Source organism: Urocampus carinirostris, chromosome 1, assembly GCF_059441175.1.
Source record: "Urocampus carinirostris isolate Australia breed hairy pipefish chromosome 1, RoL_Ucar_1.0, whole genome shotgun sequence".
Taxonomy (NCBI): domain Eukaryota; kingdom Metazoa; phylum Chordata; class Actinopteri; order Syngnathiformes; family Syngnathidae; genus Urocampus; species Urocampus carinirostris.
In genome coordinates this window covers 72400302-72506046 of record NC_142349.1, presented here as the reverse complement: position 1 = coordinate 72506046, position 105745 = coordinate 72400302, and the positions used below count along the sequence as shown (strand labels likewise).

General features: G+C 42.9%; 1 protein-coding gene and 1 non-coding gene across 2 annotated transcripts; both read left to right on the top strand.

The window, feature by feature from the left end:
* The first annotated feature begins 7809 nt into the window (after positions 1-7809).
* On the top strand, positions 7810-7881 carry trnae-cuc (transfer RNA glutamic acid (anticodon CUC)). The gene has a single exon. It is a non-coding gene; the product is annotated as a tRNA-Glu (tRNA).
* A 15806-nt stretch (positions 7882-23687) lies between these two features.
* On the top strand, positions 23688-102544 carry LOC148376759 (neurocan core protein-like). The gene is made up of 20 exons (XM_088350408.1): positions 23688-24002; positions 46675-46733; positions 54011-54214; positions 55449-55631; positions 59044-59218; positions 62017-62144; positions 64096-64374; positions 66556-66681; positions 69738-69821; positions 69889-70025; positions 73222-73375; positions 74455-75231; positions 81545-81655; positions 83690-83803; positions 85674-85725; positions 92755-92861; positions 94188-94270; positions 94346-94490; positions 98125-98307; positions 99188-102544. Exons 2-20 carry the CDS (start codon positions 46682-46684, stop codon positions 99277-99279), a joined length of 3186 nt encoding a protein of 1061 aa, XP_088206534.1. The 5' UTR covers positions 23688-24002; positions 46675-46681; the 3' UTR covers positions 99280-102544.
* Positions 102545-105745: the final 3201 nt, after the last annotated feature.

The window sequence follows — 105745 nt, the reverse complement described above, 5'->3', positions numbered from 1 at the left end:
ACAGACAGACAGACAGACAGACAGACAGACAGACAGACAGACAGACAGACAGACAGACAGACAGACAGACAGACAGACAGACAGACAGACAGACAGACAGACAGACAGACAGACAGACAGACAGACAGACAGACAGACAGACAGACAGACAGACAGACAGACAGACAGACAGACAGACAGACAGACAGACAGACAGACAGACAGACAGACAGACAGACAGACAGACAGACAGACAGACAGACAGACAGACAGACAGACAGACAGACAGACAGACAGACAGACAGACAGACAGACAGACAGACAGACAGACAGACAGACAGACAGACAGACAGACAGACAGACAGACAGACAGACAGACAGACAGACAGACAGACAGACAGACAGACAGACAGACAGACAGACAGACAGACAGACAGACAGACAGACAGACAGACAGACAGACAGACAGACAGACAGACAGACAGACAGACAGACAGACAGACAGACAGACAGACAGACAGACAGACAGACAGACAGACAGACAGACAGACAGACAGACAGACAGACAGACAGACAGACAGACAGACAGACAGACAGACAGACAGACAGACAGACAGACAGACAGACAGACAGACAGACAGACAGACAGACAGACAGACAGACAGACAGACAGACAGACAGACAGACAGACAGACAGACAGACAGACAGACAGACAGACAGACAGACAGACAGACAGACAGACAGACAGACAGACAGACAGACAGACAGACAGACAGACAGACAGACAGACAGACAGACAGACAGACAGACAGACAGACAGACAGACAGACAGACAGACAGACAGACAGACAGACAGACAGACAGACAGACAGACAGACAGACAGACAATTCTTTTTGGAGAAAGCATTGAAAGAGGTTCTTTTTATAGAATGGATTTGACGACAGTCAACTTTTTTTCTAGTAAAGTCCTTGGTGGTCTAGTGGCTAGGATCCAGCACTTTCACTGCTGTGGCCCGGGTTCGATTCCAGGTCAGGGAAACTGTTACACGCAGATAGAAAATTCCTCTTGAGGAATTGGAAAGAAAATTGAAAGATGTTCCTTTTTCTAGAATGGGTTTTCCGACAGTCAACTTTTTTCCTGTTCATTCCCTGATGGACTAGTGGCTAGGATCCAGCACTCTCACTGCTGTGGCCCGGGTTCGATTCCCGGTCAGGTCTATTATAATAGACGGAAAGACAGAAAATTCTTATTGGAGAAAGCATTGAAAGAGGTTCCTTTTTCTAGAATGGGTTTGACGACAGTCAACTTTTTTTCTAGTAAAGTCCTTGGTGGTCTAGTGGCTAGGATCCAGCACTTTCACTGCTGTGGCCCGGGTTCGATTCCAGGTCAGGGAAACTGTTACACGCAGATAGAAAATTCCTCTTGAGGAATTGGAAAGAAAATTGAAAGATGTTCCTTTTTCTAGAATGGGTTTTCCGACAGTCAACTTTTTTCCTGTTCATTCCCTGATGGACTAGTGGCTAGGATCCAGCACTCTCACTGCTGTGGCCCGGGTTCGATTCCCGGTCAGGTCTATTATAATAGACGGAAAGACAGAAAATTCTTATTGGAGAAAGCATTGAAAGAGGTTCCTTTTTCTAGAATGGGTTTTCCGACAGTCAACTTTTTTTCTAGTAAAGTCCTTGGTGGTCTAGTGGCTAGGATCCAGCACTTTCACTGCTGTGGCCTGGGTTCGATTCCAGGTCAGGTCTATTATTATAGACGGAAAGACAGAAAATTCTTATTGGAGAAAGCATTGAAAGAGGTTCCTTTTATAGAATGGATTTGACGACAGTCAACTTTTTTTCTAGTAAAGTCCTTGGTGGTCTAGTGGCTAGGATCCAGCACTTTCACTGCTGTGGCCTGGGTTCGATTCCAGGTCAGGTCTATTATTATAGACGGAAAGACAGAAAATTCTTATTGGAGAAAGCATTGAAAGAGGTTCCTTTTATAGAATGGATTTGACGACAGTCAACTTTTTTTCTAGTAAAGTCCTTGGTGGTCTAGTGGCTAGGATCCAGCACTTTCACTGCTGTGGCCCGGGTTCGATTCCAGGTCAGGGAAACTGTTACACGCAGATAGAAAATTCCTCTTGAGGAATTGGAAAGAAAATTGAAAGATGTTCCTTTTTCTAGAATGGGTTTTCCGACAGTCAACTTTTTTCCTGTTCATTCCCTGATGGACTAGTGGCTAGGATCCAGCACTCTCACTGCTGTGGCCCGGGTTCGATTCCCGGTCAGGTCTATTATAATAGACGGAAAGACAGAAAATTCTTATTGGAGAAAGCATTGAAAGAGGTTCCTTTTTCTAGAATGGGTTTTCCGACAGTCAACTTTTTTTCTAGTAAAGTCCTTGGTGGTCTAGTGGCTAGGATCCAGCACTTTCACTGCTGTGGCCTGGGTTCGATTCCAGGTCAGGTCTATTATTATAGACGGAAAGACAGAAAATTCTTATTGGAGAAAGCATTGAAAGAGGTTCCTTTTATAGAATGGATTTGACAACAGTCAACTTTTTTTCTAGTAAAGTCCTTGGTGGTCTAGTGGCTAGGATTCAGCACTTTCACTGCTGTGGCCTGGGTTCGATTCCAGGTCAGGGAAACTGTTACACGCAGATAGAAAATTCCTCTTGAGGAATTGGAATGAACATTGAAAGAGGTTCCTTTTTCTAGAATGGGTTTTCCGACAGTCAACTTTTTTCCTGTACAGTCCCTGATGGTCTAGTGGCTAGGATCCAGCACTCTCACTGCTGTGGCCCGGGTTCGATTCCCGGTCAGGTCTATTATAATAGACGGAAAGACAGAAATTTTTTATCGGAGAAAGCATTGAAAGAGGTTCCTTTTATAGAATGGATTTGACGACAGTCAACTTTTTTCTAGTAAAGTCCTTGGTGGTCTAGTGGCTAGGATCCAGCACTCTCACTGCTGTGGCCCGGGTTTGATTCCCGGTCAGGGAAACTATGACAGACAGACAGACAGACAGACAGACAGACAGACAGACAGACAGACAGACAGACAGACAGACAGACAGACAGACAGACAGACAGACAGACAGACAGACAGACAGACAGACAGACAGACAGACAGACAGACAGACAGACAGACAGACAGACAGACAGACAGACAGACAGACAGACAGACAGACAGACAGACAGACAGACAGACAGACAGACAGACAGACAGACAGACAGACAGACAGACAGACAGACAGACAGACAGACAGACAGACAGACAGACAGACAGACAGACAGACAGACAGACAGACAGACAGACAGACAGACAGACAGACAGACAGACAGACAGACAGACAGACAGACAGACAGACAGACAGACAGACAGACAGACAGACAGACAGACAGACAGACAGACAGACAGACAGACAGACAGACAGACAGACAGACAGACAGACAGACAGACAGACAGACAGACAGACAGACAGACAGACAGACAGACAGACAGACAGACAGACAGACAGACAGACAGACAGACAGACAGACAGACAGACAGACAGACAGACAGACAGACAGACAGACAGACAGACAGACAGACAGACAGACAGACAGACAGACAGACAGACAGACAGACAGACAGACAGACAGACAGACAGACAGACAGACAGACAGACAGACAGACAGACAGACAGACAGACAGACAGACAGACAGACAGACAGACAGACAGACAGACAGACAGACAGACAGACAGACAGACAGACAGACAGACAGACAGACAGACAGACAGACAGACAGACAGACAGACAGACAGACAGACAGACAGACAGACAGACAGACAGACAGACAGACAGACAGACAGACAGACAGACAGACAGACAGACAGACAGACAGACAGACAGACAGACAGACAGACAGACAGACAGACAGACAGACAGACAGACAGACAGACAGACAGACAGACAGACAGACAGACAGACAGACAGACAGACAGACAGACAGACAGACAGACAGACAGACAGACAGACAGACAGACAGACAGACAGACAATTCTTTTTGGAGAAAGCATTGAAAGAGGTTCTTTTTATAGAATGGATTTGACGACAGTCAACTTTTTTTCTAGTAAAGTCCTTGGTGGTCTAGTGGCTAGGATCCAGCACTTTCACTGCTGTGGCCCGGGTTCGATTCCAGGTCAGGGAAACTGTTACACGCAGATAGAAAATTCCTCTTGAGGAATTGGAAAGAAAATTGAAAGATGTTCCTTTTTCTAGAATGGGTTTTCCGACAGTCAACTTTTTTTCTAGTAAAGTCCTTGGTGGTCTAGTGGCTAGGATCCAGCACTTTCACTGCTGTGGCCCGGGTTCGATTCCAGGTCAGGGAAACTGTTACACGCAGATAGAAAATTCCTCTTGAGGAATTGGAAAGAAAATTGAAAGATGTTCCTTTTTCTAGAATGGGTTTTCCGACAGTCAACTTTTTTCCTGTTCATTCCCTGATGGACTAGTGGCTAGGATCCAGCACTCTCACTGCTGTGGCCCGGGTTCGATTCCCGGTCAGGTCTATTATAATAGACGGAAAGACAGAAAATTCTTATTGGAGAAAGCATTGAAAGAGGTTCCTTTTTCTAGAATGGGTTTTCCGACAGTCAACTTTTTTTCTAGTAAAGTCCTTGGTGGTCTAGTGGCTAGGATCCAGCACTTTCACTGCTGTGGCCTGGGTTCGATTCCAGGTCAGGTCTATTATTATAGACGGAAAGACAGAAAATTCTTATTGGAGAAAGCATTGAAAGAGGTTCCTTTTATAGAATGGATTTGACGACAGTCAACTTTTTTTCTAGTAAAGTCCTTGGTGGTCTAGTGGCTAGGATCCAGCACTTTCACTGCTGTGGCCTGGGTTCGATTCCAGGTCAGGTCTATTATTATAGACGGAAAGACAGAAAATTCTTATTGGAGAAAGCATTGAAAGAGGTTCCTTTTATAGAATGGATTTGACGACAGTCAACTTTTTTTCTAGTAAAGTCCTTGGTGGTCTAGTGGCTAGGATCCAGCACTTTCACTGCTGTGGCCCGGGTTCGATTCCAGGTCAGGGAAACTGTTACACGCAGATAGAAAATTCCTCTTGAGGAATTGGAAAGAAAATTGAAAGATGTTCCTTTTTCTAGAATGGGTTTTCCGACAGTCAACTTTTTTCCTGTTCATTCCCTGATGGACTAGTGGCTAGGATCCAGCACTCTCACTGCTGTGGCCCGGGTTCGATTCCCGGTCGGGTCTATTATAATAGACGGAAAGACAGAAAATTCTTATTGGAGAAAGCATTGAAAGAGGTTCCTTTTTCTAGAATGGGTTTTCCGACAGTCAACTTTTTTTCTAGTAAAGTCCTTGGTGGTCTAGTGGCTAGGATCCAGCACTTTCACTGCTGTGGCCTGGGTTCGATTCCAGGTCAGGTCTATTATTATAGACGGAAAGACAGAAAATTCTTATTGGAGAAAGCATTGAAAGAGGTTCCTTTTATAGAATGGATTTGACAACAGTCAACTTTTTTTCTAGTAAAGTCCTTGGTGGTCTAGTGGCTAGGATTCAGCACTTTCACTGCTGTGGCCTGGGTTCGATTCCAGGTCAGGGAAACTGTTACACGCAGATAGAAAATTCCTCTTGAGGAATTGGAATGAACATTGAAAGAGGTTCCTTTTTCTAGAATGGGTTTTCCGACAGTCAACTTTTTTCCTGTACAGTCCCTGATGGTCTAGTGGCTAGGATCCAGCACTCTCACTGCTGTGGCCCGGGTTCGATTCCCGGTCAGGTCTATTATAATAGACGGAAAGACAGAAATTTTTTATCGGAGAAAGCATTGAAAGAGGTTCCTTTTATAGAATGGATTTGACGACAGTCAACTTTTTTCTAGTAAAGTCCTTGGTGGTCTAGTGGCTAGGATCCAGCACTCTCACTGCTGTGGCCCGGGTTTGATTCCCGGTCAGGGAAACTATGACAGACAGACAGACAGACAGACAGACAGACAGACAGACAGACAGACAGACAGACAGACAGACAGACAGACAGACAGACAGACAGACAGACAGACAGACAGACAGACAGACAGACAGACAGACAGACAGACAGACAGACAGACAGACAGACAGACAGACAGACAGACAGACAGACAGACAGACAGACAGACAGACAGACAGACAGACAGACAGACAGACAGACAGACAGACAGACAGACAGACAGACAGACAGACAGACAGACAGACAGACAGACAGACAGACAGACAGACAGACAGACAGACAGACAGACAGACAGACAGACAGACAGACAGACAGACAGACAGACAGACAGACAGACAATTCTTTTTGGAGAAAGCATTGAAAGAGGTTCTTTTTATAGAATGGATTTGACGACAGTCAACTTTTTTTCTAGTAAAGTCCTTGGTGGTCTAGTGGCTAGGATCCAGCACTTTCACTGCTGTGGCCCGGGTTCGATTCCAGGTCAGGGAAACTGTTACACGCAGATAGAAAATTCCTCTTGAGGAATTGGAAAGAAAATTGAAAGATGTTCCTTTTTCTAGAATGGGTTTTCCGACAGTCAACTTTTTTCCTGTTCATTCCCTGATGGACTAGTGGCTAGGATCCAGCACTCTCACTGCTGTGGCCCGGGTTCGATTCCCGGTCAGGTCTATTATAATAGACGGAAAGACAGAAAATTCTTATTGGAGAAAGCATTGAAAGAGGTTCCTTTTTCTAGAATGGGTTTTCCGACAGTCAACTTTTTTTCTAGTAAAGTCCTTGGTGGTCTAGTGGCTAGGATCCAGCACTTTCACTGCTGTGGCCCGGGTTCGATTCCAGGTCAGGGAAACTGTTACACGCAGATAGAAAATTCCTCTTGAGGAATTGGAAAGAAAATTGAAAGATGTTCCTTTTTCTAGAATGGGTTTTCCGACAGTCAACTTTTTTCCTGTTCATTCCCTGATGGACTAGTGGCTAGGATCCAGCACTCTCACTGCTGTGGCCCGGGTTCGATTCCCGGTCAGGTCTATTATAATAGACGGAAAGACAGAAAATTCTTATTGGAGAAAGCATTGAAAGAGGTTCCTTTTTCTAGAATGGGTTTTCCGACAGTCAACTTTTTTTCTAGTAAAGTCCTTGGTGGTCTAGTGGCTAGGATCCAGCACTTTCACTGCTGTGGCCTGGGTTCGATTCCAGGTCAGGTCTATTATTATAGACGGAAAGACAGAAAATTCTTATTGGAGAAAGCATTGAAAGAGGTTCCTTTTATAGAATGGATTTGACGACAGTCAACTTTTTTTCTAGTAAAGTCCTTGGTGGTCTAGTGGCTAGGATCCAGCACTTTCACTGCTGTGGCCTGGGTTCGATTCCAGGTCAGGTCTATTATTATAGACGGAAAGACAGAAAATTCTTATTGGAGAAAGCATTGAAAGAGGTTCCTTTTATAGAATGGATTTGACGACAGTCAACTTTTTTTCTAGTAAAGTCCTTGGTGGTCTAGTGGCTAGGATCCAGCACTTTCACTGCTGTGGCCCGGGTTCGATTCCAGGTCAGGGAAACTGTTACACGCAGATAGAAAATTCCTCTTGAGGAATTGGAATGAACATTGAAAGAGGTTCCTTTTTCTAGAATGGGTTTTCCGACAGTCAACTTTTTTTCTAGTAAAGTCCTTGGTGGTCTAGTGGCTAGGATCCAGCACTTTCACTGCTGTGGCCTGGGTTCGATTCCAGGTCAGGTCTATTATAATAGACGGAAAGACAGAAATTTTTTTATCGGAGAAAGCATTGAAAGAGGTTCCTTTTATAGAATGGATTTGACGACAGTCAACTTTTTTCTAGTAAAGTCCTTGGTGGTCTAGTGGCTAGGATCCAGCACTCTCACTGCTGTGGCCCGGGTTCGATTCCCGGTCAGGGAAACTATGACAGACAGACAGACAGACAGACAGACAGACAGACAGACAGACAGACAGACAGACAGACAGACAGACAGACAGACAGACAGACAGACAGACAGACAGACAGACAGACAGACAGACAGACAGACAGACAGACAGACAGACAGACAGACAGACAGACAGACAGACAGACAGACAGACAGACAGACAGACAGACAGACAGACAGACAGACAGACAGACAGACAGACAGACAGACAGACAGACAGACAGACAGACAGACAGACAGACAGACAGACAGACAGACAGACAGACAGACAGACAGACAGACAGACAGACAGACAGACAGACAGACAGACAGACAGACAGACAGACAGACAGACAGACAGACAGACAGACAGACAGACAGACAGACAGACAGACAGACAGACAGACAGACAGACAGACAGACAGACAGACAGACAGACAGACAGACAGACAGACAGACAGACAGACAGACAGACAGACAGACAGACAGACAGACAGACAGACAGACAGACAGACAGACAGACAGACAGACAGACAGACAGACAGACAGACAGACAGACAGACAGACAGACAGACAGACAGACAGACAGACAGACAGACAGACAGACAGACAGACAGACAGACAGACAGACAGACAGACAGACAGACAGACAGACAGACAGACAGACAGACAGACAGACAGACAGACAGACAGACAGACAGACAGACAGACAGACAGACAGACAGACAGACAGACAGACAGACAGACAGACAGACAGACAGACAGACAGACAGACAGACAGACAGACAGACAGACAGACAGACAGACAGACAGACAGACAGACAGACAGACAGACAGACAGACAGACAGACAGACAGACAGACAGACAGACAGACAGACAGACAGACAGACAGACAGACAGACAGACAGACAGACAGACAGACAGACAGACAGACAGACAGACAGACAGACAGACAGACAGACAGACAGACAGACAGACAGACAGACAGACAGACAGACAGACAGACAGACAGACAGACAGACAGACAGACAGACAGACAGACAGACAGACAGACAGACAGACAGACAGACAGACAGACAGACAGACAGACAGACAGACAGACAGACAGACAGACAGACAGACAGACAGACAGACAGACAGACAGACAGACAGACAGACAGACAGACAGACAGACAGACAGACAGACAGACAGACAGACAGACAGACAGACAGACAGACAGACAGACAGACAGACAGACAGACAGACAGACAGACAGACAGACAGACAGACAGACAGACAGACAGACAGACAGACAGACAGACAGACAGACAGACAGACAGACAGACAGACAGACAGACAGACAGACAGACAGACAGACAGACAGACAGACAGACAGACAGACAGACAGACAGACAGACAGACAGACAGACAGACAGACAGACAGACAGACAGACAGACAGACAGACAGACAGACAGACAGACAGACAGACAGACAGACAGACAGACAGACAGACAGACAGACAGACAGACAGACAGACAGACAGACAGACAGACAGACAGACAGACAGACAGACAGACAGACAGACAGACAGACAGACAGACAGACAGACAGACAGACAGACAGACAGACAGACAGACAGACAGACAGACAGACAGACAGACAATTCTTATTGGAGAAAGCATTGAAAGAGGTTCTTTTTATAGAATGGATTTGACGACAGTCAACTTTTTTTCTAGTAAAGTCCTTGGTGGTCTAGTGGCTAAGATCCAGCACTTTCACTGCTGTGGCCCGGGTTCGATTCCAGGTCAGGGAAACTGTTACACGCAGATAGAAAATTCCTCTTGAGGAATTGGAAAGAAAATTGAAAGATGTTCCTTTTTCTAGAATGGGTTTTCCGACAGTCAACTTTTTTCCTGTTCATTCCCTGATGGACTAGTGGCTAGGATCCAGCACTCTCACTGCTGTGGCCCGGGTTCGATTCCCGGTCAGGTCTATTATAATAGACGGAAAGACAGAAAATTCTTATTGGAGAAAGCATTGAAAGAGGTTCCTTTTTCTAGAATGGGTTTTCCGACAGTCAACTTTTTTTCTAGTAAAGTCCTTGGTGGTCTAGTGGCTAGGATTCAGCACTTTCACTGCTGTGGCCTGGGTTCGATTCCAGGTCAGGTCTATTATTATAGACGGAAAGACAGAAAATTCTTATTGGAGAAAGCATTGAAAGAGGTTCCTTTTATAGAATGGATTTGACGACAGTCAACTTTTTTTCTAGTAAAGTCCTTGGTGGTCTAGTGGCTAAGATCCAGCACTTTCACTGCTGTGGCCCGGGTTCGATTCCAGGTCAGGGAAACTGTTACACGCAGATAGAAAATTCCTCTTGAGGAATTGGAAAGAAAATTGAAAGATGTTCCTTTTTCTAGAATGGGTTTTCCGACAGTCAACTTTTTTCCTGTTCATTCCCTGATGGACTAGTGGCTAGGATCCAGCACTCTCACTGCTGTGGCCCGGGTTCGATTCCCGGTCAGGTCTATTATAATAGACGGAAAGACAGAAAATTCTTATTGGAGAAAGCATTGAAAGAGGTTCCTTTTTCTAGAATGGGTTTTCCGACAGTCAACTTTTTTTCTAGTAAAGTCCTTGGTGGTCTAGTGGCTAGGATCCAGCACTTTCACTGCTGTGGCCTGGGTTCGATTCCTGGTCAGGTCTATTATTATAGACGGAAAGACAGAAAATTCTTATTGGAGAAAGCATTGAAAGAGGTTCCTTTTATAGAATGGATTTGACGACAGTCAACTTTTTTTCTAGTAAAGTCCTTGGTGGTCTAGTGGCTAGGATTCAGCACTTTCACTGCTGTGGCCTGGGTTCGATTCCAGGTCAGGGAAACTGTTACACGCAGATAGAAAATTCCTCTTGAGGAATTGGAATGAACATTGAAAGAGGTTCCTTTTTCTAGAATGGGTTTTCCGACAGTCAACTTTTTTCCTGTACAGTCCCTGATGGTCTAGTGGCTAGGATCCAGCACTCTCACTGCTGTGGCCCGGGTTCGATTCCCGGTCAGGTCTATTATAATAGACGGAAAGACAGAAATTTTTTATCGGAGAAAGCATTGAAAGAGGTTCCTTTTATAGAATGGATTTGACGACAGTCAACTTTTTTCTAGTAAAGTCCTTGGTGGTCTAGTGGCTAGGATCCAGCACTCTCACTGCTGTGGCCCGGGTTTGATTCCCGGTCAGGGAAACTATGACAGACAGACAGACAGACAGACAGACAGACAGACAGACAGACAGACAGACAATTCTTATTGGAGAAAGCATTGAAAGAGGTTCCTTTTATAGAATGGATTTGACGACAGTCAACTATTTTTCTAGTAAAGTCCTTGGTGGTCTAGTGGCTAGGATCCAGCACTTTCACTGCTGTGGCCTGGGTTCGATTCCAGGTCAGGGAAACTGTTACACGCAGATAGAAAATTCCTCTTGAGGAATTGGAAAGAAAATTGAAAGATGTTCCTTTTTCTAGAATGGGTTTTCCGACAGTCAACTTTTTTCCTGTTCATTCCCTGATGGACTAGTGGCTAGGATCCAGCACTCTCACTGCTGTGGCCCGGGTTCGATTCCCGGTCAGGTCTATTATAATAGACGGAAAGACAGAAAATTCTTATTGGAGAAAGCATTGAAAGATGTTCCTTTTTCTAGAATGGGTTTTCCGACAGTCAACTTTTTTTCTAGTAAAGTCTTTGGTGGTCTAGTGGCTAGGATCCAGCACTCTCACTGCTGTGGCCCGGGTTCGATTCCCGGTCAGGTCTATTATAATAGACGGAAAGACAGAAAATTCTTATTGGAGAAAGCATTGAAAGATGTTCCTTTTTCTAGAATGGGTTTTCCGACAGTCAACTTTTTTTCTAGTAAAGTCTTTGGTGGTCTAGTGGCTAGGATCCAGCACTCTCACTGCTGTGGCCCGGGTTCGATTCCCGGTCAGGTCTATTATAATAGACGGAAAGACAGAAATTTTTTATTGGAGAAAGCATTGAAAGAGGTTCCTTTTATAGAATGGATTTTCCGACAGTCAACTTTTTTTCTAGTAAAGTCCTTGGTGGTCTAGTGGCTAGGATCCAGCACTCTCACTGCTGTGGCCCGGGTTCGATTCCCGGTCAGGTCTATTATAATAGACGGAAAGACAGAAAATTCTTATTGGAGAAAGCATTGAAAGATGTTCCTTTTTCTAGAATGGGTTTTCCGACAGTCAACTTTTTTTCTAGTAAAGTCTTTGGTGGTCTAGTGGCTAGGATCCAGCACTCTCACTGCTGTGGCCCGGGTTCGATTCCCGGTCAGGTCTATTATAATAGACGGAAAGACAGAAAATTCTTATTGGAGAAAGCATTGAAAGATGTTCCTTTTTCTAGAATGGGTTTTCCGACAGTCAACTTTTTTTCTAGTAAAGTCTTTGGTGGTCTAGTGGCTAGGATCCAGCACTCTCACTGCTGTGGCCCGGGTTCGATTCCCGGTCAGGTCTATTATAATAGACGGAAAGACAGAAAATTCTTATTGGAGAAAGCATTGAAAGAGGAAGACAGACAGACAGACAGACAGACAGACAGACAGACAGACAGACAGACAGACAGACAGACAGACAGACAGACAGACAGACAGACAGACAGACAGACAGACAGACAGACAGACAGACAGACAGACAGACAGACAGACAGACAGACAGACAGACAGACAGACAGACAGACAGACAGACAGACAGACAGACAGACAGACAGACAGACAGACAGACAGACAGACAGACAATTCTTATTGGAGAAAGCATTGAAAGAGGTTCCTTTTATAGAATGGATTTGACGACAGTCAACTATTTTTCTAGTAAAGTCCTTGGTGGTCTAGTGGCTAGGATCCAGCACTTTCACTGCTGTGGCCTGGGTTCGATTCCAGGTCAGGGAAACTGTTACACGCAGATAGAAAATTCCTCTTGAGGAATTGGAAAGAAAATTGAAAGATGTTCCTTTTTCTAGAATGGGTTTTCCGACAGTCAACTTTTTTCCTGTTCATTCCCTGATGGACTAGTGGCTAGGATCCAGCACTCTCACTGCTGTGGCCCGGGTTCGATTCCCGGTCAGGTCTATTATAATAGACGGAAAGACAGAAAATTCTTATTGGAGAAAGCATTGAAAGATGTTCCTTTTTCTAGAATGGGTTTTCCGACAGTCAACTTTTTTTCTAGTAAAGTCTTTGGTGGTCTAGTGGCTAGGATCCAGCACTCTCACTGCTGTGGCCCGGGTTCGATTCCCGGTCAGGTCTATTATAATAGACGGAAAGACAGAAAATTCTTATTGGAGAAAGCATTGAAAGATGTTCCTTTTTCTAGAATGGGTTTTCCGACAGTCAACTTTTTTTCTAGTAAAGTCTTTGGTGGTCTAGTGGCTAGGATCCAGCACTCTCACTGCTGTGGCCCGGGTTCGATTCCCGGTCAGGTCTATTATAATAGACGGAAAGACAGAAAATTCTTATTGGAGAAAGCATTGAAAGATGTTCCTTTTTCTAGAATGGGTTTTCCGACAGTCAACTTTTTTTCTAGTAAAGTCTTTGGTGGTCTAGTGGCTAGGATCCAGCACTCTCACTGCTGTGGCCCGGGTTCGATTCCCGGTCAGGTCTATTATAATAGACGGAAAGACAGAAATTTTTTATTGGAGAAAGCATTGAAAGAGGTTCCTTTTATAGAATGGATTTGACGACAGTCAACTTTTTTTCTAGTAAAGTCCTTGGTGGTCTAGTGGCTAGGATCCAGCACTCTCACTGCTGTGGCCCGGGTTTGATTCCCGGTCAGGTAAACTATTACAGACAGACAGACAGACAGACAGACAGACAGACAGACAGACAGACAGACAGACAGACAGACAGACAGACAGACAGACAGACAGACAGACAGACAGACAGACAGACAGACAGACAGACAGACAGACAGACAGACAGACAGACAGACAGACAGACAGACAGACAGACAGACAGACAGACAGACAGACAGACAGACAGACAGACAGACAGACAGACAGACAGACAGACAGACAGACAGACAGACAGACAGACAGACAGACAGACAGACAGACAGACAGACAGACAGACAGACAGACAGACAGACAGACAGACAGACAGACAGACAGACAGACAGACAGACAGACAGACAGACAGACAGACAGACAGACAGACAGACAATTCTTATTGGAGAAAGCATTGAAAGAGGTTCTTTTTATAGAATGGATTTGACGACAGTCAACTTTTTTTCTAGTAAAGTCCTTGGTGGTCTAGTGGCTAGGATCCAGCAATTTCACTGCTGTGGCCTGGGTTCGATTCCAGGTCAGGTCTATTATTATAGACGGAAAGACAGAAAATTCTTATTGGAGAAAGCATTGAAAGAGGTTCCTTTTATAGAATGGATTTGACGACAGTCAACTTTTTTTCTAGTAGTCCTTGGTGGTCTAGTGGCTAGGATCCAGCACTCTCACTGCTGTGGCCCGGGTTCGATTCCAGGTCAGGGAAACTGTTACACGCAGATAGAAAATTCCTCTTGAGGAATTGGAATGAACATTGAAAGAGGTTCCTTTTTCTAGAATGGGTTTTCCGACAGTCAACTTTTTTCCTGTACAGTCCCTGATGGTCTAGTGGCTAGGATCCAGCACTCTCACTGCTGTGGCCCGGGTTCGATTCCCGGTCAGGTCTATTATAATAGACGGAAAGACAGAAATTTTTTATCGGAGAAAGCATTGAAAGAGGTTCCTTTTATAGAATGGATTTGACGACAGTCAACTTTTTTCTAGTAAAGTCCTTGGTGGTCTAGTGGCTAGGATCCAGCACTCTCACTGCTGTGGCCCGGGTTCGATTCCCGGTCAGACAGACAGACAGACAAGACAGACAAGACAGACAGACAAGACAGACAAGACAGACAGACAAGACAGACAAGACAGACAAGACAGACAAGACAGACAAGACAGACAAGACAGACAAGACAGACAAGACAGACAAGACAGACAAGACAGACAAGACAGACAAGACAGACAAGACAGACAAGACAGACAAGACAGACAAGACAGACAAGACAGACAGACAAGACAGACAGACAGACAGACAATTCTTATTGGAGAAAGCATTGAAAGAGGTTCTTTTTATAGAATGGATTTGACGACAGTCAACTTTTTTTCTAGTAAAGTCCTTGGTGGTCTAGTGGCTAGGATCCAGCACTTTCACTGCTGTGGCCCGGGTTCGATTCCAGGTCAGGGAAACTGTTACACGCAGATAGAAAATTCCTCTTGAGGAATTGGAAAGAAAATTGAAAGATGTTCCTTTTTCTAGAATGGGTTTTCCGACAGTCAACTTTTTTCCTGTTCATTCCCTGATGGACTAGTGGCTAGGATCCAGCACTCTCACTGCTGTGGCCCGGGTTCGATTCCCGGTCAGGTCTATTATAATAGACGGAAAGACAGAAAATTCTTATTGGAGAAAGCATTGAAAGAGGTTCCTTTTTCTAGAATGGGTTTTCCGACAGTCAACTTTTTTTCTAGTAAAGTCCTTGGTGGTCTAGTGGCTAGGATCCAGCACTTTCACTGCTGTGGCCCGGGTTCGATTCCCGGTCAGGTCTATTATAATAGACGGAAAGACAGACAATTCTTATTGGAGAAAGCATTGAAAGAGGTTCCTTTTATAGAATGGATTTGACGACAGTCAACTTTTTTTCTAGTAAAGTCCTTGGTGGTCTAGTGGCTAGGATCCAGCACTTTCACTGCTGTGGCCCGGGTTCGATTCCCGGTCAGGTCTATTATAATAGACGGAAAGACAGACAATTCTTATTGGAGAAAGCATTGAAAGAGGTTCTTTTTATAGAATGGATTTGACGACAGTCAACTTTTTTTCTAGTAAAGTCCTTGGTGGTCTAGTGGCTAGGATCCAGCACTTTCACTGCTGTGGCCCGGGTTCGATTCCCGGTCAGGTCTATTATAATAGACGGAAAGACAGACAATTCTTATTGGAGAAAGCATTGAAAGAGGTTCTTTTTATAGAATGGATTTGACGACAGTCAACTTTTTTTCTAGTAAAGTCCTTGGTGGTCTAGTGGCTAGGATCCAGCACTTTCACTGCTGTGGCCCGGGTTCGATTCCCGGTCAGGTCTATTATAATAGACGGAAAGACAGACAATTCTTATTGGAGAAAGCATTGAAAGAGGTTCTTTTTATAGAATGGATTTGACGACAGTCAACTTTTTTTCTAGTAAAGTCCTTGGTGGTCTAGTGGCTAGGATCCAGCACTTTCACTGCTGTGGCCCGGGTTCGATTCCCGGTCAGGTCTATTATAATAGACGGAAAGACAGACAATTCTTATTGGAGAAAGCATTGAAAGAGGTTCTTTTTATAGAATGGATTTGACGACAGTCAACTTTTTTTCTAGTAAAGTCCTTGGTGGTCTAGTGGCTAGGATCCAGCACTTTCACTGCTGTGGCCCGGGTTCGATTCCCGGTCAGGTCTATTATAATAGACGGAAAGACAGACAATTCTTATTGGAGAAAGCATTGAAAGAGGTTCTTTTTATAGAATGGATTTGACGACAGTCAACTTTTTTTCTAGTAAAGTCCTTGGTGGTCTAGTGGCTAGGATCCAGCACTTTCACTGCTGTGGCCCGGGTTCGATTCCCGGTCAGGTCTATTATAATAGACGGAAAGACAGACAATTCTTATTGGAGAAAGCATTGAAAGAGGTTCTTTTTATAGAATGGATTTGACGACAGTCAACTTTTTTTCTAGTAAAGTCCTTGGTGGTCTAGTGGCTAGGATCCAGCACTTTCACTGCTGTGGCCCGGGTTCGATTCCCGGTCAGGTCTATTATAATAGACGGAAAGACAGACAATTCTTATTGGAGAAAGCATTGAAAGAGGTTCTTTTTATAGAATGGATTTGACGACAGTCAACTTTTTTTCTAGTAAAGACCTTGGTGGTCTAGTGGCTAGGATCCAGCACTTTCACTGCTGTGGCCCGGGTTCGATTCCCGGTCAGGTCTATTATAATAGACGGAAAGACAGACAATTCTTATTGGAGAAAGCATTGAAAGAGGTTCTTTTTATAGAATGGATTTGACGACAGTCAACTTTTTTTCTAGTAAAGTCCTTGGTGGTCTAGTGGCTAGGATCCAGCACTTTCACTGCTGTGGCCCGGGTTCGATTCCCGGTCAGGTCTATTATAATAGACGGAAAGACAGACAATTCTTATTGGAGAAAGCATTGAAAGAGGTTCTTTTTATAGAATGGATTTGACGACAGTCAACTTTTTTTCTAGTAAAGTCCTTGGTGGTCTAGTGGCTAGGATCCAGCACTTTCACTGCTGTGGCCCGGGTTCGATTCCCGGTCAGGTCTATTATAATAGACGGAAAGACAGACAATTCTTATTGGAGAAAGCATTGAAAGAGGTTCTTTTTATAGAATGGATTTGACGACAGTCAACTTTTTTTCTAGTAAAGTCCTTGGTGGTCTAGTGGCTAGGATCCAGCACTTTCACTGCTGTGGCCCGGGTTCGATTCCCGGTCAGGTCTATTATAATAGACGGAAAGACAGACAATTCTTATTGGAGAAAGCATTGAAAGAGGTTCTTTTTATAGAATGGATTTGACGACAGTCAACTTTTTTTCTAGTAAAGTCCTTGGTGGTCTAGTGGCTAGGATCCAGCACTTTCACTGCTGTGGCCCGGGTTCGATTCCCGGTCAGGTCTATTATAATAGACGGAAAGACAGACAATTCTTATTGGAGAAAGCATTGAAAGAGGTTCTTTTTATAGAATGGATTTGACGACAGTCAACTTTTTTTCTAGTAAAGTCCTTGGTGGTCTAGTGGCTAGGATCCAGCACTTTCACTGCTGTGGCCCGGGTTCGATTCCCGGTCAGGTCTATTATAATAGACGGAAAGACAGACAATTCTTATTGGAGAAAGCATTGAAAGAGGTTCTTTTTATAGAATGGATTTGACGACAGTCAACTTTTTTTCTAGTAAAGTCCTTGGTGGTCTAGTGGCTAGGATCCAGCACTTTCACTGCTGTGGCCCGGGTTCGATTCCCGGTCAGGTCTATTATAATAGACGGAAAGACAGACAATTCTTATTGGAGAAAGCATTGAAAGAGGTTCCTTTTTCTAGAATGGGTTTTCCGACAGTCAACTTTTTTCCTGTTCATTCCCTGATGGACTAGTGGCTAGGATCCAGCACTCTCACTGCTGTGGCCCGGGTTCGATTCCCGGTCAGGTCTATTATAATAGACGGAAAGACAGACAATTCTTATTGGAGAAAGCATTGAAAGAGGTTCCTTTTTCTAGAATGGGTTTTCCGACAGTCAACTTTTTTCCTGTTCATTCCCTGATGGACTAGTGGCTAGGATCCAGCACTCTCACTGCTGTGGCCCGGGTTCGATTCCCGGTCAGGTCTATTATAATAGACGGAAAGACAGAAAATTCTTATTGGAGAAAGCATTGAAAGAGGTTCCTTTTTCTAGAATGGGTTTTCCGACAGTCAACTTTTTTTCTAGTAAAGTCCTTGGTGGTCTAGTGGCTAGGATCCAGCACTTTCACTGCTGTGGCCTGGGTTCGATTCCAGGTCAGGTCTATTATTATAGACGGAAAGACAGAAAATTCTTATTGGAGAAAGCATTGAAAGAGGTTCCTTTTATAGAATGGATTTGACGACAGTCAACTTTTTTTCTAGTAAAGTCCTTGGTGGTCTAGTGGCTAGGATCCAGCACTTTCACTGCTGTGGCCTGGGTTCGATTCCAGGTCAGGGAAACTGTTACACGCAGATAGAAAATTCCTCTTGAGGAATTGGAATGAACATTGAAAGAGGTTCCTTTTTCTAGAATGGGTTTTCCGACAGTCAACTTTTTTCCTGTACAGTCCCTGATGGTCTAGTGGCTAGGATCCAGCACTCTCACTGCTGTGGCCCGGGTTCGATTCCCGGTCAGGTCTATTATAATAGACGGAAAGACAGAAAATTCTTATTGGAGAAAGCATTGAAAGAGGTTCCTTTTTCTAGAATGGGTTTTCCGACAGTCAACTTTTTTTCTAGTAAAGTCTTTGGTGGTCTAGTGGCTAGGATCCAGCACTTTCACTGCTGTGGCCTGGGTTCGATTCCAGGTCAGGTCTATTATAATAGACGGAAAGACAGAAAATTCTTATTGGAGAAAGCATTGAAAGAGGTTCCTTTTCTAGAATGGATTTGACGACAGTCAACTTTTTTCTAGTAAAGTCCTTGGTGGTCTAGTGGCTAGGATCCAGCACTTTCACTGCTGTGGCCCGGGTTCGATTCCCGGTCAGGTCTATTATAATAGACGGAAAGACAGAAAATTCTTATTGGAGAAAGCATTGAAAGAGGTTCCTTTTCTAGAATGGATTTGACGACAGTCAACTTTTTTCTAGTAAAGTCCTTGGTGGTCTAGTGGCTAGGATCCAGCACTTTCACTGCTCATATTAGTGAGCTACTGCGGCTTTATTGTTTTCGAGTATCTTGTTTTGGACTGATTGTGATGATTTTGTGACATTTTAAAATGGTCACCATGTCATGATTGCTGATTCGAGGCACCTGCGACTTCACTGTTGGCACCAACAGCACTAGTAGCTGATTGGTTCCCTGACTCTTTTTAAACCCCCGTCTTCCAAGAGGAAGCTTTTGGACCGTCTGCGAACCTATGCTTTCAGCTAGGCAAGCTTTGTACTATCCAACATTCTCCAGCCCTGTTTTCTTCTGCCTGTTACCTGTTGCCGACCTGTTTCTGGTCCCGTTTCTGCCTTGGTTTTCCGTCCCGGCCATCGACCTGTTTTGCCCTGTTTCCTGCCTGATACCTGTTGCCGACCTCTTTTCTGGACTCGTCACTGCCCTTGTTCCTCCGTCCCGACCATCGACCTGTTTTCCCGCTGCGTTTAAGAGTTTAAGCGTCCTATAATACTGTTTTCTTATTTGAAAGTTTAAGTCTGGGGTACCGGGGGTGCGAAATTAATTGGCATAGGTTTATATCCCCACTATATGTCAATTTTACGTTGCGTTTCCTGCAGAACCGGTTCTTGTTGTATTCTGGGGGTTAACTGTAGTTGTCGAGTGTGGAAATCGAACCCGGTACCTAGTACTTGCCATGTTTCTACCTCTAGACCAGGGGTTGGGCAAACTAGACAGGTCGATGGCCGGTACGGAAGAGCAAGGCAGAAACGGGTCCAAAAACAGGTCGGCAACAGGTATCAGGCTGGAAAAAACAGGGCAGGATAATATCGGATAGTGCAAAGCTTGCCAAGCTGAGAGCATAGGTTCGTAGACGGTCTGACCGCTTCCTCTTGGAAGGCGGGGGTTTAAAATGAGTCAGGGAGCCAATCAGCGACCATGGCTGTTTGCAATGCTCATTTTTGTTAGCATGATTTATTAGCATTAAGCTAGTTTGTTGGATTTAAATGCCCTGTGTTTTCTCACCGCTAGGCTAAATCGGAAGCCCACTTAATTGTTTGTTTGCCCTCGCGAGCGCCGGGTAGCATGGCGGTCTCCTTGTTCCTCCCGGAACAAAATCCGTTTCATGTGGTTTTACTCGCTAGCTCGTTTGAAGCGCTCCCATTAACGAGAAGAACCCGTAAAAAAGAGGGAAAAAACACACGCAGACCAGACTTTCCGGATAATAACGAGCGCTCCCACGCCAACAGGACGCATTTAAGGTGCTGGTGTTTGTACGGGTGCTTGAAATCCTTGAAAATGCTGGGATTTCAATGTGATTTGGTGAAGTGCTTGAAAAGGCTTGCATTGCTGTGTTTCCCGGCAGCCTGACTCGATAGACCACAGTTTTAAATGAAGAAAAATGTAACCAAAAAAAAGTGCGTAAAAATGATGCCGATGGTGGCTCCAGTCCTCATTATGGAGTTGTCATGTGAAGCGTTACTGCCCCCAAGAGGACAGGTTTATCGGTGGAGTCATAAGAATTACCACTCTTTTTCTAGAAGCGGCTCTTTCGGATCGACTCACTGGGAAGAGCCAGCTCTTTTGACTACCAAACGGCTCCTAAGAATTTTTAATATTTTTTTCTGGGGTGATATATTATCACGAATAATGAAACATTATGAACCAAATTATTTAGTAATTAGTCATTTCATATGTTTTGGGATCCCTGCAATACACAAAAAATAAAATAAAAAATCTACAGATCTACAAAAGAAATGTGTAAAATAGATTTTTACACACTAAATTTAAACAACAACACAAATTCCTTGAAAATGCAAAACACGAAAATGAAAAATAAAAATACCCTTCATGTCATGATTACTGATGTGACTCCGCTCCTTTGGCGCCAACTGGCTCGGACTCTGATTGGCTCCCTGTCACTATTTAAACCCCCGTCTGTCTGTCCCCTGTTGTCAGTCTGTCTGCGAACCTCAGCTTACGCAAGGCAAGCTGTTCGACCCTGATTAACTCCTGTTTCGGCTCCCGTCTTTTTCCCGGCTTCGACCCATTTTCTGATCTCGACCACGCTTTTTGCTCTTCCGTCCCGGCTCCTGACCTGTTTTTTCCACTCCCAACGCCTCCATCGCTCGCCACGGAAGTACCACTTCTGTGTTCAGAGCAACCTGCTCCCCGCGACCAGCGATCACCAGATCGTGTGTGCTATCCTTTCCCTTCTTCTTTCTGTCACCTGTTGTCAGTGTGTCTGCGAACCTCAGTTTACTCTAGGCAAGCTTTTCGACCCTGACTCACTCCTGTTTTTGCTCCCGTCTGTTTCCCGGCTTCGACCTGTTTTTTGATCTTGAACACCCTACTCTCCTCTCCCGGCTACTGACCTGTTTTTTCCGCTCCCGACACCGCCATTGCTTGCCTCGGAAGTCCCACTTCCGCGTTCAGAGCGACCCGCTTCCCGCGCCCAGCGATCACCGGATCGTGGGTGCAACCCTTTCCATTCTTCCAATAAAACTGAGAGAAACGTAATGCAAGTGGGTCCTGTCTCCGTTCTGGTCCTGACACCGATGAGAATCAGGCCTAAAACTGTTTACATCTCCTCATGAGCTGAAATTAATTTCTCTTATTGTGTGATTCATTCAGAAATATAAGGTGATAGATCACTAAATAGAGCAGGCTTAATGGAAAACTTTAAATTAGGGTTTGGGGAACTTTTTGACCCAAAAAGCCATAAAAGCAAACATATTTTTTCTTGTGAGAGAGTCACACTTTATATTTTATGACAAAATTCAACAAAACTGCCAAACCCGCTCTCCAGACTTAAGCTAATTTGATTTCACTGAGGGACGTTTGATGATCGGATTAAATCGAGGAAATATTAAAAATGCCAGAGCCTTTGTCCCATTTAAATATACGTAAAATTGGTTTCCCTCCCGCAGTTACTTTACATTGTTGAGGCTTATTTTGGCCGCCATTTTTGTCCTAAATCAGTATATATGATATATATATATATATATATATATATATATATATATATATATATATATATGTGATTTTCTATCTTTATCTATATCCATCTATCTATTTCCCTTTATCTCTATCTATCTTAGTATCTCTCTATCTATCTATGTATATATATATATATATATATATATCTATCTTTATCTCTATCCATCTATCTATCTTTATCTCTATCCATCCATCTGTCTATCTTTATCTCTATCCATCTATCTATCCATCTTTATCTCTATCCATCAATGTATATCTATCTTTATCTCTATCCATCTATCTATCTTTATCTCTATCCATCTATCTATATCTCCCTTTATCTCTATCCATCTATCTATATCTCCCTTTATCTCTATCCATCTATCTATCTTTATCTCTATCCATCTATCTATCAACCTTTATCTCTATCCATCTATCTATCTCCCTTTATCTCTATCTCTCTATATATCTATCGATCTATCTATCTTTATCTCTATCCATCTATCTATCTATCTTTATCTCTATCCATCTATCTATCTATCTTTGTATCTATCTTTGTATCTATCGATCTATTGATCGATCTATCTTTATCTCTATCCATCTATCTATCTTTATCTCTATCCATCTATCTATCTTTATCTCTATCCATCTATCTATCTTTATCTCTATCCATCTATATCTCCCTTTATCTCTATCTATCGATCTATCGATCGATCTATCGATTTATCCATCTTTATCTCTACCCATCTATCTATCCATCTTTATCTCTACCCATATATCTATCCATCTATCTCCCTTTATCTCTATGTATGTATCTATCTATCTATCTATCTATATATGGTATCTATATATGGTATCTATTTATCTAAAATAATGACACAAAATAATAATAATAATAAAAAAAACCAGCAAGAATAATTTTGATGGCGGACGATGAGTTCGTGTTAAATAAATACAAATTTCCCACGTATTTTGGCCACTTTGAGTGTTCGTATTTTGCCTCCTTTTGTCTTCTAGCACTCGTCTTTGGTGGTAAGACAAAACACAACGACACAAAAAAAATATACCCTGTCCCTTTTTTCATATTGAGGCAGGGGCCTCCAACTATCATCCCGGGGGCCGCATTTGGCCCCCGTGCCGCGAGAATGGGACCCCTGGTTTATAGTCTTTATCTTCAGCGGTTATTATTTTGGGGGGGGGTGATGTTAAGCTGGTGGTCCAGACTGACGTCCTAATTGAATTCACAGCCCCCGGCTCAACCTTTAAAGGTTTCTATCGGATTATTGTCATATAAAGACACCCCCCCTCGCACCCTCTCTGGTCCCCCTCCTTTTTATTCCTCCCTCCCGTGCAGACTACCCTCCCCCTCCCCTTCTTCCTCCTCTAGCCAGCCTCCCCCCTTTCCAACGGGGGCGCCTCGTCCGTCTGCTGCCCGTCATCCGTCTTTGTTCGCCAGCGTCGCCGCTCAACCAGCACCCCGAAGGTGCCCGAGCGTCTCGTGCCCGTCACGCCCCCTCACCACCTATCCACCGCGCCATCCGTCCCCCAGCCCCCCACTCACGCCTCCCCCGGCCGGAAGATGAAGCGCCCGTCCCCGACCGCTCGCTGAAGTCCGCCTTCTTTAGTGCCGCTTCGTCCAGCTGACAAATCTTCTCGTTTTTTCGTCCTCTGCAGAATTTGTGCCGGATCGCATCCTCGCTTTGTCCCCGACCCCGAGGTGAGTGCGGCTGCTGTGTTTTTTGTCCAAAAATGGAAGCCGTTGGTAGCGTGCATGTTGCAGGATGAAAATGGGACGTTATTCCGTAATAAGAGGAGTGATAAGGGAAAGAATTCCCTAGCTGAAGGTTTTTAGGAAATGTATCAAACAGGCATGTCCAAGGTCCATCCCATCGTCACATTTTTACTGGCCTGCTGTCTCTGTCATAAAATTCATGATTTGTGACCTACCAGTAATGTTGACTGCAGTATAAAACATCCATCCATCCATTACCTGCACCTCTTATCCCCAGTAGGGTCGCGGGGGTGCTGGAGCCCATCCCAGCTATCTTGGGGCAGTGGACTGGTTGCCAGCCAATCAGAGGACACACAGGGACAGACAACACACTCGCTCGTTCACACCTAGGGACAATTTGGACCGGCCAATGAACCTGACATGCATGTTTTGGGAATGTGGGAGGAAACCGGAGTGCAAGCACGGGGAGAACATGCAAACTCCACACAGGAGGTTCGATCTCATGACCTCAGAACTGTACCGCACACGCGCTAACCACTGCGTCGCTGTGCTGCCCCAGTATAAAACAAATTTGTAAAAAAAAAAGAAAAAAAAACATTTTTACCAGATGATAGCAGTAGGCCTTTGGCCACCTTAGCTTTCTGTGAATATTTTCTCACACCCCTTTTCCAACATGGAGAATGTAAATAAAAAAAGGAAAGTTGACTATGCGGCTTCCAGGACAAGCGAAAATTGTAGTAGAGTATTTTTTATCTATCTATCTATCTATCTATCTATCTATCTATCTATAAAATTAAAAAATTAAAAAAGGAAAGTTGACTATGCGGCTTCCAGGACAAGCGAAAATTGTAGTATTTTTTTCCACTGGAATCCAAAACAACTGACAAATTGGCCAAATGGGCATCATTAGCTCAGGAGGTAGAGCGCTCCTCTTGGGATCAAGAGATCGTAGGTTCGATTCCTGGCTCCTCTGTTTTACATGTCGAAGTGTCCTTGGGAAAGACACTGAATCCCTAATGCCCCCAATAAGCAGGTCGGCGTCTTGCATGGTTGCATGGCCGCTATTGGTGTCTGAGTGTGTGTGTGAATGGGTAAGTGGGAATCACATTGTAAAGCACTTTGGGAAGTCTTCATTGACTTGAAAAGTGCTATAGAAATGCAGACCCTTTACCATTTACTCTTTTCAAAGAGTATAATATCAAAAGGCACTGCCAGACAAACCATGCTGCCTACAAAAAGCTAACTGGAAACAAACGCTGTGAAAAGGTGAAGCAACCCGAAGCTGTTTTAACAGCACAGCAGAGCTTTTTCACGAGATCCTTACATTCAAATGAAAACACTACAAAGGCGAGCTACGAGGTTGCGACGCTGATCGCCAAGCCTTGCAAACCTTTCACGGAGGGTGAATTTATGAAAAACTGGTCAAAGAATGCCAGGTTGAATAGTCGGCCCTCACACATTTTCAGTTTACCAAATCTGGCCCCTTCCTTTTTCAAAAGCTTGGACACCCCTGGAAAACAATGGTGAATGTTTTGAGCTTGTATGTAGATTTTCATTGAGATCAATTGATGGAAAAGACTTGAAGATGTAGAGGTTTCAAGACCAGAACGGAGACAGGACCCGCTTGCGTCATGCTTCTCTCAGTTTTATTGGGAAGAAAGGAAAGGATTGCAAACACGATCCTGTGATCACCGGTCGCTCTGAACGAGCGATGGCGATGTCGGGAACGGAAAAAACGGGTCAGTAGCCGGGACAGGAGAGCAAAAAACATGGTCAGGATCAAAAAACAGGTCGAAGCCGGGGGACAGACAGGAGCAAAAACAGGTGGGAGCCAGGTTCGAAAAAAGCTTGCCTAGAGTAAACTGAGGTTTACAGACGGACTGACAACAGGTGATCGAAAGGCGTGGGTTTAAATAGGGACAGGGAGCCAATCAGAGGCCGAGGCAGTTGGCGCCAAAGGAGCCGGCACAGGTGACTCAAATCAGTAACTATGACAATAAGAGCGATCCTGTCATTTAGAAAGAAATGTAGAAAACAAATAAATGGTTACAAATATCTGCCATACAAATATATAAAAACTGAGATATCATTTGTTTTTGTATTTATTCTGTCAAGTATTTTGTCCGTCACGGTTGCCATGGCGCCCAATTGGTCCCCGTGGTGTGGCGCCAGGTTCTGTCACGGATGCCATGGCGCCCAATTGGTCCCGCCCATTGACACCAGCTGTCACGCGTTGACAGATTGCTCCCTGACTACTTAAACGCTGTCTTTTGAGTCCCCTTTTGTCGGTCCGTTTGCGAAACTCCTGCTAAACTCTGTTGTGATGTGTCAAGCCCTGTGAATCCCCGTTTTTGCCTGTGTTTTTGCTCTTGTTTTGCCAAGCCATGTGAATCCCCGTTTTTGCCTGTGTTTTTTGCTCTCGTTTTGCCAAACCCTGTTAATCTCCGCTTTGCCTGTGTTTTGTTCCTGTTTCGCTCTCGCCCCGATCTGTTTGATTTTGACCGCTTCTTCGTTCCTATCAATCTACTTCCGCGACCAATGGTCCCCGGATCGAGTGTGTGCTCATTCCGCTTCTCCCGAATAAACTGTGAGTGACGTTACGCGAGTGGGTTCTGCTTCCTGTTCCCTGTCCTGGTATGTGACAACAGGAAAATGTGTATAATCTTTATTGTTGCTCTCATGTTAAAAAAAAAAGATTTGAAGACACACCACAGGGAATGGCGCCCCTACCACCCTAGTGGTTAGGGGTAACGTTACACGAGTGGGTTCTGCTTCCTGTTTCTTGTCCTGGTCCTGACATTGTCATGTTTTTTTTTTCATTTATCTATTAAAGTTTTTATTTCGTAATGTGTTTTAGTATTTTGTCGAGGATTTTGTCATTTATTATCTTGTCATTTGTTTTGTTGTGTATATTTGTTACTGCAAAATGTTATTCGAATGAGGGGGCGGGTGTACTGGCTGAGCTCTTCACCCATTGGTTGAACAGTATCGTAATGATTTAATTCATCACTCATCAACCAATAGGTGAAAACTTTAGGCAACATTTATTTCAACATTTTGTTGTGACAAAATGAATGACAAAATGTATAAATGGCAATAAATGATATATTAAGGCATGTGATTTATGTTTTTATTTCTTTCCATGGCATTCTATGGCAATAAACTGCAATTGCACCTCCACTACACCAGGGCGCAGTGTTGTTCTCAGGCGCAGAGTGTTTTGTTTACATTTAGCCTCCATGTCAGGACCAGAACGGAAAAACGGGCCAGTAGCCGGAACAGGAGAGCAAAAAGGTGGTCGGGGTCGTAAGCGAGTCGTAAGCCAGGAAAGGAGAGTAGACGTGGTCGGGGACAAAAAAGGTCTACATTTATTCCTACAAATGACGGTATCGCTCCTCCATAGAACAGGTGTTCGTGAACTCTATTGTAATCAAGTTCGTCACCTGCACGTGAAGTCCAAGGATGCTTTAAAACCTGCTCATTGACCGCTGCCATTTTGTTGTTCTGCTTAGACACGGGGTGTCTAAACTTATGAGAAAGCTGGCCAGATTTGGTCAGATGAAAATGTGTAAGCCTGGCATTCTTTGACCTGTCTTTGATCAATTCACTCTTAGTTTTGCGGTGCTTGGCGATCAGCATCGCCACCTCGTAGCTCGCCTTTGTAGCATTTTCATTTGATTCCGAGGATCTCGTGAAAAAGCGCTGCTGTGGTGTTGAAACAGCTTCCAGTTGCTTCACCTTTTCAGGGCGTGTGTTTCCACTTAGGTTTTTGTTGTCTGACATTGCGTCTTGATATTATATTCTTTTAGCGCGTGTGCGGCACAGTTCTAAGGTCTTGGGAACCTCCTGTGTGGGTTCAAATCCAGCTACCGGACTTCTTGTGCGGAGTTTGTATGTTCTCCCCGTGCTTGCGTGGGTTTCCTCCGGGCACTCCGGTTTGCTCCTACATTCCAAAGACATGCATTTCAGGTGGATTGATCGGTCCAAATTGTCCCTAGGTGTGAATGAGCGAGCGAGTTGTCTGTCCCTGTGTGCCCTGCGATTGGCTGGCAACCAGTTCAGGGTGTCCTGGGATGGGCTCCAGCACCCCCGCGAGCCTACTGAGGATAAGCGGTGCAGCTAATGAGATGAGATGAGATTATATTCTTTGGAAACAGCCACAGTCTCTTGGAAAATTAGGCACACAGTTGTTTTGGATTTCGGTAAAAAAATACTCCAATTTCCACTTGTCCTCACAGTCAACTTTCCTTTTTATTTATGGTCACCATGTTAGAAAAGGGGTAGGTTATAATTATCCCAGAAAGCCAATGGACAAGTGGCCAAAGGGCTACAGCCATCATCTGGTGAAATGTTGAATTACAATTTTTTTGGTACAGATTTATTTGATACCGCGGGCCACATATAAATAATTTTTTTGACGGAAAATTGATCACGGGCCGTAACTGGCCCCCGAGCCGGACTCTGGACAAGCCTGGCCTTGACGAAATAATATCAACATTTTTCGGAGTACATCACCGCAACTGGTTAAACCAAAGAGAAGGCTTTTGTTTTGCCTGGCGGAGAAATACTTTTGCTGCCGCCTTGTGGCAATTGTGGGTACTTATTGGGTATTTTCGAATTATTTTTGAATTATTCTGTTTTTGAGAGCGCCGGTCCACGTGGGTTGCTTAAAGCTAAGGGTGCAATGTACACTACTGTTCCCTCTAAGCTGCGTGTGTGCGCAATCGCGCACTACCCAGAGCTTTTCCGCGCACAAGAAAATCTAGCCAGCGCACAAAAATCAGGGCTCGAAATTGCTTTTTAAGAAGCAAATTAAGTCAAAGTTACAGCTTCCCCTGACGCTGTTTTCTAAATGCGGTATTTTGAAGTCAATGTCGAAGTAGAACGTAGTTGAGTAAAGTCAGTAGAGTTTTTTGAGAACCGGCTTCTTCGGCTCGGGTCACTAAAAGTAACTGGCTCTTTCGGGTCCTAAACGGCTCTTCAGGTTGTTTTTGCTTCTTTCATCCCTATATGACCAAATATTATGTAGAATGATGCACAAAATGACTTAAAGGAAGGGGGGAAATAGAACAAAAAAGGCAAACTGAAAAAGTAGTGAAAAGCTGAGAAAAAAAGAAACAAAAGGAATAGAAAAAAGAAGGAAAAAAATCTGGAAAAAAAGCCAGAAAAAAATAAAAGAAAGAAACAAAGGAAAAAAAGTAAATAAAGAACAAAAAGAAAAAGTAAAAGCTAGGAAAAAATAAACACAATGAGATTTTTTTTTAAGAAATTTAAAAAAAAATTGAAAAAAAACAGGGAAAACAAAGAAAAAGTCTGTGTTGCATTCAAATAATTTCCAATTATACCAAGTCAATCTTGTTGCCAACATTTTACTTCCACAAAAAAAAATGTGATTAAATACAGTTGTGTATCCTGCAACCGACTCAATAAGCCCCCAAAAACGGTAGTATTATGCGACAAAAGATACCAGGAAAAAAAAGAAATGGAAATCTTGTGAAAGAATTGTTGTAAAAACAAATGACGTTATTAGGCCGTACAACCTCTGTAATAGTACACGAGTCAATTCATTCAAAAGTGAAAAACGTTTTTGCATTGCTGGAAACTCAGCAAAATGTAACGTGTCAAGTTTTGGTCATGTTTGATAATGACTTAGTTGCCACACTTGGGATTGCCGTTGCTCACTGTTGTTTCAAGCGTTGCTCACCGACTTTGTGTGAACGCTCAGAACCGTAAGGAAAATGACAGGGAACGTTGCTACTGACTCACTCGATTTTTCTTTTCTTCTGCTTGGTCCGGTCCGGCTAGACATTATAGGTCAATTTGCCCTGGAACCCGTCGATCCCGATGACATTGTCAGTTTTTATCTTTATCAAAGCGGAATCAAATGCGGTTGTCTGTTTGGCTGGGAGGTTAACCAAGTTAGCATCTCAGAAACTCCATTGCGCTTTTCAGCACCCTGGTTAGCCGGTATTATTCTCATCTCAAAGTCAAAATTTCTTTGTCAATTTCTCAATTTTACTTCACATACAACAGGGTTCGTCAACCTATGAGGGGTTAACCAGTGGCACGCAAGCGCACGGCAAAATCTCATCTCATCTCATTAGCCGTACCGCTTATCCTCATTAGGGTCGCGGGGGGGGGGGGGGGGGGGGGGGGGGTGGAGCCCATCCCAGCCATCTCCGGGCAGTGGGCAGGGGACACCCTGAACTGGTTGCCAACCAATCGCAGGGCACACGGGGACAGACAACTCACTCGCTCATTCACACCTAGGGACAATTTGGACCGACCAATCCACCTGAAATGCATGTGTTTGGAACGTGGGAGGAAACCGGAGTGCCCGGAGGAAACCCACGCAAGCACGGGGAGAACATACAAACTCCGCACAGGAAGTCTGGAGCTGGATTGGAACCCACGACAGGTTCCCATGACATGAACTGTGCCGCACAAGCGCTAACCACTGCGCCGCCGTGCTGCCCGCATGGCAAAATAATAATGATTTTTTTTTTTAAATGCGTACTTTTACCTGAAATTAAGACATTTTCAGTTGCGCACCGTGTTATTTAGAGGCTTTACGTTAGCGCAGGGGTGTCAAACTCATTTTAACTTGGGGGCCACACGATAAAACATAAATTCTGTCGGGGGCCGGACTAGTAGATTAAAGAGGAAGAAAAAGAGGTAAAGAAATAAGAGGAAGAGGGAGGGAAAAGGAGAGAGGGCGGGACAAAGAGAGAGAAGAGAGAGAGGGAGCGAGCGTGAGAAACAAAAGATAAAAAGTTGTGAGAGAGGGGGAAAAGAAAGGGAGAGGAATAAAGAAATCCAAAGAGAAATAGAAAGACGGAATGAGAGAAAAGAAAGCGCGAAGGGTATGAAGAGAGAGAAAAGAGAGAAAAGGAAAAAAGGAAGTTAGAGCAAAAGAGGTTAAAAGACACAGAGAGAAAGAGACAGAGAGCAACAAAGGATGAGAAAAAGAGACACAGAGAGTGAAAGAGACCGAGACAGAGTGGGAGAAAGGGGGTGGAAAAGAGAGAGAGAGAGAGAGAGATAAAGACAAGTACAGTGTCTTTGTTTGAGGCAGCTGGCTTTGGCAACATCAAGTTGACATATTTCAACCTGCAGCTTGTTTTTCTCTTGCGCTTCTCTGAGTGTTGTCTTGCGGGCCGGATTCAATCCCATAGCGGGCCTGATTTGGCCCGCGGGCCGCCTATTTGACACCTGTGCGTTAGCGCCTCTCCTCCTCTGCTTCGTGTGTGAGTGTGTTTTTGCGCAGTGCTTCGCAGAAGAGAGATCCGTGTTTTAACCCAGGCAACGAAACACCGGCGCGCGATAAATAAACAAATCATGACGGCCCCTTTAGCGAAAACATCTCGTTCTTTCCAGCCAGCGTGGACAGACGAATCGGGCTTTGTGTAAAAAATGACCGTGCTGTTCTGTGCATTATGCCTCGAGAGCGTTGTACCTCGCACAGCATGTCAAGGACCAGAACAGACTGTCGGATCCAATAGCGTAAGTTTCCGAGTTTTTATTTGAAAGAGTTGTTGGAGCTGGCTTGGGACGTCGGCGCTTGTTGGTCGTCAGCCTCTTCGGGCGGAATGGCAGCTCCGTGCCGGATAGACGGAAGGTGCAGCTTAGCGGGTAAGTCGATGGCCGGGGCGGTAGAGTAGTTCGCAAAACGTGGAACGGAAACAGGTCAAAAACGGGAGGCAGGCATGGATCAGGCAAGAGAAGTCATGGGTACCTTGTAGTCTGGAGAAACACTCAGGGATACGAAGAGTACACTCGAACGTCCATCTCTGGACGCAGACCGCTTAAGTGGAGAACGTCAGCCAATCAGGAAGTGTGCTCCAGCGCGCCAAACGATTGCCCCAGGTGACTTCACTTAGGCAATCACGACACAGCAAGTGTTAAACGTCGTTACGAGACGAAACATGAACATGAATTCAAGGACGAGTCTGACAAGACGGAGACATTAAAACGCGTTGTGTCCAGGTACGGAAAACAAACACAGAGCCTGAAAACCTTTGTCACAGCTAAAAACACCACCACTGAAGCAAGCTATCACATTGCTCACTGCATAGCAAAGCACAGGAAACCATTTACTGATTGTGAATATTTTAAAGAAGCGTGTGTGCATGTGTGCCTTCTGCTTTGCTGCTGTTATTTCAAGTTTTGATATTTTCTGCAAGAAGATATCATTGATGAATGGTATGGTAGCTGTCCATATCACTTGTTTTTTGATTGTAGTTCATTGTTGATGAAGAAGGGTTGATCCTGGTTAATTCTTGTGGTAACAAGTTGAAGTCATGGATGCCTTTCCACTTGTTTTTCACATTCATTTTTTAGTTTATTGATGAACAAGAAAAGTGGAAGATAAATTGGTAAATTATACGATTTCAATGTCTATCCATGTTGTCTATTTGGATTGGTGTAAAATGACAGCTTTGTTGGACATAAAACACACACATTTTCTGATCTCCACCACGTTTTTTGCTCCCCTGTCCTGGCTACTGACATGTTTTTTTCGCTCCCGACACCACCATTGCTTGCCACGTAAATACCACTTGCGCGTTCAGGTCATGTGTGCTACCCTTTCCCTTCTTCTTTCCGTCACCTGTTGTCAGTCCGTCTGCGAACCTCAGTTTACGCTAGGCAAGCTTTTCGACCCTGACTCACTCCTGTTTTGGCCCCCTGTCTGTTTCCCGGCTTCGACCCATTTTCTGATCTCGACCACGTTTTTTGCTCCCCTGTCCCGACTGACCTTTTTTTTTCCCGCTCCCGACACCACATTTGCTTGCCATGGAATAGCACTTGCCATTTCCATGGCAACCAGCGATTACCGGATCGTGTGTGCAATCCTTTCCCTTTTTCCCAATAAATCCGAGAGAAACATACGCAAGTGGGTCCTGTCTCTGTTCTGGTCTTGACACAATTGTCTCACTGCCTGGTGGGAGAAGCTGTTCGTGAGTCTAGTAGTGCGGGAGAGGAGGCTTCTGTATTTTTTTTTTCCCCAAAAGTTCCATTATAGTTTTTGTTCCCATCTCTGATGATCTGCAGAGAAACAGCTTCTGTGTCCTCCATGTCCAGGGCTGCCAGGCACAAACCACGCCAGGAATTATGACTGTCAAGTTCATAGCCTGACATAAAAGTATTTTTTTGAATTGAGCAAAACGCTTTCATTCGAAACTTGCATTACAAAGTCAAGTCAAATCATGTTTATTTGTGACGCTCTTAATCACAAAGAGTCTCAAAGAGCTGCACATAACCACAGATTATTCCAAACCACAGACTGTTATTACACTATCCCCTGATCTAAAACCTACATGAAGGCAAGGAAAAACTCAAAAACATCAAGTCAAGTCATGTTTATTTGTGACGCCCTTAATCACAAAGAGTCTCAAAGAGCTGCACAGACCACAGATTATTGGGAACCACAGACTCTTATGACACCATTCCTTGATCTAAAACCTACATGAAGGCAAGGAAAAACTCAAAAACATCAAGTCAAGTCAAGTCATGTTTATTTGTGACGCCCTTAATCACAAAGAGTCTCAAAGAGCTGCACGGATTATTGCGACCCACAGACTCTTATGACACCATCCCTTGATCTAAAACCTACATGAGAGCAAATAATACACAGATATTGTCAACATAAAATATAGGTTATTCATATGCTATAGAACTTGCTACAATCCTATATCGCAGGCATCCACATGTGGCAACAGTCCAATCACAAACAATAAATGACACAGACAGGGCATAATAAGTATTAGTCTGTTTTTGGTTTTGTTCTTATTTTAAACTCTTATCACGCCGTTTTAACAGATTTATGGTCGATTTTGACAGATATTTAAAGTTTGGGTTGTCCTAAAAAAATAAATTTTAAAAGGCATAACATGAATTCTGAATCCTTCATGGCCAAAATAACAAAAGCATTCCAAGGAGCCTGTACTTGGTCAATAAAGGTTAAGCAAAAATGAATCTGATTGGTTGTAAAACACTATATATGTCATGATTACCGATAGGAATCAGGTGTCCCCGCTCATTTGTTGGCTCTGATTGGCTCCCGGTAAATATTTGAACCCAATCCTGTCTGTGCCCTGTTGTCAGTCTGTCTGTGAACCTCAGTGTACACTAGACAAGGTTTTTTTCGACCCTGACTCCCACCTGTCCCGTTTTTGCTCCCGTCTGTCTCCGGCTACGACCTGTTTTGATCCTGACCACGTCTGCTCTCCCGTCCCGGATTACGACTTATTTTGTCCCCGACCACGTCCACTCTCCCGTTCTGGCTCAGGACTCGTTTCCGACCCCGACCACGCCTTGCTCTCCTAGTTCCGGCTACCGACCCGTTTTTCCGTCCCTGACACCGCCATCGCTCGCTACGGAAGATCCACTTCCGTGTTCGGATCACAATCTGAGTACGCGTCCAGTGAGCATCAGATTGCGGGCGCCGCCCTTCCTCTTTCTTTCAATAAAACTTGCGAGAAAATGTTACACGATTGGGTCTGCCCTGTTTGCTGGTCGTGACAATATCCTTTTTTTTCCCCGGGCCGCTTCAAGTTGAACTTTAACATCAAATTAACCATCATACAGTGTGTTTTTGTTTGTTTTTGTTTGTTTTTGTTTTTTAACTCGGTCATGTTGGGTGGCGTTAACAAAGTGTGTGTGACGGTTAAAAGAAGAAAAGTGAAGAAGAGCGGTGCTGAAAGCTCCCATTTTACAGTATGCATTTTTTATTCTTTCTGCATGTGGAGCTGAGTGCACTCACGTTGAGGCGAAAGGTTCACTCTTGTTTTTTTTTTTTTTGCTTTGGCACTTGTCTTTGCTGTAGTAATCAGACTGAGGAGATAATTTCTTCCTCATGCCATGAGGCTCTTTAACTCCACCCGGGGGAGTAAAAGCCCACTTTAAACCCCACCCCACATTTGCATATTATCCTATTTTTATTACAGTGTCGCTATTTAAATACTCAATAGCAAAATGTCATATTGGGTATTTTTGTATTCTGTATCATTTATTGATTTATTTTTCAACTGCTGGAAGTGTGAATTTCCCTACGGGAATGAATGAAGTATCTATCTATGGTATCTATCTATCTATGGTATCTATCTATCCATGGTATCAATGGTATCTATCTATCTATCTATCTATCTATCTATCTATCAATCCATGGTATCTATCTATCTATCTATCTATCTATCTATCTATCTATGGTATCTATAGGATCTATGGTATCTATCTATCTATCTATGGTATCTATTTATGGTATCTATCTATCTATCTATGGTATCTATCTATGGTATCTAACTATGGTATCTATGGTATCTGTGATATCTATCTATCTATCTATCTATCTATCTATTTATCTATCTATAGGATATATGGTATCTATAGTATCTATCTATCTGTGGTATCTATCTATCTATCTATCTATCTATCTATCTATAGTATTTATGGTATCTATCTATCTATGGTATCTATCTATCTATCTATGGTATCTATCTATTGTATCTATGGTATCTAAAGTATCTATAGGAACTATGGTATATATTGTATCTATGGTATCTATGATATCTATCTATCTATGGTATCTATGGTATCTATCTATCTATGGTATCTATCTATCTACACACTACACTCCTGCTTGTTGCTGTCTTTAGCCTGTTTGTTAGCATTTCAGGTTAGCATTTCTGGTTAGCATGCATCCTGCTGTGCGAACAATCCAATGAGCACGTGTTAGCATCTCATTTGTTAACAATCCTGCTTGTTGCTGTCTCTAGCATGTTTGTTAGCATTTCAGGTTAGCATGCATCCTGCTGTGTGCACAATCCATTGAGCACCTGTTAGCATCTCATTTGTTAACAATCCTGTTGTTGCTGTCTTTGGCATGTTTGTTAGCATTTCAGGTTAGCATGCATTTTGCTGTAAATGCAATCTAACAAGCACCTGTTACCATCTCATTTGTTAACAGTCCTGCTTGTTGCTGTCTCTAGCCTGTTTTTTAGCATTTCAGGTTAGCATGCATCCTGCTGTGTGAACAATCCATTGAGCACCTGTTAGCATCTCATTTGTTAAGAATCCTGCTTGTTACTGTCTCTAGCATGTTTGTTAGCATTTCAGGTTAGCATGCATTTTGCTGTAATTGCAATCTAACAAGCACCTGTTAGCATCTCATTTATTAACAGTCCTGCTTGTTGCTGTCTCTAGCCTGTTTTTTAGCATTTCAGGTTAGCATGCATCCTGCTGTGTGAACAATCCATTGAGCACCTGTTAGCATCTCATTTGTTAAGAATCCTGCTTGTTACTGTCTCTAGCATGTTTGTTAGCATTTCAGGTTAGCATGCATTTTGCTGTAATTGCAATCTAACAAGCACCTGTTAGCATCTCATTTATTAACAGTCCTGCTTGTTGCTGTCTCTAGCATGTTTGTTAGCATTTCAGGTTAGCATTTCAGGTTAGCATGCATTCTGCTGTAAATACAATCCAACAAGCACCTGTTAGCATCTCATTTGTTAACAGTCCTGCTTGTTGCTGTCTCTAGCCTGTTTGTTAGCATTTCAGGTTAGCATTTTGGGTTAGCATGCATTCTGCTGTGAAAACAATCCAACGAGCACGTGTTAGCATCTTATCTGTTAACAATCCTGCTTGTTGCTGTCTCTAGCCTGTTTGTTAGCATTTCAGGTTAGCATTTCAGGTTAGCATGCATTCTGCTGTGAAAACAATCCAACGAGCACCTGTTAGCATCTCATTTGTTAACAATCCTGTTGTTGCTGTCTTTGGCATGTTTGTTAGCATTTCAGGTTAGCATTTCAGGTTAGCATGCATTCTGCTCCCATTAGCACCGGTTTGTTAACAATGGCGCTTTGCAACAACAACCCTGCTCGTTGAGCTCTCTAGCATGTGTGTTAGCATTTCACGTTAGCATCTAAGGTTAGCCTCCAGCCTCTTCGTCGTTCATTTATGTCTTATTTCTCATAACATTTTTTACTAGTTCTTTATTTGCTTCTCTTAGATCTTCATTTGTGTTCTTCTACATTTAATTCTTCTATTTCTTCAATATTATATTTTTCCTCATGCTTTGTGTTCTTCTTTTAGTTCTTTGATTTTCCCGTGTCCATGTCTTCTTCTAGTCCTTCAGTTGTATTGTCACGGTTGCCATGGCGCCCAATGCTCCCGCCCGTGTAGCAACAGCTGCGACTCATTAACAAATTGGCTTTTCGTCTTTTTAAGCTATGTGCGCTCTCTCTTACTCTGTCAGTCCGTCAACGAACCTCTGCCCCGCAAGACGTGGGTTTTGACTAGGTCCTGTTTCCTGTTGGTATTCCCTGTCCGGTATTGTTCCAGTTTATTTTGGTCCTGTTTAATATCGATTTCCAGTTTCGTTCCCATCTATTTTTGTCCTGTTTATTATCCTCTCTATTTTCGTAGCCAGCTGAGAGACGCTCTGGGCATTTACAGCGAAGAGGCAGCGCGGCTTGGCCTGCAAGTGAGTTGGACGAAAACCAAGTTCATGTATGTCGGTGATGGACCAGATCCACCTCCCATCCAAATTGGTAGCGACATCGTAGAGCCTGTCAAGAGCTTTGTATATCTGGGGTCCATGGTGACAGACAATGGGGACCTAAAACCAGAGATTCTCCGCAGAAGAGCCCTGGCAGCATCTGCTCTGCAGTCTCTCTGGAAACCACTCTGGCGGCACCAGACCATCGCACGCAAGACGAAGCTCCGCATTTACAACCTCGCCGTACTCCCTATCCTGCTTTATGGCTCAGAAACATGGCCCCTGAACGACACCCTGGCCACAAGAATCGATGGTTTTGATAGCAGGGCTCTCAGAACCATCGAGAACATCAGGTGGCCCCAGCGAGTCTCCAATAAAGAGCTCAGAGCCCGCACGTGCCAGCCCCAAGCATCTTCCTTGGTCGCACAACGCCGCACCCGCTGGTTTGGCCATGTCCTTCGTCTACCACCAGACCATCCGACACGAGCCATTCTCCAGTTTGACCCAAAGGCCGCAGGCTGGAGACGACCACGAGGGAAACCCCGCACTCGATGGCTCGACGTCGTTGCGGGCGACCTCCAACAACACGGAGTTGCCGTAGAGGATGCAGAACAGCTGGCACAAGACCGCCAGCATTGGAAAAACCTGGTTCATCTGGTCGGCTCAACGCACAGGGACGGGACCCCCCGACCTTCGCTGGAGCAATAACTAACTAACTAACTTATTATCCTCTCCAGTTTTCGTTCCCGTCTTGTTTGTCCTGTTTATTTGCGATACCCTGTTTCATGATCGATCCTGTCCGTCCCGTCCTGTTCGGTTTCGACGCCATCTGTCCGATATCAACTCGGGGAATTGGAATCGATCTTGTTGGTCTCTGGCTTCCTGTCTATCCACGCCAGACCGCTGCATGACTCCCCATATCCCGTAAAATAAAAGGCTTGTGTGAGAACGTCACGCGTTTGGGTCCTGATCCTGTTCTAGTCCTTTAGTTGTATCTTTGTACTTATGGATTTATTCTTCTAGTTCTTGGTTGTTTAGTTCTTTATTTTTTCCTTTTAGTACTTTTTTATTTGATTTTTTTCTTTCGTCTTTGTATTCTTCTTCTATTTCCTTATTTATTGGTTGATTTCTTCTTATTGTACTTTTTTAAAGTTATTCAATCCAACCTCCTTCATTTTGTTGTTCTTTTTACTTTTTTAAGTAGTTATTTTACTTTCTTTTCTTCCTCTCTACTCAATTCTTCCCCGTCTTATTCCATTTCTTCATTTGCTTCTTTTTCCCTTTTTAGTTCTTTAGGCCTTCTTCCTGGTCTCTATCTTTTTCTTAATTCTATTTTCGTAGTTATTGGGTTCATCCTCCCTTATTTTGTTATTCTTTTCTTTTATGTCGTTTTTAGAATTAGAAAATTATTTATTTTCATTGATAACAACTTAGTGAAAATCAGATGAATAGGCAAAACTATTTTTAAGGTAGTGCTCGAAGACTTCCCATCCTGACAACAGAGCAATGAAATAGTGCAGTCCAATGAAAAATATAATATCTTTTTCACAGTCTTGTGCACTTGTTTGTGGTAATTTTATTCAAGCTTCTTCTCCATTGTTAATTATCGAGCCTCCATTTTGCAACCTGACGTTGTACTGTCAAGAACCGGAACAAGAGGAGAACCCAAATGCGTGACGTTTCTCACACAGGCTTGTCATGCACGTTAACCCAAACCCCATGACCGTAAGGCTGCAGTCTGGCAAGGAATGACAGAAAGCCAGAGGCCGGCGAGATCGATACCAACTGCTCGAGCAGATATCGGACAGATGGAGCGATACCGGACAGGACAAAATAGACGGAAACGAAACTGGAGATCGATATTAAACGGGACAAAAGGACGGGGACAATACCGGACAGGAAACACAGGCAGGGAACCGGACAGAGTCAAAACCCACGTCTTGCGGGGCAGAGGTTTGTTGACGGACTGGCAATGGGTGAGTGAGAGCACTGAGCTTAAATAGAAGGAAGCCAATCTGTCAACGAGCCGCAGCTGGCGCCACTCGGGCGGGGCCAATTGGGCACCACTGCAACCGTGACAATTTATGTCAGATCCCTCTAGATTTACCTCATGTTATATATAATAAATACAACCTCTTGATTTACAAGTACTTTTAAAGTCTTTTTTTAATGAAATACTTTTTTGTTTCACCACGAAGAGGTGCTAAATAATACTATACTGTCTTTTATATGTATATACTTCATTGCAAGCTTCCTTTCCATGGTTATCCACTTGGGCGGGGCCAATTGGGCGCCATGGCAACAGTTACACGTACTGCATGATAGTACACCAAAATCTTGACTCCAATGTGCAAGGAAGTAGATTTTTAACAGCCCATCGTGCGTGGTTTTACTTCTACTCGTGACTGCTTTCTCTGGTCTGAAGTATAACTGCAGTCGTTGTGTTTTAATTATGTTATTGATGCCACTCCAGCCTTCCTTCCACCTAAAAAATGATCTGAAAATTTAGAACATTCGAAAAATTTAGGTCTCCTTTGAATGAATGAATGAAAAAAGAAACAAGCTTGTTTCTTTTTGGGAAAATATGGGCAAGAGACCGGCATTTCCACACGGGGGCAGATTTAATTTCTTAAATAATAAACTAAGTGAATTCCATCGAATTAGCCGAATTATTGTCCCTCGAGGCTTCCCCGAGCTTCCTTTTCGATTGTCCTTCGATCGATCTTCTGAGGTTCTTCCTCTGCCCACGCCTCTCTCCCACGCTGGCGTGTCGGCCACCCCCATGGGGCGGGCCAGGAACACCCATGTGGGCGCCACCTCGTTGCCTGGCTGTCTGAAGAAACTCAAAACAACACCAAGCGTTTCACGTCATCAGGGCCCCGTTCTCCAAACATCGCCCTCCATCTGCCTCAGAATTCTGTTTTCAACAGAACAAAACAAAACATTCGCATTCGGAACGGCGTGACCTGTCATTGAACTTAAGCCTTCTCTGTGAAAAATCTTCATTGTATTCAACAAATGTAACTTGTATAAAATCCTTTATAGTAAAATGTATAAAAATCCTTCAGTTATGATATATCAATAGCAACAATAACAACAAAGTTAACCATAGTTCTAGATCACAGGTGTCAAACAGGCGGCCCGCGGGCCAGATCAGGCCCGCTAAGGGATTGAATCCGGCCTGCGAGACAACTCTCAGAGAAGCGCAAGAGAAAAACAAGCTGCAGGTTGAAATATGTCAACTTGATGTTGCCAAAGCCAGGTGCCTCTCACAAAGACACTGTACTTTATTTCTCTCTCTCTCTCACTCTCTTTTACATCCCTTTCCTCCCACTCTTTTTCTCTTTCTCTCTCTGTGTCTTTTAACCTCTTTTGCTCAAACTTCCTTTTTTCCTTTTCTCTCTTTTCTCTTTCTCTCTTCCTACCCTTGGCACTTTCTTTTCTCTTTTCTCTCCTTCTGTCTTTCTATTTCTCTTTGGATTTCTTTCTTCCTCTTCCTTTCCTTTCCCCCTCTCCCGCGACTTTTTATCTTTTGTTTCTCACGCTCTCTCCCTCTCTCTCTTTTTCTTTCTTTGTCCCGTCCTCTTTGACACCCCTGTTCTAGACGCACTATTCCGAATCTCTCGTGTCATTTATACCCCTTTTTCTTCATCTCTGTATTCCGCCAGTAATGTTTTTTGTATTTAAATTTGAACACGTGAATAGTTGGACATTGTTTGATCTGGTCTTGTAAATTGTTCCAAAGTTTGACTCCGCACACAGACTCACACATACTTTTCCTGGTGGTTCTCACCTTTGGGATTATGATCCTTCGGTGTTCAATTCCACGATTCTCCTCGTCAACCAGGTTGTTATCAAGAAGGACAAAGTTACCTTGAATGTTGCAAACGGAGGCACCGAGAGTGAGCTTCCAAGGGCTGGCTTCCTCGTAAATAACAAAATCCATGATTCATTGCTTGTTTTGCATGATGGCGGTGAGTCACCGTGCTTGGCCCAGAGCATGCACATGGTGCTTTTGAGTCATCTATGTCAATTTTTTGATCTCCAATCAAGCGAGTGGATAGCAAATGCCAGCTAAATAATGAGACTGTCTTATTCATCTTTAACTATTGTTGTTAATCAGGGTTGGGTAGGGTTACTTTAGCTGGATTGGGATCACTAGTAGACCAGCATTTTCAGAGCGAAGGCTCCGGGCCGAAACATAGGGGGAAATTAAATCAAGTCCATGCACAATTTTGTATACTACCAACAGAACCTTTAAAAAAATCACATCTTAAGCTAACAGGGAGCCAATGCAGGTTAGCTAAAATCGGGGTCATGTGATCAAACTTTCTTGTCTTAGTTAAAAGCCTCGCTGCAGCATTTTGTACCAGCTGAAGGCTCTTGATTACTGATGCCCCGTTGGCGCCAACAGCCACAGACCCTGATTGGCTCTTTTTAAACTCTTCTCTTCCTGAAAGAACTCGTCAGATTGTCTGCGAACCTATGCTCCCAGCTAGGCAAGCTTTTGTACTCTCCGACTCTATCCTGCCGTTTCCTGTCTGATACCTCTTGCCGACCTCTTTTCTGGACCCGTTTATGTTCTTGCTCCTCCGCCCCGGCCATCGACCTGTTTTCTCGCTGTCAATGACGACCTTCGCTCGACACGGAATTGCCACTTCCGCGTTCCTGCTATCTGCTACCCGTGACCGACGACCATCGGATCGTGGAAGCAAGTCCTCTGTTCTCCTTCTTAATAAAAACTGAGTAAAAGGAACGCAATTGGGTCCGGTCTCCGTGCCTGGTCTGTGATATGAAGGCTCTTGATTTTGGATTTCGGGAGACCGGAGAGTAGTGCATTACAGTCATCGAGATGGGGAGTAACAAACGCGTGATTTATAATCTCCGCATCTGATTGAGACAGCATAGGGCGAATTTTAGCAATGTTGCAAAGACGGAAAAAAGCTGCTCTAGTAATATTCTTAACGTGTGTTTGAAAGGACAGATCGGGGTCAAATATGACACCCAAATTTTTAACTGGGTCACTCTGGGTGATATTACATTTGTCAATGTTCACAGCAGTTTTTGAGAACAAGTCACAGCAGTTAGATGGACCAATCACTAACATTTTAGTCTTTTCAGGGTAAAATACGGGTCATGAGAAGGTCGCTTTTCAAAATACAGGCTGAAAATGTCAGGACAGGAACGGAGACAGGACCCACTTGCACAATGGAAGAAAGAAAGGGCTGCACCCACGATCCAGTGTTGGCTGGACGCGGGAAGCAAGTCGCTCTGGTACTCGAATTGTGCTTTGAACGCGGACGTGGATCTTCCGTGGCGAGTGATGGCGGTATCGGGGACAGAAAAAGCGGGTCGGTAGCCAGGACAGGAGAGCAAAAACGGGGTCAGGGTTGGAAGCCAGAAAAGGAGAGAAGACGTAGTCGGGGACAAAAGGAGGTCGGAAGCCGGGACGGGAGAGCAGACGTCGACAGGATAAAAAAAACAGTCGAAGCCGGGGACAGACAGGAGCAAAAAAAACGAGACAGGTGGGAGTTAGGGTCGTAAAAGGCTTGCCTAGTGTTAACAGAGGTTCGCAGACGGACTGACAAAAGGGGACAGACAGAAGTGGGTACAAGTACTGATCGGGAGCCAATCAGTCCGAGGCAGAGCGGGCACAGGTAATTCACATCAGTAATCAGGACAAAATATACACTTCAATATTAAAAATATATTTCTTAAAACACAGTTCTTCTGTTTAATTTGATTTTATGAGAGAAAGACTATCAAATGATAATAAAACAAAATAATCCCAAAAATTAAAAAAATAAGAAAATGATTTCTTAAAATAAAGGCAAACTAAACAGAAGTTTGGTTTGTTTTTAAAGAAAGACTAAAATGAGAAAAAATGAAAAATAATCATCAAAATACAGAAACAAATTATTTAAAACAGTTATTTAAATTGTATTGTACAACCTCATTTGAAAAATTAAAATAGTTAAAAATGTAGTAAAATAATAAATGTTCTTATCAAAAATATATTTTATCAGAGAACGACGATAAAATTTAAAATATATATACAGGTTTACATATATTTATATTTTTTAATAATTTGGAATATCTGTAAAAAAAATTTTTTTTAAATAAAGTTATCCTGCTTTATTTTATTATATTAAAGAAAGATAATAAAATAAAATGAATCCTAAAAATAAAGTTTGATAATGGAAAAATATTGCTTGAAATAATGAAGAATTTGTATTATTGTTTTATGAGAGAACAACAATAAAATGAGAAAAATATTGATTAAAAAATAGAGTAAATCTATTAAAAAACAACAACATATCCTTTATTCCTTTTAATTACATTCAGAACTTCCCAGGGTGCAATCCTGAGGTCATTTATTTAGACGTGGATTCTCCAGCTTTAAGATCCCCAGGGTAACCCGTCGCCACCTTTAGACAGAAAACCCGCGGGGCATCTTTGCTCTGGCCGTAACCGTGGCAACGGGAGGCAGCCGGGCCAGGTCCGCCGTCGGGGTCTCGGTATTCGGACCCGGTCCGAGGCGACCCCAATCTGTCGGAACTCGTCTTGAGGTCTCTCCTTTTAGCAGCGGAACGTCTTAAAGTGTGTGGCGCTGCGGGGCGTCAAAATCCTTTTCCAGAGCAAAACTCGCTTGTTGCTGGTGGTCACACGGGCGGTTTCTCCCGTTTTGTTTCTACTCCTTTTCGACGGGCAGAAAGGCGTGCTTGTGTTCATTGATCGGCCCTTGAATCGCTGTTGCGCAATCCTCTTTCAGTGCATTGCTTGGAATGACTCGAGGTTACCTTGGCAACCGGCAGGAGGCTTTCATGAACTTTTTTTTTTTTATACTCGAAAGCAGCGGAGCATTTGTTTTTCTGGTCGTCGGTATTATTTCATTCAAATGGTTGGAGCAGGGTTTTTAATATGGAAGAGAAGAAAAGAGATGGTCGGTTGCTCGTTCCTATTCGTTTATTTCAGTTTTTGAAGATCTGTCATGTCCCAACATTAACACTAAATCTTAAACCTTACCCCCAAACCTAACCCTAATACACCAATCCAAACCTTACTCCTAACTGCCAACCCTACCCCCCAACCTTAACCCTTAGCCCTAGCTCCTAACCCTCTAACTCTAACCCTTAACCCTTAGCCCTAGCTCCTAACCTTAAACCTAACCCTAAGCCCTAACCCTCTAACTCTAACCCCTAACCTTAAACCTAACCCTTAAACACCTAACCTTTACCTCTAAACTACAAATCCTAACCTCTAACAACCTAACCCAACTGTCACCCTTACCCCTAGCTAACACTTAGCCCTTATCCCCGAAACCTCAAACCCTATCTTCTAAACCTACTGGCCCATAAAGACATTACCATTGTGTTTTGATTTAACCCTCACTGCTAACCCTCCCCTTAAACCTAAGCACTAATTGGACCCCTAAAACCCTGATCCACAGGTGTCAAACAATTTGGCCCGCAAGAGACTCAGAGGAGCACAAGAGAAAAATCAGCTGCCGTCTAAAATATGTCCTCTTGATGTTGATTAAGCTAGGCGCCACTCGCAAAGCATCTGGAGCTATATTACTTTCTCTCTTTTTCATTCTCTCTCTATTCACTCTCTTTCTCTCTCTACTTCATTCTCTCTTTCTGTCTCTCTGTCTTCTTTCTTTTTTTTATTTACAACCTTTTCTCTCTCTCTTTCTCTATAACTTTCTATATGTAACTTTCTCTCTTTTTCATTCTTTTTCTCTCTTTCACTTTTTCACCCTCTCTCTTCCTTCTTTCTGTTTCTCTTTCTGTACCTTTCTGTCTCTCATTTTCTCTTTTCCTTTTCTCCCTTTCTCTTTTCTCTCCATCTCTTCCTGTCTCTCTTTTTTGTTCTTTCACTATCTCTTTTTTTCTCTCTTTCTTTCTTTTGCTCACTTTCACTCTCTCTCTCCCTCTCACTCTCTCTCGTTTTTCTCTTTCTTTCTCTATGTCTCTCTTTTTTCATCCTGTCTTTCTCCCTCACTCTCTCTGTTCTCTTTCTCTCTGTTCTCTTCCTCTCACTTTTTTTTTGTTTTCTTTGATTTCTATTTTCTTTCAGTCTTTCTTTCTTTGCTCTCTTTGTCTTGTTCTCCCTGTAATTTACTAGTCCGGCCTCTGAGAGAGTTTTGTTCCCTACCATAGGGCCCTCTAGCTAAAATGAGTTTGACACCGCAGCCCTAATCCAACCGTAACCCTTACCCCTTACACTAACCCTAACCTTTACTCCTAACCCTAAATTGACTGGCCCATTAGGACATAACTGTCGCGGTTGCCATGGCGCCCAATTGGCCCCGCCCGTGTGGCGCCAGCTGTGGCTCATTGACAGATAAATGTGACTTGACTTGTGTGAGTAGCGTCACACATTTGGGTCCTGATCTTGTTTTGGTTCATGACAATAACTTTGTATTTTGTGTCCAATTTTGCACTTTGGATTGAAAATACATTCTGAAATGAAAATAGTAAAAGCTGAGAATGTCCTGTTAGGAATTTAATATTAAAATGTACCGTTTACCAAGTTGTTCGAATTAGTTATCTGACTCCATTAACCAAACACCACCAAAATTCACCTAACAATGCACGCTCGTTTCTTGATGGAAAAATGAACAAGAGACCGGCACTTCCACACAGGGGCAGATTTAATTTCTTAAATAATTTAGCTAAGTGAACTCGAATATATGGCCGAATTAGCCGAATTAGTGTCGCTTGAGTCTCTGTCAAGCCTCCTCTCTCGATCTTCTGCTTCTCTCCTCGGCCCACGTTTTTTCCGCAAGCTGGTGTACCGGCTCCTCCCATGGGCGTGCCAATGAAAGCCCCCACGTGGCTCCAAACACCTCGGAGGAGAGCGTCCCGCTGTCTGAAAAACTCATAACAGCAGAGCGCTTATCAAAACAACTTCTCCAAACAATGCCTGCCGTCCTGCGTCAGAGTTCTGTTATCAACAGAACTAAACAAAACATTCCGCATTCGGATCAGCGTGACCTAAAGCCCACTCAGTGAAAATCTTAATTGCGTTCAATAAATGTAACTTGTATTCAATCGTATAAAATCCCTTATAGTAAAATGTATAAAATCCTTCAGTCCTTAGAAACACTTGTGGTTATTTGTAAGTTGAAATATATTGATGACTTTGTGTCCCTTGCAGGTCCAAGATGGCGCTATTTATCTTCTTGACGCTCTCCTTGCTGCACTCTTTGGGCTTCAGTGAGTATATATTGATATTTTACTTTTTCCTGTGGACAAAAATACTGGGACCATGTTTGAAAGTTTTCAAAATAGGGAGAAATTACCATATAGAAGCCTATGCTAATTAGCTCCCAAAACCAGGTACCTGAAATAAAAATAAAAAAAACACATAGTATATAGAAAGTACTACCTATGTGTGCATAATATTATAAAAAAACACAAACATGAAAAGAAAAAATATTATTTACCTTTGGTGTGACGTGACTTCAGCCTGTACATTGGAGTAAGCGGGTGGATGCAGAGGGGGGGAGGAGACGACTGATTCCAATGAAACTTCACGCAAGGTTTGAAGATTTCTTTGCTTTAACCGCTTACTTTTATCAATAATTGTCAAGAACTGGAACGGGAGGAGAACCCAAATGTGTGACATTTCTCACACAAGCCTTGAATTTGCAAGAAACGGGGAGTCATGCACGTTAGGCAGCGGTCTGGCGTGGAATGACAGGAAGCCAGAGACCGACGAGATCGATTCCAGTTGTCCGAGTTGATATCGGACAGATGGGGTCGATACCGTACAGGACGGGACAGACAGGATAGAAGATGAATCAGGATATCGAAAATCAACAGGACAAACTAGACGGAAACAAAAACTGGAGTAAATAATAAACAGGACAAAAACAGACAGAAAACTAAACTGAAAACAAATACGAAACAGGACCAAAATAAATGGAAACAATACCGGACAGGAAATACCAACAGGCAACCGTGACAGTGCTTAGTTAATTAGTTATGCTAACGGTTACATGCTGAAAAGTGATGCTAACGGCTAAATGCTAACGGCTTCATGCTTACAAATTATGCTAATGGCTACTTGCTCACGACTTCTTGTTTACAAATTATGCTATCAGCTACGTGCTAATGAGTAATGCTAATGCCTGCTTGCTCAAAAGTGATGCTAACGGCTTAATGCTAACTGCGTTATGCTTAAAAAATTATGCTGATGGTAACATGCTAACGGCTTGTTGTTTACAAATTATGCTAACGGCTACATGATAATGAGTTATGATAATGGATACATGCTCAAAAGTGATGCTAACGGCTAAATGCTTACTGCTTCATGCTAAAAAAATTATGCTAATGCTAACATACTAACGAATCAGCAAAATGAATGGGCTCAATGCATTCTGCATGGGCCAATTCCAATAAAATGGCCCATTCCTTTTTAATGGGCCCATATAAAATGTTATTAAAGTGTAATAACAGTGTTATTACTATGTTATTACCATGAATGGGGGTTTGGGGGGTGGTTTTGTCTCTCTGAGCTAATAACTCTATGCTAACTCATAATGCAACCAACTCAACACTACCGGTTCTCTACCATCATCTTCCAGATCCATCACAACTCTCACAATTGCCTCGAAAACTAGACTCTAGTTTTTATCATTTTCCTCCGCATCCAATTCCAGCTTCTCGGTTGATTTTCCGCTTGGTTTTAGCTTCGTTTTCTTTCAACTTTTTTGCCAACGTCCTCTATAACGAGACGCCTGCACGAGACAGCGAGCGGCTCTTCGTGTCTCCGAACAATGGCGGCTGTCAGCGTCAGCCGTTCTTCCTTTTCTTTGTCCGGCCATTTCATTGCAGCTCACGTGCCGGCTCTCGGGGGTCTCCGTGACCATGACGCGGGATTGGGTGAGGAGCGTCTCGAGGGGAAAGATGTTCCATTTAAATGCAGATGGGAATATCCCCCAGAGATTTTTGGGTGGGGGTTGCTTTTGTTTATCGGTGTTTGTTTTACGACGGAAACGGAGACAGGACCCAATAGCGTTGGTTTTACTCAGTTCCATTGAAAAAGAGAGCAGTGCTTGCTTCCACGATCCGATGATCGTCGGACACGGGTAGCAGGAACGCGGAAGTGGCACTTCCGTGTCGAGCGAGGGGAGTCGTAGGAAGCGGGAAAACAAGTTGATGGCCGGGACAGAGGAGCAAGGGCTGTAACGAGTCTAGAAAAGAGGTCGGCAACAACTATCAGGCAGGAAACAGTGCAAAATAGATCGATGGCCGGGACGGAGGAGCAAAGAAGAAACGGGTCCAGAAAAGAGGTCGGCAACAAGTATCAGGCAGGAAACAGGGCAAAATGGGTCGATGGCCGGGACGGAGGAGCAAGGGCAGTAAGGAGTCCAGAAAAGAGGTCAGTAATAAGTATCAGGCAGGAAACAGGGCAAAACCAGTCGATGACCAGGACGGAGGAGCAAGGCAGAAACGGGTCCAGAAAAGAGGTCAACAACAAGTATCAGGCAGGAGAAAACAGGGCAAAACAGGTCAATGGCCGGGACGGAGGAGCAAGGGCAGAAATGAGTCCAGAAAAGAGGTCGGCAACAAGTATCAGGCAGGAAGCAGGGCAAAACGGGTCGATGGCCGGGACGGAGGAGCAAGGGCAGTAATGAGTCCAGAAAAGAGGTCGGCAACAAGTATCAGGCAGGAAGCAGGGCAAAACGGGTCGATGGCCAGGACGGAGGAGCAAGGGCAGTAACGAGTCCAGAAAAGAGGTCGGCAACAGGTATCAGGCAGGAGAAAACAGGTCAGGATAATGTCGAAGAGTACAAAAGCTTGCCCAGCTGAGAGCATAGGTTCGCAGACGGTCTGACGGCTTCCTATCAAAAGACGGGAGTTTAAAAAGAGTCCAACAGCCAATCAGGTCCCTAACTAAGCCAGAAACGGAGACAGGACCCAATAGCGTTCGTTTTACTCAGTTTTATTGAAAAAGAGAGCGGTGCTTGCTTCCGAGATCCGATGAAGTGGCACTTCCGTGTCGAGCGAGGTTCGTCGTAGGCAGCAGGAAAACAGGTCGATGGCCGGGACGGAGGAGCAAGGATAGTAACTAGTCCAGAAAAAGAGGTCGGCAACAGGTATCAGGCAAGAAACAGGGCAGGAAAATGTCAGAGAGTACAGAGCTTGCCTAGCTGAAAGCATAGGTTCGCAGACGGTCTGACGGCTTCCTATCAAAAGACGGGAGTTTAAAAAGAGTCCGACAGCCAATCAGGTCCCGTGGCTGTTGGCGCCAACAGGAATCAGTAATCATGACAATCAAAAAAATACTGGATTTCAAAATGATATCGTATGTGGTAATGTTTTTACAGTCGGGTACTAGGTATGGAAGTAGTAAAGGCCATTATCGCATAATGTGATGGATTTTAGACTATTAATAATTCCAATATCTAAAGTGCAAGGTGCTGTCCGGAAATGTTCTACTTGCTGACAGGCAGGAAACAGGGCAAAACGGGTCGATGGCCGGGACGGAGGAGCAAGGCAGAAACGGGTTGGCAACAGGTATCAGGCAGAAGAAAACAGGGCAGGAGAATGTCAGATAGTACAGAGCTTGCCTAGCTGAAAGCATAGGTTCGCAGACGGTCTGACCGATTCCTCTTGGAAGACGGGGGTTTAAAAAGAGTCCGGGAACCAATCAGCGATCAGGGCTATTGGTTCCCCGAATCAGCAGTCATGACGCGGTCGCCAATTTCGATGACATGGTCTCGGCGGAGGAAAAAGAGCAAATAGGTTCCATGTTACTGTTGCGGCACATCTTTTCAGGTGATGCGGTTGCCATGGAGACGGAACTGCCAAGCTGCGCCGCTTTCTCCTTATTTTATCGGCGCGACCACAAAGATGCCGCGGATGTCGCTAATGAATCCCCCGTGTCTCATCGAATCGAAGAAATCGTTTTCATGCCTGCCGTGATCCGCGTTTATATATTTCCATGCTACCAATCGGAAAGACGAGCCTCAAAGGTACTGTTAATGTCATGAACCAGAACAGGATCAGGACCCAAACGCGTGACGTAGTCACACAAGCCTTTAATCTTACGGGAAATGGGGAGTCATGCACGTTAGGCAGCAGTCTGGCGTGGAATGTCAGGAAGCCAGAGGCCGACGAGATCGATACCAAATGCCTGAGCAGATATCGGACACATGGGGTCGATAACGGACAGGACGGGACAGACAGGATTGATAATGAAATAAAACAGGACAAACTAGACGGGAACGAAAACTGGAGAGGATAATAAACAGGACAAAATAGACGGGAACGATACCGGACAGGAAACATAGGCAGGAAACCGGTCGGTTGGTTGGTGACCTTTGGGCATTCTATGTAGGCAAGCCAAATGGCTAGGCTCTGCTACTTCTTGTCAAGAACCGGAACAGGATAAGGACCCAAATGCGTGACGTTTCTCACACACACTTTTGTTTTACGGGAATTGGGACAGTCATGCACGTTAGGCAGCAGTCTGGCGTGGAATGCCAGGAAGCCAGAGGCCGACGAGATCGATACCAAATGCCCGAGCAGATATCGGATAGATGGGGTCGATACCGTACAGGACGGGACAGACGGGATAGAAAATGAATCAGGATATCGAAAATCAACAGGACAAACTAGACGGGAACAAAAACTGGAGTAAATAATAAGCGGGACAAAAACAGACAGAAAACTAAACTGAAAACAAGTACGAAACAGGACCAAAATAAATGGAAACAATACCGGACAGGAAATACCAACAGGCAACCGTGACAGTGCTTAGTTAATGAGTTATGCTAATGGTTACATGCTGAAAAGTGATGCTAACGGCTAAATGCTAACGGCTTCATGCTTACAAATTATGATAATGGCTACTTGCTAACGACTTTTTCTTTTCAAATTCTACTAACAGCTACGTGCTAATGAGTAATGCTAATGCCTGCTTGCTCAAAAGTGATGCTAACGGCTAAATGCTAACTGCGTTATGCTAAAAAATTATGCTGATGGTAACATGTTAACGGCTTCTTGTTTACAAATTATGCTAACGCCTACATGATAATGAGTTATGATAATGGATACATGCTCAAAAGTGATGCTAACGGCTTCATGCTTACACATTATGCTAATGGCTACATGCTAGGATATTGAAATTAACAGGACAACTAGACGGGAACAAAACTGGAGATCGATAATAAACACGACAAAAAATAGACAGGAACGATACCGGGCAGGAAACCGGATAGAGTCAAAACCCACGTCTTGCGGGGCAGTGGTTTGCTGACAGACTGACAAAGGGAGAGTGAGAGCACTGAGCTTAAATAGAAGGGAAGCCAATCCGTCAATGAGCCGCAGCTTGCACCGCACGGGTGGGGCCAATTGGGCGCCTTGGCAAATGTGACAATAATAGTGCTGATTGTTGATTGGTTACAGCCATATTCTTTCATTAATTAATTATACATTTGCCTTCTTCGTATATCTTGACAAGTGCAAGCTTCGTTTCCATGTTATCATGTTTTTATTTCTCATGTTAGCATTACTGCAAGCCTTGGACCTATTACCGAGTTGATATCGGACAGATGGGGTCGATAACGGACAGGACGGGACGGACAGGATTGATATTGAAACAGGATATCGAAAATAAACAGGACAAACTAGACGGGAACGAAAAGTGGAGGAAATAATAAACAGGGCAAAAATAGACGGAAACAAAACAGGAAACCGAAATCAAACGGGACAAAAAAATTGCTCGGAACGCGGAAGTGGTCAAATCAAACAGATCGTGGCGAGAGCAAAACAGGAGCGAAAAAAAACACAGGAAAAAAAACGGAGATTCACAGGGCTTGGTAAACAAGAGCAAAAACACAGGACAAACGGAGATACGGGCTTGACGTATCAAAACAGAGTTTTGCAGACGCTCTGACAAAAGGCGACTCACAGGACAGTGTTTAAGTAGTCAGGGAGCAATCTGTCATTGGGTTTCAGCAGGTGTCCATGGGCGGGGCCAATTGGGCGCCATGGCAACCTTGACAATCAATATGTCAGTTGTGAATACCAGAGTATTAGCCGAATGGTCACTCGCACTTTTATTGACTATTGTTGTCGATGTCTTAAATTGAGTCTGCCTGTAGAAGCTGACATTTTTGGCTGCCATCTTGCTACTACGGAAGCCCGGATGAGGATTTTGCCAAGCCAACTATTTTCCCCCTGTTTCTGTAGACTTTAACAACCACTTTCTGCACATAGCTGAGCCCGAGTCCTGTGAATTAGGCATCTAACACTTATTTTTCAACTGTTTCCTTCTCTAGACACTCATGTCAGCCACGTGGCTGCTAGCTATGGGTCATCACTAACCACTGTCCTTATTTCTAGCTGTTTCTGCCTTAAGTACCCTTCTCATTTCACAGCTAAGCCCTGCATGTGATGGTTGCCGAGCCCCGCCACTTATTTTCGACTGTTTCCTTCTCCAGCCACTCATATTTGCCAATTGTCCACAGGCTATTGCTCACTGCTAGCTGTTATTGTTATATTAAGCTGCTCCCGATTTGTCGCCAGTCACTCACGTTCCACAGCTCCACACGCAAGCTTATGTTGCTAAGTCCTGTGATCCAGCCATGTGGCACTTCTTTCTCCACTGCTTCCTTCTTTAGCCACTCCTGTTAGACCAGGGGTGTCAAACGGGCAGCCCGCAGGCCAGATAGGCCCGCTAAGGGATTAAATCCGGCCCGCGAGTCAACGCTCGGAGAAGTGCAAGAAAAAAACGAGCTGCAGGTTGACATATATCCACTTGATGTTGCCAAAGCTAGGGGCCTCGAACAAACGCTGTACTTGTATTTCTCTCTCTCTCTCTCTCTCTCTCTCTCTCTCTCTCTCTCTCTCTCTCTCTCTCTCTCTGTCTCTCTCTCTCTCTCTCTTTTTTTATCCCTCTCTCTTTCACTCTCTCTGTCACTCTTTTTCTCTTTCTTTCTTCCTCTTTGTCTCTGTATTTTTACCTTATTTCCCTCTCTCTTCCCTTTTTCCTTTGTTCCTCTCCCTCTCTCTCTTACTTCCCCCTTCTCTCTTTCTCTCCTTCTCTTTTCTCTCCTCGTCTCTTTCTATTTCTCTCTGGATTTCATTCCCCCTCTCTTTCTTTCTCCCTCTCTCATTATTTCTCTTTTTATCAGTTTTGTTTCTCACGCTCTCTTTCTTTTATCTCTCCCTCTCTCTTTGTCCCTTTCTGTCCTTCTTTTTCCCTACCCTTTCTACTTTTCTTTCCCTCTCTTTTTCTATTTCCTTTTCTTTCTTTTTTTCTTTCTTTCTAATATACTAGTCCGGCCTCCGAGGGAATGTTTGTTCTCTCGTGTGGCCCCCATGTTAAAACGAGTTTGACACCCCTGTGTTAGACCATTGACTGCTGGCTATGACTTGCTGCTTTTAGCATTGTTAGCTGCTATATGAAAGTAATATCTGGATGATATCAACTGTTTTTCATACTTGTAAAGATTTCCTTTTTGAAAATGTTTTTTCAGGTGCGTCCTCTTCTATGGTAACTATGCGGCGGGTTAGTCACGCTGCCGTGCAACAGCCGCTAGCAGGCCGAGCGCTACTACCGTGCGCCTTCACTCTTTCTGACAGCTCGTCCAATCAGAGCGCCCACATCTTGTGGAGCCTCATCGGGGTCCCTCCTGGCGGAGAGGGGGCCCCTGTGGAGAAGCTGCTGCTGTCGGTTCAAGGTAATGCCCTAAAAGAAATCAAATGGTATGGATTTGTACATTGCTCTCTTTCTCTTTCTCTTTCTCTTTCTCTTTCTCTTTCTCTTTCTCTCTTTCTCTTAACCTTTCTCTCTCTCTCTCTCTTTTCCTCACTTTTTCTCTTACTCTGTGTCTCTCTTTCACTCTCTGTGTCTTTTTACCTTATTTTGCTCTCTTCCTTTGTTACCTTTCTCTCTCTCTCTCTCTCTCTCTCTTGCTTTCCCTTCTCTCTTACTCCCCTTCTCTTTTATCTCCATCTCTCTTTCTTTTTCTCTCAGAATACCTTTCTTTCTCTCTCTGTATTTCCTCCTCTCTTACTATTTGTCTTTTTATCTCTTTTGTTTCTCATTTTCTCTCTCTCTCTCTCTCTCTCTCTATATATATATATATATATATATACTGTATATATAATGGGGGATGTGGTTGGGGCATTTTAATGAATGTTCTTATTTCATTAGATTCGTTTTTTAAGCAAAACAAATCTATTGGTTGTATTGTTTCTTTTATTCTACTAAAAATGAAATATTTCTTATTGTATTCTACTATTAAAAAAACGTTAAAAAATACTGTATAAAAATCTATTTTTTGATACTCTAAATAAAATCTGATCATTTTGTTTGTTTAAATTGTTATTTCATTTGATTTACATTTTTAAGCAAAAATAAATCTTTTTATTTCGTTTTTTTTTTTTATGGCAGCACGGCGGCGCAGTGGTTAGCGCGTGTGCGGTACAGTTCTGAGGTCATGAGATCGAACCTTCCTGTTTGGAGTTTGCATGTTCTCCCATCACAGAATATTTTTCCTTTTTTTTATGATTTGTCTTTTGTTCTCAATGGGTTTTTTTTTTAACAAAAGAAAAAAATCCTACTTTTCTTATTTCTTATCTTAAAATTTACAAAAAAAGTAAGATTGTATTGTTGAAAAAAATATTTAGCAATATTTAAAGTTTTGTTCTAGGAAAGATTTGTGTGTAGTGCCAAATATGGTCAAAAGTTCTTTCTTTATTTTTCTAATATTTTTTTACATTTAATTTCTATATTATTTTAATTAAACATATTTATCTTTTATGGTATTGTATTTACAATATATATACGGGCGAGTACAAGTACTGCTGTACTCTAATGCTAATGCTAAGAGTAACGTAGCAAAAAAATTTAGCTAAGAAACTGTAGTTTTTCAATGAAAAACTCACTTTAAGCCCCTCCCCCTGCTTCAGGTGACGTCATCAAGGTGAATAAGGCTTTTAGCGCTCGTATCCGGTTGCCGGGATACGCCGCCGACCCCTTCAATGCCACCATGGAGATTTCGGGCCTGCGAAGCGGAGACTCTGGAACCTACCGCTGCCAGGTTGCCGTCGGCGACCGCTTCCAGAGAGATACCGTGGCTCTCCACGTCCAGGGTGGGCGGAATATTTTCATTCTTATATTTCTTGGAAATACCGTCAGCCATATTGAAATGATCTGCATTTATACTGTATGTATTGGGGGTATTAGGGGTTCAGTGTCTTACCCAAGGACACTTCGACATGTAACACGGACGAGCCGGGATTCGAACTGGGATCCCAAAACGAGCGCTCTACCTCCTGAGCCACTGCCTCTCTCCATCTCTCTCTCTTGCTTTCCCCTTCTTTCTTTCTCCCCTTCTATTTTATCTCCTTCTGTCTTTTTCTCTCAGAATTTCTTTCTCTCGCTCTCTGTATTTCCCCCTCTCTCACTATTTGTCTTTTTATCTCTTTTGTTTCTCATGTTCTCCCTCTTCCCCTCTCTCTCTCTTCCTCTCTCTCTCTTGCTTTCCCCTTCTCTCTTTCTCCCCTTCTATTTCATCTCCTCTCCTTTTCTCTCGGAATTTCTTTCTCTCTCTCTCTCTCTGTATTTCCCCCTCTCTCACTATTTGTCTTTTTATCTCTTTTGTTTCTCATGTTCTCTCTCTTCCACTCTCTCTCTCTTCCTCTCTCTCTCTCTCTCTCTCTCTCTTGCTTTCCCCTTCTCTTTCTCCCCTTCTATTTTATTTCCTTCTCTCTTTTTCTCTCAGAATTCCTTTCTCTCTCTCTCTGTATTTCCCCCTCTCTCACTATTTGTCGTTTTATCAATTTTGTTTCTCATGTTCTCTCTCTTCCCCTCTCTCTCTCTCTCTCTCTCTTCCTCTCTCTCTCTCTCTCTCTCTTGCTTTCCCCTTCTCTCTTTCTCCCCTTCTATTTTATCTCCTTCTGTCTTTTTCTCTCAGAATTTCTTTCTCTCTCTCCCTGTATTTCCTCCTCCCTCACTATTTGTCTTTTTATCTCTTGTTTCTCATGTTCTCCCTCTTCCCCTCTCTCCCTCTCTCTCTCTCTCTCTTGCTTTCCCCTTCTCTCTTTCTCCCCTTCTATTTTATCTCCTCTCTTTTTCCCTCAGAATTTCTTTCTCTCTCTCTCTGTATTTCCCCCTCACTCACTATTTGTCTTTTTATCTCTTTTGTTTCTCATGTTCTCTCTCTCTCTCTCTCTCTCTCTCTTCCTCTCTCTCTCTCTCTCGGGCGGCAGTGGCTCAGGAAGTAGAGCGCTCGTCTTGGGATCAAGAGATCGCAGTTCGAATCCCGGCTCCTCCGTGTTACATGTCGAAGTGTCCTTGGGTAAGACACTGAACCCCTAATACCCCCAATAAGCAGGTTAGCGCCTTAAATGGCTGCAAGGCCGCTATTGGGAAATGTGGAGCACATTGTAAAGCACTTTGGGAAGTCTTGACTTGAAAAGCGCTATAGAAATGCAGATCTTTTAATTTCATTTCATATTGGATTATTTTCCCAATTCTAAGGATTATTTTCCGAAAGGTGGGGGTGTATCATTTCAAAATTTAAGGCTGCAATAACGACTCTAAGCCAGGAGATGGCGGCAGACTACCACGTGTTTTGCCTTATTTTGTAGACACGCTCACATGAACTCTTCTTTTTTCATCTCTTTGGGGGTTTGTTCCACCCAGAAGTAAGATAAACGCAAATAGGCGAAAATAAAGCACAAGGGCTCTTTGAACTCAGTTGGGGATTGTTAACACACTTAATGGGGGAAATATTGAACTTTCAACTTTTTGTGGACCCCTCTAATCAAGCATTTCATCTTCAATGTGGTAGCTAAAATATTTTTTTTAAATAACTATAAATAAGCCTATTTAATTATTGGAAATTGGAACAAAGAAATGGTTTCTCAGTTTCTCATTTTTCTTTGAACAATTAAAAATGTTTTTTAAATTTGTTTATTTATTACTTGAAATAACTCATAAATGATTGAAGACTATAAGCATCAATTATTAGAACTTTTAAAAAATGTGTTTAAGAATTTTTCAATTGTTTCAGAAAAAATGAGTAAAATAAATCTGTTTTGGTAGATGGTGATGCTAACAGCTAAATGCTAACTGCCTCAAGCTAAAAAATGATGCTAATGCTATAATGCTAACAGCTACATGTTTACAAATTATGCTAACGGCTACATCCCAATGAGTTATGCTAATGGATACATGCTCAAAACTGTTCCTAACGGCTAAATGCTAACTGCCGCTTGTTAAAAAACTATGCTAATGCTAACATGCTAACATGCTGTTTCCAAATTATGCTAACGGCAACGTGCTAATGAGTTATTACAACAGCTAGATGCTAACAAGTGATGCTAATGGATAAATGCTAACTGCTTCATGCTAACACATTTTGCTAATGGCTACATGCTAACGATTACATGTTTACAAATTATGCTAACGGCTACATCCTAATGAGTTATGCTAATGGATACATGCTCAAACTGTTGCTAAAGGCTAAATGCTAACTGCATCATGCTAAAAAACTTTGCAAATGTTAACATGCTAACGGCTACATGTTAACAAATTATGCTAACGGCAACATGCTAATGAGTTATTACAACAGCTAGATGCTAACAAGTGATGCTAATGGCTAAATGCTAACTACTTCATGCTAAAAAAAATGTTAATGCTAACATGCTAACGGCTACATGTTTACAAATTATGCTAACAGCTACATGCTATTGAGTTATGCTAATGGCTACATGCTCAAAACTGTTGCTAAAGGCTGAATGCTAACTGCCTCATGCTAAAAAAACTATGCTAATGCTAACATGCTAACGGCTACATGTTAACAAATTATGCTAACAGCAACAAGCTAATGAGTTATTACAAAAGCTAGATGCTAACAAGTGATGCTAATGTCCAAATGCTAAAAAAAACATGCTAACGGCTAAATTCTAACACCTACCTGCTAACTAATAATGGTAACAGCTATATGCTGGCGAGTTATGCTAACGGCTGAATCCTAACTGCCAATGCTAACAATATATGCTAATTAATACATGCTAATAGCTGAATACTAACAAATCATGCTAACAAGTCATGCTAACATTCAGATGTTAACGACTCATTCACTCGTTAGCATGCACCATAAAGCCATGGTTAAATTTCATGTAGGACATGTTAAAAATTACAGATACATTTCTCTTAGTTTAAAAACTTTATGCTAACAGTTCCATGCAAACAACCAGGGTTATATATACACCGGTATCATCTTCCAGATCCATCACAATTACCTTGGGAATTTTCTAGTTTTGCAGTGTACTTTTGTTATTTTTTGGGGGGGCACTTAATTCGAATACATTCGCCACCTCTGATTAATTGACTTGTCATTTCAATTTTCACTTGAGCAATTGCACGATTATTTTTTAATGAAGCCATTTGTGAGATGATCCCCTCAGGCTTTTAATCTGTGAAACTTCCACTCCTTGAAAGCAATAACATCCTTGCAAGAAAGTGTATCCCTCATTTTTTTGCGCTATGTCGCAGGCGTGCTATTTCACTACCGGCTTCCCGGCGGCCGTTCCGCCCTCTCCTTCGCCGATGCCGGGCGAGCCTGCCGAGACAATTCGGCTGAGGTGGCCACGCCCGCCCACATGTGGGCCGCGTACGCTAGCGGCTACGCTAGCTGCGCCCCTGGATGGCTTCAAGACCAGACTGTCCGGTAAGGAGGGGGATCACTTTAAACTATCAAAATATACCGTTTACCAAGTTGTTTGAATTAGTTATCTGACTCCATTAACCAAACACAACCTACATTCAACCAACAATAATGCGCCCTCGTTTCTTGAGAGAAAAAAAACGACCAGCAAGGCCTTTTCACACGTGAGCGGATGTTTATTTTTCACAACAAAAGAACTAAGTATACTCCATCGACGTTGGAGTGTGTGTGAAGCCTCCTTCTCAAGTCCTTTAGCTTTTTTTTTTTATTAGCTCACGTCTCTCTGCAAGATGCCGTCTCGGCTCCTCCCATGGGCGTGCCAAGCAGTTGTTTTGCGCCCAACGTTCTCACAACACAGCGCCTTGATGTCTGGCTTCCCATAACATCGCCTGCCGTCCTGCGTCAGCAAATCCATGAGTCCTCATCTCATCTCATCAGCTGTACCGCTTATCCTTTTTAGGGTCGCGGGGATCCACGAGTCCTGTTTATCAAAATTTCTTAGACAAAATATTTTGCTTTTCGAACAGCCTGCCCTGACATTGAACTATAGCCCAGTCAGTAAATATCTTTATTGCATTAAATTAAGTCAATCTTCTAAAATCCTTTATAGTCAAATGTATAAAATCCTTTATAGTCAAATGTATAAAATCCTTTAGGTCCCAAACTCAACGGTCATAGTCCGACTTGCCTAAATAAAACGACATTTCCTGTCCGTCCCATCCCTGACAACCATGCTTAGCAAGTCTTCTGGTGGAACCCCTATATTTGTGCACGGAATGAGAAAAAAAAAGATTGAATTTGGAAGGTTTAAGAAGAACTTCAAATAAACGATGGAAATAACAGAAAATGAGAAAGATTTATAGCAGGGGTCTCAAATTGAATGAATGAACGAAAACTTTATTGAACATTAAAATAAAAAACAGAACAAAAACAATAACTCAACAACAAGAGCAACAAGATAGAGCCCATCCCAGCCATCTCCGGGCAGTGGGCAGGGACACCCTGAACTGGTTGCCAGCCAATCGCAGGGCACACAGGGACAGTCAACTCAATCGCTCATTCACACCTAGGGACAATTTGGACCGGCCAATTCACCTGAAATGCATGTTTTTGGAATGTGGGAGGAAACCGGAGAGCCCGGAGGAAACCCACGCAAGCACGGGGAGAACATACAAACTCCGCACAGGAAGTCTGGAGCTGGATTTGAACCCTTGACAGGTTCCCATGACATGAACTGTGCCGCACAAGCGCTAACCACTGCGCTGCCGTGCTGCCATAATAACAATAGTAATAATATTAATAATAACACTTATGATATAACAATAGCAACAAATAACAACAAAGTTAATCATAGTTCTAGACGCACTATTCCCAATTTCTCGTATACTCATACCCCATTTTCTTCAACTCTGTATTCCGCCAGTAATGTTTTTTTGTATTTAAATTTGAACAAGTGAATAGTTGGACATTGTTTGATCTCGTCTTGTAAATTGGTCCAAAGTTTGACTTCACACACAGACACACACATACTTTTCCTAGTGGTTCTCACCTTCGGGATTATGAATTTACTACAGCCCCTCAAATTATAATTTCCCTCTTTCTGAATGAATAATTTATGAATGTTTTCTGGCACTATGTTTTTGTTGACCCTAAATAGCAGTTGTGCAGAGAAAAAGTTTTACTAAATCATCCAATTTTAATCATTTGGACTGCAGAAATAAAATATTCTAAATATACGTAAATTGAGTTGGGGGCCGCTGGAGCTAGGATCCGAATGAAGTTGGGCCAAAATGTGCTTTTCCATCAAAGAACAGCACTGATATAAACATTCCGCTGTTTTAAAGGGAAAGTGTCTTACATTTGTCCACTAGATGTCGCTTTCATGTGTAGTGTTACCAAAAAAATAAGTCCAAGGAAGACTACAAACTACGGACACTGAAAGGGAGCAAAAAGGACCCCTTTTCTTCTCATTTTTACCTAGACTTTTTCAAAGAAAGACAAAAAGAAGGGAAAACATTTTTTAAATAGGAATAAAATTAGGGAAGAAGAAATAAGAAAGGGGGCAAAAAAGTAAAATGAAAGGGGGAGAAGACAGAAAAAAATCAGAGAAAGAAAGCAAAACACAAAGAAAAAAAATTAATTAATTAGAGAGAAAAAAAGTCAAAACACAAAAATACTCTTTTTCCTCTATTTTGGTTGTCTTATTTTTCTCTTAATTTTCTCATTTTTCCTTCTCTTTGAGTTTTACTTTCTGTCTTTATTTTCATTTTTCTCCTTTTTTCCTTTTCATTTTATTGTATTTTTTCTTTTCATTTTCATTTTCTTATCCAGCTTCTTTTTAAACGTAATAACATGCGTTTGGGTCCCTGTATTTTGTCTTCTTCCGTTCTTTCGTTATCTTTGTCAAAGTGTCCTTGGGCAAGACACTGAATCGCACGACAGAATACTGCAACATCTAGTGGGAAAACAATACACACCGTCCCTTTAACTTTTATATATAGACGTGGGCCTTAAACTATAGGGTGGCAGTGGCTCAGCAGGTAGAGTCGCAGGTTCGATCCCCGGCTCCTCCGTGTTACATGTCGGAGTGTCCTTGGGTAAGACACTTGACTTGAAAAGCGCTATATAAATAAATGCAGATTATTTCACTTTTTCAGTATTTCCCTCACGTGTGACACATTTGAGTTTTCCCGTTTCAGACCCAAATTTCCATTTCAATGTATCTCTAGTCAAAAGTACCCGAGTCGATGTCAATCTTTGCTTCAATCGTTTATTTTAAACTGTGATCATTGTTTCCTCAGCTATTCCGTCCAACCGAATGATCAGCGCTGCTCCGGACAGCAGGAGGATTCTCCCGGAGTGAGGAATTATGGGAAAATGGACCCCAAAGAGCTGTTTGATGTGTACTGCTTCATTAAAGAACTCGATGGTAATATACAGTAATCCCTCGGTTATCGCGGTTAATGAGGACCGAGACCACCTGCGAAAACCGAAAATCCGCAAAGTAGCGGCGCCCCTTCAAGAATGCTTTAAAAACCGTATAATGGTATACGGAATACTACCTTCTGACAATAACAACATACTTTAGCTAGCGGCATCGAACGGCTTTTACAACAAATACACGAAACCACACACAATTAGCCGTGTTTAGGTCGTACAAACAACCGCTCGCTTTTGGTATAATAAATTCAAACTTGAGATGAAACATGACAGAAGAGAATATACTTACGTCACGTCCACGAGTTCCTCCATGATAAACAGCGCCACATAAGAAGGGGGTCAGGTGGGTGGAGTTGGAGGGGTGGGGGGTTAGTGAAGCGGCAATGACTAAGCATTGTGTCAGGGCCTCCCCCTCCCCTTCACAATACGAGTATCCACACCGTGTCCTCAGTTGACATAAGCTCGCGCTCAGTGGCGTCAAGTCAATAAATTCTTTTATTGAGAAGGTAAGGTATATTTTTTAGATCCGCGAAGCTCTGAACCCGCAAAAGTGGAACCGCGAACTAGCCAGGTTCCACTGTACACACACACACACGCACAAGTCCCCCTTTTTAACAAAACTTTAAAAAAACCCACAGATAAAAATATAGCATGCCAAAAACGACCTCCAAAAATGTGGACCTTAAAATGTCCCCAGGACATTTTCATTACCCCGATTGACAAGGACGCACACACACAACACACAAAAATGTAAACTTTGACCAACTTTTGGACCTTTTATCAATTTGTTGAAGTTGAAATTTCACTTAAGTCATTATTTAGATAAAGAAAATGTCTACCAAACTATCCGTTTAACTCAAAATTAAATTTTCCTCTTTGGTGTTTGGGTAAAAAACGCACGGGTTCCTCCTTCCACCTCCCTCGCGTCAGATGTCATTTCTGCTTCTTGGGGCAAATCTTTTTATTTATTTGCAGCTTGTAATCTGCAGAATTTGATTTTAAACCCCTAGCAGCGTGGTTGAGCCGAAACGTACAGTTCCACGCTCTTGTACACATGGCCTAAGTGTCAGGACCAGGACGGAAACAGGACCCACTCGCGTAACGTTTACCACAAGTTTTATTGAAGGAACGAGGAAGGTTATTTGCTCTCGTACTTGCTTGTGATCCGAACACGGAAGTGGATCTTCCGTAGCGAGCGATGGCGGTGTCAGGGTCGGTAGCCGGGACTGGGAGAGCAAGACGTGGTCGGGGTCGGAAACGAGTTGTAAGCCGGAACAGAAGAGAAGACGTGGTCCGAATCAAAAAAACGGATTATTTGAATGCAACACAAACTTTTTCTTTGTTTTCCTTGTGTTTATTTCTTCCTAGCTGTGACTTTTTTCTTTTTGTTCTCTATTTACTTTTTTTCCTGTGTTTCTTTCTTTTCTTTTTTTCTGGCTTTTTTTCTGAATTTTTTTCCCTCTTTTTTCTCATCATTGTTTCTTTTTTTTCCTCAGCTTTTCACTACTTTTTCATATTGGTAATTTTTTCTTTTTTGTCTTTAAGTCATTTTGTATATAATTTTACATAATATTTGGTCACGTTGGGATTAAAGAAGCAAAAACAAACCGAAGAGCCGTTTGGGACCCGAAAGAGACGGTTTCTTTAAGTGAGCCGAGCCGAAGAAGCCGATTCTCAACAAACTCTACTGACTTTCCTCAACTTCGTTTTACTTCGACTCGACTTCAAAATACCGCATTTAGGACACAACGTCGGGGGAACCCGTGTATTTTTACCTTCATGCACTGTAACTTTGACTTAATTCGCATCTTAATTGTCAATTTCGAGCACTGATTTTTGTGAGCTGGCTAGATTTTCTTGCGCGCACACGCAGCTTAGAGGGAACATTGCCTGGGACATGAAATAATTCGGACGTCTTTCTGCTGCGCTCCCTCCCGCAGGCCAAGTATTTCACGCCTCAGTTGCCGGCAAGTTGTCCCTGTCGTCGGCGTCGGACCGCTGCGTGTCTCTGGGGGGCCAACTGGCCACTGTGGGGCAACTGCACCTGGCCTGGGGGTCCGGCTTGGACAGCTGCGCCCCGGGTTGGCTGGCCGACGGCAGCGTCCGCTACCCGCTCCGCCTCCCTCGGGCGGACTGCGCCGGGAAGCGGCCGGGGGTCCACACCGTCAATGTGACGGAGGATAACGGCACGGCGCTCTATGATGCGTACTGCTACAGAGGTATGGTGGCAAGTCATCTTTTTGGAAAAGGTCTGGCACGTAGCTTCACGCTTATAGATTATTTTGCCATTTGGTGAATGTAAATAAAAAAAGGAAAGTTGACTGTGCGGCTTCCAGGACAAGCGAAAATTGTTGTAGAGTATTTTTTTCCACTGAAATGGTAAATGGTCAAACGGTCTGCATTTCTATAGCGCATTTCAAGTCAATGAAGACCTCCCAAAGCGCTTTACAATGTGCTACACACCCATTCACACACACACTCACACACCAACAGGGAGTCAGCCTCCAAACGTTTTGAGGATAATTAAGATGCAAAATGGTCTGCATTTCTATGGTGCTTTTCAAGTCAATGAAGACCTCCCAAAGCGCTTTACAATGTGCTACACACCCATTCACACACACACTTACACACCAATAAGTAATCAGCCTCCAAACGTTTTGAGGATAATCAAGATGCTAAATAGTAAATGGTGTGCATTTCTATAGCGCGTTTTAGGTCAATGAAGACCTCCCAAAGCGCTTTACAATGTGCTTCACACTTACCCATTCACACACACATTCACACACCAATAGGGAGTCAGCCATGCAAGGTGCCTACCTGCTTATTGGAGGCATGAGGGATTCAGTGTCTTGCCCAAGGACACTTCGACATATAACACGGAGGAGCCGGGAATCGAACCTGCGAAGACGAGCGCTCCAATACAAACTTATTATGGTGTTATGTAGTTTATGCCTCTCTGCTATTGGTCCACATCAAATATGATGCTGATCTGCCATTAGTTATCGTCACTGTGGGGACCAGAACAGAGACAGGACCCACTTGCGTTGCGTTTCTCACAAGTTGATTGAGATAGAGAGAGGAAGGGCAGCGCCCATGATTCGGTGCTCGCTAGGTGCGGGAAGAAAGTCGCTCTCGCAATCGGATTGTGATCCGAATACAGAAGTGGATCTTCTGTAGTGGGCGATGGCGGTGTCAGGGACGGAAAAACAGGTCGATAGCCGGGACAGGAGAGCAAAAACGTGGTCGGGATCAAAACGGATCGTAGCTGGAGACAAACGGGAGCGAAAAACGGGACAGGTAGGAGTCAGGGTCAAAAAAGGCTTGTCTAGTATACACTGAAGTTCGCTGACAGACTAACAACAGGGGATTGACAGGACTGGGTTCGAATAGTGACGGGAGAGCAGACGTGGTCGGGATCAAAATAGGTCTTAGCCTTAGACAAACAGGAGCAAAAAACGGGATAGGTAGGAGTCAGGGTCGAAAAAGGCTGGCCTTGTATACACAGAGATTCGCAGACAGACTGACAACAGGGGACTGACAGGACTGGGTTCAAATAGTGACAGGGACCCAATCAGAACCCACAGCGGGTGGCGCCAAATGAGTGGGCATAGCTGAGTCACATCAGTAATCATGACAGTCACATTGTTCTGAAAATGCTATTAGCTGAATTACTTCCCACAACGCCTTTCTTTTTTTGTTTCACTTCAGAGTTGAGTGTGATTTTTTTTTATACCCCATGATTTTTGTGTGTGTGTGAGCGTCTTACAATAACCATTGCAACTAGTGGATAACATGAGTCACTAGAAAAGGAAACCGTGGCGAAAAAAGTAGAAAGCTGAAGGACAAAGCAAGGTATATTTACACTGACCCGCTGACAATAACAGCGGTAAGCCACACTGGCTGCATGAGTGGCTAGAGAATGAAACTGTGAAAAATCACATACGATGTCTGAGGCTCAGCTGTTTGCGGTGAGAAGCTGTTGTGTGCTAAAAGCAGCACTGGGAGAAGCTATTTGGCCTTCTGTAGCAGCAAGATGGCCAACTGATATGTCAATTTCTTCAACCTGTGTGACAAAAAAGAATCATGGTTCTGCGATAGTACCTTTGATTTTGCTTATTTTTTGAATGGACATTGTTTGATTGAAATGAAGGAAGTATTTTTACACCACTTGGGGTCGCTATATCATACACACTGGGGCTTTAAGGTGCATTGAAATGTCCTGGCCTGGTCAAAAGCCATTATCACCATACAGCTTGAAATTGCTGTGTAAAAATAATAATATCCCGGCCAGTCGTCGCTATGGAAACTGTGATTGCCTCACACTGTTGGTGAAAAAGATGGACTGACAAGCGATGTTCAATATTTTCTGTTTTCTTTTTTTTTCTTTTTTTTGCCCGTAGGAAAAGCAGAGAAGACAGACGGCCTATCTGAGATCTATTCCTCCCTGTGGAGGCCCTGGAGCTACCTCACCGACTCCAATTCTGCCTCTCCGCCCACCGAGAGACCTCTTCCGAATTCTGAAAAAGGTTTGGTCATGAAAAATGTACCGACTTTGGACTGGTTGTGTCCATCATTATCAAATGGGAGCAAAACTCTGATGTAAACACTTCTATCGGATTTAAAAGGAAAATGGAATTGACCCCTGGCTAGTGAAGGATTTTATACATTTGACTATAAAGGATTTTACACGATTGAATACAAGTTACAGTGGAACCTCGGTTCTCGACCATAATCCGTTCCAGAACCCTGTTCGAAAACCGATTTGTTCGATCACCGAAATCATTTTTCCCATTAAAAATAATGTAAATCGTTTTAATCCGTCCCAACACCCTGAATGTTGGGCTCCGTTCCAACACCCTGAATGTTTACCTTGAATGTTTAACGTAAACATGAAGCTAACCCAGGCTAATCGTACGTTCGGTTATCGCAATCTTCCGTACGAAAGATTACGCTAACATGAACGTGTAAAAATTGAAAAAAAAGGATAAAGAAAATAATTCTGCATAGGATTTCTTACCTTTGTGGTGGTCAGCAGAAGGCGCAGGTGGACGGTGGGGAGAGGATCAGACACTCGCACACCCCCTTCATATTTTGCTATTATTTCTTTCTTAAATGCAATAGTTGTACGCACTACTTTTCTTTTTTCACCTGTAGCAACTTTGCTGCTTGCACTGACTTTCTTCAGAGGCATAATTAGGGGCTAAAACACTTGTACGCCGCTCAGCAGCGCACCCTAGCGTACGCACTCACGCATTACCGGCGTTCGAAGCAAGAATTTCTCGTAATTTTTGGTCGGACTCCAATTTGTTCGAACTGAGAGGCGTTCGAAAACCGAGGTTCCACTGTACATTTATTGAGTTTAATGCTACTGACTGTGCCTTTATTCAATGAGCAGTGAAAGTTCAGGTCAGGCATAAGTGGTGGAAGAGGTTGTTTACAGGAATGGGACGTGTTGCTAATAAGATAATCAGCACATCCAGACGCTGTTGACACAGAAAGGCCTGGTGTTGTTTTGAGGAAGCCAGACATCAAGACGCTCGTCTATGAGATTGTGAACCCCACGTTGGGTTTCCTTGGCACAACCATGGGAGGAGCTGGCACACCATTATGCGGGGAGAAGTTGGCAAATAGGAGAAAGCTAAAGGACTTACGAAAAAGGCTTACCAGAGACTCCAACGTCGCTTCTTCGGCCGTCTTCGATGGAGTTCACTTAGTTCTTTTGTTAGGAGAAATAAATCTGTCCCCGTTTGCAGATGTTGACTTTCCTGTTCATTTTTCCCTCAAGAAACGAGCGCGCATAAATTGTTGGATGAATGTAGGTTGTGTTTGGTTAATGGAGTCAGATAACTAATTTGAACAAGTTGGTAAACGGTACATTTTGATAATTAAATCTCAACATTAGACCCCGCCCTCAAACACAGTGAGCCAATCACAGTGCGTTTACCACCAACCCATTACAGTCTGACATTCTCTGCTCCCACAATCCATTGAAATGCATTGCAGTTCGTCAGTTTTTGTTCGTTTTTTTGGTTTGTTTTTTCTTAACATTTTAGACTTTCAGTTTTGTTTTTGTCCAGGTTAGGCCCATTAGCAGTCGGCCAGCTGACTACCCCGCTGTGTGCCTATTGTTTTTTTCCCTGGCTAGATTCGTGTTTATAGCCGTTGCCGTTTTTCGTTATAGGTTCCCGGGTAGCCAGGCTTCTTCTTTTCATTTGACCAGCCTTCTCTTTTTATAGCATTCTGCTAGCCTGCCCTGATCATCTGGTATATTCACAGCTGGGTTTATGTTTGTTGCTATTGTTTTTTGTTATTGTTTTTAGCTCCGGGTTATCCTGGCTGCTTACTGCATGCTTTTGGTCAGACGGTTTTGCTGCCGATCGGTTCCGGTTAACCATTTTTAGCAACCGGCGAGCCTGCCGTGTCCCCGCTGGCTCAGCCCCCGTTTGCTCTGTGTGTTATTTTTGCCAGTTGGCCCCATTTTGCTACTCGTCGTTTTGTCGTACCATTGCCGCTCCTACCTACGACACAACGCCTAGACATCTCCCCAAAAATTACCAAAACTTTGTTTCAAACACTCAAAACCTTTTGGACCAGTTAACATGTAAAACAATATGGTGACTGGCTTGCTAGGGTGCTGGTGTTCCTCACATGATGTCACAGCTCAGGAATTCAAAGACTGTCTTCAAAATCCATTATCTCGGAAAATAATTGGAATATACCAATGACATATGTATAGATATTATGCAAAAATTGTGTACTATTTTCTCACATTTTGTATTTGTTGTATTTTGGGTATCCCTTTGAAGACATAACTCATTGTATGCACAAAAACCACACACAAAAACTTCAGAGTTGGAATTTTATGTATTTGGGCACACAAAACAATTTTTGGTTGACATTTAAAGTGGTAAATAAAGTTGGGGAACTGTCATCCAGGGGTCGACTATACCTCAACCATGTTTTTGTTGGAAATTAATTATCAAAATGTACCGTTTACCTAATTGTTCGAATTAGTTATCTGACTCTATTAACCAAACACAACCTATATTCACCCAAAAATTTATGCGCGCTCGTTTCTTGAGGGAAAAATGAACAGGAAAGCCGACATTTTCACACAGGGACAGATTTATTTTCCCTAACAATTTAAGTGTACTCCATCTAAGACGGAGTCTGTGTGAAGTCCTTTAGCTTTTTCTTCTTGGCCCACGCCACCCCGCAAGATGGCATCTCGGCTCCTCCCATGGGCGTGCCAAGGAATTGTTTGCGCCCATCGTTCTCGCAACACAGCACCTTGTTCTCAAAATGATGCCTGCCGCCCTCCGTCAGAGTCTTGTTATCAAAATTCCCTAGACAAAATATTATGCATTTTGAACAGCCTGTCCTGTTATTGAACGAAAGCCCACTCTGTGAAAATCTTGCATTCAACTCAATAAATGTAACTTGTATTCAATCGTATAAAATCCTCAGTACCCAAAATTGCCACAAGTGTTATCTTGTTGACACCAGAAGTTTGCTAGAGAGTACTTGGATGATTTCTTTTTTTTTTTTTACAATCACAAAATAAATGACTTTTTCCTTCTAGGTGAGGGTTACTCTTCTCCATCCAACTGGACCGGGCTGGTGGACCTCGAGGAGGAGGACGAGTCCTTTCTCAGCATTAATGCCTGTGAGACTATCACCCTTGTTTATTTTTATGTTAAAATCAGGAAGCTAATTAACTCGTTTGTCTTTAGCTTCAGACCCTTGGTCCTCACAGTCGTCCGACTCGTACCTCAGCATTCAGAAGGTCCCGGGTCAAAGCATTGACTGGGGGGAACCCTTTGAACCGGATTCCTTGGAATCAATACAACCGACGGCGGCTGAGAAGAAGGTAAAAAAGAGGTCTTTGGTGCTTCTTTTCCACAACGCATGTCCAGTGTTCTGGTTTGCCTGCGTCCCTGCGTCCTAGACGCATCATTTTTGCTGGGGACGCATTGTCTCAAATCAACGTGCGTCCCTGGGACGCAACTTTTTTGACACCACATTGTCATTATTACCCGATTACTTTTTTTTTAACAAAGATTTACCGCACTCCAAACTTTTCGTCAGGCAGATCCGCCATTGTTGTTTTGGTCACGCGCCGATCTCGGCAAACGATATCTCGTCGCTTCGAGATGACGCCTTTGTTGTGGCGGTTGTCGAGTGAAGGAGAAGTATGCCTCCGAAAAAACAGTTGGTATTAGGCTCAAATCAACCAAAAATTGGTCATTTCTTCAGTGTCAGTAATAAGTCGAAACATAACACAGAAAGTGGTAACAACGGCAATAATTCCGGCACGAAAAAACGGCGGAGAAATTCTTCGGAAGATCGCGGAGGCAAGGAAAACACGTGTGTTGAAGCGAACGATTCGACGAAAGAAAATAAACAAAAAAATACTAGCAAGAAAAGGACTTTTCTGCCAAAATGGATTAAATTATATTCCTGGTTACGCTACGAGGAGGATGATAATGGATTGGACCTTGAGAAGGCATTACAACTGTGGCGGGACAGCAAACCACGAAGAATATATGAACTGAAAAATTTGAAGTGATAACTGCTTTGTATTACCAATTAACTGTGATGATTAAAACTGCATGAATGTATAAATATTTCAGCAATATTATTTTGTATAGTGTACAATATTGTGAACTGAAAAATCTGAAGTGATAACTGCTTTGTATTACCAATTAACTGTGATGATTAAAACTAAATGAAAATATAGATTAATATAATTATTACAGCAATAATATTTTGTATCATGTACAATATTGTTGTGAACTGAAAAATCTTGAAGGGATAACTGATTTGTATTACCAATAAACTGTGATGATTAAAACTGAATGAATAAATAGATTTATATTAGCAGTGAGCAATGTGATAGCTTGCTCCAGTGGTGGCGTTTGTAGCAGTGACAAATGTTTTCAGGGTCCGTGTTTGTTTGCCGTACCTGGACACAACCCGTTTTAATGTCTCCGCCTTTCCAGACCCGTCCTTGATTTCACGTTCATGTTTCGTCTCGTAATGACGTTTAACGCTTGCTGTGCGAGGTACAACACTCTCAAGGCATAATGCACAAACAGCACGGTCATTTTTTGCACAAAGCCTCAGTCATCTGTCCACGCTGGCTGAAAAGAACGAGATTTTTTTCGCTGGAGGAGCTGTCGTGATTGGTTCATTTATTCGCTCGCCGGTGTTTCTGTGGGAGGGTTAAAAGACGGATCTCTCCTCCTCTGCGAGGCACCGAGCAGACACACGCTCACACACGGAGCAGAGGAGAAGGGGCGCTACTGTAAAGCCCCTAAACAACACGGAACGCAACTGAAAATGTCTTAATTTCAGGTAAAAATGCGCTTTAAAAAAAAAATCATTATTATTTGGATTATTTTGCCATGCACTCGCGTGCCACTGCTGGCACGCGTGTCATAGGTTGCCGACCCCTGTTCTAAAAGATAGATTCGTTGATTTTTTTTTTCCCATCAACATTATATCATATACCATATTTTTCTAGACTAGAAGCACACCCTCAAAAATATTTTCATAAATATGCCCCACGGGACTGTAAAGTGCATGCAATTGAAATCCTTGTTTAGGTTGCATGAAAATGTCAGGGAAAAAAACATATACTAACATGAAATCTGGTTTCACAAAAATTTATTTTAAATCAATTACATAAAATGATTCATTCATAAATGTCACGCACCAGGAACGGAGACAGGACCCAGTAGCGTTCGTTTTCTCAGTTTTTATTGATAAGAGGGAGAGAAGGGCTTGCTTCCACGATCCGAGGATCGACGAACACGGGTAGCAGGTGGCGGGAACGCGGAAGTGGCACTTCCGTGTCGAGCGAGGAGGATCGAAGACAGGCGGGAATTACAAGTCGCTGGCCGGGACTGGAGAGCAAAGGCGGTGTCAAGTTCGGAAACGAGGTCGGCAACGGGAGGCAGGCAGGTAACGGGGCCAAACAGGTCAGGTAACAGGCAGGCAGAACGGGGCAAAGTCGGGTCCGGAAACAGGTTGGCAACAAAGATCAGGCAGGAAAAAGCAGGGCAGGAACGGAGTCGGACGAAAAGGCTTACTGAGCTGGTGGCAACAGTTCGCATAACGATCTGACGGCTTCCAAGAGGGGGTTTGAAAAGAGAGCATCAGCCAATCAGCTGTCCAGGCTGTTTGGCGCCAATTAAGCCGTCGCAGGTGCTCTCAATTGTTAATCATGACAATAAATGCTTACCTGATTCATTGTAATGAAGCTTTTCCAATTATATTATCTGTATTTCGTGGTCCATATGGCGCACTGGGATGTAAGATACATTCTTGAAGTTTTTTAGTGCATGATACGTTTATAATTTAGTAGACACTCGAAATAAGGAGAGACAACAAGAATGCATTTTGGACTTACAAGGAGAACAGGATAGGACCCAACCCCTAGATAAGAAAATCCAACCTGTTCTCAAAGTCCCTCCCCTGAACCCTCCTAGGTTACAAAAGCAAATCTGCCCTAAAGGGTGTTGAAATATAACAGCGACACGATTGGCCGATAGTGACAATAATTTAAACACTGCAAAATAGTCAAAACAAGGAGCTAGCATCCTGTGCAAACTCCTTTGCAGATGTCCAATAAAAAATAAAATGCACTTATCTTTGTAGTTTGGAAAATACGGTAATTTTTAGCAGGAGCAAAACAGAAGGTTTAATGGTAATGATAAATTTACTTTAATCCAAGTCATTGTCCAGGCACTGGAATTCCCTTTAATCCCCAAGGAACGACAACAAGTGAATGCACTTAGGTCAAATACCAACGACAACAACAGAAAAAGACAACTTCTTTTGACGGTGCTGCAATATGGCACTATTCTCCGCAGTATGTATTATTATGGGCATGTCATAAGCGCCCTGATACTGTCATCTAAAAACATAATGGTCATCTTTATCATGGCTATCAGACTCTGCGGTCGTAACCCACGGATTGGTCACATGATCAGAAAACACGTACCCTAGCCAATAACGTTGACGGCTGTCATGCAATAAAGGTTATTCCCAAAAATTTTCAGGTGATGTCCGGGATCGTGGAATCCTTCTGGAAGCCGTGGAACTACCTGCTGGGCCAGGAAGCCACCGCAACTCCCAAAGGAACCACTGAAGAAGAAGATGTAAAAAAAGCCCAAAAGAAAGATGAAGGAAATTTGGCTACTACAGCAACACCAAGTGAGTACATTACACCTTTATTGAAATAATAATAAAGATTCCTAGAATAGCAATCTACTCCACGGATTAAATAATTATGTTTGTAGTAGACGATAATGTTGATATTTGATATTTAAAAATACAATAAGCTTTATGTTCTACTGATAAATGATATTAATATTTTTTCTTGTATTACAATTGCGGCCTGCCCAGACCGTCTCAGCGCACAAGAAAATCCATCCGGCGCATAAAACTCTGGACTCGAAATTATGTAAAGTATTCACTACCAAAATTACAGTGCATGCAGGCAAAAACCGTGTAGCTTCCATCTGCGGTGTCTTAAGTGCGGTTTTTCAAGTCAATGTCAGCACGAGATTGAGTAAATGAAAGCAAGCGTGTATGTAGTTTCCAGTTATTGCTAGAGAGGCGGCGGTTTGGTAGAGGGGGAGGGGTCTGGTATTAGTTTGCTTTAAAGAAAAAATGTATATCACTAAGACCTTAAAATATAGAGAGACAAGTCTGGTATCCTTTAATTTTCACTTGCAGAGTTAGACAACATGGCTACGTGACCTGTCTTACCTACGTGACTACGTCAATGTCTCGTCATTTTTTAGAGAAACGGCTCAATCAGCTTGGCTCACTAAAAAGAGCTGGCTCTTTCAGCCAAACCGGCTCTTCTGATTGTTTTTGTTGCTTTCATCCATATATTACCAATTATTGTGTAACATCATGCACAAAATGGCATAAAAAGGGGAAATACAAAGCAAAAAAAAAAATAAACTAGAGAAAAACGAATAAAAAAGCAAAGAGAAAAAGGAGAGAAAGAAAAAACGGTAAAAAGCTATGAAAAAAGTGAAAAGAGAGTAACAAATAAAAAGAAAAAATGAAACTATAGAACAAAAGAAGAAAACGGGCAAGAAAAAAGTAAATCGCTAAGAAAAATGAAACCGAAAGCTATAAAAAAGAAAACGAGAAGAAAAAAAATGGTAAAAAATGAAGAAGAAAAACGCTGAATGAATGTTGCTGAATAAAGGACGTTCCCTTTCTGTCATATTTCTGTCTCTGCGTATAACACAGCACACCCTTTTTAATGTTTGCAGCCGCAGGTTCCTTTTCATGGCCAACTTTCCTCTCCATCGCCGTCTCCAAAGACGCCGTCTCGCCCCCCGAAGAAGAATCGTCCCCTCGTTTAACGTCCCCGCCCCCTTTCCCCCATAATTCCTCAGCTCCTATCAGCCAGGCGACCAGTCCGGTCCCCGAAACCACCTCGCCCACCGAGTCCACCAAGAAGGCGGTGTCCCCCACAACTCGGGCCAGCTCCAGGGGAGGGAGAGGACGCGGTAAGAAGAACCGGGGGGAGGACAAGACCCGATCCGAGGACGAAGGCAGCGGCACCGCCGAGGCCAAAGGCGAGATTCAAGTTTCGAGACGTCCTGTCCAAAAGTCAAGGTCGAGAGATAGAGGTCACAGAAAAGGACAGACGAAGACCAGCTCCACAGAGCCCCCTCTGATGACCACATCTCCTGCGGTCCACACCTCCAGAATCACAACCGTCCAAGCGGAACTTTCTTCACCTTCGTTCTCTACTTCAGCATCTCCTACGCTTCCTGTTTCAACCTCAACGTCATCTTCACCTCCTCCCCACTTGGGAACATCACAGACCCCGTCCAAATCGGGGGCTCCTCCAACGTTCTTGCCCTCAGACCATGGTGAGGCCATGCTGGAATGGGTTCCGGTAGAGAGCGTGTCGGTCTTCAACATGTCCCAAGAGGAGGAGCCATCTTGGTCCCAAACGGTGGGCTCCGGGTCCCTATTCCTAGGCAACCTAGAGGAGAACTCCAAATTCAACAACAGCGGAGGTACTCCTGTACCTGCTGGTAAGCATCTTCTCATTTCAATATTATCATAATTTATTTTTGGTTTTGAGTTTTTATTTTTATTTTTTATTATTTATCTTTTATTTTTTATCTTTTTAGATTTTGTTGTACTCCACGTAATCTATTTAATTTTATTGAATTTATTTGTATTTAATTAATTTAATTTAACCAATTTTATTTATTTTACTTTATTTAACTAATTAATGTTATTTTATTGTACTTGATTGTACATAAAGAATTTAATAATTTTTTATATATAAGTAATTTAATTAATTTATTTAATTAAATTTTAAAATTGTATTTTATTGTATTAATTTGTTATTATTTCATTTAATTTTTATGGTACTTTATTTCTTGGAATTCATATAATTTATATCCTTAAATAGTATTATATTTAATTTTATTATACTTTATTGCTTTCAATATAATGAATTTAATGTTATTGCAATTAGTTATTTGTATATAATTAATTTACTTAATTTATTTTATTGAATTTTAACATTATATTTTATTGTATTAATTTCTTATTATTTCATGTAATTTTTCTGGTACTTTATTTCTTGTAATTCATGTAATTTATATTATTAAATAGTATTGTATTTAATTTGATTATACTTTATTGCTTTTAATATAATGAATTTAATGTTACTGCAATTAGTTTTTTGTATGTAATTAATTTAATTCATTTATTTCATTGAATTTTAACATTGTATTTTATTGTATTTAAATTATTATTCTTTCATTGAATTTTTCTGGTACTTTATTTCTTGTAATTCATGTAATTTATATTATTAAATAATATTATATTTAATTTGATTGTACTTTATTGATTTCAATATAATGAATATTTAATTTGAATGCAATTGGTTATTTGGATATAATTAATTTAATTGATTTATTTTATTGAATTTTAACATTGTATTTTATTGTATTAATTTGTTATTATTTCATTTAATTTTTTGGTACTCAATTTCTTGTACCGTATTTTCCGCACTATAAGGCGCACCGGGTTATAGGGCGCACCCCGAAAAAATAGTTTTTGGTCCTATTTTTGACATATTTAAGACTCACCGGATTATAAGGCGCTACAATGGGAACGTGGACAAAACAGTCAAATAGTTCAGTCCAACTTCTTACCCCCTTAACATTCCCAAAGCTTGCAAAGACGCAAATACGTGTCGTACACACGTGCGGATGCGGTGTCCGTACGATGTCACTCAAATGCATCGTTCCATCATTCGGAAGGTTAAAGTCTTGGGATTCAAGAAATGCCAACCATTCCTTAGTTTCTATTTTCTTTTTCGCTCGCAACTTTACTGTGCATATGACAATAAACACTTGGAATTGAGTTGAATTCAAAAATAGACACTCCATTCCATCCATTATCTGCACCGCTTATCACAGAAACATCGAGTTCAGTCTGAAACAAGACAATATAAAACCGGGAATAGCTCACCGAAGTCATTGTGTTCATAATAATGTGCAGGCGATGTCCTCTTATATCCGTGAGGGTAGTAAATCCAGGAGAATACAATATTTACAAATACAGAATAGAAAAAAATGCTTTCTCTATGCCATCGGCCACATGCTATACGCATTCATCTTTTTCGGCTAATTGCAGGCTTTGTTTCGCTGTTTAAGCCAATGGCAGCCTGTACATTATAAGAAGGATCCGCCTCTTGACCTCCGAATAACTTTAGCCAATAGTGATCGATTCAACTGATGATTGACACATCTTTTTCGGCCAATTGCAGGCTTTGTTTGCCGTTTGAGCCAATGGCAGTCTGTAAATGATAAAAAGGATCCGCCTCTTGACCTCAACATAACTTTAGCCAATAGTGATCGATTCAACTGATGATTGACACATCTTTTTCGGCCAATTGCAGACTTTGTTTGCCGTTTGAGCCAAGGGCAGTCTGTAAATGATAAGAAGGATCCGCCTCTTGACCTCCGAATAACTTTAGCCAATAGTGATCGATTCAACTGATGATTGACACATTGGTTAGCCAATGAAACGCCGGTAAATAAATCCCACCATCCACCGCGTACTACTTGGCCTTCGGGGGGAAATCGAGTCGGCGGGTGCAAGTTAGTTGGAAAACTTAATGTTGATCCATAAATAAGGCGCACTGTATTATAAGGCGCATGGTCAGCTTTTGAAAAAAATAAAGGCTTTTAGGTGCGCCTTATAGTGCGGAAATACGGTAATTCATTTAATTTATACTATTAAATGGTATTATAGTTAATTTGATTGTACTTTATAGCTTTTAATATAATGAATTTAATTTGATTGCAATTCGTTTTTGTACTTAATTCTATTTAATTCATTTAATGCATTCTTATTGTTTTTAATCCAATTTTCTCCCATTCCTATTATTGTATACAGTATATTTTTATCGTACTTTATTCCATTTAAATCGATTTAATTAATTCAATAAGACTGTATTTAATCGCATTGCACTTAATTGTATTTGATTTAATTAATTTGATTTAATTGTATTTATTGTATAGAATTCAACTTAATTTTATCTTGAATGAAAATGGATCTTTATTTTAATTGTAAAGTGTATTTAAGAAGAGTTTTTTGTAAGACTTAATTTGACAAAAAAGATCAATATTATGAAGGAAAATACTACAATAATTAGCTTCTGTATATTTTTCAAATTTTACTCTGTGTGACAAATAGCAATTTTTGTGGACCACTGGGAAATGGTTCGTGGGTAGCTAATTGTCCTCGGGCCACAGTTTGGACACTAAATTATTTTAATGAGAGGAGAAGCTCAAAAAATACATACAAAATCAAACTCCATTTCTCAAGTCCATCATGGAAAACGGACATTTTATTTCTTCTTTGACTTTCTCACTTGTTATTCGTTCATTCATTCATTTTTGTCGTTAATTCATTTTTTCATGTCTCAATTAACGAAGGCCTATTCCTGGTCTATTCCATGCTAAGGTTTTTGAGTTTTTCCTGGCCCTCGTGTAGGTTTTAGATCAGGGGATGGTGTCATAATAGTCTGTGATCTGTACAGCCCTTTTGTGATTAAGGGCGTCACAAAATAAACATGACTTGAGCTGGTAAATTGGAGTATCGGGCGGATGCAAATGTGGGCAGTAAATTCAAATGAAAACTGATTTCAAAACTTCCAATTGTGAGGATTGTCCAGCCCTTGAAAGAGTTCCTTTAATACTCTTTTTCTTAAAGGGACACTGTGTAATATTTAACCAGATGTTGCTGTATTGTGCAGTGTAACTGAAAACAAGTGCTATATAAAGCACACAGATTGAGAAGACTAATCCTCCCATTCTTTCGTTTTTTTTTCCCAGCCTGTCACAAGGAACAAGATGGCTGACAGTTATTATATACAAAAAAGTATTTTTTTAAATACAATTTTTTACGGTATAAAATATCTTTCCTGATATTGAAACACGGCACACATTTATTTCCTAAAAAAAAATTCAAGTTTACAAAACACAGTTAAATGTTTTGTTTTTTTAAAGCTTTGATGATTGTTCATTTTAATTTGTAATCTTGCTTTTTATAAAAAATAATTAGGAAAATAATTAAAAATAATTAAAATCAGTCAATTTATGTGTTTAAAACTTTTACTTTATTGATATTTTTAGTTGTACAATCTGAAATGGGTAAATAAAGCAAAATGTGTTATTAAATCGACTATACTTCCCGTCACTACTTTATAAGCAAATATAAATGTTTAAAAAAAATAGCAATCTGCTGCCCCCTACTGATATGGATGAATGTTACAGTTACTCAAGAAACAAGATAAATAAGAGCCATTGTATTTAAAAAGTCCAATAGAATAGAATATACCTTTATTGTCATTGTTACAAAATGGGTTAACATATTGTGACAACGAAATTGGACATGACACTCCAGTTTCACACATTCACAGTGAGGTAAAAAAAGCCAAGAAGATAAAGGAACAGAGAAGATAAGGTTATAAAACAAGGAGGATAAGGTTCGGCTTAATGAGCGGTAGAATAGCGATCTGGTGCCGCCATTGATATGTAAATGAGATGCAAATGAGATGCAAATCTCATTGTTCCATCCAGACCACACGCATGGTCCGGGTGAATGGCGGCGTGGGGGCGGGGCTTGTGGGGGCGGGGCTTGTGTGCGCGTGCCTTATATGGGGGGGAGGGGTCGCCTCGTTTCTCACGCCGCCCGCCGTGCGGGCTTTGCATCCGGTTACCATGACGACAATGCTCCGCAGCCTTATGATCCCCGTCGTGAGGGGCGGGGCCAGGAATGCAGATCTCGGTGGTTTCTGATTGGCTGCGTCGCTAAGGTTTCTTTCGAATATCCGATTTCGAAAAACGGAAAAAAATATTCCGTTTGTTATGTTTTGCCCTTCAAAACATAATAACATAATAATAATAATAACATAATTCAATTGGCAAAAACGTGTTACTCATTTTTCTTCCTCATATCCAATCTTCAAATCTTTTAACTATTTTCAAAACGGATATATCATTTTCAGCATAGATATATGCGACTTGTACTATAGTGCAGCTTGTGTATGTATATATATATATATATATATATCTATGTCTATCCAGAGAGAAATAAAGAATAATAGAGAGAGAGAGAGGGAGAGATAAAGGATAATAGAGAGGGAGAATAATAGAGAGATAGAGAGAGAGATAAAGAATAATAGAGAGAAAGAGATGGAGAAATAAAGAATAAGAGAAAGCGAGAGAGAGATGGAGAAATAAAGAATAAGAGAGAGAGAGAGAGAGAGAGAGAGAAATAAAGAATAAGATAGAGAGAAATGTAAAAATAAAGAAAAAGAGAGAGGGAGAGAGATAGAGAAATAAAGTATAATAGAGAGAGAGAGAGAGAAATAAAGAATCCTAGAGAGAGAGAGAGAGAGAGAGAGAAATAAAGAATAAGAGAGAGAAAACAATAGAGAGCAAAAGATTGAGAAATAAAGAATAATATACAGGGTGGAATACACAGAATAATAGAGAGAGATGTAGAAATAAAGAATAAGAGAGAGGGAGAGAGATGGAGAAATAAAGTATAATAGACAGAGAGAGAGAGAGAGAAAAAGAATCCTAGAGAGAGAGAGAGGGAGGGAGAGAGAGAGAGAGAGAGAGAGAGAGAGAGAGAGAGAGAGAGAGAGAGAAATAAAGAATAAGAGGGAGAAAATAATAGAGAGAGAGAGAGATTGAGAATTACAGAATAATATATATTGAGAGAAACACAGAATAATAGAGAGAGATGGAGAAATAAAGAATAATAGAGAGAGAAACAAAGAATTAGAGAGAGAGAGAGAGAGAGAGAGAGAGAGAGAAATAGAGAGAGAGAGGAATACATTTAAAATAGGTTGTACTATGGATATCATAGCTCCCCCACACATCAGTGGTTTACTTCTTAGACCCCACAATAAAGAATAATAGAGAGAGAGAATAATAGAAAGAGAGAGATGGAGGAATAAGAGTGAGAGTGAGAGATGGAAAAGTAAAGAATAAGAGAGAGAGAGATGGAGAAATAAAGAATAAGAGAGAGAGGGAGAGAGATGGAGAAATAAAGAATAAGAGAGAGAGCGAGAGATGGAAAAGTAAAGGATAAGAGTGAGAGAGATGGAGAAATAAAGAATAAGAGAGAGAGCGAGAGATGGAAAAGTAAAGGATAAGAGCGAGAGAGATGGAGAAATAAAGAATAAGAGAGAGAGAGAGAAATAAAGAATAATAGAGAGAGGGAGAGATGGAGAAATAAAGAATAAGAGTGAGAGCGAGAGATGGAAAAGTAAAGAATAAGAGTGAGAGAGAGAGAAATAAAGAATTAGAGAGAGGGAGAAATAAAGAATTAGAGCGAGAGAGATGGAGAAATCAAGAATAAGAGAAAGAGAAATAAAGAATAATAGAGAGTTTATTTTTGAATAGGTGAGACATGCCCCGTGACCCTACTGAGGATAAGCGGTGCAGATAATGGATGGATGGAGACATGCTGTTTTTTTCTCATTCTCTTTTTCTTTAATATAAGTGTCTATAACGGTAGTTGTTTTTTCTTATTTGAAATCTTTCCCATGGGCTTTTTCCTCAAAGTCAAAAATATCGATTTTTTTTTTAAATGTGTCCTGCCAACTGAAGCCTCACCCAAGACTATTTTCAATCCAAATATTTCACCAAACTTCAATTTTGAACTACTTTTTTTTAACTCTTTCTTTCAGCGGGACAGATTTAAACCCCCCGCCCCTAGTTTGCCCACCCCTGGTCCATTTCCAGGGGCGGGCACCTGTGACGTCACGTTGGTCCCTGACTAAAAAAGCTTCATGTTGTGTTTCAGTTTGGCCGTGCGGGACCAACCCGTGTCTGCACGGGGGCAAGTGCCTCCCCCAGGGAAAGGGATACAGCTGCTACTGCCCCCTAGGGTTCGCGGGGGAGAACTGCGAAATCGGTCAGTCACAACGCACACACATACACTGAATACCACCAGGGGTCTCCGGACTAGAGCTAGTAGGAAGAAACTTCCTACTTATTGCAAGTAGGAAGAAAAAGAGATAAGAAAGAGAGAGAGAGAGAGAGAGAGAGAGAGAGAGAGAGAGAGAGAGAGAGAGAGAGAAAGAGAGAGTGAGAGTGAGAGAGCTAGAGAGAAAATGACAGACAGAAAGAGAGAGCTAGAAAGAGAAAATGACAGAAAGAGAGATAGAAATAAAATGACAGTAAAAGGGAGAGTGAGCTAGAGAGACAACATGATAGAAAGAGAGAGAGAGAGAGAGAGAGAGAGAGAGAGAGAGAGAGAAAATGACAGAATGAGAGAGAGAGTAAGAGAGAGAGAGAGAAAAGACAGAAAGGGAAAAAGAGGGAGAGAGAAAATGGCTGGCAGAAAGAGAGCGATAGCGAGAGAGAACATAACAGAGAGAGAAAGAAAGAGAAAGATAGAGAACGACACAAAGAGAGAGAGAAAATGACAGTAAGTGTGAGAGAGAGAAAGAATGATAGAGAAAGAAGGAAAGAAAGAATGATAGAGAAAGAAAAAATAATGACAGTGAGAAAGAAAGAAGGATAGAGAGAGAGAATGATAGAGAAAAACTGAAAGAAAGAATGATAGAGAGAGCGAGCGAGAGAAAGTGAAAGAAACAATAATAGAAAAAGAGAAAGTGAATGAAAGAATAATAGAGAGAGAGAACAAAAGAAAAACACAATAGACAGTGAAAGAAAAGATGATAGAGAATGAGAGAGTGAAATAGAGAATGATAGAGGGTGAGAGAGTGGAAGAGAGAATGATGGAGAGATAGAGTGAAAAAAGGAATGATAGAGAGAGAGTCAAAGAACAAGAGAGTCAAAGAAAAAAATGATAGAAAAAGAAGAAACAATGAGAGAGGGATAGAGAAAGATTTCAGGCATTTCATGCATTTCATGCATTTGCCCTTTTGTCCACTGTTTCCTTCTCAAACCATTTGGCTGCAGTTTATGTCTCTTCTAATTCTTAGCTGCTCCTGCTTGGTCCTCTAGTATCAGTGGCCCTTTACAGCTGGTTATGCTGGCAAATGTCGCTTAAACTCTGTGTTTCAGCCATTCGTCTATTTTTGTCCACTGTATCCTTCTCTAGCCACTCATTCTAGCCACTTAGCTACAGGCTAAGGCTTGTCACTAGCTGCTATTGGTAGAGTTAGCTGCTCCTTTTTCGTCCTTAAGTGTCACTCACCTTCCACAGCGAACATCACTGAGTCCCATCCTTCGGGCATCTTCCACTTTTCTTCCACTTTTTTCTTCTCTAGCCACTCATTTTAGCCACTTAGCTACAGGCTATGGCTTGTCACTAGCTGATATTGGTATAGTTAGCTGCTCCTGCTTAGTCCTTCAGGGTCGCTCACCTTCCACAGCGAACGTCACTGAGTCCCATCCTTTGGGCATTTTTCACTTTTCTTCCACTTTTTTCTTCTCTAGCCACTCATTTTAGCCTCTTAGCTACAGGCTATGGCTTGTCACTAGCTGATATTGGTATAGTTAGCTGCTCCTGCTTAGTCCTTCAGGGTCGCTCACCTTCCACAGCGAACGTCACTGAGTCCCATCCTTCGGGCATCTTCCACTTTTCTTCCACTTTTTTCTTCTCTAGCCACTCATTTTAGCCTCTTAGCTACAGGCTATGGCTTGTCACTAGCTGCTGTTGGTATAGTTAGCTGCTCCTGCTTAGTCCTTCAGGGTCGCTCAATTTCCACAGCGAACGTCACTGAGTCCCATCCTTTGGGCATCTTCCACTTTTCTTCCACTTTTTTCTTCTCTAGCCACTTATTTTAGCCACTTAGGTACAGGCTATGGTTTGTCACTAGCTGCTGTTGGTATAGTTAGCTGCTCCTGCTTAGTCCTTCAGGGTCACTGGACTTACAGAGAATTGCTTTTGCTGGATAGTGAATCAATCACACAGAAACAGACGCTTTTTTTTCAGTTTCCCTTTCCAGCCAGGCTTAACGAGATTTTGTTTTTGCAGACGTGGACGACTGCCAATCGGAACCTTGCGAAAACGGAGGGACGTGCATCGATAAAATCGATTCTTTCCTCTGCCTTTGCCTGCCCAGTTATGGAGGAGAAGCCTGCGAGAAAGGTAAATAACCCCAAGGACAAAGGTGCTCTTTACGTAGATCACGATCTACTGGTGGATCATGGGAAACTGTAGTCAGCTTTGTATTTGCAGGGACACACTGCCATTAGCATTATAGTGTCAGTTATTATTTCTATGCGACAAAATTAGTCCTGAAAAAAAAGACTGACTTGACACTTTTTACGATTAGACTTTTGTTGTCAGGACCAGAACGGAAACAGGACCCACTCGCGTAACGTTTCTCACAAGTTTAATTAGAAGAAAGGGAGGGGGTTCCGGGAATAGCTCGGCGCGGGAAGCATGTCGCGCTGAGCGCGGAAGTGGGACTTCCGTGGCGAGCGATGGCGTTGTCGGGAAGGGAAAAAATGGGTCAGTAGCCGGTCAGATAGAAGAACAAAAACGTGGTCGGGATCGGAAACGAGTCGAAAAGCCAGGAGAGGGAGTAGACGTGGTCTAAATCAAAAACAGATCAGTATTCGGGACGGGAGAGCAGACGTGGTCGAGATCAAAACAGATCGTAGCGGCAAACAAACAGGAGCAAAAAAACGGGACAGGCAAAAAAGGGCTTGCCGTGTATAAACAGAGATTCACAGACGGACCGACAAAAGGGGACTGACAGGACAGAGTTTAAATACTGACAGGGAACCAATCTGTCAACAAGCTCCAGCTGGCACATGGGCGTGGCCAATTGGGCGCCATGGCAATCGTGACATATTATCTTTATGTTCTTGAATAACATTTGAAAAAATTATATGTATATATATATATATATATATATATATATATATATATATATATATATATAGGGCAGCACGGCGGCGCAGTGGTTAGCGCATGTGCGGCACAGTTTCTAAGGTCTTGGGAACCTCTTGTGTGGGTTCAAATCCAGCTACCGGATTTACTCTGTGGAGTTTGTATGTTCTCCCCGTGCTTGCGTGGGTTTCCTCCGGGCACTCCGGTTTCCTCCCACATTCCAAAGACATGCATTTCAGGTGGATTGGCCGGTCCAAATTGTCCTAGGTGTGAGCGAGTTGTCTGTCCCTGTGTGCCCTGCGATTGGCTGGCAACCAGTTCAGGGTGTCCCCTGCCCACTGCCCGATGATTGAGGATTGAGGATAAGCGGTGCAGCTAATGAGATGAGATATATATGTTCTAAAATGTAATTCAGGATGGGAGAGCAGACGTGGTTGAGATCAAAACAGATTGTAACGGGAGACAAACTCGAGCAAAAACGGGTCAGTAGCCGGAACAGCAGAGCAAAAACGTGGTTGGGGTCGGAAATGCGTAAGCCAGGAAAGGAGAGTAGATGTGGTCGTGGACAAAAGAGGTCGAAAGCTGGGACGGGAGAGTAGACCTGGTCAGGATCAAAAAACGGGTTGAGGCTGGGGGACAGACGGGAGCAAAAACAGGTGGGAGTCAGGGTCGAAAAAGGCTTGCCTAGTGTTAACTGAGGTTCGCAGATGGATTGACACCAGGGGACTGACAGGACTGGGTTCAAATAGTGACAGGGAGCCAATCAGATCCTGCGGCGGGTGGCGCCAAATGAGCGAGCACAGCTGAGTCACATCAGTAATCATGACAGTCACATTATTCTGAAAAATGTATCAGCCGAATTACTTCCCACAACGCCTTTTTTGTTTCACTTCAGAGTTGAGTGTGATTTTTTTCACCCCCTTTGTGCGTGAGCGTCTTATAACAACCATTACGGCTAGCGTTGAGCCACAGACGGCCGCTAAGTGGATAACAGGAGTCGCTAGAGAAGGAAACCGTGGCGAAAAAAGTAGAAAGCTGAAGGACAAAGCAAGCTATATTTACACAGAACTGGTGAGACAACTTTGTGAGAAATGTCTCTTATGCCCATTTGCTTCTGCAGACATCGAAGGCTGCGAACACGGCTGGAGGAAATTTCACGGACATTGCTACAGGTCAGTTTTTCGTTCTCTTTAGCATATTATGCGGTCAAGTCCTATCTGTTTAGAAATCTCAAAGAGCAGCACGGACCACCATTATCCTTCTCTCTCAAGCACGAGAAAACAAGATACGAAGTCAAATAGGGCTGCACGACTTTCCAGTCCAGTATGCGCTTTCCGATCGGAAAAGAAAAGTGCATTTTCTGTGCTAGTTTTGTCTTTTGTGGGTGCATGCTTTAACCTTCGGAAAACAGCACCCTCTTCTGGTGAGCTTTGTGTACAGTAAATTACTTTCAATTCTATTTATTAAATTCATAATTGAATTAACCTCGCATTGTGTAGCATTTATCATAAAAGAAGCAATACCTATTTTTACTTTTATTTCATTTTTAATTTGATTTTATAACTTTATCATTTTAGCTTCGAATGATCGATTTTTCAGTTCGTTGATACGGATATCGATCGATCCGTCCGGAAGGAAAATCGAAAGACACACGAATAAATAATGCACGTATTTGGTACTAACAAACTATATTTATTTACCTGACCAGGAAAATGGAATCATGCAAAATGATAAAATGACATTGTTGACACAAGCCCTCAGGGTCAGGAACAAACAGGAACAAGGAAAGCAATTTTGTTGCGATAATGAAATCAATGATACATAAACCATAAAGATCAACTCATTTAATTGATCAGGAATTATTTTCATGACATGTCAGATATGAAATATGATATGTCCCTGCACCACAAACAGTCTGTAGTGAAATGTTTTTTGGTTTATCTTTGAGGGCAAAAGGAATCTCGTCCTGAAGAAACAAAGACCAGCCCGTGCTCTCGAAATGACTTAATTTTCCAGTGAAATTTTTAGTGGTTGACTGAGTCTATTTAACCCCACTTTCAATATTTAAGTCATCCACTGCCAGCCGAGCTTACGACTAATTGTGGAAAAGTGGATGGTTTTAAAAAGAATAACTTTTTGATTAAAAATAGTATTGTGCATAACTCCCCCCTACACACGGTACCCAAAAATATAAATGTTTCTGATCTTAATTTTTTTTAAAACACAGACATTTAAGGATAAGGTTTTTTAGGCGTGTCTCTAAGAACAATGTTTCAAATATCTTTGCCGATTCATCCTCAGTCGTCTATTTTTTTCTCTTTAAAGTCCTTATAACGTGAACATTTTGGAGAGAACGTCGTTGGGTGTCGCCCCAAAATATACGCAGAGAGGAGATATGGCAAAAAGGGAACGCTCTTTATTGCATTCAGGACACGTTAAAAGTTCCAGACGTTCAACATTGGCCTTTATAGTGTCCTCATATCAAGTCGTGATATCTCGTGAAGGTCGTCCGCCCCGGTTCCTCAGCATATCAGCTTGTGACCTCCTGCAACAACGTCATCCCACGACCTTCAACAGATGCCTACATACTTATCATCAGGGTTGGGTAGGGTTACTTTAACTGGATTACTTTCAATGACTTTTGGATGACTCCAATACCAAATATGCTAATAAAAGACAAAAGAAACTAAATATGAATCAAATGATGACTCACAACACGTGGTAAGCTTTCTCTCCTGGCTTTGATCTCCGGCAAAACGAACATAAAATGCGACAGAAACAAAACTAAATAAATCCAAACAGCTTGCCAACATCATTTTTGCCGTTCCATGTATTCCGTTACTCCCCAAGCCTGCACAAAATTTTATTCATACTTAGTTTCTTTTGTCTTTTATTAGCATATTTGGTATTGGAGTCATCCAAAAGTCATTGAAAGTAATCCAGTTAAAGTAACCCTACCCAACCCTGCTTATCATGAGTTATTATCCACATTCCACAACAGTCCTCCCCTTTGGAGTTAACCTCCCACACATATGCTTGAACAAAAAAACACTTGTGTAACAAACCATGCAATCGCATCATCGTTTTTGTTGATTTTCCATGGTCGATTCCAATACTAACTTAATTTATGTCTACACATTCCCCAACGTACACATTGGGGTGCCGTGTCTAATCTCATTGCATGCAATGTTTCACAACACTGTCATCAATTACGTAAAGATTCAATTCAACATAAAAAACTTTAATAGAACCTATTTTGCAGGACATGTATACTTGCGGGCAGCACGGCGGCGCAGTGGTTAGCGCGTGTGCGGCACAGGTCTGAGGTCATGAGACCGAACCTTCCTTTGTGGAGTTTGCCTGTTCTCCCTGTGCTTGCGTGGGTTTCCTCCGGGCACTCATAATGTAGCGTTTACCAAATTGTTCGAATTAGTCATCTGACTCCATTAACCAAACACTACATACATTCACCCAACAATGTGGGCTCGTTTCTTGATGGAAAAGATGGACAAGAATAGCCGACATTTTCACACGGGGGCAGATTTAATTTCTTTAACAATTTAACTAAGTGTACTCCATCGAAAATGGCCGAATTAGTCGAATTACTGTCATTGGCATCTCTGGCAAGGCTTCTCTCTCGTTTTCCCGCTTCTACTCTCGGCCTACATCTTTCTGCAAGATGGTGTGCTGGCTCCTCCCACGGACGTGCCAATGAAGCCCAACCTGGGTGTCGCGATGTCTGGAAAACTCAAAAACAACACTGAGCATTTCTACGTCATCAGGACCTTGTTCTCAAAACATCGCCTGCCGACCTCCATCAGAGTCCTGTTATCAAAATTCCCTAGTCAAAATAATCTGCATTTGGAACGGCGTGACCTGTCATTGAACTATAGCCTACTCTGTGAAAATCTTCATTGCACTCAATAAATGTAACTTGTATTCAATCGTATAAAATCCTTTATAGTCAAATGTATAAAATCCTTCAGTGTACACCCTGGTGTGTCATGTCTAATCTCATTGCATACAATGTTTCACAACACTGTCATCAATGACAATAAAGTTCCAATTCAACATAAGAAACTTAAGTTGAACATATTGACCATGGCGACTGCGCATGGATACATGCTTGCGGCTCGTAGCTCTCCAGCTAACCTTCTATTTATTGCTGTTCTCTTGTCTTTTTTGCTTTCACTTTTGGACACATGTGTGGCTAAAACCACTTACAGTAGGGACGAACTTATTCGGTTGGGTGAGCGTCTAAATTTCGACTTTTCGGGCACTTTTTATACCGCTCATGATATACCGAGCGAACTTCAAAGAGACCCGGCTTCGTTGTGGACATCCATCCCTCTTAATAAGCGGCGACGGCGGAGACGCCGTTCGGAAAGGAAACGCGGCTGCCGTGCAGGTAGATGTGTGAAGCGTGTGAAGTCTAAGCAGCAAGATGGACACGAGGATGGACGCGAGGATGTAACTAATTCCACCATTCATTCCTCGCCGGACAACCGAAGCTTTAAACTCAGCGCTCACGAACGGCCACAACGCCGGGAGCTTTTGAAGATCTCGACAAAGACTACAAAGAGTTCAGCTAAGTCAAATGATTCAGCAAAGCTAAAATTTGGTCTTTTGAATGTTAGATCCCTCGCCCCTAAAGCTTTACTTGTAGATAATATTATTCGTGATTATAAACTGAATTGTATGGGTCTTTGTGAAACGTGGTTACGCCCGGATGAGTACTTAGCGCTTAATTATGCTTCTCCCCCAGACTACCAGAGTAGTCATACAGCACGCACGCTGAAAAGGGGTGGTGGTGTTGCGCTAATCTCCGAAAAATCGCTTAAATTTAATCCACGGACCGCTAATAATTACAAAACGTTTGAGGCTCTTGTGACGCGGTCCCCTCAATTGTCAATTGATGTAATAACTATCTATCGTGCTCCTGGGCCATACACAACTTTCTTAGACGAATTCGCTGAACTTTTGTCTGAACTAGTAACCTATGCAGACAAAATTATAATTATGGGAGACTTTAATATTCATATGAATGACCCACACAGTTCACTCACTATTGCGTTTAGTTCTTTACTTGATGGATTTGGTTTTACTCAACTAGTTGATTTGCCAACCCATAAAAATGGGAACACGCTAGACTTGATTCTGACTCGAGGAGTTTTAACCTCAAACATTATGGTGCTACCGTGTACTACCGTTATCTCCGATCATTATTTAGTGACATTTGAGGTGCTAACTAAATGTAGTGTTAAAAAAGCTGAAGGATTTAGCGGACGCAATATAAGCACTGGCACAGTTTCTGAGCTCTTTGAACTCCTTCCTGAAGCAGTTGCGTCCTTTCCTAAATACACTGGCTCGATTGACTCACTCACGAATGAGTTCAATACCACCCTGACTAGTGTGATGGATACCATAGCGCCCTTAAAACTAAAATCACGTCCTAAAAGACGCACACCTTGGTTTACTGATGAAACTAGAACCCTTAAAAAAGAATGCAGGAAATGGGAGAGAAAATGGCGCGCTACCAAGCTTGAGGTTTTCCATCAAACCTGGTGTGATAGCTTGTTAAAGTATAAAGCGGCCCTTGCCTCTGCAAAATCGGCCTACCTTTCGAAGGTGATTGCGTCTCAAAAGAACAACCCCAAAGCCCTTTTTGACACTGTAGCATCGCTTACAAGGCAACAGACTACCGCTGATAGTTCGACACACTCTGCTCAGGACTTAATGGTCTTCTTCACTAAAAAGATTCAATGCATACAGGAAGAAATTGCTAAAGATACTATTAGTACCACTCATATTAAAGAACTGAAACTTACAGATGCACGACAGGGTGGCTGCCCAGGGAAAATGGCCGGTTTTAGTGAACTGTCACTTGATGATCTCAAACAAGTGGTGACTGCGGCCAAACCGACAACTTGCCAGTTCGACCCGCTCCCAGGTTCACTTATTAAAAGTCTTTTTAGCGTCATTGGGCCTTCAGTTCTAAATATTATAAATACATCACTCTCCTCAGGTGTAGTTCCAGCAGCTTTTAAGTCCGCCGTTATTAAACCCACACTAAAACGACCCAACCTTGATCCAGAAATCTTAAGTAATTACAGACCTGTGTCAAACCTACCTTTCCTCTCTAAAGTACTCGAAAGAGTAGTGGCACAGCAGCTGAATGCTTTCATATCTGAGAACAACCTTTTTGAATCGATGCAATCAGGATTCAGGGCTAACCACTCTACTGAGACAGCGCTGATCAAGGTAACAAATGATCTCCTAATGTCAATGGATTCTGGCGCTTCATCACTTTTGCTGCTGCTGGATCTTAGTGCTGCTTTTGACACAGTGCGCCACAATACCCTACTAGAACGGTTGGAAAAATGGATTGGTCTCTCAGGAACCGTCCTCTCGTGGTTCAGATCCTACCTCTCAGATAGGACGCACTGTGTGAAATATGGTGAAACGACATCTGAGCCCTTTAATGTTACCTGCGGTGTTCCGCAGGGTTCTGTGCTCGGCCCCCTACTTTTCAACATTTACATGCTTCCATTAGGTGATATTATCCGCAAGTACAATATCAGCTTCCACTGCTACGCAGACGACACTCAACTATATCTTCCGTTGGAGGAATCTTCCACACTAAACTGTGGAAATTTGGAGGCCTGTCTCACTGAGATAAAAGAGTGGATGTCACTCAATTTCTTGCGTCTTAACCCTGAAAAGACCGAAATGTTAGTCATTGGTCCTTCTAAATGCCGTGACTTCTTCTCAAAAACTGCTGTGAACCTTGACAAATGTCACATCACACAGAGTGACTCAGTTAAAAATTTAGGTGTCATATTTGACCCTGATCTATCATTTGAGATGCATGTAAAGCAAATTACTAGAACTGCCTTCTTCCATCTTCGCAACATTGCTAAAATCCGTTCAATACTGTCTCAGTCTGATGCGGAAACAATAATTCATGCATTTGTTACCTCCCGTCTCGACTACTGTAATGCACTACTTTCCGGTCTCCCGAAGTCCAGAATCAAGTCTCTTCAGCTAGTACAAAATGCCGCAGCGAGGCTTTTAACTAGGACAAAAAAGTACGATCACATAACACCGATTTTGGCTAACCTGCATTGGCTCCCAGTTAGCCAAAGATGTGACTTCAAAGTTCTCTTAGTACTGTACAAAATCATACATGGACTTGCTCCCTCTTATCTTTCAGATCTGATCTGCCGCTATGTCCCGGTCCGAAGCCTGCGATCTGAGAGTGCCGGTCTTCTGGTGATCCCGAGAGCAAAGAAGTCTTCTGCTGGTTCGAGAGCGTTCTCCATCCGGGCACCGGTGCTGTGGAATGCTCTTCCCCCTGAGATCCGATCTGCAACCTCAGTGGAAATGTTTAAATCTAAACTTAAAACTCACCTCTACTCTATTGCATACGAATAACCTACTCCTCTTGTCGGTTGACAATAGTCTGTGTAATATAGTGTAACAATCTGTGAAGCCCTTTGAGACTCTTCGTGATTTAGGGCTATACAAAAATAAATGACTTGACTTGACTTGACTTGACATATTTTGGAGGACGGTGTGCGGCACAGTTCTGAGGTCATGAGACCGAACCTTCCTGTGTGGAGTTTGCATGTTCTCCCTGTACTTGCGTGGGTTTTCCTACGGGCACTCCGGTTTCCTCCCCAAAAACATGCATGTCAGGTTAATTGTGTTCATTAACAATTGAACTAAGTGAACTCCATCGAATATGGCCGAATTAGTTGAATTAGTCTGTGTGAAGCCTTCTCTGAAGTCTTCTAGCTTTTTCTCTCGGCCCACGTCTTTCCACAAGCCAGTGTGCCGGCTCCTCCCATGGGCGTGCCAATGAAGCCCAACGAGAGCTTCCCAATCTCAGAGACGAGCGTCCCGATGTATGTGGTTCCTCAAAACAACGGAGAGCGTTTCTAGAAACAATCCCTGCCGTCCTCCGTTATCAACAGACAAAATATTCTGCATTCGGAACAGCGTGACCGTCATTGAACTTAAGCCTACTCTGTGAAAATCTTCATTGCACTCAATAAATGTAACTTGTATTCAATCGTATAAAATCCTTCAATACTTGCAGCAAAGGGACCTTTTCTTCAGCCAGTGGAAGCAGGACAAAGCATGCATGAATCTATCTTCTATATAGTATACTTTATTTGTATTTCTTTTGTGTACGACAGGTACTTCAGCCACAGACATACGTGGGAGGACGCGGAGAAGGACTGCAGAGAACACAGCGCCCACCTGACGAGTGTCATCTCTGCCAGTGAACAGGACTTCATCAACGGTGAACAAAAAAAGAAAAGTACACCCGCACTAGTGGTGTTCGAAGCGGCTCGGGCAAAAAAGGGAGAGAAAACATCCTTACAATGGCATGAAATAATGATATTCCTAGGATTTTGAATTGGTGTTTTTCAAAAGAGGATAGAATAAAACCCTTAATGCTCAGAAGCAAAGATGGGTCTTAAAGATGTCACCGGTCACTGAAATCGGTTATGCTAAATATTAGTGGAAAGCTTAGACTCTTGGGATTTAAGTTGTGGGTGTCAGGACCAGAACGGAGACAGGACCCACATGCGTTACGTTCCCACGATCCGGTGATCGCTGGAAGCAGGTTGTTCTGAACGCGGAAGTGGATCTTCTGTGGCGAGCGATGGCGGTGTCGGGAAAGGAAAAAAACGGGTGAGTCGCCGGGGCAGGAGAGCAAAAACGTGGTCAGGATCAGAAACGAGTCAAAGCCAGGAAACATGCGTGGGTTTCCTCCGGGCACTCCGGTTTCCTCCCACGTTCCAAAAACATGCATTTCAGGTGAATTGGCCGGTCCAAATTGTCCCTAGGTGTGAATGAGCGAATGAGTTGTCTGTCCCTGTGTGCCCTGCGATTGGTTGGCAACCAGTTCAGGGTGTCCCCTGCCCACTGCCTGGAGATGGCTGGGATGGGCTCCAGCCCCCCCGCGACCCTAATGAGGATAAGCGGTACGGCTAATGAGATGAGATGAGATGAAGTTACATTTATAGAGTGCAATGAAAATTTTCACTGAGTGGGCTTCAGGTCACGCTGTTCCAAATTCGGAACGTTTTGGCTGGGGAATTTTGATAACAAGACTCTGACGAAGGACGTCAGGCATTGTTTTGATAAACGCTCGGTGTCGTTTTGAGTTTCTCCAGACACCGAGGCGAGGGGGTGGACCCCACGTGGGGGCTTTCATTGACACGCCCGTGGGAGGGGCCGGCACACCAGCTTGCGGAAAAAACGTGGGCAGAGGAAGAAGGAGAAGATCGAGAGAGGAGGCTCGACAGAGACTCGAGCGACACTATTCCGGCTATAAATTCGATGGAATTCACTTAGTTAAATGGTTTAAGAAATTAAATCTGCCCCCGTGTGAAAATGCCGGTCTTGTTCATTTTTCCATCAAGAAATGAGCACGCATTGTTAGGGGAATGCAGGTATTTGATTGCAAAAAACATTCAAACTAAAGTAAAAACCTATTTCTGTGTGTTCCAACTCGGATGACTCAATGTTAGTAGCACTTGCAGTAACTATTTCAGTTTGGGACAGCGTCTTATTTTTGAAAATTTGAGAGGTAATCATTTCCTCTTCTTTTATTTTGTAGGTCTCGGCCACGACAACGCCTGGTTGGGTCTGAACGACCGCACGGTGGAGGACGACTTCCAGTGGACCGACTCCAACGAAATGGTCGGATGCAGTTTTTTTATTCCGCGAAAAAAAACAATGCTTGAAATCCTTAAACTGTTTGGGTTTACGTGTTAGGTTTACGAGAACTGGCGAGAAAGCCAACCGGACAATTTTTTCGCCGGCGGCGAAGATTGCGTGGTGACCATCGCTCACGAGGACGGGAGATGGAACGACGTGCCCTGCAACTATAACCTGCCCTACGTCTGCAAAAAGGCTTCAGGTGCGCTTTTAGTTCCTGTTTTTCAAAATAAAACTAGCTAGCTACTAGCGATTAACGCTAGCTACTAAGCGAAAAACACAAGACCTACATATCAATTTAAGGGAGTACTTTTTCCTTTACTTTAAGATAAAACTAGCTAGCTACTAGCTATAAATGCTAGCTACTAAGCGAAAAACACGCGACCTACATATCAATTTGAGGTAACACTTTTTCCTTTACTTTAAAATAAAACTAGCTAGCTACTAGCTATAAATGCTAGCTACTAAGCAAAAAACACGAGACCTACATATCAATTTGAGGTAACACTTTTTCCTTTACTTTAAAATAAAACTAGCTAGCTACTAGCTATAAATGCTAGCTACTAAGCGAAAAACACGAGACCTACATATCAATTTGAGGTAACACTTTTTCCTTTGCTTTAAAATAAAACTAGCTAGCTACTAGCGATTAACGCTAGCTACTAAACGAAAAACACTAGACCTACATATCAATTTAAGGGAGTACTTTTTCCTTTACTTTAAAATAAAACTAGCTAGCTACTAGCGATTAACGCTAGCTACTAAGCGAAAAACACGAGACCTACATATCAATTTGAGGTAACACTTTTTCCTTTGCTTTAAAATAAAACTAGCTAGCTACTAGCGATTAACGCTAGCTACTAAACGAAAAACACTAGACCTACATATCAATTTAAGGGAGTACTTTTTCCTTTACTTTAAAATAAAACTAGCTAGCTACTAGCGATTAACGCTAGCTACTAAGCGAAAAACACGAGACCTACATATCAATTTGAGGTAACACTTTTTCCTTTGCTTTAAAATAAAACTAGCTAGCTACTAGCGATTAACGCTAGCTACTAAACGAAAAACACTAGACCTACATATCAATTTAAGGGAGTACTTTTTCCTTTACTTTAAAATAAAACTAGCTAGCTACTAGCGATTAACGCTAGCTACTAAGCGAAAAACACGAGACCTACATATCAATTTGAGGGAGTACTTTTTACTTTACTTTAAAATAAAACTAGCTAGCTACTAGCGATTAACGCTACCTACTAAGCGAAAAACACTAGACCTACATATCAATTTAAGGGAGTACTTTTTCCTTTACTTTAAGATAAAACTAGCTAGCACTGTGGTCAAGAGTAGCGCTAGCTAACGAACAAATTTTGAGGTAACGCTTTTATTTTTCCTGTTCTTCAATATAAAACTGGACAGCTTCTGGCTACTAACGCTAGCTTTCAAGCAAAAAAAACCCGCTGCATATCAATTTGAGTGAACACTTTAGCTTTTGTCATGATTACTGATGTGACTCGCTCTTTTGGGGCCAACCGTCGCGGGTTCTGATTGGCTCACTGTCACTATTTGAACCCAGTCTTGTCAGTCCTCTGTTGTCAGTCCGTCTGCGAACCTCAGTGAACACTAGGCAAGCCTTTTTCAACCCTGACTCCAACCTGCTCCGTTTTTGCTTCCGTCTGTCTCCGGCTACGAGCCGCTTTGATCCTGACCACGTCTGTTCGCCCGTTCTGGCTTACAACCTCTTTTTGTCCCCGACTACGTCTACTCTCCAGTTCTGGCTTACGACTCAATTCCGACCCCGACCACGTCTGCTCGCCCGTCCTTACTTTCGATCACTTTTTGTCCCCGACTATGTCTACTCTCCCGTTCTGGCTTACGACTTGTTTCCGACCCCGACCACGTCTGCTCGCCCGTCCCGGCTTTCGATCTCTTTTTGTCCCCGACTACGTCTACTCTCCCCTTTTGGCTTCCGACTCGCTTCCGACCCCGACCGCATTTTTGCTCTCCCGTCCCGGCTCACGACCTCTTTTTGTCCCAGACTACGTCTACTCTCCCGTTCTGGCTTACGACTTGTTTCCGACCCCGTCTGCTCGCCCGTCCCGACTTTTGATCTCTTTTCGTCCCCGACTATGTCTACTCTCATGTTCTGGCTTACGACTCGCTTCCGACCCCGACCGCATTCTTGCTCTCCTGTCCCGGCTCGCGACCTCTTTTTGTCTCTGACTACGTCTACTCTCCCGTTCTGGCTTACAACTCGTTTCCGACCCCGACCACGTCTGCTCTCCCGTCCCAGCTTACGATCTCTTATTGTCCGACGATGAACCTGACATGCATGTTTTGTGAATGTGGGAGGAAACCAAATAACAGAGGAAACCAGAGTGTTGGAGACAACCCACGCAAGCACAGGGAGAACATGCAAACTCCGCAGAAGAAGGTTCGATCTCATGACCTCAGAACTCTGCACTGATAACCACTGCTGCCCACTTTTATTCCTTTACTTCAAAATAAAACTAGCGTGCTACTAGCTATTAATGCTGGTTACCAAGCCAAAAATACACTTGAGGAAACCCTTTTTTTCCCCTTCAAAATAAAACTAGCTAGCGCTGTTGTCTAAAGTGGAGCTAACAAATAAACAATTCCTGTAACCTACAAAATAAATCTATTTGTGTCATTGAAATAAAGCCCCTAATTCTTCTTAATTTGCATGCGTCGAACAAATTGTGTTAATGTTGTCTAGACATTTTGTATTATCTTTGGGGTAGTTATAGAAATGTTTTTTTGCAGTGTTTTCTGCCTGAGGTTTCTTGAAAAACCGATCCAACGACGTCTGCTATTCCGTCGAAAATGAGCGGGGCAGAGCAATAGCCTGACCTGTCAACGCCTTTTCTGGCCAGGTCTTCTCTTTTTGTCCTTGTCTGCTTTTCTGCATGTCTTTCGTGGGGACCATCGTGAATAATAGGTTTTTGTAGCGATACCATACTGTAGGCCAGGGGTGTCAAACTCATTTGAACTCGGGGGCCACACGATAGAACAAACATTCTGTCGGGGGCTGGACTAGTAGATTAAAAAGAAAGAAAAAGAGAGATAAAGAAATAAGAGAAAGAGGGAGGGAAAAGGAGAGAGGGTGGGACAAAGAAAGAAAAAGAGAGAGAGGGAGGGAGCGTGAGAAACAAAAGATAAAAAGCCGTGAGAGAGGGGGAAAAGAAAGGGAGAGGAAGAAAGAAATCCAAAAAGAAATAGAAAGCAGAAGGAGAGGAAAAGAGAAAAGAAAGCGCGAAGGGTAGGAAGAGAGAAAGAGAAAAGAGAGAAAAGGAAGTTAGAGAGAAAGAGGTTAAAAGACACAGAGAGAGAAATAGACAAAGAGCAACAAAGGAAGAGAAAAAGAGAGACACAGAGAGTGAAGGAGACAGAGTGGGAGAAAAGGGGTGGAAAAGAAAGAGAGAGAGAGAGAAATAAATACAAGTACAGTGTCTTTATGAGAGGCACCTTTCTTTGGCAACATCAAGTTGACCTATTTCAACCTGCAACTTGTTTTTCTCTTGCGCTTCTCTGAGCGTTGTCTCACAGGCCAGATTCAATCCCTTAGCGGGCCTCATCTGGCCCGCGGGCCGCCCGTTTCACACCTTTAGGCTGTTTTTAGAGCGGGAAGGAGACCCGAAGAGCATCTTGGGATTCACGCATTGCCAGGTAGAACTCCAGGCGGAACGAATGTACAGTAGTATTTTCGACTTTGTATCCTGAAACGTCTTTGTAACTAGAGGCCATATCTTCCGGTTCAGTTTCTTTCTCATCTGAAACTTGAAAAAATGAGTTTGAAAGTGATTTTTTGCGGGCAGTGCTGTGCGGGACGCCTCCGGCGGTGGAGAACGCCGAGCTGGTGGGGAGACGAAGGCCCCACTACGACATCCACTCTGTGGTGCGCTACCAGTGTACCCAGGGCTTTTTCCAGCGCCACGTGCCGACTGCCCGTTGCCGTGACGACGGAAGCTGGGAGCGGCCTAGGATCATCTGTTCCAAATGTGAGTCTTTGTATCACCACTTTCTAGAGCAGCCCAAAATCTTGAGTGAGTTGTCTATCCCTGTGTGCCCTGCGACCGCTGGCTACCGCAGCCTCCCTGTGTGGAGTTTGCATGTTCTCCCCTTGCCTGCGTGGGTTTCTTCCGGGCACTCTGGTTTCCTCCCACATTCCGAAAACATGCGTGTCAGATTGATTGGCCGGTCCAAATTGTCCATAGATGTGAATGAGTGAGTGAGTTGTCTGTCCCTGTGTGCCCTGCGACTGGCCGGCTACAGCAGCCTCCCTGTGTGGAGTTTGCATGTTCTCCCCTTGCCTGCGTGGGTTCCTTCCGGGCACTCCGGTTCCCTCCTGTGAATGAGCGAGTGAGTTTTCTGTCCCTGTGTGCCCTGCGACTGGCCGGCTACCGCAGCCTCCCTATGTGGAGTTTGCATGTTCTCCCCTTGCCTGCGTGGGTTTCTTCCGGGCACTCCGGTTTCCTCCCACATTCCAAAAACATGCGTGTCAGGTTGATTGGCCGGTCCAAATTGTCCATAGGTGTGAATGAGTGAGTGAGTTGTCTGTCCCTGTGTGCCCTGCGACTGCTGGCTACTGCAGCCTCCCTGTGTGGAGTTTGCATGTTCTCCCCGTGCCTGCGTGGGTTTCCTCCGGGCCCTCCGGTTCCCTCCTGTGAATGAGCAAGTGAGTTGTCTGTCCCTGTGTGCCCTGCGACTGGCTGGCAACCAGTTCAGGGTGTCCCCTGCCCACTGCCCGCAGACAGCTGGGATAGGCTCCAGCACCCCCGGGACCCTACTGAGGATAAGCGGTGCAGATAATGGACGGATGGATGGAGTCGGGAACGAGTCGGAAATGTCGATACTGACGGGTATTTTTCTGTCCACCAGCTCGCCGCTCGCACCGATACCGCCGGCATCACCGCAGGGACCGCCACCCCCACCGTCGCCACGGCGACGGCCACAAAACCCGACTCGACTGAACCAAACCCGAGGCTACGAGCTAGCGAAACCCCCGCGGGAAATTTCCGCCGGTTCGTCCGGACATTTTGTTTTTCTTCTAACTTCCTCGCGCACTTCCTTTACGAGGTCCCACGCGAACACTAACGCAGCCGCTAAGCTAGCGCTAGCAAGTCACAGTGCAACGGTTAGCGCCGCAAGCTAGCTAAAACGACCTTTTCTTGTTTTTCTCTAATATGTGCTCGCTCGGGTGCCAGCCAGGCTTTATTTATTACTAGTGGCCATGCTCTTTGCTTGTTTTATACTTCCCGGGTGTAACTTTCTAATCCATTATCCCTTCGTAGGATTCCTCAGTCTTTGATCGCGTGCTCATTGTTGTGTTTACTTTCTGGCGGAATCTCGAATCGGATCACTTCGGTGGCAAGTATGCTTCCGTGCAGGCGATAACCGAATTGCGAAAGGGAAAATCGGCGCGATAATCCGTTATCCTTGATTACATGTTGCTCGTGCATGTACTGTAATTCCTGGCTACAGTGCATCACAAGTTGAAATCTATTACCTGATCCGTTATCCCTGATTATATATTGCTCGTGCATGTACTGTAATTCCTGGCTGCAGTGCATCACAAGTTGAAATCTATTACCTGATCCGTTATCCCTGATTACATATTGCTTGTGCATGTACTGTAATTATTGCTACAGTGCATCACAAGTGGAAATCTATTACCTGATCCATTATCCCTGATTACATATTGCTCGTGCATGTACTGTAATTATTGCTACAGTGCATCACAAGTGGAAATCTATTACCTGATCCGTTATCCCTGATTACATATTGCTCGTGCATGTACTGTAATTATTGGCTACAGTACATCACAAGTGGAAATCTATTACCTGATCCGTTAACCCTGATACATATTGCTGCAAGCGGGAGCCGACAAAGCGCACTTTTGTCGGGCGTGGCCCCTCTTTTTTTGTTATGTCCACCAAAATGTGAACTGGACTCGTGTGGTCGCAATCCATTATCCCTGATGGTGTATCGCTGGGAGCAGACACCAGTGAATCACACATGTAAGACGCATGGCGACTCTTTCTGTTACGTCTGCCGAAATGTAAACTGCACTCGAGCAGAAGCAGTCTATTATCCCCGATCGTATAATGCTATGACTGGGGGCCAGCAAAGTGCACCCTTGTCGGGCCTAACGGTTCTTTTTTTCGCCTAGAATGAACTCCACTCTTGCAGTTGCGATCTATTATCCTTAACCCTAAATTGTTGCGAGCGAGGACCAACAAAGCAACCTTTTGTCAGGCCTAGCTGCTCTTTTTTAGCCAATTGCTTCCGCCTAGAATCAACAGCACTTGTGTGGCTGCAATCCATTACCCCCAATCTTATTTCGCTGCAAGCAGGAACCACCAGAAGGCACTTTTGTTACTTAAAACGAAATGCATGGTTTTGACCGGGACCCATTATCTCTAGTCGACTATTGCTGAGAGCAGTGGCCAAGAGAGTAAATTTGTGTCAGGCCTAGAGGCTCTTTTTTGCCGATTTGTCAACCAAAAAGTGAACTGCACTTGTGTGGCCACGATCCATTAATCCCAGTTGACAATTGCCGAGAGATGGGACCAGAGTGCATATATTTCGGTTTAGGCTGACAAAGCCTGCCATAGTAATCCTTATTTTTTTCTGACTAAAATTTCAGCACTTTTTTCCCTGCAATCCATTATTCCCTGTTGACTTTTGCAGCGTGGTAGTTGTAGCACAGACACAAATGATAAAGACAAACTTCAGTTTGGTCACCAAAACGCCTGGTTGAGGTTTCAGGGACCATCGTTTTCTGCCCCCATGGCAAAAATGCCACAGTTCTATCCATCAATTTATAGTGTTAGTCCATGCATTTGGCTACCCACCAACCAGCACAACAAAACTGGCGGAAATTGTGCTCACTTTTGTAGCAACAAGCAATGGTACTGAGTTCAATTTGGTCGGTGACAATGGATGAAATGATTCATTTCGTTCACTCTTCTAATGGGAATACTGGCGTACGAATGGGGGACTGCAGTAACACGTCAGTCTATTGGGGCCCCATTCATTTCAGTTGCAACATGTATTTCTCATGGGAGCCTGCAGTACCCCAAAATTCCGCCAGGGGGGGGCAGACTTGAAGGAGTAACATGTGAGTCTATAAGGGCCCCATTCATTTCAGTTAAAACATGAACAGTATTTGTAATGGGAGCCTGCAGTACCCCAAAATTCCACCAGGATGGCCCAGACTTGAAGGAGGAACCTGCCAGTCTATTAGGGCCCCATTCATTTCAGTTGCAACATGTATTTCTCATGGGAGCCTGTAGTACCCTAAAATTCCGCCAGTGGGCCCCAGACTTGAAGGAGTAACCTGCCATTCTGTTGGGGCCTCATTCATTTCATTTGCAACATGTATTTCTCATGGGAGCCAGCAGTACCCCAAAATTCCACCAGGAGGGCCCAGACTTGAAGGTGTAACCTGTCAGTCTATGAGGGCCCCATTTATTTCAGTTGCAACATGTATTTCTCATGGGAGCCTGTAGTACCCCAAAATTCCGCCAGGGGGGGCCCAGACTTGAAGGAGGAACCTGCCAGTCTATTATGGCCCCATTCATTTCAGTTGCAACATGTACAGTATTTCTAATGGGAGCGTGCAGTACACCAAAATTCCGCCAGGTGGCCCATGACTTGAAGGAGTAACCTGTCAGTCTATTATGGCCCCATTCATTTCAGTTGCAACATGTTCAGTATTTCTAATGGGAGCCTGCAGTACCCCAAAACCCCGCCAGGGGGCCCCAGACTTGAAGGAATAACATGTCAGTTTATTAGGGCTCCATCCATTTCAGTTGCAACATGTACAGTATTTCTAATGGGAGCCTGCAGTACCCCAAAAATCCGCCAGGGGGCCCCCGACTTGAAGGAGTAACATGCCAGTCTATTGGGGCACCATGCATCTCCAATAGGATCCTACCGTTTGTCTCAAGGCATGTCAACCATTCATCGGGATTGCTCCGTGAATCCATTATCCCCTTTCCATTCGTATTATCGCCTGCACGGGAACGGAGTCACGGTTAACGGGATATGATCGGATTGGATTTACCGGTTCGCGAAAGGCTTCAAATTCCCCTTGCATGTTCTCTTGTTGGATAGAAGGTGAAATTAACTTTTCTCTTTTTGTTATTATGATTTTTTTTTCATATACCTTTTGGGTGTTCCGGCATTTTCGTCCTGTTGTGGTTGCATTCTTAATAAACGCAAAACCTATTACTCCTGCTGAGGTTTTTGTTTCTCTGCTTTCTGTGAAAAGTCTTGAAGGACTATTTTGGGATATTTTACATTTCAGAAATTGTCCATATCGTGCTACTACGGCATTTCAACCCCAAAACTGTCTTTTTCCAATAATGCACTGATCAGAATTGCTAATCTAGCATATAGCGCTAATTCCCTCCCCTATTAAATTGACATTCTAACACCCAGTTTTGATGGCGGGATGACCCTTTTAGCCATCGCAGGACTAGTTGATCGTTCCAAATCTGTGATTTCATGTCAGGACCAGAACGGAGACGGGACCCACTTGCGTTGTGTTTCTCACAAGTTTTTATTGAAGGAAAGAGGAAGGGCTGTGCCCACGATCCGGTGTTTGCTGGACGCGGGAAGCTTCCGGGACGAGCGAACGGAAAAACGTGTCGGTAGCCGGGACAGGAGAGCAAAAACGTGGTCGGGGTCGTAAGCGAGTCGTAAGCCAAGAAAGGAGAGTAGACGTGGTCGGGGACAAAAGAGGTCGAAGCCGGGCGACAGACGGGAGCATAAAACAGGTGGGAGTCAGGGTCGAAAAAGGCTTGCCTAGTATTAACTGAGGTTCGCAGACCGACTGACCACAGGGGACAGATAGGAGGGGGTTTAAATAGGGACAGAGAGCCAATCAGAGTCCGAGGCAGTTGGTACTCGGATTATGCTCCGAACGCGAAGTGGATCTTCCGTGGCGAGCGATGGCGGTGTCAGGGACAGGAAAAAAGCGGGTCGGTAGCTGGGACAGGAGAGCAAAACCGTGGTTGGAAGCGAGGCGTAAGCCAGAAAAAGTGAGAAAATGTAGTCGGGGACAAAAGTGGTCGGAAGCCGGGATGGGAGAGCAGACGTGGTCAGGATCAAAACAGGTCAAAGCCGGGGGCAGACATGAACAAAAAAACGGGACAGGTCGGAGTCAGGGTCGAAAAAGGCTTTCCTAGTGTTCGCTGAGCTTCGCAGACGGACTGACAAAAGGAGACAGACAGGACTGGGTTCAAATACAGAAGGCCGGTCGTCCCCGGAAGACAAACGCGAGAGAGTGTTTCCAAAAAGATTGACTTGAATATTTGAATCAACCAATCATAAAGACCCCCAAAGTATTTTTATCTTTTTCTCAGCATGTACCTGTTAACATGACTCGTTGGCATGTAGTCATTAGCAAGACTTTTTAGCATCTACTCATTGGCATTTAGCCGTTACCATGTAGCTGTTAGCATGAAGTTGTTGGCGTTTAGCTGTTGTTATGACTCGTTAGTATGTACCCATTAGCATTTAGTTGTTGCATAACTTGTTAGCTTGTAGCCCTTAGCATGTAGCCATTAGCGTGTAGTTGTTGGCAAGACTTTTTAGCATCTACTCATTAGCATTTAGCCATTAATATTACTTGCTAACATAATTTGTTTGCATGAAGTTGTTAGCATGTAGCCATTAGCATTTACTTGTTGGCATAACTTGTTTGCTTGTAGTTGTTAGCATACCTTGTTAGCATGTAGCTATTAGCATAATTTGTTAGCCTGTAGCAGTTAGCATAATTTGTTAGCATGAAGTTGTTAGCATTTAATTGTTATTATGACTTGCTAGCATGTAGCTGTTAGCATTCTTTGATAGCATGAAGTTGTTTGCATTTAGCTGTTATTATGACGCGTTAGCATGTAGCCATTAGCATTTAAGTGTTAGCATAACTTGTTCGCTTGTTGCTGTTAGCATACCTTGTCAGCTTGTAGCTGTTAGCATAATTCGTTAACATGAAGTAGTTAGCATGTAGTCGTTAGCATGACTCGCTAGCATGTAGCCATTAGGATTTAGTTGTTAGCATAACTTGTTCACTTGTAGTCATTAGCATGTAGCTGTCAGCATACCTTGTGAGCATGTAGCCGTAATATTTTAGCATGAAGCAATTAGGATGTAGCCGTTAGCATGACTCGTTAGCATGTAGCTGTTCGCATTTAGGGTTAGGGTTAAGGTCTGCACAGGATTACAATGACAACGTTGCTTGATCTTAAACCAACATGCGGGCAAGGAAAAACTCAAAACCACAGCATCAGCTATTGAATAGAAGTGGGTCTTAAATCTAGTTTTAAAAACCTCCACCGAGGTTGCAGATCTTATCTCCTGGGCCCGGATGGAGAACGCTCTCGTGCCTGCATGTAGCTGTTAGCATAGTTTGTTAGCATGAAGTTGTTTTCATTTAGCTGTTATTCTGACTGGTTAGCATGTAACCATTAGCATCTAAGTGTTCTTCTTGGCTCTTGGAGTCACAAGTAGACCGGCACCTTCCAAGGGGAGGCTACATGCAGGAACATATGCTCACAAGGACAGTCACCAAAAAGAATTTGACTCTTATCTCAAAGCACAACTTTGTCAGATAGCAAAAGTGTGCCGCTGAACTCCAATCCAGGGTTCATCTGTTATCATCGTGATGATAGTATCGTCATTATCCGGAAGAGGAATCATTAACCGGAAAACAGAACACTATTTTTCTTTGTATTTTGAATATGAAAATCATTAGGATTTGTTAACAATGCCCTACTGAGTTCAAAGAGCCTTTATGCTTTATTTTCCATTGCGCCTATTTGCTTTCATTTGACTTCAATGGGCGGAACAAACCCCCAAAAAGATGAAAAAGGAAGAGTTAGTTCGGCTTCTCTAAGGATAAAGACGAAACGTGGTACTCTCTGCTGCCATCTGCTGGGTCAAAGTCAAGATTGCACCCCGCCTTTAAGAACTATAAGAAAATTTCAATGAAATATTTGAAATTATTAGCAAAATGTTTTGCTATCGCTAGGTAATTTTGCTCATTTTCATGATTTTATTTTCGTATTACTGAAAAAAAAAAAATTCTCTTCTGGTTCCCTTCTTTTTCTGTCCTTTGACCCCTTTGTTCTCCCCTTTTTTATTTTCTTTTTTTCTCTTTCCCCTTAGCCTTCTTTCCTTTTTTTTGACTTCAAACCCTTTATTTCCCTTTCCCCCTTACCAGCTTTTTTCCCCTTTCCCCCTTCTTTTAATTTTTCTTCATTTACCCCATTTACCTTTTGATCTATCTTTCTTTCCTGAATTTTTCGGTCTAATTTTCTTTCTTTTAATCTTTGCTCTTTTCCCCCCTTTTTTACTTTCAATTTTCCTGTCTCTTCCCTTTGTCAGCTTTGTACATTTCCCCCACTTTTTTGCATTTCTTCCCTTCTT

Excerpts from the sequence above, each read along its gene's own strand:
- LOC148376759 (XM_088350408.1), top strand. The coding sequence starts at position 46,682 with ATGGCGCTATTTATCTTCTTGACGCTCTCCTTGCTGCACTCTTTGGGC. Across the intron at positions 69,822-69,888 it reads CTTTCTCAGCATTAATGCCT|CTTCAGACCCTTGGTCCTCA; the intron begins GTGAGACTATCA and ends GTTTGTCTTTAG. Across the intron at positions 85,726-92,754 it reads TTTCACGGACATTGCTACAG|GTACTTCAGCCACAGACATA; the intron begins GTCAGTTTTTCG and ends TGTGTACGACAG.